The sequence below is a fragment of the Platichthys flesus genome, chromosome 21 (assembly GCF_949316205.1).
Source record: "Platichthys flesus chromosome 21, fPlaFle2.1, whole genome shotgun sequence".
In the NCBI taxonomy this organism is placed as follows: Eukaryota; Metazoa; Chordata; class Actinopteri; order Pleuronectiformes; family Pleuronectidae; genus Platichthys; species Platichthys flesus.
In genome coordinates this window covers 7,035,859-7,177,589 of record NC_084965.1, presented here as the reverse complement: position 1 = coordinate 7,177,589, position 141,731 = coordinate 7,035,859, and the positions used below count along the sequence as shown (strand labels likewise).

The window sequence follows — 141,731 nt, the reverse complement described above, 5'->3', positions numbered from 1 at the left end:
AGCTCCACAAAGACATGAATGAAGAGAGTGAATGAATATTGGATTTGCCTGCGCTCAGTCCACTGGGATGCTCGTGTTGCTCCGTGTCTGCTGGATGTGAGGGAGGAAATTGTTTGCTCACACATTCGTCCCATGAACAGTTGATAAGGCTCATTATTTCCCACAGATGTTTATTCTGTCTTTGTCCTACATTGTTAAACACGCATTTTGAATTAATTCAAACTGTGCATCTTTTTTAATACAAATATGATTTCAGCAGCTGCGGAACACATTAATAAAGCTACCTGTCAACAACGTATGGATTCACCTACTTAGAAAGTTCACTCTAAACCAGCTCTTGCAGAATCTAGGACAAGGTTTGTCTTCATCTGCAGACCAGAACTGGAGCAGAAGTGGCAGTGACAGAGTTGGAATGGGCTGAAAAATCTCTTGCAAAACACGCTTGTTTTCCCAGTGGCTGGTGAAATGATAAAGAGGCCAGAGCTGCTGCTGGGATTTCCACACATTGGAACATATCAATCAGGGTCCGGTTGTTCATGGGACGGTAAAGGTTCTGTGTGACTGGGTCTGGAGAGGTTGGTTCAGGACACAAACAGTTATAGCAATAGGAGCAACATGTATTCTAGTTATTGATTATCTATCCTAATTGCTGGGTCCGGATTTGCGTTATTAGCAGTTTATTGTTCCATTATTATAATCAAGGATGTTGTCCATTTATCAGTCTGCTTGTCAGCAGGATGGTGCAACAACTACTGAACAGATTTCCACAGAACTTTGCAAAATAGGGCGACACTGTCCAAAATTTCCCAGGAAATAATAAATTAATTCAAACTGACATCTATGAATTTTTTATTTTGGTCCCTTGAATTTAAACGGACCGTTGTGCGGAGGTATGCGCTTAAAATATGTTGTTATCATTGTTGTTAGTTGTGTTGAACTTGTTGCCTTGACGCAATATCATACAAGCATGTGGAGGAATAGTATGTGTCCATGTGTTAACGCTGCAGTGTAACGTTAGATGGATCGGTAGTTCCAACTTTACTTCATGTGTTGAATTAAACATTTAGGTTGATATGCATCACGTGCAGTCACTTTTCAAATTCACTGACATAAAGGAGTTGCATATATATATATATATATTTTTTTAAGTCAAGTCAATAAATGGTTTCCCCTCTCTGTTATATATATAGAATCTGTGTTGCACAACTTGTCTGTTTTTGCTCCAAAAGGACTTTGTGCATGTGCAGCGACACACTCGCTGCCAATCTCTCATAGTGCCACAGTGACGCTGATAGAAACCAAGTAGTGCAAATGAGTCTTTGTTGACTTATTTATCACCTCCTGTGTGTTACCTTGGTATCTCTCTCTGCCTTTTGGCAGTTGCACTGCCTTGTGGTTTATTTATACTCCATCTCATCATTTATTAAAAACTCAGTCAGTGGGGCAGGCTAAAGAGCATTAGGGAGTGAAGTCGACAGGCTGCTCGGGAATCATCCTTCCCTTGTGCCAAGTGGGGCTCCTCCTGCCCTCGCTCCTCGCAACCACCGCCAAAAAGCCTGCGGAGGCACACAGACAAAGGGAGGGTGGCTCGGAACGCCACTGAGTGTCGGTCTTCCAAGGAAAATACAAATTACTCCCATCTGATATTAGAGGCATGAAGAGCTTTTTCAGAAATCTTGAGTCTAATAATGCTTTTTTAATTTTTCTTGGGGGGTATCAGAGGAGCCACTGAGCACACACGTCTTTGCCAAACAGACAAACGTCTGCTCTGGTAAGAATTTAAAAACCATAGAACATCAAGAAAAGTCCAGTTTCCACAAACATCAGTGGACATTTATTATGTGCAGAACTGTCTTCTCTTCTGAGGTTAAAAATAACAACTTCCTAAAAGCTGAGCTAAATGCAGAACTTTAATGGAATCCATTTCACTTTCACTAAAAAAGATGTTTTAATAAGGTTAAAAAAAAAAGACCAGTGGCTCTTGTGTAAATCACAAAGAACTTTGGAGATTATTTTAAAATTCCAAAGTATTAATTCATTATTCGACAGGCGTTGTGGGTTGCAGCGCCGCGAGATGCAGAACAGGTTCTTGAGTTCTGAGCAGCCACTCCATTAGCTGAACGTTGCCCTGAGGCTGTCAGGAGAGGAAGCGTGGGACAGACACTCCTCACCTGTTTGCTTTCTGGTGATGTTGTTAGTTCAGGACATGTGAGCCCACTGGAAGCTAATCTCAGATCATCTTGCTGACCCCCACTTCAAGATCCCTCTTTCTCCCAGTGACAAACAATCATCCAAATAGTTTTGTTCATATTTACTCAGATTTCCGCATATCTGCCACAGATCGACTGAGTTGCCTCAATAAGCCGATCTCTAAGTCCCCATCTGGTGTTTGTAGGAGTAGGCGGAAAAATATGTTTTCCTTTGAATTGGGTGAACTGACCCTTTAATGATCCATGCATTCCTCTCCATGCCTCCCCCATTGTCCGAAACGCGGGAGGACCGACGACAAAGCACAATAAAAATTCTTAAAATTTCCCAAACATCAATGAGAAAGCACAGACCCTGCGGTAACCTCGGCCAGGAATGTCACACCAGCGTCAGACCCCGTGTGAAGAGGTGGCAGAGAGAGGACAGGAGCGTTGGTGCCGCTGCAGTCCCAGGGAGAGTCTGTGGGACGTATCTGCGCTTACATCTGTTCAAACACAAGTGCATCCTGGGAAAGTGGGATTCTGAAACAGTGCCAAGAACGTTCCTAGTTTCCAATGCAAACATTTCACTTGTCCTTCTTAGCAGGACAACGCACCTTCGCCTGCAGGATGACGCTGCATTGTGGTTTATTCATTTATATCATTGGCACTGCAGCTGTATCAATGTAGAGGTGTAATTGAAATGAATGAGGGAGCTTCTCTCTCTCTTTTTTGTTTCTTTAGCACACACTGAGTTTAGGAATATTTCTTCCAGCAGTTGTATCAGAGCAGCAGCCCGTTCACTGCACCTGATAGTCTAGTTCCAGGTCGAACCGAGTTGAGCTTCACCAGACTGCAGCAGCTTCAGGGTTCTGCAGTCTTTGCTTGCTGTGGCTCATTTCCTGCAGGTCACTTTTACGTATCAGAAACAAAGCTGCTACCAGGTCAAAAAAACAGCCCATTCCAAACAGGCAGGTTCAGGACGGGCACTGCACTGGTCATTTTTAAAAGAAGCAGATGAATGTTTAGTCTCTACAAACTCTTGCCCTCTGAATGATTTGTCTCTAGTCATATTAAATCTCCTCACATTGCGACTTCGACTCAGTTGCACATTTTGGTGAGTCCCTTAGAAAAAGGAATTTACGACCTCAGACAAACTTTGCTTGTGTTATTCAAGCTCGCCACTGCGGTGACCTTTGTCCGACTGTTTTTCTCTGGACACCCACGGCACCTGGCTGCCGACTCACCACTTCAGGGCCTGCCTTCCCTGTGGTCTGTCCCAGGCCACTGTTCCTCTCTATACAGGAGACAATCAGCTGCCGGGAAAGACAGACAGATACCACGGAGAAACAGAGCAAATAATCCCTTTGCTAAGATTTTCAAGTCATTGGACAGAGTGCTGAGAGGCATCGGGATTAGAATCTGGATGAGCCGCGGTGCAGAGGAGCTCAGCGGCTCACCACCGCTTTCGATTGAGTGCAATATTGAAAGCAGGTGAAAGGTGATGGAGCCTCGTTAGAATAACTGACCCGGTAATGCGTTCTCTCCAGAGACGGCGTGTGGAGGAGCTTATTTTTCGGTCCTAATGTATGGATGTTCATGTTCTTTTGATCTACGTGAATAGAGGAGCATCAAAGGAAGCGGAGGGTGTGGGGGGGGGGGGGGGGGGGTAATAGATTGGGAGAAATCTCATCATAAGGAAATTGTTTAATGCACAGTGGTCCTGCAGCCTGATGTATGAGCCGCCCTCTGCAGGAATTGCCACTCTAACATTTTGATAATCACCCGCCTCTGTCGTTAAGGTACTCATTACGTCTCACCTCGAACGCCGCGCCATCTTTACCGCTGCACCGGCACGGCTGTGTTCTCCCCGCGCCACGTGGACTCGAGCCCAGACGCTCCCGTGTCCCGCTCTGTAATTGAAAGTGCCCCTCCGTGGTCGTATTTACATTTATAATGATAAGTAGCGTCACCTCCCGTCTGCGGTGCGAGGTACTTCAAGGACCTACAGTGTCTTGAAAATTGTTCCATTACACGCGCTTGGCAAATGTCAGGTCTGAGCGCACGCTGGGGGAACACAGAGCGGCGGGGTGGGCCTCCACCAGCGCAGAGACAGAGGTTCTTGGCCGTGCTCTCTGCGCCGGGTGCTGCTGCTGGTTGTGTGATCAGGTGGGAAGCCGCTCGGAGACAGTGTCCTTGGATGAACACCAGTGACTCATGCTTGTTGGCTGCGGAGAAGCTAATGGTTGTTAACTGCCGGCAGATGAGCTCAGGCTGTGGGTAAAAACAACATGTGTCACAGAAGAAACACATATAATTACAACAAAAAAAACTAAAAACAATATGTGGTGTCTTTGAAGCTGCAATGAGCTGATGAAAGTCAACGGTTTACATGTTTCTGTCTCTGCATCTCCTCCAGAGGATAATTGTTCAAGGTTATGATAATGGCCGCGGTTCCTTGGTGCCTATGAATGCTCAGTAAGGCAGGAGATATGAGCATAATAATAATGACCGTCTATTTTATATCTAGCACTGTTTAAAGTGTTTTATTGACTTGCAAGATACCATATGTGTAATATTATCATAATATCAATAATTAATTTGTTTAATATGATTTATTAGCTGTAATTGCTCTCCAATTGCAGTTTAATTGGTACCAGTCCCAGTTAACGTGTGAGATACTACACACAGTTATTATACTTAATGTAACAACAACACAAACAACTGCCTTTCAAGGCCTTGCCGAGTTAAATAAAAAATGAAAAACAATAATTACTAAATCCAGGACAGACAGTTGTAGTAGAAAAGCTGGGGGATAGAGAAGCAGTTGATTTCTATGTGGAAAGGACACACACCATCGAAGACATTATGTTCTGTCTTCTATTGAATAACATATGACACATGGTGGTTATTTTCTTTTTTCACCATTCCAGACGTGGTGCTCAAAGTATTCCAACTTTGTGTATTTTCCCCCAGCATCACACTCAACATGTTGAATTTGTTTTATTGAGAACATTTACCAGAGTTTGATTTGTGGGCACAGGCGCTTTTCCAGGGAGGGGGAGCTGTACTGAGGGAGTTCGGGCTCATGACATCAATTTTTCCAAAATATTGGCCTCAGCCTTGAGATGCACAGTGTAATATTCACATGAATCTGATGTTCTTTCAGGAAAAGGGGATTTGAGGAGAGAGAAAGAAAGAAGGAAAGAAGGGGAGTTGCTTATTCTTACAGAAACGCACACGTTGTTCTAATTTACTTGAGCATACATTGCACACACATGACTAATGTGAGTTGTGTGGTCGACCTGGTGACGCTGCTCAGACATTCAATCCGATGACCTGATTGCCTGAACAATCAAACTAATGCTGACTGACCAGGTGTCAGGAGATAACATCGGGACATGTGTTGCTGTGGACGAGGTGCCGGCACCCTGGACTCCTGCTTTCCTCTCCCAGGCCCTGCGCCGACTGAGGGAGAACAAAACAGATCCCTCTCTCCGCGCTCGCTGACTTCTTTGAAGTTTCCACGGCATCAGCAGAATTATAGAAGTGTGGGGGGGGGGACATATGGGAGGGTACATCAGGAAACCCCACCTCCCCACCCCTTCGCAGTGTTGTTGACTCCTCGCTAATTTTAAGGGCTTGGACTCGTTTTTTTCCAGCCCACGTTTTTTTACACACTGACATCATGCATTCCATTTGTGAAAATCACATCCTGGAGCAGACGCACACTGCCTTTGGTGTACGTGTGTGTGTGTGTGTGTAGGCTTGTGATGTAAACCATGTAATTATCTGCTATCGACACGCACCTCACTGCACATGAGACACAGGTCTGCTTGTTAGAGATCCGGAGGCCCTTCACTTGTCTGGGCCCTGTGATGTAACCCAGCCTTTTTCCCAAAGATCTTTTTCCTGACCTGCCGCCGCCGAAGGAACTGATTGTGTATCTGTCACAGACTTTATGGTTTTCCTTCATGCATTTTCATAGGACATTGTGTTCTGTTGCCTCCATTGTGTTGCTTTGATATCGCAGCTGAAATACCCAGACTAATGCCAGCAATAACTTGGGGAAGATTTAAGGGATAACACCGGGGAAGCCATCCAGTGTGTCTTCTCTGCCAGAGGGAAAGAGCCTTAGAATAACAGGCTTAAGATTAAGGAGGAAATATTTTCTGCTTTCCCTCACTGTTAGTACAGCTCACAGGATTCTTTCAGCGGGAAAGAAGTCAAGATATTCAATGTGGCTGACGGTGACGGGTAACAAGGAAAAGGTTTTCAGAGAAAGGAAAAAAAAAAGAAGCCGAGTGACAGTTCAGACTTTCCAAATTGTAAGATGATCCTTTTTCTTTAAGTGTGGGAGAGAAACAAAGAGCCTTTTGTTCTTAAGTGGAACAGAAATGAGAGTTTCTCATAATTCCAACATGTCATACCAGGTTAAGGGAGTGTAATTATAAACCTTGAGGAAGGCTGCATTCCAGTTAGGTGTGCCAGTCACCAAAGTGGAACAGAAAAATCAAATCCAACTGTCCAGTGATTCAAGCTGTGTTCAACAAATAGGCTGTCACTATTCGGCTTCGCTGAGCCAAGCTACTAACATAAAACACACTGTGGTCAGGTTGTCACGATTTATGTTTTAAAAGTGGAACTGTGGCAGCAGCAGCTCAGAGAAAAAAACTCCTCTGTGGTGCTGTCACATAACAGGGACTTTCCTCAAACATGGTTTTTGAGAAAAATAAATGATGCATAAACTTCTAATGAAGTGGAAATTAGCTCATTAATTGAAACATCCCACGTTATTTGTTTTATTTAGCAGCGGATTGATGCACGACACCTCACAGGGGATTTCTGCTGAAGGGCCTGACCCTGCAGCTTGGCCCCTTTATGTGGCGTGGAGTGTCTGGTGGTAATAAAGTAACTGGAATACCCACAAATACTCACTAACTGTATGTAGTTAGGACATATGTATAACAAGGACACAAACTAGTCTTTATATTATGTTTTCTAATAGTTTTTCAAGACAAGTTTTCCTCGATTGAGCCATTTTGCAGGTACATTTTGAGTAAAGGAAAACAAAAAACCAGGGTTGCATGAAATGTCTTTTTGTTATTCAGAGCACATGATGCAAGCATGATTCCATTTGAACTTTAAAGTAAGTATTTCTTCATCCATCAGAATATTGCCAGCAGCGTATGTGGGAGTTGAGTTAGTGTCACTTTGCCCTAATCATCATAAGCTAGTTCCAAAATAACATACAGATTTGAAAACCCCCAATTAGAGTGCAAGCCCCTCTTGTCACCGTGCACTAAATCTGTCACACTAATCACAGTCTGGTGAATTAGGAACACTTCTCTCCTGCCTCCTTCCCCCCCGACAACTGTCTGTCTTTATCGTTTCTTCTCTTTCAAGACACTGGAGTTTGTTTTATCCCCACCACCTGCAGGAGCGTGCATGCTTATCATTTTAGCGTCAGACTTCAGCATATCTGCCTCAGTTCTTTCGTGCATTCAGAGGATTTCAAATGAGCCCTCCCTCCTGCCCTCCCCCCTACCAGGGCTGATCTGATGCAGACCACATGCAGAGCTTGTGTATGATGGTATTGACTTTACATTCAGAGTGCTTATTCTCCCAGGGCTCCCTCAGAGGTAAAATAGGCTTGGCAACAGCCCCGTGCCTCTCGTAAAACCTCTCAGTGAGTTTCGGCATGCAGGAAGGATTGATGGATTTGCTTTGGGGACGTGAATAAGGTTTTCCCACCGTTGACAATGTGCACATTTGATGGAGAAGCTGTCTAGTTAAAGGGAATAAAAGTGCACATAAACCAGCTCAAATTGATGCTGTAACGTAGCTGTTCTGACTCCCAGACATGCTCCCACAATGATGCTTACGTGCCTGTGTGAATGGTGATGTCATCTAAAAAGAAAAGGGTCGGAGAGAGCGTCGCCAGCAGAAGACTGTCTAGGAGCCAGAGCATTAGCATAGAGGCTAGACAGGTCCACTCTCAAACCCAATCACCCGAGCTGTCATCTCTCCGCTGCCGCCGCTGCTTGTTGCTCCGAGCCCCTGCCAGGACTCAGTCGCACAACAACTACAAAATAACATTCAGAGAACAGGCTGCATTCAATGAAGATATTTCCCCTGCAGAGCTCATCCCTCTGCCTCGCTGTAATTGGGGTGTGACCTAAATATCTGACTGAAGCGGCACTTGTGTGAGTCTGCAGCCTCACTGACCTACAAATCAGACGCACACTGGCGAGTCTCTGCAGGAATCAATACGCAACATCGTCCTTGCACTCGGCACCGGGGGGTCGTCCTTTCTGAGCGGAGTCGATTCTGCTGAGATCGTCGTGGAAGTTAATAATTTAGATTCAACCTGTTACGGCTGAACACAGAATGAATGGAGTTTGGTATCAACCTGTTGGAAAGTGTATTTCATCCAATTTTAAAGTGAAAAATTTGAAATAAAGCAGTTAAAGTTGGTTTTAAGGTTTGTTTTGTGTCCGTGGCTCTGCTCTGACCTCAGTGAGCCCTCCCAGGTCGTCCTCTTCTCAGGGTGTCTCTATTTGAAGCAACAGTGTGTTTCAGAGACACCAAAGATCTCCTGTTCACTTTTGGCCTATTTGTTCTTTCACAACACTTGTTCTCTCACCCGCAGTTTCAGTTTCAGTGACTGCAGTCTGCGCGTACGTGTCACAGACGTTTGTGGTTTAAACGGCACGTTCGTCTCCCTGTCCTTCTCCTGAGCCACGTGTGGTGCGGAATAAAGATGCCTTCTGTGCAGATTCCATCTCAAACAGAGTCGGAGATGGTATCATAAAGTGTGTGTGCCTGCAGATAGCTCTGATGACTGATAACAGGAACGCTGACAGAGGGGCTGATGGAGCCGCTGCGGGTGTACAACAGCTGTTTAGTGGTTAAGTATTATTTATAGTCAGTATGAAAATCAGCAAAACATAGCTGTTGAGGGATTGAATTGTGCCCAGATGCATCTTCACATTAAGAGATGCATTGTAAAATTTAAACTAGAATGCCACTCAGCAGAGTTGACCTCTGTATGAGAACACATTTAAAGTCAATAGATTTGGATTTTTATTTGGATCTGCTTCAGATTTCACACAACTATAGATACTTCTCCCCTGAGCATGTTTATGATGTTTTTTCACAAAGATTCTTATCTTTTTGTTTGCTGAGAAATCCCCCCCAAAAATTTGGATTTCCTGATTTGTATCCTCACCAAACTTTTGCAGGTTCTTCCCCGACCAATATCGCATCCCTCCACCAAGTTTCATGATAATCTGTTTGTGCGAAATATTGCTAAATAACAAACTAATTAAAACTGCTTGTCCGAGGCAATCAATGTTGTTAACAAGTTTACAAACAATAGTAATTAAGTGGCTCATCTGTCAGGCTCAAGGAATGTCTCTTTATTAATATAACCTTTAATAGCATCTCCTCAAAATGTCTTAAATGGGCTTTATTTTCTAAAAATTGGGTCCACATTAAATGTAGAAATGAACTGTGCAGATTTTATCAGAGCAGAAAAGCTCTAAAATTAAAACAAAGCGAGACAAAGGCTGGTTTCAAAATTCATTAGGGCCATTCCCTGTGGTGTTGTAATTGATCGTGACAGATCTACCTCCTGTTGGTGACAGCCTCTTTCCTACTGTGAGCCCCTCAGTGAGTGGGATTGATTTAGGACTTCCTCCACGCTCTTCTCTCCTCAGCCTTGGCAACAGCAGTAAAACTGGCTCCAGCCTGATGTGCCTTGTGTTCTTAGCCCTCCAGGGGTTGCCGGGCTCTGGTTTACACGTGCCCTGTAATTAGGAACATCCTCGGAGTCTTGTAACGTCCGTGAATTAGGGATTGCTTTGTGAGGAGCGAGGTGGCCGGCACCAGGATTTAAAGTTAAAGAGACTGGAGGAATAAATGTTTGTTTTACAGCATGTGGACATGGGCTTTTTCTCATGTTTTTATAATTACAAGGTTGCCTTCACTGATAGTTTGTCATGGATGAGAACTGCAGGTCAAGAGAATCAGAGGTTTGGCACCTTGTGGCCTCTCTGAAGTAATGTTTGGTTCTATGCGTGGTATTAGATTTGACCATAGATTTCGGTTTTTAATTCAGTTTGGGGAGAACTGGGGTTTTACACCTGTGGAGCATTAAATTAAACACATCTGTTACAACTTGCTCAATAAAGAAACCAGAAATTAACTATCCAAATAATCTGTGTAATTTGATTTCTAAAACTGTATTATTTGGGGGGGGGGGGGGGGGGTGCAAAAGCAGTTTGGACAATAATGTAGGTCTGTTTTTGTCCCCAGAGGATGAACCTTACTGACTTTGGCGATTTCCTGACGTTTCCTTGAGCAACCATTATACCTGTTAATGGGTTTTTGACCAATGGAGAATGGGCTTTGCGATTTTCTGTCTGAAGTGTCCAGGCCTGAGCAATAATTGCCCGAGCCTGACCCAAACCCAACAGTTTTTTTTGTGTGAACCTGCATGAGCAGCGTGGAACATCGAGTAGAAAGCCAAGCCAACGTGATGGAACCAGACCAGAACCCAATTTCACATACTTTTCTGAACCCATAGGGGCCCAGTGAGTCAGGCCGGGCCGTCACACACTAGAACCACTGGACAAGGTTCCATGAAATGTAATACTGACATTGTCTTATTGTAACAAATAAGGTGATCTTCTGACTTCTTCTCTTCTGCCATCATCAGCTCCCACTTTTGTATTTTTGGCTAATGATGCAGCATCAGTTGTGCCTGTGTTTTTAGCAGCTACTTTAAATGCTAAGACATTAAACTAAGATTTCCCTTCATTACTATTTATGTCTCTGAAGTTTTATGCATCATTATATGCAGCACGTTGCATTTTATAACCGCAAATATATTCCCTTAATGTCATTTAAAACCTGTCAGTGAAAATTCAATATGACTATAATTAATAAGTATTTGAAATCACAATTGAATCATCTCTAGAGAGTAATCCATTCAGTGTCTATCAGACAGATAGTAAGAGAATAAACACAGAAGTGATTAGCCTTCTTTTCTCTTATGACAAATTAAAACATGAATGCGAGGCCATTTGAATATGTTTAAATTAGACATGAAAGTGGAAGCTATTACATCTGATGCAAAAAAAAAACTTGCATAGACCTTCTGTCTGAGCTCGGACAGACACCGGTGGTAAAATGCTTTGTGCACCTTCAGGGGAATTCCTTTCATCGATCGCAAATGGATCAGATAATACCGAGGACGTCAATAATCCTGGCGTCACAGAGGAGATGACAATGCAATCTGCAGAGAGGGGTTTTAATATTTTGTGCGTCCTATCTGAAAATGAAGACACAAACTTTAATTCATTAGTCATTCTCTTGACAGTAATAACTAGTCGCTGGGTGTTTTACATTTCCGTCATATGTCAATAGTTTCACCACCACCTCTGTTTGTAGCAGGAAACACAATCATTTAGATGTGATGTAAGCAGCGAGTCATTGTCTCGGCTCTTTTCACTGTTGAGGAAGTCGCCTTTTTCTCTGACCGGCAGCCAGAATTGCGGGCAGGAAATTGAGAGCAGAACTGGTGCCAGAGGGTGTGTGTGTATGTGTGTGTGTGTGTGTGTGTGTGTGTGTGTGTGTGTGTGTGTGTGTTTTGTAGCGAAGGGTGTTCTGTGGAGACAGCAAGTTGGATTGTGAATCCCATACCCTGCTCGGCGCCATGAGGCCCACGCACAGGAAGCCTCTCCCGCTAAATACAGCTGACCCCCCCCCCCTCCCTCCTCTCTCCTTCTCCTCACCTCCCCTCCCCTCCTCCATCTACAGGTCTGCACACACAGAGCTGAACAGACAGAGAGAAGTCTTTTCATTTCGTCTGCTTATTCATCCCTCCATACCTCCGCGGCTACGAGTTTTTAATGAGCTCTCCCTTTTTTTTCGGGCTCTGTTGCAACCCGTGGTTCTGACATGATATATTTCTGTCTGTAAATGTTCTTGACTGGGATCTGACCCCGCGCAGACACAAAGCTGCTCTCGAGACCCCCTGACCCTCCGTGGCAGAGACCCTGTTAATAAAAAAAAGAAAAAAAGCACGACGTGGTCTGCGGTGTCGGAAACAGGATTCTTTATGACCGTCCTCCACTTTCAAGGGTTGCCCTCGCAGTCGCACACCCTTTCTTTGCCTTTTTGGATCCTGAGGTTTTGCTAATCAGCTTTCAACACACTGATGGAGACTTAGGAGGTGGTGAAATTAAGCCCCGAGCTCATCTTTGTACCACCAGCTCGGTTAATAATGTCCTCACTTTCCACAGTCGGCTTTTTTTTTTTATTTTTTTAATCTTAAACCTTGAAGAGTCTGGGGAAGCAACAGTAATCGCAGCAGAGTGCTGCGCGACCGGGCTGCCTGTCAGTCTCCTCACCTTTGAATCAATGGGAAGACAGTGCATCAGCACTCTGCAGCCACAGACTCATTTGGTGGCATGAAATTTGAGATTTAGCGTCAGACAAACGGAGACCATTTTTTGGTTGAGTGCTGACAGTTTAGGGACCTTTTAGCAATAATTGCGGATCATTCAAGACATTTACCGTGAAACTACATCATCAAGTGATTAGTTAGTGATTAATCCCGGCTCAACATCTCTTGGAATTATTTTCATACTTTATTTGGAAAATTCTGCACAAATTCTGGTTTAGGTTCAACTCCAAGGAAATGGTTTGCCCTTTGGACAGACAGCATAAAGCGTGCAACAGAAATTGACTATAGCAATAACTGTCCCATACTGGCCCTGATACTGTTGAACGTGAGAGTTTAAAAAAGTTTTCATGGGATGCGCCAATAAATTGTTTTAATTTGAACTCATGAAATCTTCAGGTATCTGTGACATGATAGATCAACTGAATTACATGAATAACAGTTAAGTATGAACCATTCACTGACTTTTAATATAACATGTTTGCTTAAACTAGAATTAATTAACCTAAACAAAATTAATTAAAAATAATTGAATTAAAATATTTACAGCAATATCCAGAAATAGGCCTCTGCCCTCTTTTAGCTGTAGTACTGTAGAACTGTAGGTGGCAGATTGTCGGGAGATCAATACAATCTGCAGGAGGTATAGCAAATGAGGGAGATGAGCAAAAGAGACTTTAGGTTGAGATATGAATGATGATTTCGAAGCTCTGACGGCAGAGATAAAGAGGACATTTCAGCTGAAAGCAGACCCGGTCAACTGACCACTTAAAAATGAGTATATCTGGAAGTAATGGTGAAATAAGTGAGGTTCTTTATGCCTCCTGTAACAGGAAAACTGGACGGAGGTGATGAAGGGGGATCAAAGTGGAGCGGACAGGCTCTCTGATGAGGTGCTACTGATTCTGTCTCGTCTAAATGGCTCGAGACGTCTGATCTGAGCTCAGGGAGAGTTAGTAGTTAGAACGAACTCGGCCACAAGTGGCTTCTCTTAATGTGATTAAGGGTTTCTTTGAACCGGAGCAGGGCACGAGCACTCCTCACTTACATAATCTGCTTCAGTCGGCTTCATATGCAGAACTGAAACTGGTTTCAATCTACCCACTGGAGCAGGTGTCAATTGTTTTTTTGGTTGATATGTGGTCAGTTGGTTGGTCGGTGGGTTGGTTGGTTGTCAGGATTGACCAAAGACAGAGAAAGAAGACATTAAATGTGGAGTTTTTGGACAATTTCACCAAATTCTCAAGGAATATTGTCTTCATTTAAAACATCTGGCATATATATAGAGAACCGATATCTATGAGTGTTTGCAATGTGGTGCAGCCTGATTGAATTTCAGGAGGCTGTTGGTCCTGGGTGGAGGTGTGAGCTCTACCGGGGGGCATTCTACTTAATAGTATGACAATTGAAACTAATGACAGTACTGGAAGGGAAACTTTCCTGGTGTACAGACACAGTATACCAGGTGATACCGTCAGGCATGCTGTTTGTGTATATTGCAGGTTGCCACACAATAATTATATAAATGCACCCAGTGTTATTAAGTGCTATGATTATACCAGACCTGGGATTAAAGTCACCCAAGGATTTTCAGGCTTTGAGTGAGCTGAAATGGGCCTAATCAAAAGCGGCTGCCGCACAGTAGCAGGAAGATGTCCCTGATAATTGGTGCATTCAGTGAATTTTCCACTGGGCATTGCTGGTTGTAGGCGTAATTGACCAGTGGCAGAGCAGCAGAGCATTGATAACCAAACATGGACAGAGTGGGCTCAGCTGGTAAAGGTACTCATCTGTGCGCGTTCTGCTGCTGTGTATTAATGGGGCTTTGGAGTGCTCCTGAGCTCTGCGGACTCCTTATCCCCATCACTGTTGTGTAAAGAGAGGGAGCCTAATCCTATCTGGCCTGCAAATCCTCCTCTGGGGCCCAGACTGTGTGGAAACAGGCAAACCAACGCACAGGCGCCTGACTGGCCCTCTCTCTCTGTCTGTCTTTTGTACGCTTAGTCGCACATGCACATACACGGACACACACACAGACACACATATACACACCTCTGGACAGCTGCCAATGCCACTGCAGTCACAGGTGAGCACTGCAGTTTACTCCAAACAAAGAAAGGGATTGTCGGGATACTTTCCTCGTCGCATACACTGTGGTGGAAAGTGTTGCCTGTGTGTGTGTGTGTGTGTGTGTGTGTGTGTGTGTGTGTGTTGGGAGATTATGAATAGAAATCTACATCAAGACAGAAAAGACTCACATTCCACACGACATTTCCCATCCATGAATAAAGAGGCTGAGGTTAAGTGGGAATGTGTGTCCTGCTTTCAACTCCCTGGCCGGTGGCTCCTTCACAGCGAGGCAGTTCGCCACTTGATTATTATCCTGCGGCGGAGCAGACTTGACCAGATGAACATTGTGACCTCCCCTGGTCTCCTGTTCGCCAGCCGGTGAGAACACTTCTCTAATTGTTGCTCTGCGGCCCTGCTCTCCTTTTGCCAAGCGAGCTACATTATCCCTAAATGACAAACACACGGTTATTTTGGGCGATCCGCAAAACTGCAGGAGTCAGTCGGACTCCGCATTAAAACACACAAATGATAGTCTGCCAGGTTTGGTGCACAAATCATCCACTGGAAATAAGCAGTGTGTATCCAGAGTGTCCCTGTGTTCAGACGAAATTACCTCTGTATTTTGCAAATCAAACAGAAACGTCTTGTGTTTTGATTTGAAATTGCTGGTTCCCAACACGTGCCAGGGTTTCATCTGTTAGTTTTAGCCACTTTTAGTTTTGTCTGGCAAAGATGGCTTAATTATTTTTAACGTGACTTGTTTTAGAGTCATGCTGATCCAATCAAGTGTTAAACTTTTCATTTCAGTTTGCTCTCTAATACGATGCGATTGTGCAAAGACAACGGCAGCCAAAATATTCCCAGGACAAGCTGAGATGGATCTAAATGCTCCTTTATTCTGACAATGAATGAAAGAAAGTGGAAACTAATCATTTTTACAAATGCACTTCTTTTTTTTGTACTAGACTTTGGAGCCATGTTGCTCTCATTTATGCTATGCTAAGCTATCTTACTTAAACCATGTATTGAATCCTCTATAAGATATATATTTATGCTATGCTATCGGGCTATTGACTTTAACTATATCTTAATCCTCTATTATACGTAAATTTATGTTATGCTAAGCTAACAGGCTATTTGCTATTCCTCTCTATAGGATTGGTAATAATCTTCTTATCTTATTTTTGGCAAGAAAATTAAAAAACACATTTCCCAAGCTTGTTTTCTTACACAAAATAAAAAGCTGTGATAATGAACGATTAAAACAAATTGTATGTATCGGCTGAACATGTCGTCTCTCTACCCCAACATGAAATCATTCCATCACATCTCTGTCAATTTGCATTTTTATTAATCCCAAATCACTGCCCTGAATTGGAATGATTCCTCACCGATTAGCGCCCCTCTTTATTCCTCTGAGGCTTATACTCCTGTAGTCGATCTATCGCAGCTCTGCAGAGCCCATAAATTGTGGCTAAAGAGGGTCGACAAACACAGTGGGCTGGTGGTGTGGGAATCAGGCGATTTAATCCTTTGTCATTATCTGTCAGGCCCTGCCAGCAGACATCTGCTTGTGAATGCAGTTCCAGGGAACGCTGAGAGAACCAGCGTTACTCAGGTTAGAAGGGAAAGGGACACACCCTGGTTCCTTTATGTCGCGTACACCCACTTCATTAGGGTCTGGGTGTTCTTGTCAACAATGGAGAACAGGCCTTGTTGCTGATAGCTTTATCTCTGGCTGGCTGAACAGGCACCAGAATCCGCCCTGAGGCGATCCAGCCCATTGCCAGCTGCAGCAGGAATTTAAAAAATAATCCAACTTCCTGTATCCTGCAGTGATACAGTGAGCTAGACTGATGAGCCCGGTTAATAAAGGCCAAGTGATGATGAGTCATGCTTTAAAAAAAATAAGAATGCTAGCCAGAGCGGTGGAGTGAAACGGATCGTGCCACACAGGAAGGCATTTTGTTTGACTGTACCTGGCTGAGCAGTTTGACATTTCAATTTGTAACCCAGGTCAATTTGAGAAAGTAAAAAAAAGAAAGAAAAAAAAAGCCTACGAGGCATATTTGACAAAGACCGTCCTAAAAACAAAGACAAAAACAATAACAGCCGGTTAAATACAAAAACAGGGAAAGCTGATCCTGCTTGTTTCTTCAAAAGGACCATTGGAAAGGCAATGTGGCAAACAGAGGAAAACAGAGTCGGAGGAAAGGATACTAATCTAGACCTAATCCCCTCAGCATCTGTCACTGATGCATTAATCAGACAGAGAGGAAACATGTTATTCTGTAATGCCTCCTCTCATCTAAAGCCCCTGTTGTTGAATTTTGCAGAATGGACGCGGGTCACAGGATATCGTCTTCTAGACCAACACCAACAATGTCTCGTAAAACATTATAGTCGGATTTTAATGGATGATTACTTCGCTGATTATTTCGGGCTGTAACTACACTATACACGAGCTGCGGCAACATATATAAATGGTTTGCAAAGGATTTCCAAACTGCTTGTAATTAGATTATAAAAGATTTACAGGCATTTCATGCTTGTTCTCCCTTTATTTAATTCACTACATCTGCCGCCCTGCTACTGCTAGAACCTTGTTAGTTTCTTATATAGGTTAAATTGAGGTGTCGGATCCCAACAACATTTTTGTGTGTCTCTTTCTAATCACTCAGTCCTGATCTACTGGAGGAACCAGATAACTCCTGGAAGCTATAAATAAACAGAGGCCATTTCTCACTAGTTTAGTTAATTAGAGTATCAGGGCCCCATTAGCACATTGATGTGGATTCGTCAGCTCTCGATTGGCCTCACACCTATTCCCAACAAACTAACACTCATCAGCGGTATCCCAGTCGTTACTGATAGATCAGCGGCCGATCGTCCATCGATATGGATCCAGTGTGTGTGTGTGTGTGAGATGGAGCAGTTTATTGTTTAGATGATTAACAGCACCTGGAGGTGTGACGCCCGGTCACTGATGGGCTCCTCGCTCCAGCGTTTAATCATGGTGAAAACACATGCTGTCACTCCACGCGCCTGAGCCCCATCACTTAGAGAGGGGCTTACGGTGAGCCCGACCCAGCAGGGCTCTCACCAACAGGCATGAGAGTCCGGGGTGAAACGCTGCTACCGTTAGTGCCGAGATGATAAAGAAGCCACAATTTGCATCAAATCTCAACACACATCGCGGGACAGGATAATCTCTCCACAAAGCCTCAGCTTTCCCACGAACATCAACAACAACAAATTCCAACCGACTCCTTCTGAAAACATCGAATGTGTTTACAGAGGCTGAGGTCAGCTTCCCTGCCCTGATTGGATTCACCCGGTTGTGTGTTTTCAATCTAGTCCCATTCAATTTACAACAGTGACGGGCAGTTAGCCGTGAAGTGTCAGCCTTCATTTGCATTTACCTCACCACATGCTGGATTTGAGATAAAAAAAACTAATCTGCTTCATCACCACAAACACATTGGTTACGCAATAACACACAATTAGGATAATGATTCACTCTGCCACTGGTGACAGTTAACGCCTGTCTTCATAAAGGAAACAAATGGCTCCTTTATAGTATGGCTGCTGTTTTCAGTTTCATCTTTGCTTATCTAGATTTGTCTCATTAAGATCAGAGATCTGTATTACAAGCAAGCAGCAGCACATTTGAAAACATTCAAAATCATTACACAATAAATGATACACAATAAACAAGAGGGGGGGGAGGAAACCGCAGGTTTATTTGCAACTCTTCCTTTCATTTCAGTTTATTTACTCGCACACTTAAGCACAAAAACATTGCAATAACTAATGAAGTCTTGTTTCTGCATGGGACCAGCTACTCCCTCTCCATTTCACCCAGACAACCTTCCTCCTGGTACACAAATATTGCTCATTACATGGGGGTTTATGTGCTCAATACAGCCATTGACCCTCAGCCTGCCTCTGGCTCCTGCCCCCCCCCCGTCTCTTTCTCATCTCCTCCCTGTCGATGGCTAGTTACCGATGGGGCAGTAAATTATAATGGCTGGGCTGGGATTAGGTGTGAGAGGGGGATGTCTGAGAGGCAGAGTGGTGGAGGAGGAACGTGCACACTCACGTGCACGCATACCCTCACAGATGATTGTCTCCTCATGTGCCAGACAACTCCACATTTTACTGCCCCTCCTCCTCCTCCTCCTCTACCTGCAGATTGCACCATCCATCAATCCAATTTTCCTGTTTTTACTCCACATGTTTGCAGGTGTAAATATTCATCCGACATATGACAGGTTTTAATGCCAAGAAGAAGAAAGTCTGCACCCATTGGGACAACTAACAGTATGGTTAATGGATGGTTAGGTGAAGTGAAACTGTCAATTTGTTGATAAGAGAGTGAATCCTTTTTATTTTATTTGTTATGTTAAAATGCACAAAGAGGATTAACTTGTTGTTTGAAAATGCATCATCATCATCTTTCTTTAAGCAGCTGTAATACACTCTTACTTTGAAAATGCTTTTCCTTTTTTTTTCTTGAATGAAGTATTATTATAATAATAATAATGACAACAGCAAAAAAATAATAACAATAATAATAATAGACGAGAGTTTCCTTTTGCAAATATTATTAATAGCCTTGTCACCTCCCCCAGTGACCAACTGCATGAGGGAGTGTTAAAGCTGATGTATTTTTTTGCTTGTGCATGTTGGGGGTAAGAGGAGCCTGTATCTTAATATAGGGGATGACCTCAGCAGTGTCCTTTCCTCATCTCCTACTATAGACGGACTGTGCACACATGGACTCGTGCTCAAGGCAGCCGATGGAAATAGAAATGCTGCAGGGATTTCTCCACCAAATGACCTGGAAAACATTGGCTGCTTGACTTGTGGGATAATATGTGTATCTCCTGCATGTCTTTGAACCGATTTCCAATTTCTCTGGACAACAACAGTCGATTTTTTTTAGCTATTCGTGTGTTTACTTAGTCAAATCAGACATTGGATATTTCCCCATGAGTAAGAAAATAAGCATTCTGTGTTGCATTTCAGGACCTAATTCCCTCAATGACTGAATACTCAACCAATTCAAGACGGCTCTGTTGGTGTGAGTCTAAACTATTTGGCATTCCTTTCTCAGCTTCCTCTGTAGAGCGCAAAACATTTTAGAAATAATTGCGTGCACTTCTGTGGATGTGCTCAGGAATCTCCTCCTCCCTCCCTCACGTGCACAGGCAGATAGGCAAGCATTCCTTGTGTTTGTGTGTTTGCATGTGCAAGTGTATGCAGTGTAGTCAGCGTGTGGGGTCTTTGTGTCCAGGAGTGAGAGACTTGCTCCGGTGATTAATGGGGTTCCTGTGTGAGGCGCTGCAAGGCGCCGTACACAATCACTGGGCCAGACCACAGTCCCGCCAGGCTTGTCCTTCACATGAGGAGAAGAGAAAGGCGGGAAGGAGGGAGGGTGAAGGGAAAAAAAAAAAATCCCTGGCTGTCCTCTACTCGTTCCTCCCCTCTGCCCATCCGCCCTGCTTTTTCCCTCCTAAAAACTACCTACTTTTACAACTCCACTCCCACACGTTTTCTCCCTCCTCTTCCTTAATGTTGGCCCCTGCCTCTGCCCACGTCTACATACTTTCACACATGTACGATATGACACGACAAGGAAAAGAAAAAGCTGAAGTGCTGTGAGAGAAAAAGATAAAGTGAAGTGTCGGCACAACACCAGAGCAGCTTTGAAGAAAAAGCTGGGGTGGAGGGTGAGGACCCTGCTGTGAATCCCTCTCCCTCCCCCCTCCCTCCTCTTCCCTGCAGTTCGGGTATGCGGCCCCTCTTCTCAGTGTTAAACAAGCCTTTTAAATAGGCTTTAACCTGGGCCCACCCTCAATGGGGCCATTGTGGGAACGGATGTGTGGACAGTAGTGCTCGGTAAACACGGCTACTTGTCCCTTTCTCACATTCTGAGGCCATCCTTCGCTGGCCAGCCCGGAGGTCGAGGCTGGAGCTTGTGTGCACGGCTGTGTGTATTGTGTGGTCGGAGTGTGAGAGACAGAGGTGGGAAAAAACAAAATGGACTGACGCTGAAAGAAAAAGAAAGAGAGGATAGGAAAGGGTTGTAAAGCGATCAAATTAGGCACGACTGATTAAATTAAATCTTAAATTCTTACGTAACACTGCACCAATAAGACCAATTGACTTCCCAGACAGTCGGTCAATAAATTTGAACGACTGTCTCCAGGGGTCTGGGAGAACTTGTCGTGCTGTGACATCCGCCCGGCCCTCTCTTTTTGTGAACGCTAAAAAAGATGGTGGACTTATTTTGTTAACCCACGTCAGTCCGGGGCTGGATTTCATTACCTTTCCTCCCCCAGGGTCTCTAATTGGGCCTCACTGCTGTCGGCCCGGCACCTGCAGTAGGCCCACATGTCCCTGTAGCCGTGGTAACAGCAGCATGCTGTGATGCTGATTCTCCGAGCCTCTGTGACTGCTTGCCCCCCCCCTCCACTAGCCCCCACCTGCTCCTCCCCCGCTGTTCCCCCATTACCAGCGTCGTAGAGTCCTCCATCGGCCAAAGTGGAAAAATGCCTCTCATTAGACGTTACGTGGTGATTATGTTTGATGACCATCAAACACTGCGGTGCAAAAATATGGTATTTAGTTAAATAGCTGCAGCACAGAACCCTTCTGATGATGTGTGCACGGACACAAATAACTGGATTACAAAACCTTAGTAAATCTAATGATTGCATTTAAAAGGGGAAACAGAAAGGAAGCTTGTCCAGATACAAGTTGTTTGATCACATCAGTGTCTAAAAGTTTAAAGATAGTAGAAAAGAGGGATTATTTTTGTTGCTTTGTCTTTAGTTTATCTATGTATTTATCTATGTATCAAATGTCAAACTAGCTCTTCAACATTAGTTCATTTAACTAATTAAGAGTTAATGAATAAGCTGTAGCATTAGAGCTGATTTGCTTTCACGGAAAACCCGATATAGCCTAAAAGTCTACTTGTCACTCAACATGTTTATGACAGATAGAGAAGCCTATTTGGAAATAGTGAGTGACTTATTAGTGAAATCGTGTTTTTTGAGCAACTATTATTTTTCTTACCAACTCTCTTAGGTTTCTGTTTTACTACGGCAGCCTGTGAGCTGCCGACGCTCGACTGTTTCCTGTAATTCCTCCAAACTATGTGATCAGAAATGTCAACGAACCTTTTTTCCCAGAAGCGGCAGTTTTGCCGCCGTGATGTGCTGCACGCTTTGAAACGGTCACACACACACTGACAGCGAAAGAAAAGGAGGAAGTGCTCGGTTTGTGACGGGAAACTCGGCAGCGCGTTGGTTTCCTTCTCCTTGTGTCAGTGAGAGTGTGACGCGGCGAGGGACTTCCATTGCATTTACTCAGATTCTCGACTTCTCTTTCACAAAAGTGGCTTCGCAATATTTGGTGGGAGCCAGTCGGTGTCGGTGAGGTCACTGATGCGTCAAATTGTACGATTGAGAGCAGGCAAAGGGAAATAATTACTGGTGAGATGTACTAAATGACACGTTTGGCTGCAATAAATCAGCAAAAAACCTACCCAAGGGTGGAGTTTTTCACTTTTATATGATTTTAACCAGATTTGAATGCGTCAATGTCAAATTACAGCATGTGTGCGACTTCATTATATCAGTATCAGAGGAGACGCTTGCTGCAGGGCGCTTCCTGTGCTGTCTTTTTTTTGAAAGCACATGTGCTGCATGTAAACATCTCAGTGAGGAAGTACTGCAGTCACAGGAAAATAAGCTGATGAGGGGTTTCGCTTTTGTTGTCTGGCTCTTAACGGAGCTAATATCTCTGCGTGCACTCCCCCCCACTACATCTTTTAGAACTGTTATGTAGCCATAAAGCACAGGTTGCCACGTATTGATTTCTGGGCAATGCAGGGAGCCATGGAGAGCTGTAAATTCTGTTAGACATGTGTCCCAACAACACTGGCGCCCGTGCACCGACAGTAGTTTCACAGCAATTGAGGAAGGGGGGTGAGGGGGTGGTGGGTGTGATGGCAGCTTAGAGGTCCGCAATGATCGCAGCGTCTCCGTGATGAAGTGGCCGAGCTCTGGGCCGATTGCAGGGTCCGGGGTGGAAGTGAGGTTTAGCTCAGTCATGTGAAAAATGGGCCAGAGTATTGCTGAGTGATGTGATTGGACGGGCAATGCGCTTCGAGCCGGGGACCCCTGCACTAATACCCCCGTCACTCATCATTAACCCTTTCAGCACCAGATTTGCACACCTCTTCTCTTTTCTTTTTCAATCGCCGCTGTGTAAAAATGGCTTCCTGTGAAAATCGTGTTCCGCGAGGCGAGACGTGCTGTTTGTCGATATCGCACCGATTTGCAGCCGATCAGCAGAAAGTGGAGGACCACATGGGAGTGAATCACATGAACTGAGACGTTTCCCTGATTTCCTAGTCAATAAGTAGATAAACACAACTTTATGTTCATGATAATATTGATGTCAAACTTCGCCTGTTTAAAGATTCTCCGTTATCGCAGGGTTTTGCTCATGTCTTGCTCTGAGGCTGCCACCAGCAATTATTTTCACTATTGATTAATGAGAGAATTGACATATTTAATAAAAAATACTGATTAATGGCAAGTTTCAGGTAGTCTTGACTTGTCAACTATATATATATAAATCACAATTATTGTCTCTCCTTAAAGATGTTAAACCCATAATAGATAATCAATCAATTTACTGATAGTTTTCCTGTCGATTTTGACTGAGATCAACTTTACTCATTGTGATGTGATAGCTTATTCAATCCCTTTGGGTTATAGAGCCATTAGAGACCAAACCATTTATTATGTTAATTGAGAAACAAATCAGCAGATTCATTGACAGTGAAGCTAACTGTTACTCTAAAAAGAAATCTAATTATCTATAAAAAATCAAGGTACCCTAATCCGCTGGATGCCTCAAGTGAAGCCGTTCTTTTGACAGTCTATTAGGCAATCAATCAATACTATTACATAAGGGTGGGGAGTCTATAACACATCACACCAATGAATAAAACATAGAACAAACGTCCTGGGAGAGACGATCCAGAATGCATTAGTCAGACGGCCCTGTGGCACTGCCAAATAAAGAAAAAACACAAACTGGCAGCGTTTCTTCCCCCTAAAGCTAAAGACCCAGCACAGAGAGGCAGTAAGAGCAAACACACACACACACACATGCTGTATGTGGCGAGGGCAACCCAAACATAGGGCCTGTTTGTTTGTGAATGAATGGAGGCATTGAAAACCAAACATGTCTTGTCTCGGCGTCGCAAGCGACAAAGGGAAACAGCAGGGGCAAGTGGCTGAGTTTATGAATCGTGCCTGTCTCAGAGACAAACAACTGGCTAACATTACTTCACCGAGATGAGAAAAGGGGGAAAGAATGGGAAAATATGACGGTAGGTCAACAATCTATATGAGGACCAAAGGGAAAGAGAGAGAGCCTTTTGTTCCTTGAGAGATTCTTGGGCGTTGCATTACATCAGTCATAATCAGACTTCGAGGAGCGGCGGAGAAAAGAAAAAGGTGACCTCTCCTTTAATGGCCAGCTGATGATGTCACATCACTACACACAGATTCTTTGGTCTCCAAGTAAACCAGCTCCTCTGCGTGCTGATTGGCCGACCAGCTGCGGGAGAGGGGGGAGGGTGTGTTTTTTTTTTCTTTTTCTTTGCCTGTTTCTGGATTAATCCTTGTGCCTGAGTGAGCTCATCTCCTCTGTTCTCCTTTCTTCTCGCCTCTCTCTGCCCGTCGTGTAACTTGTTTCAAAACAACAATTACTCTCGATGTAGTCATGTCCGGGTAATCTCACACGCTACGTCAAAACAGTATGATTCAGTGGATTGTATTGAGGAGTAAAAGATAACTGAGGTGTTCTCTGCTTATAGGTTTAATCGTATTAAGAAAGAACACGTGTTGACTTGGTCTTTCTGCTCAGAATCCATTAAATTAGCCTCTTGCACACTTTCCTCGGCTAAATCTATTTCCTCAAGAGTTCCTTTATTCACCGAGTCTCATCCCCTGTAGCGCCGGCGCTTGTTTTCATCCCACCGCGCCGGACGCCGGGCCTGAACTCACCAGTGCACTGGCTGCCCCTCTGCAGTGAAACACAATGCTGTGTGCCTCTATATCACAGTCATGTCTGGGGCTACAGGTGACCAGCTGTCGGCCTGTGTTCCTCTCCTCTGGGACATCTGGAGCCATCAATCAGCCCCCCCCCCCCCCGAGCCCTGTTGTGTCCGTCTGCCCCGCTCGGACCACCACAACAACAACATCAGACCGTCTCATCTGCTGTGCTGCTCCTGCGGGGGACAACTGCTTCTACTTCTTCTTTGGCTTCTGCCAACATGAGCACGTTTGCGAATTCCTACTTTCTAGACGAGCTTAAATCTCAGCCGACAATCCCATGCAGCAAATCCTTTGTTTGAGTCAAGTACATGTGTAAATTACTTTGGCCACATCCATAATACCATGTGTACAAAGTAAAACAATCCCTGTCCACATGAGCGTTGTAAATCATGTGGACAGGGATACGTTTTTTATCCCCGTCCAATGCTTACATGCCTGAAACCACATATCACATGACCACTCGTTTACACTGGGCATCCGTTTGCCGATTTTACATGCTCGATTAATACCTTGTTTTTCTTGCAGAAGGGGGGGTCATGTGATACGAGCCTGACGAATCGGCAAAGGCTACTTCATGACCGAAAAGACCCAATCAGTTACAAGTGTGTACGTCATTGTTTCCATACATCTCCGTCGCTGCACATCCAACCAAAAACGCGAACCCCGGAGTTTTCCACCTGAAACCGGGCTTTTCCAAACTTCTTTGTTTTTGTGACTGTCAAACGTAGAAGTGTGGTTGTAGCCACTGGCGTTTCACCCCACAGCCCGCAGTCCTCACCTTAGGATGAGTTTGGCCATGAATTGATATGTTGTTGAGCCCGCTCCACACAGCACGTGCAGCCACTGGCCTTTCTCCCTTCCGCAGATGGAAAGCATTGAAGGCCATTATTGTGCTTTTGGAGGGGCGTCTTCCACCATGAACTCTTTGGCACACTTTTAAAGAGAGTGGACTAATGTATTCAGGCCTGATTCACAGTGGCTTTGGCACTGGGGCTCCCATCCCCCCATTACACACACACACACACACACACACACACACACACACACACACAGCTCTTTTTCTTGGAAGAGAGGTTAACATGTGTGAGTTGCACTGTTCCCCGGAACTTTTCCTTGTTTATCAAAGAGGAACGGACGAGCCCGACACAGGACTTCAAAGGGCAACATGAAAAGTATGAGGTCCACCACCAAGACATTTCCTGTTTATCTCCAGTGGACTACACGACGGACACTTCATCAAAGGCATAAAAAATATATATAAAATATACAATGCAAAACTCATGGCGAGCATTTAATTCACCCAAATTTAAGAGTTACATAATGTCTGTCACTCGGAACAACATTGTTGAACCTGTGTCAGTGATCTGATGGTTTCCAATGCTGCTGCTATAATTAGGTTTCCCTCAGAAGCAAATCACAGAAGCGGCAGTGCAAGAATGTCTCCCGGCTCCCGGGGACTTGTCAAACAGAGGGCTAATTGTTAATGTGGCTGATTTTTCAGGATTTCTGTTTTTTTCCTCCTTTTCTTTTTTTTTTGCAGAAAGAGCTAAATACTCCAGTAATGGCTGTGACCGCTGCTGGGGCTCATGTGACTCTCGTCCTCGGGGCCGTGGACGCTTCATTGTTGTGACCTGCCGAGTTCCAGGGCGACAGGGAAGCTAATCGGGTGGAGTCTGTCTGGACACTCAGTCTCCCGGTGCTCGCACTGGAGCATGTCCAAACCACACACCCTCACCTGCTGTATCACACACTGTGCACACGAGCAAAACAAAAAACAAATCCCGAGACAGTGTCATTACACACAGAGCGCGTGTCGCCTGATCAGATATGACAACAAAGATCCCCGATGCAGACAAGACCTTTGAATGTTTATCTGCTTGCTTGCTTGTTTATTTACTGAACCTTTTTATTTCCTCTCCATGCCCTCTTAAAGCTTAGTGTGTTCTAAGTAGTTTAAGATTGTATTCTCCTTTTTAAGTTGATGAACCTTTTTTAAAATAAAGGCACTGTGTTTTGGAAAAACTTCTCCTTAATCATTATCGGGACCCCTCATATTGAAGAATCCATTAAGCCATGATCTCTGTGATCTAACATGCTCATTGTTGTCGCTCTTTCACTGCTGTTTAAATGCTAATTTGAGGCTCTAGTGAAACTACCCCCTCCAAAACAGATGACTGAAACCATTATACTTGTATACTGTGTTGTTTTATTATCAGGACATGTAACTTCTAAACTTTAAAAACATGTCTTAAACTACATTCAGACATGGAACTGAGTGAGAGACATTTTGCTCAGGTTTTCAAGAGGAGCTGGATGTGATAATGCAACTATTGTAGTCAATTGATTTGGACATTTTTGGAAACTTTTCCCATCAGCCCCCAAGGAAAATTTATAAAAAATGTTCCTCTCAGCCCATGTGAGAATACAGAAGTAAAATCCACAGTGAGCGAGTGGGCGTGTCGGAGTGGATTCTATTATGAGGCTGATGCAAAAGTGAAACAAAAAACTCAAAGAATACAAAGTCCCAGGATACAAAAGAGGTTTCACACACGTAGAAGACCCCCAGAGAGGACAAAGATCTTAACTTTTGACGATAAGGGCCGGTGTCGATGTGTGATGAACAGAAAACACTTGTTTCCTTGATGTATTCGTCTGGTCCTGCTCAACCCCGTCGCCGCCCCTGTCCTGAATGTCCTGGAGATTTTCCTGTTGTTGTGAACACGTCTGACTCGGACAGTCTCCCGCTGTGCTCTTCATATGTGCAAGGCAAACTCATTTTCCAGGAGTTGATGTCTGGACACAACTCTAATGTGATAGCAGAAACACATCGGAGCCTGGTTAGAGTGATAATGAGGCCGCTTGTCATTCAGCCTGATGTTCTTGTTTTGCCTCGGTGGCTGACGCCCTCGGGCTCCACAGGCTAGTGAGAAAAGGCCCCCTCTATTAGCAGGAGACAATTAGCATAGCTCTATGTACACAGCTTCTACGAAGCCTCTCTCCAAATATTCCCCGTCAGGCACCTGTATTGACATTGGCAGGACACTTTGCCTCGGCCTACAGGTCCGGCCGAGAGTGAAAGCAAAGCATCTCAGTGCTCCGCTCAAGACTCGTAAATACCTGAGAGGAGGTTCACTTAAGGGTGTGTGTGTGTGTGTGTGTGTGTTTGTTTGAGAGTGTGTGTGTGTTTGTGTGCGTGTGGCAGCTGCTGAATAAGAGGCGTTACAGGACTGATCACATCAGTGATTACAACACAGGGGAATTTCATCATTAGAAGCCTGATGTGAAATTACTAATGTACTTCAGTGTTAAAATTCATTGTTGAACTTTTGAACAGTCGTTTCAAGACTGAAGACTGGATTTTTTGAAAATGATAAGAGCCAAATCCCTCCACACGTAAAGTCACCATTTCTATCCTTATTTGGATTTTTCATATTTTATTTAATGAGTAAGCTGAAGTTATACTTTCTGTTGGTTTTGTGTGAGCGGATCAGATATTTCATTCAAAGGTCAACAGCAGCATAAACCCGGCAGCAGAAACTCTTGATGAAAAAACTTTCATCAAATTTTCCTCTATAGGCCAACTTCAAAGTTTGTGAGGAAATTGTGAAATAAAGATTTTTATTTTCTATCTAGAAGACTGTCTGCTGTTTCAAAGCCCTCTTCATGCTGTCAGGAATAATTAACGTAGTCGGTGTTGTTGTTCTAAAAGTAGTCAGTCGTCTGTGGCCGCCTGGCAGCCTAGAAATAATCCACTGCATAATCCCTGTAAAATAGCAAGTGTCATTCTCCCATTTTTATTTACATGTTTATCTATTTTTTATTATGAGGTACTAATAAAGAGCTTCAGATGTGTTGCGTCAGGGTTATTGAGTAAATTCCACCATGTGTCAAAGTTGTTTACGTTAATTCCCACAAGAAAACCCCTGAAACATACAGAAGAACCTCTGTGTTTGGAATGAAAAACAAGAATCATGACTCAATATCAATAAACCGGCTTTTTCTGGATCTTTCAGCCACATCTCATGGTCTTCCTTATTGCTGTAGTGGATATAGATAAGTCTTTTTTCTTATTTATCTGAACACTTGAATAAAGGCAACAGGTTATTGGTTTGAAAAGGCATCTCTGATTGTTTTGTGTTCAAACTGTTGTTTCCTTTGAAACCCAACTTCACTGCTGTGTTCCATGAAAAAGAAAGTGAGTCATAATTTCAGTTTAGTCAGTTTCTTTTCTTTAACTGGAAATAAGCCACACCACGCAGCATCACAGCACCTCCCACGTCAGAGATGATCTTATCCGCCCAGTGATGACACAGCTTCTCTCCGCTCACCCGGTTGCTCACGTAGAAGAGAACCTGAGGGATGAGAGATTAGAATAAGGTATGGGATATAAGGCTAATAAATAAACATTTATTTTTCTGATTAAAACATGTATTAATGTCATTCCAAATTGTAGCCTATAGTAAATGTATTATATTAATCCACCAATCAATCAATCAATCAATCAATCAATCATCTTTCTATCTATCTATCTATCTATCTATCTGTCTATCTATCTATCTATCCATCCATCTATCCATCTATCCATCTATCTATCCATCCAACTACCTTTCTATCTTTTTATCTATCTATCTATCTATCTATCTATCTATCTATCTATCTATCTATCTATCTATCTATCTATCTATCTATCTATCTGTCTGACACATTTTCACACTCTCACCACCAGAGGCTCAGTTCAGTTGTGAATACACATAATTCGTATTAATAATAATTCTTATTAATAAAAATATGAGTACAGTAGCGGGTCGTGCGTGTTTTGTCACGCAGGTTCGAGGCAGTGTAGTAGCCTTCGGGCGCAGTGGGGCAGGGGGACGGACGATCGGGCAGGAAGCGGCGTGGGCAGCCTCCCTGTGTCACCGCCTGCGTCAGACCAGACGCCAGGAGGGAGTTTTCCACTGACGAAAAAGGCTGCGCTTCTCCTCCGCCTGCCACAGACAAGGGAAGCGCCTCAGCTGCTGCGGAGCCCCGTGCGGCGGCAGCACCACGCAGACAATAGCACCGAGAGCTGTGCGGGGATAAGCGCGTTATTTATTCGTGCCATTTGGATTACTTCCACCTCCACCCCATCGGCTGTTCACCCGGCGCCGTCCTGTCCCTCATGGTGATCGGATACTGGGATTGGTGGTGAGTAATTTACAGAAAACCGGGTCGGGGACGCGGCTGCTCGCTGGGGCTTCTTTTTTTTTTTATTGAACAATCGCTAATTTCTGGGTTTTAACCTCAGCTCAGCAGCGAGGACAAGTTTCCTTCCTCAATGTCAGAGTCATTCATTTCTAATCATATTAATAACGGTGGAAATCTGTTGAGTTTATCTGGGTTCATTGTTTGGAGGCTGGATTTCTCTAAGAAACACTTTGACGCTTTATTGTAAATATTGACAGGATCCGGCTGCTGGTTAAAAGTGACTTTAAACGGAGGAGAAGTGGCTCCGTGACGCGCAGGAGATCGCACTCTGATCGTGGCACGGACGTGGATTTATTTGCTGATCCGCTCCATTCACTTATCGATCAAATATCGATCCGTCATTACGCGTGTTTGTGGCAACTTCTCGTGCGTAATTGTCGTCTCCTCCACATTGTCTGCGCGCTCACCCTCCGTCCCTCTGCCTATCTGTCTCTCCGGGCTGTGGATTCGTTTGTGTGAACTGTTGATGAGGTCGGGCTTTGTGTATTCAGCCCGTGTGGAGTTGTTCTCGCTCACCTCCGCGGTGCTGGTGCGCCTCTTGCAGCGAGAGCGACTCCTGACGGCACTGCATCCGAGCGCACAGCTGACAGGGCTGCTGTCATTAGAATTAGCATTAATCACGAGGAATGAAGGAAGGAGGAGGAGGAAGACAGGAGGAGAGACGGCGTGGCCCTCACGCGACATGCACGAGATTTAATGATTGATTTTTGATTGATGATTGATTTTATTTTATTTGTCACCTCGTGCAGGTGAGCCAGGTGCGCGCAGTGGGCTGTTGAGCCCCTTCATTGTTTGTGCAATTCCCCACAACAGCGTGTGTGTATTCGGCTATTATCTCTTATCATAATCAATCAGTGTGGCGCATACACGACCATAAGTTTGTGATTATTCGATTTGATGGACAGATACATACAAACATCTGTCATTGTGTTCCGAGGCTCTTATTTTTAAAGAGCCACACCGTATATGTAGCTGCTAAGCGGCTGAATCAATGTGTGCGTCTCTAGTGCGACCTCACCCGGATCATTTTTGGAATCATGTTTTCTGGAATTAGGCTACAGAGCTGAATGATCCTTTGTTTACTGAGAGCCGGTGTGGTGCTGTGCTTTTCCTCTGCCATGCATTCCTCAAGCAATGTGCAGTGCTGCTATATAACACACTATCTCCCCTTGTGTTAGATAACGTTCCATTTGTACACCTTTTAGAGTTCCCACCAAAAAGAATGATAGTAACTGACTAGTTTGTTGCCACTCAATAATAGATGTTAACTTAAATGGCAGCCGGGGCACAGAGAGCTGAGTGGAGGATTTGGAGTGAGTTCAACCATGACAAACACCGTCCATACCCCCTGACTCCCTCTTCTCCATCATATGATCCTGTACTCAGCTAACCTTGTGGTGCCTGCAGCTGTTAGACACGGCATAGATAATCTGGATGGCTACTTCCTGTGCACTGCAGTGTACGTTTCACAACCTCAGGAAGCACACACATACACACACGTACACATTCACTTGCAGTATCCGTCTCCCCAGCTGGGAGAGGCAGCAGCAGTATAGTGCTGAGTTCAGACAAGGTTGTCTGTGCCTGCTTCATTTTGGTCACGCAGGATGGCCCCACTCTTTTGTGCGAGGGGAGGGGGAGGAGGGGTGGGTGGGGGGTGTTTCAGGGACTCTGCTGACAGTCTCCCACACGGCAGTAGAGAGAGGGAGCAAGAGAGAAGTCCCATCTGCTTTGTCCTCTCCCAGCATTCCATGCTGCAAGTGTCCCAGACTGGAGCGTGACCCCTGAACCTTAAACCACCTCCTCCCTTCTTCCACACACACACACTTCCACACACACACTTACAAAGCACACAAAAAGCTTCATGATTACTGCGTGTTCACTGCAAAGCAAAGGTTGTTTTTCTTGAGACTCAACTTTACTGCTCAGTGTCTTTTCCACACAAACAAATATGTCAGAATATTACAGATAATTTGTTCTAAGTGTTATTTTTGATTTACAGTGTCAGTAAAGTGGCCCTAATCAGTAATGGTAGAAAGTATAACTCCTGCAGGGATCGAGTGGCTGTTCAAGTTAGGCCTGCGCAACAGATTAATGACAGCTGAGGGCATGTGAGGTCCATGTGCAAGCTAATACCCTGTCAGGTGTGGCTCGGAAAGGTAGCTGGCCCTGCTGCCTTGTGGGAGTAGGACTTTCCAGTGGTTAGCAGCAGAAAACACATCTGGGTTTGATAGAGCCTGTGTTCTTCTCCCACTATTACAGCAAGAGTGGCGCTGCCAGAATGGAATTCCTGCGGCCGGGAGACATGACATTATTTATTTGTTTTGTACGATTCTCCCTCCTTCTTCCCACTACCTCTCCTTTTTGGAATCCGTGTGTGTGCACGGGTCGAAGCAGTGGAACAGAATGTTTCTGTGGCACAGCCTCAGCCGGCGTCGGGCCTCAGTGGGAACAACAGGCTCATAGAGGAGAAAGCAGGAGCTCTCCCTGCTTTGTCCCAGCAGGTGGAGCGCTTCTGAGTCACAGCTGAGCTCAAGAAAGCAGCCAGTGTTTCCCCTCGGCCGTGCAGGAGCTGGAATCCAGCTCACTGTCACGTTGATGACTCTGATCAATTACCCCCATCTCCTCAGTGACAGAGCTGGAAGTGAGAGGTGCAATACCTTGAAGCCTGAGGAGGAGGAGGTGGCCTGCCCAGACACGCTCCCCCCCCCCCCCCCCCCCCCCACACACACACACTCACTCCAAGGCTCATCATTATCACACTTTATGAGCACTCGACTCAGTCAGTCACTCACTCACTCAGACAGTGCACATGGGTTGTCAGTGTGCCATGTAAATGCTCCCAGCTGGCTGAGATCAGTGTGACTTGTCGCCCCCGCCCTCCTCTGTTATCAGCTGCATGAGGGGCTGGACAGGCAGCGTGAGGGGGCAAAGTCAACTGTGACTTGTCCTGTTGGGCTGTGGGGGCAGACAGGGCCAGTTCAAACAGGCTGCTGGTTCCATGTCCGTGCCTAGCCAGGGATAAGCATTTCTCTCTTCTTCAGTTTTTCGGAAAATATCAATACATTTTTTGACAAACAGTGAAAACTAGAGATGAAGGTAGGGATCGGTCCACTTTAAAAATCATAAAACATTTATGCAAAATTAAGTTCTTGTTGCTTTTTTATTGCGTCGTATTTTGCATAATGTTCTCAAATGAGTCATTAATTAAACCAACATTTTTACATCCTCTTGAAAGAGCTTCTTTAACAAGGACTTGAAGAGCCGTGTGCAGATGAAATAGAAATGAATTGGGATTGTGAAGTCTTATTAACCGCCTGTAGCTGCGGGTATCTAGAGAATATTAATCGAGTGACATAGTTATGCATCTGGCTTGAGCTGTGTAGTGCTTCTGGTGACAAATCTCCTCGCTGCAGATTTATCTTCCCAACTCTTTGACAACTGGCTGGGGAGCACCTCAGCGGATGCATTCCTTATCTGCTGCCTGTGTGCGGTTGATGGAATGACAGTGATGCATAATTTAGTGCGCGTTGAGAACATGCTATGCTCCATCTCTGGCTCGGCTGTCCGATCACATCCATTCCTTGTTTAGTGCTGACGTTCAGAGACGGCGCTCGCTCTGTATTCTTCTCTTTTTATCTTGTTTTTTCTGTCCTCCCCTTTGCAAATGAGTCAGTGCACGATTTGTTGTCTTCTTTACCCTCGGTCCCTCGCTCCATGCATGCGCTCTCCTGGCCCTGTTCCGGGGGTGCCGCGGCTGAGCAGCCTGAGAAGCTCCAGATTGACTACAAGCCGTCCCCTTGCCAGGATTAACCTCTCGCCATTGTTTCTGCCCGTTGAACAGGATTAACAAATCAATGTGTCAGGTAGACTGCAGTCAAGAGACAATGACCCACTTCTGACACCACTGCCCCTCCATCCCTCCCTCCTTCCCCTTCTGCCTCACTGCAGCTTTTAATTAGAAAGACTTTGCTTAGCTGGCGCTTTGCTCTCCCCTGAGGATGCCTCGCAGCTTTGTTTTCTTTTTTTTTACAAGGAATTGGAGGTGGGAGCGATGGCAAAAAATGTAAGGTGAAACCCGTCGGTGCTTCCCCCCCCCCCCCCTCTCTCTCTCTCTCTCCCACTCTCTCTCTCCCACTCACACGCACGCACAGCCTATATGTGCTGTGGTGTGCCGTTTCAAACACACATGTCCTCTGATGAGCGACTACATGACCCACAGATGCTGCACCCAGGTGTTTTCTAAAAAGCTCTCAGGGCAGATCCCATTATTACTATTATCATTATTATTATTATTATTTCTTGTTCCAATAAGCTGATGGGACGGGACTTAAAGCGACGGCTTCTCTCAAATTCGCAGAAGAAGCGCAGAGGTGGCCACGGTGCAGAGAGAGAGTCTTTTGTGTTTGTTGCAGAGACGGCATGTGAGGCAGCTTGACCTATTGCAAGGTGATTCATTCATCATACGCTCACTGGGGACGGCAATATCTGACTGCAGCAATAACAATAACTCCCCATCCGGCTGCAACACTGCCCCCACTGCCTACACAAAGGTGTCAGCCTCTTGCCCTTGATTCTGACTTATTCTTTATCCTTGTCAAAGGGAGAACTGGTTTTGCATAATTGCTCCCTGTTGCATGACAGCCCCCCCCCTCCGGTTCTCTGCTTCCTTCCTTCCCTCCCTCCCTCCCTCCGCTTGCATTCATGCTTTCGTTTTTTTCACCTCTCTCTTCTACGAGTGCTGACTCTTACATAACCTCCTGATAAGACCAACAGTGCATGCAGGTGACACAGGAAGTTAAAGTTCATGTAAAGTCATTGAAGGACCTCTGGCGACATGGCGCTGTTAAAAAACCAGTGGGGAACGACAACTTCGCCTGTTGGCAGCTTGTCCGTGTGTCTGAGCCATGTTCGGTCTAATTGGCATGGGTTAGATTTAAAGATCCCTACTCTCTACTTATCCAAAATTAAGCAAAAAAAGCAACAGAAAGTGTCACAAAATCTTTTCTACAAAATTATAGGTATTACCACGCAAATATTTGGACTGACACTGCTAAAAATAATCAAAAATTAAAGTGCATGCATAACACGCTCAAGCTGCAGCAGCTGTAAGTCATTTGGCTGCCACTCTGAAGACAGTAAACAGTTGATGCTGAAATGATCTCTTTATGGGGAAAGTAAAAAAAACTCTTTCCCATTCCACATCATTGTAGGGAGTGTCTACGCTGGAGCGGAGCCCAGACCTGTCTTCCCTCTCCTCTCACTTCCTTCCTCCCTCCGCCCCTGTCGTCTCCCCTTGTTTGAGTTTGCAGGAGCTCGGCCTCATGCCCTGCGACCATGACCCCGTCCCGTCTCGCAGTCGCCATCGCGACTTCCCAGAAGTTGCAAAGAACGTTGTCTGCTGTTTGTCAGAGCAGCGTGACGCATCTTTGCCCGGTAGCAATAAAACACAACATGTACATTTTTCATGTCGGTGGTTTCTGCTGTTTTTCCGGTGGAACAAGGAGAGGCAGGGGGCGGATTTGGTCGAGCACTGAGAGGAAGTATGTCGCGACTAAAATAAGATTTGAAGATAACAACAAACCTCCTACTTGGTGGAGGTATCACAGATATTGGACAATGTGTCAGGGACTATTAGAGCATAACTGGCATCCCCTCTTCTCTTCCGTCTTTCCGTCTTCATGTCTCTCTCTCTCTCTCTCTCTCTCAATCTCTCTCTCTCTCTCTCTCTCTCTCTCTCTCTCTCTCTCTCTCTCTCTCTCTCTCTCTCTCTGTAGATTGATTGTTTTTATTGCTGAACCAGCAGCCCCTCTCACGGGAGCTCTGAAGGAATGCATTCAGTAGTGGCATTACAAAACATCTTGACTATGCATAGCTGTACATATTTACTATGAGGGCCAGTGAGCACATTAAGCAGCACAATGGGCAAATTGCCTCGGCCTGCGTGTTTAATAGTGACTGTTATGGAAAGGGAATGGTTGAGATGAAATGTCTATGGCCGGATGATTTTGTCACCTAGGCTTGTGCCTTTTTTATTTTTTTTTAATCAATACGTTGCTGAGCTGATGGGATTTGGAAGAAGGTGTGTGGTCCAGTAATTGTCGACTTGTGCGAATGGGCCTGATTGATTGCTTCCTGTGACACAGTGAACTCCCACTCTCAGCTGAGAACAGCAAGAGTCTGGGATTCGGCCTCACACTGCCAAGCACCGGATTCACTTGTGCCAGAAAAACCCGCGTGTGCACAATAGCATCCATGCAACGTACGAATAATGTTAATTAATTTTGTCCTTAATGGTCCGAGCTGTTAAAATAACTATGACTGATTTGCTAATAACCCCCCTCTCTGCTCCTTCCTGCAGATTCCTCGCACCAGCACCATGAGTGGGCTTCTCAAGAGGAAGTTTGAGGAGGTGGATGAGGACCCATGCTACTCCTCACCCTCCTCCTTCTCCTCCGCCTTCTCGGGCTGGGACTCGGAAGGGGAGAGCTGCTACTCTGACACCCTGGATTCCACTCCCAGCAACCCCAGCTCCCCAGCAACACATTTCACCAGTAAGTGTCCTTTTCTAGTCACAGTAAATCAGAGAAAGAGCTGATGGTACATACTTTTTAATGCATGCTCCCGCCTTGTCTTTACTGCTCCATAGAGGCTCTGATAACAAACCCATAAAAAACTAGGGGGGGAGATTAAGGAATTTAGGCAGCTGGCAGCCCATGAAACACTTCACAGAAATGATTTCAGACTTCTGCAATGAATACCCTTTTTGATTTCATGCCCTAAAGCTGCAAAATGGCTAATCGCATTATGCAGTGACTGCTCACCTCGGCTCCACCTTCTTCCCAGAACCTTGCTCACCGACCGAGCCTCCCCCTGCCGTCGTAATTGCGGGTCTCGCAGCTTCGGGGTGTATCTGTCTGGACCTGGCGGCCTGCGGGGGACCCGGGCGAGTCAGAGAGGGATTGTAGTGTCGGCGGAGAGGGGGGCAAACAGTTGTGAGGTTTCCAGGATGGAGGGGCATGGAGCCAGGAAGAGAAGCATGGCAGCTTGCCAACGCTGGAAACACACAGAGCCTTGTCTGAGGCCCGGGCATGCTCCCAGCACAGGTGCTGAAAAAGGCTGAGTGAAGGGATAAAAAAGAGAGGGGCATGACAATCAAGAAAAGAAGGCACACAGACACCATGTACTAGAGCAGATGGGGTGGGGTATTATAATCCAGTGTTTGTGTTGGACAGAAAGTTGTTGCCATTGTGATGTGGATGTGTAAAAATTACCAGCAAAGCCGTCCCATTACGGCAGAGAAGGTGTCGTTTGTCTTCTGCAGGTATCATAAGCCTGACTGGATTTGATGCAGGTGAAGCTGAACCTGGCACTTTATTTCATCTGCATCGCCCCTATAGCGGCAGATTAGGCGGCTGCTCTGTGACTCTCGTTCTCTGAGTTTCACTTATCTCGACAAGTGCGCAGACTCTTCCCTGTTTGACTTCTGCGACTTTTGAGGGCAGCTGTTCAGGGCGTGTCACACAGGAAAGATCTCTGAATGAGAACATGAAGTTTCCCTCCGCGCGACAAAGGTAATGCCCAACACATGCTGAGTATTATCGTCCTTCTCTGTTCCCACGCACACAGCAAGACAAAGAAAACACTGGTTCTGGCGGCTCAAGCAGAGGAAAAAGTATCTTGTCTGTAAGCGAGGCTCAGAAGTCAAGTTGAATATTCCGGGCGTAGGAAGTGGAATTTATAATAAAGCTTGAATAATTGTTGGGCTTGTTCCTCCATATGGTTCCACTCTGATTCCCATATGGTTTTATTGCATTTGTCTGGGTATAGAAACACGGCTGTTCCTGAATGTGTTTAACAGAGAGAGGACCTTTGACTCCTGTCAGTTATTGGACCATTTGTGGGGATTGTCAGCGAGCGGGGTCGGTGGTTTTTATTCCTACCCTGAGAGCCGTGCTCCCCCCCCCCCCCCCCCCCCCCCGCCACCCCAAGCGTTCACTCACTGGTCTGTGATCTGCTTCCTCCACTGTGTTGGCCACCAGAAGAAAATTCCATGGCTGGGTTTTTTTTTGTTGCACGGTACAACGAGAAACAAAGCTGAAAGGATTCTTGGAAGTTTAGGTTTCACTGTACAGGATGTCCGTGTGTCGGCCTCCAGAGAGCAGTGTCTTTTAATTGGGTACATGATAAGGCTCGGTTGAGGACCAGGGCAATGAATCAGAGGGGTGTCCTTTTACAGTGTGTGCAGCCTGTTTGCACACCCAAGCGATGGGGCATTATGCCATCTAGTGGCACATAGAAAGAGTCACTGCAATCTAAAGAATGCAACAACTCCCCTCCTACTCAACGAGATGTATTCAAAATGTATTTTTCCTCCGTCCACAGCAACATCCATTCTCAAGAAGGCCAAGAGAGCACGGCGGGGCAACGTGACCTTCGACCAGGTGACGGTGTTCTTCTTCCCTCGGTGCCAGGGCTTCACCAGTGTTCCCAGCCGAGGAGGATGTACTTTAGGCATGATGCAGCGCCACAGCGCACTCCGCACTTACACACTCGCGGAGTTCGCTGTGGAGCAGCGACTCCTACGTCGGGAGAAGTTCCTCAACAGACTCAGGGAGGAGAAGCTGGATGCTCTCAAATTACAGGTTAGCAAACTTGCCCTTTATTAACTTACGGATGCAGTCTATAAAACCCAAATCAATCTGTTGTTATCCAATGTAATTAAACATGGTCCATTTGCTCTCTCCAGCTGACTAAGAATGGTACCCAGGAGAGTGAGGAGGCGGAGCGGCTGACTGTGGACGACATCCCCGAGCAGGACATTGAAACAAGTGGAGTCAACCTGGAGGAGGGCTCATTCCTCCAGCCTTACCCGTCTAAACGCCGCTACGCCCTGCTCAAAGCTGCCGGTGTGAAGAAAATTGACAAGGAGGAGAAGAGGCAGCTGCACGAGCTGAGGATCGCCAGGGAGAACTGTGGCTGCGACTGCCAGGGCTTTTGTGAGCCGGAGACGTGTGGCTGCAGCCTTGCAGGCATCAAATGTCAGGTAAGAGATCCCTTAAAACGCTCAGTTGGATGTAGAGGTTCAATAAAATGAAGATCCAAACACAACACAGCTGGCCGGTTATGTTACATGTATTTGACAATGAATTCTGCTCCTGCTTCCCTCAGATGGATCATTCCTCTTTCCCGTGTGGCTGCACCAAGGACGGCTGCGGGAACACAGAGGGTCGCATTGAGTTCAACTCCACCAGGGTACAGACGCATTACATTCACACTATCATGAAGCTGGAGCTGGAGAAGAGGCTGGAGGAGCAGTCGAGCACCGAGGAGGAGGAGGACTACACAAAAGTGGCCAACTCCATACCAGCAGTGCACTCCTTCCCCTTTAGCTCGGAACTGACGGCAGCTGGAGAGAACAGCTGCAGCAGCGATATGACGGATTTATCAGATTCGTCGGGTCAGAGCGAAGACTCGGAGGCAGGCGGGAGCCCGTGTGAGCATCGAACCCAGCTGGACGTCGATGAGAAAGGCCTGAGCCGCATCCTCAGCTTCAGCGATGTAGAGAACTTTTCGAGAATTAGCAGGGATGGTGGAGATAGGAACTGTAAAGACACTTGCTGCCTAGATCATCGGCAGGATCAACTGCAGCCGTCTACGGAGGCATTTAGTAGCTTTAGCATGGCGGACTTTGCTGACGAGAACGACAATATAGACGCTGTGCTGTTGAGCTCCGCGGACGATCACACAGACAATCGAGCAACAGCCATTTCAGAACTTTTGGATGAGAACGCCAATCAGGGAAACGCCCTGTTCCATAGCAGTAGTGTGCCACGCACACCATCCCCCACCATCGACCGCTCGGCGAGCTACAACATGGACCTTAGCCTCTCCTCGGAGTCGGATCTGGAGTTCTTTGACGGCTTCCCGTGCTTGGGCTCCAGCTCGCTCTACAACTCCCTCAAGGAGTACGAACACATGGACAACTTTTTTCAGTTTCAGTTGCCCAGTTATCCCAGCTTCCCTGCGGCGAGCGACCCCGGCACCTGCCTCCTGGAGTCGCTGATGGGCCTTTCAGAGTCCGTCCCGGAGCCCCCCGCCACATTTACAGACAATCAGCTGTTGGAGGAAGCCATGAAATTGTCTGTGATGGAGTCTGTGAAAGTTTGACGAAACATGCAAATCTGTGGACGGTGCGAGGGAGAGAAAAAAAATGAGTTCGGGGGGGGGGGGACTGAACATGCACATAAGATGTCAACGTCACACATGTTTGATTTTTTTATTCTTTAGAGGAAGCTGTGATGTCCCTCTTGCCTAAAAATGTTCAAATTCCAGACTTGCCTTCAAAACGTTAGCAAAGCAGTTTGGGATTAATGCTGTGTGAGATGGCAGCTAGTGTTAAAAGTGAAAAAAAAAAGAAAAAAAGATTACGAAACAGAGATCAATTAGACTGGGCCCACGGAAACCAATGATGGCTCTCAATTCCTAAGAAAGCTCTTTTAACCAAACCAAGATCACCAACCATATGCTAAACGGGAATCAACCTTTTTAACGGGGCCAGGTTGGGTATCTCAACACAGCTGAATGTGCACCTCAGGGAATTTTTTTCTAGCTTTCTAGCTTTTGGAGGCAATGTATGGTGACCATTGCTGTGATGGCCTTCATATGAAAACCCGAGTCTGATCACAACTGTTCATGTCCGACACCCAGACGACTTGAGCGGGTGGGGGTCCTCCCTGTGTTGCATCCTGTAGCTAGTGGACTCTTTCTCCTCGAGATCTCTCCCAACGGGGTCTCATATGGTACAAAAGAAAATCCCTCTGAAAGTCTCTTGATCAGCACTTTATCTGTGAAAATAGTTATGTATGAATAGGCATTGTTTTGGTTGCGTGGGGGTCGATTCAACAGTTCAACGCTAAATTAACGGAGTTTCTTATTTATGAGCTTGGTATCTCGAAGTGACGGCTCATACCATTCAAATCTGTAGCTGTATTATCTTTATTTCCTTTTGTTTTAAATTATTTCCTCTTATGATTTAATTTTTATTTATTTCAGATAAAGCTTACTTTCGCTTGAGAAGCACTGTGGTATGATATTTCTCACCCGAAAGTGCAATCTTCCTTCCTGTTTTCCATATCATGTTTTAGGCATCGTTATGGGAAATGGGACCACAAGTCCATCAGAAAGTATTTAATATCTATTCTCTCATACATTTAACATTTTTTGGTAACTTATTATGTCATTATTTTCATTATTAGCTATTTAATTTAAGACGTTTTGGCAATAAAATGGGCTGTTGGGAAGTTTACTGGATGTGCCTGCTTATCAGGGGAGCCATGCTTGCCAGTGGTGTGTGCACAGTGCTTCCATTTAAGCTTTGGGACTGAAAACTGTGGATTCTCCCTAATCACTGAAACTAAATTATGGGTCTATTGTATTGTTGCCTATAATGTAACCATAGAAAATTACACTAATATTTTGTAACTAATTTATGTAGGTTGACAAAAAAGAATTCTAATCACTGACAAATTGAATATTTTATTAAGAAAGCAAAAAATGAGTAATTTTCAATCCGGGACGACCTTTGTAATATATGAATTATAGAGAAATGTACACTTATGAAGGTTATTGCTCTCTATAGCGTTCTGAAGTATTTTTCATAGGCAGTCTAATGGTTAGATAACTTAGCGAAATGCCACTAAAACTGAGTAAATTGCAAAGATCAATTTGATTGTACTCTGGATTATATTGGAAGTCTGTGACTTGGGTTACGACATGTTATAAATAACACGTGTAAAAGGGTTTTGTGGATAAAAACTGCATATATTATACACTTTTTATCGGGCACACAGACCCTGAAAATTGAAGAGTTGCCTCATTATCTACACAATGGAACATTTCAGCGGTGACTGTGCCGCCGCCTGTGTTTGAGGGACACTAGAGAGTTGATGTACATATCTCACCCTTTCTACAACTGTTTCAACAGCCTTTCTGGACCCTTTAGAAGTTATGCATGCAGGTCCTGTTTGTTAAAACTTGTTCTAATTAATTGTATACTTTGAAAAAGTGCAAGTGTGCACATCGGAAATGTATTATTCGCTTTTTGCCTTTTTGATTACTTTTCAACATCCATCCAATATATGTTCTTACGCCATGAAGAGGGCACTGATTTTTGCAAGCAAACGTTTGTTTCTCTTGTACAAAACATCAATTCTCATGAAGAAATGGCAACAGTGCGTGTTTATCAGTGTAATGTATTACAGTACAGCTTTTTTTAAATGTTATTTTCAAAGAAACGTGTCTTACTTTTTGCCTTTTGTGTCGTACATATTTGCTTGAATGGTCCTGCAGAGCAAACAAAGCTGCTTTATTTTTTACATATTCACACTTTAACCTGCTGTTTAAATACTGTTTCTTTCATCTAAGCCATTTTGACAGCCTGTCCCTCCAAATAATAATAAAAAAACATTTTCTAAATGCTTGACTACGTTGTTTGTCATACGTCAATTTGTTATATGGATAAAGTCCAAGTCCTACAGCGTAAAATCCCACTTAAGTAAAGGTTAATAAATATTTAAGGCTAAATATACTATACAATCAAAATAAGTCATTTCAAAGTTTAGTGATTTTAGAGTGTGTGGTTTTCACTGTGTACTCGGCTTCTTCCCACAATCCAAAGACAATGACCTCCATAGGTTTGAATGGGTTTGTCTCCAAGTGTCTTTCCTGTGATAGGCTCTGTACCTCTGTCAGCTGGGTCAGGCTCCAGCCTCCACAACCCGAAAAGTAGAAGTGGCACAGCTGACGTGCACAAGAAGTATTTAGCTGCTGATTATAGCTGATAACCTAATAACTTTACACAGTCTGCTGTTTGGTCCAGTGGTCCCCAACATAGAGGCAATTTTTCTTTTCATACAATGATTATTGAGGAAAGAAACAGAGCAAGCAAAAAAAGCTCATTCTTTAATTTTTTTCCTTTTTAATCTTTCCTTTTTTGGAAAGATTGAAAATGTGATAACATAGGATCTCTAAAAATCATTATTTGATTGAACTGTTAACTACTCATAAATATTCTCTGTTCGTTTTTTATTTTATTTATGTAAACTTTTGAAACCCAATGAAACAAAGCACAAGTACCTTAATCCTTTAAAGTTGGAATCACATACTGCAGTAGAGTAAATCCCACCACTGATATTATGCCACATAATGAACATGTGCTGCATAAATAAAGTTTTGATTAAGAGGCAGGAGATTAGCAAATGTCCCGTGTTTCACTAATCGTAGATAAACTTGGTATTTTATTGTAGTTTTGGCTTCCTGATTGAAAAAGGCTGCATCCTCAAAATCCAACCAAACCACTCTTATTTCTATACGATTAAAAGTCAATATACAGTTCACAGTGGATGCATTGAAATTGCATTCTTTTGGTCTTCTTTGTGGTAACCACTGGAATTCATCGGTGGTTTCCTGTCGCCACGGCTAAGAGAAAAACAACCCCTCTACTGTAGGTGATGTCATGCTGCAGGCTCCTCACTACCACCACACACATATGGCCAGAGATTCCAGATGAGGGGGGAATGTCGGACCTGTGACTACGTATAGCTCACATTTGGTCACAATTAAAAATAATTTCATCTCTTCAGGCAAAGGTCCTGAAGGTGATGTCTCTTTGAAGTTCTTTTGGAAGAAAGTTGATCAGCTAATGTACCTCCAGGATTTTATATCTTTCTGTTGGTGTTCACCCAATAACCTGTTAACTGTTGTTTATGAGCAAAGAACAGCAGGGAATGCATACAAAAAGCTATACAATCCTAATACCATGAAAAGTACAGGAGTTCCAAGAAATGCATCAAAGACCGAGTGCTGCTTTGTGTAAACATGAGGAACTTCTGCCATCCTCTGGCTGAATCAAGAACTACACCCCCTTGCAAATACAGACAACTGAAAGGCTTTGAGATTTAATAATGCTGCATGCTTTATTAGACAGTTTGCACAAATCTCTGTGTTGTCTACAAACGCACCTGAAAGAAAAAGAAGAATCAGTCAACTGAAACATGGTTAATGCACATTCAGACTCACATCTTAGAGAGTACAGGTCACTTACTGAATTGATCCAGTCAATGAAGGAAGAGACCCTGGTGAAGACGGTGGGTTTAGTCACCTGGTTGCACCAGCCCATTGGACCGTAGCTGACAACACCGTGGACCCTCCAGGCTCCGTCAATGTAGCAGCTCAGCGGACCGCCAGAGTCGCCCTGAGACAGGAAGCAATAAGAACCGGTAGGAGAAGAGATTTTGAAATAGGGAGAATGGAGACACTTTCATTCCCTTGCTCCATGTGACTTTGGTGAGCGGGTACAGTCTCATGCGAGAAGTGGGAAACTCAAGAGTATAATGTTGAGCCCTAGATTAGTTTATCCCCTATAATGTTCAGTCAGGAAATATAAAGAATTTTAAAGAGAGTATGGTTTATTTGTTAAGGCAGCAGCCGGGTTCGGGAAGTTGGGAATCATGGGTAAAATCCAGCTTTCAGTTGCGTTTCAGTTAAGTGAGTGGGAATTGATGGGCTTTGTTTTTCACTGTGCATGAAAACCACTCAATGGCAACAGAAGGCGATGCTGCTCAGTAAATGTGACACAGTGCTGCTTTAAGACCATGCAGAGAGAAGTGAGACGTGACCTTTTCAGCCTCTTTCACAAAGAGTTCCTATCTGTATGTGCAGGGTTAAGGCAAACTGGTTTCATAACAAAAACTGCCATTCGCTCGTTCTCTCTACTGTACCTGGCAGCCTGAAATCACTCCGTCGCCTCCAGCACACACCATGGACTTCAGAGCAAGGCTGCCCCACCAGTTAGGCTGGGAGCAGACTGAGTGCTCCACAATGTTGATGGGAGCCACCTGAAGAAGGGTAGGGTTGCTACCCATGTCTGTGAACACCAAAGAGTAAAGAAAGAGTATCGGAATTTGTTTAATATATATGCAAATCTAAACGAATGTGTGTGTTTGTCCTCACTGTCATAATACCCCCAACCGGTGATGTAACAGGTGAAACCATGAGGCAGCATCTGGTGAGGGCTGGGAAGCTCAGCGATGGCCACGTAGCCATTGTGATACACAGGAACAGCCAGTCTCAAGAGGGCAATATCATTCCTAAAAGAAATATACAAATTATATTTTTGCACCATATAATAGCAAAATCCAGAGTAAATGGTCTGATTGCTTGGATTATTACCCATTGCCAAGTTGTCCATTCCAGTAAGGATGGACATAGATCTGTGCCACAGGGCTGTACTGCTCGCTGCCGTCATCGCGAAGCATGTTATACTCACCGGTCACCACACGGTACTGACTAGGATCCATGCTGACAAAGTGCAAAAAAAACACTAGTTACAGTAATTTATCCAGAATGCATTAAAATAGGACTTATGAGTGCAATATGTTCAAATCTGCAAGTGAAGGAGTGTTCAGGGTCCCGACCTGATGATACAGTGAGCTGCCGTCATGACGATGGAACCACTGACAATAGTGCCTCCACAGATGTGGCCGTACCAGTCGTTGCTGCCATGCTGGATCGAGGCCTGAGAGAAAATAAAGGTCACACACAGAATACATGAAGGATCTAATGTTCTTTCAAATAAAATAATTTGGTCTGCTCAATGAGAAATTATAAAATTCCCACAGCATGTTAAAAAAAATACCGTGAACATAATAATAAATATAAAAAAACCTCAACAGCATACTGGGGTGTTTACTTGCACATGTTTTATTTAAGATAGCAATCTTAAAAATATAACTGCAAGTCTAGGTTTTACCTGCCACTTCCAGATTCCGTGTTCAGCATCGCCGCCTCCTATGACTCTCTCATTGTCCCCGTTGCGGTTGAAGGGTTCTTCAGCGCAGATCAGCCCTTGAATGTTAATGCAATGTTAATCGAATTACCAACAGCACTTATGAAGTCAATAGCGTTGATGAATATGTTTCTTACCGAGGCCGGACAGGAGAAGCACACACCAAATCATCTTTGCAAGGTGAGGATGAAATGCAGTTTGCTTGTAACTATTTATACCAGAAAAACTTGGACACCTTCCGCATGTATTAGGCAACATTATGTGACCTGCCAACATCCGCCAATCATCTGGATTATTTCAGGTCTAATGTACAACATGCTATAATAGTGCACATTGAAGAAGTGTGATTTCTTTACAGTTAGTCAACCATATACAATCTCTATACAAAAAATGTATAGAGATAAATATATTTCCATTTATATTCAATTAGGAAATATATTTATATTTAAAAACAAGACTGGACATTTCTTATCATGGTGAGAAAAAAGCAGCTGCATTCAAGTTAAGTCCACCTTACCATGTGTTAAGAACAAGGCACAAATCCAAATGTTCCTGCAGATAACTGTCTCAACAGCCTGCACATACAAATAATATTCCACTGCCTGCTAATAGAATTTGACTTTATTCAACCCCATGTTTTGAAATACAGAAAGATTTCCTATTTCTTCCTGCCCGATTTCTACTAAAATGTGTTTTCAATCCTCTTTTGTGATACTTTGACTTCGTGTTTTGTGAGAATATGGTGCCTGATATCAGTGGTGGACGTGTGGGACTAAGACTTAACTGGTAATCAGGGTCATGGTCGGAACATTTTCTAGGCAGCACAGATCTTTTTGCTTAATAATTGCATTATTGTGATGTTGGTTGTAACTGTTTCTTGATGTAAAATGCTCCCTTTCCTTTGTGTTAAGACACATTATAATATGTCCCAAACCAATTAAAATGTAGAAAATTTTAACTTGAATTATTAGTTTTGAGGACATTTTTACACAAAAATTGAAAATAATGTAACCTTGCTAAATCAAGTATGCGACCTTTAAGATGTGCTATCCTTTTTTAAACTCAATCTGAACATAATTTGCTGAAATAAAATAATTTAGATTTCAAAATGTTTTTATTTGTATTAACTAAAGTGAAGTCAATCCAGGCTATAATAACAACAAACATATGTAACATTAATCCGACATTCTCTGTGTAAAGCTTTTAACTGTAAATGTATATGCATGTATTTATATGCACGATAATAACAAGAAGAAGAAGAAGATAAGATAAGATACATTTATTTATCCCAAACACATGAACATAATGCACAGACACACTCATGCAATTGAGGGACATTTGTCCTATGCTTTTAACCCATCTGGTGCAGGACACACAGAGCAGTGAGCAGCCATGTAAGGCGCCCGGGGAGCAGATGTTGGGGGAGTAAGGTGCCTTGCTCAGGGGCACTAGACAGGGTAGGGAGAATCCTCTTGGAATTTTTGGACAGATCCAAGTGTTGTCCATCCAGGTTCGTCTTTTTGTTGTTAATCTGTCCAGGTACGTTTTTTTTGTTGTTGTTACTCCGTGGAGTCGAGTCAGAGTCGAACCAGAGACCTTTTCTGCCCATAGCCCAAGTTTCTGCCACTATTCCACCGCTATTCTTCACAAGAAGAAGAAGAAGAAGAAGAAGAAGAAGAAGAAGAAGAATATAAAATCAAACTTATTTGGGATTTTTGTTAAATTGTGATTGTATATTTTGTATTATGAATAATCTTTGTTTTTCCATAAAAGAATGTAAACCACTGTTGTCTGGTGATAGGCACCTGCTAAGCATACAAAGTCCAGGGCAGCTAATCGAGCGCCACTCGCTTGATCTAGTCATGACTGTAGAAACAGACTAGGATCGATTCTTCTGGCATCTTCGTGTGTCAGCCGAGCCTGGCCGTGCAGCTGCCGCCGTGTTGCCCTGCCTCAGCTGTTAGCATTAGCTCGCTAGCGGTTAGCAGCAGCTCGTAGCGATGTCCTCTCAGTGACGTCCAGCCGGTGCTCGCCACGCGTCATTGTTGTTTTGAGAGAACATGGGTCTCACGCAGGGCTCGCTGCTGTCTGACGGCGGAGCGAACAGCGGATATCACCTCCACGGGGTACGTTGTTATCGTAGTTGACATTAGTTACACCTGCGGTTCACTTTTTAATAAATAATGCGAAGTGTTCGAGCTTTACGCAGATAACGCAGCCGTATTCACGTATGCAGGAACGTAATACATGATTGGTAACTTGCGGGTAATTCATTAATTGTAGTAACTCGTAAAACTAGTTCCGTTTTAATGGAGTCCGCCCCACGATGAGGTGGCACTGGGGTCACACCCAACACACTGAGCGTCGCTAGCATGTAGCAGGGTGTAGTAATAACTTCATAAACTCCTACCAGTACTTATACTAGTTACACATCAGAGTATTACACATGTGAGAAACATCTGCTGTACTGTGTTTGTCATGCAACATCTGCATCTGGACACGTGGGGGCGACTCTAATGACTGTGTTCTTTATGTTCCACTGCATTAAAGGGATGTGACATGTGTTTCAGGTGCAGAGGGACTCGCCCGCACTGAAGGCAGGGCTGGAGCCGTTCTTTGACTTCATCCTCTCTGTGGGAAACACCAGACTCGTGAGTGGAGCCAGGTTTAGTTTAGTTTGATCTGTTTTATCTTGATCCCTGTTTGAAACGTCCTCGGAGCAGCTCTTCTTCCTTCTTACTTCCAACAAAAGCTTCACATTGGACAATCCTCAATTAAAACTAACACCATAACACAAATCATACAAATAATAATGCAAAAAGGTTTAGAACACACACGCAAACACACACACACACACACACACACACAGGAACAAGCTCCTGACAAAAACAACAATCTAGAATATGTAAAACTATTCCTGTACCGCCACCATCTACATTCGTTCTAAATCCATTAGATATACGATGCAGTTTAATCCAGTTCGAGACAAAATTAGCAAGACCACAACTAAATAACTTGATTTATTTATTCTTTTAAAAGTGTTTGCATAGTGATCAATTAACATTTCAGTCCTGTCCATCCAGTAAAGAGCTACAAGTTTGTCTGGCTCACAGTGAAATGTGACCTGACCTGTATTTTAGCCTCATGGGAATACTAAGTGGCCATGTGGTCTGCTGATTTAATCTCATTGCATGTTCTCCTACATATAATGTGGTTCTCCGTCTCTGTGCATGTCACAGCTAGTTTATTTGAAATGTCCCTGTTTCTCTCCAGAGCAAAGAGAGCGACTTGCTGAAAGACCTCCTAAAAGCCAATGTCGAAAAAGCAGTCAAACTCGAAGTGTACAACTCTAAAACCCAGCGGGTCCGGGAGCTGGAGGTGACACCCAGTAACATGTGGGGGGGCCAGGGTCTGCTGGGGGCCAGTGTACGCTTCTGCAGCTTTGAAGGAGCCAATGAGAACGTGTGGCATGTCCTGGTAAGTCACGTCCAGATAAACCGGTTTACTGTGCTCAGGAAAAATCTGCTAAATGTTGTGCCAAGGTAGTCTATTGATTAAACAGAACCAATTCATGTTTTTCTCAAACTTAAATGACCAAATTACAGAACATTGTTAGATTAAATATCTTCTTTTCTTTTTTAGGATGTAGAGAACAGTTCTCCTGCAGCATTGGCCGGCCTCATTGCACATGACGACTTCATTGTGGGAGCTGACCAGGTGTTGCAAGAGGTAATCTCACTTTATTTGGCTCTCATTCATCTTAAACAGATATTTAAAGACACTGAACAAAATGTACAACTTTTTTTTTTTTTTGCACCTGCAGTCAGAAGATTTCTTTTCATTGATTGAAGCCAATGAGGGGAAACCTCTGAAGCTGCTGGTTTACAACACACAAACAGATCAATGCAGAGAGGTGGTGGTGACTCCCAACGGAGCCTGGGGAGGAGAGGGAAGGTAGGATTCTCATTTTATACCTTCATATGAAATTGAATATTTAATAAATCATGTGTATGTATACAGATGCAATAGCATGTCATCTTTTTGTTACATTTTAGCTTAGGCTGCGGTATCGGCTACGGCTATCTGCACAGGATCCCGAACCGTCCAGTTCAGCCTCCCAACCAGAATGAGAGTGTTCTGCAGTCCATGGTCGTTGACAGCAGCGAAGAGCCCCTTGCAAGTGACCACAATGAGGTACAGGTCATAACATCTTAGTTTCATCTCACTTATTAAAATGTTCTTTGGTAAAGACTGAAGTTCTGTCTCTTTAGGTGCCTTCTGTGGGTGAATGTAGCCACTCTACTGTCAGTGAGACGGACTTGAATCAAACTGAGGAAGCTGCTGAGGAGATGACTGTTACCTCAACCACACAGCCAGCTGCAGACTTGGGTAACCTGATGTAATTGTACAAATGATTAATTTGTTTTTTAGTGTTGTTTCTAGGTGTTTAACAGAAAGTTGTATATGAAATAATCACCAATCATTCATTGCAAATTGCAGATATTTTCGACTTACCCGAGCCAATGACTCCAGACTTATCAGACATGGTTTCCACCAATGACGTGGGTCAGAGCTCCATGCTCGCTAATTACGGAGATGAGTCTGGTTATCAGTGTAGCTTGGGTAAGTTTGTTCACACTCTGTACAAGTGATTTCCTTTTGCAGCTTGATGGAGCAAATAAATGTTCAATTAATTACACATGAGTTGAAAAGAAACACAAAAACGGTTGAAACCAGTTATCGTCGACACGCCTTATTATTCTGGGTTCATTGAGTCACATAGTGCATGATTGTCTTTTCATGCATGACAAAAATATAAATTGTTAAACCTAATACAGCAAAACAGAAAAATAAATCACAAATTTCTGTTCTAACAAAGATTTTTCCCTGGACCACGATTATTTTATTTTCCAGATGCCTCGTCTGTTTTCCAAATCCCATCGTCTCCAGAGAAAGAAGACGAATTGAACGTCCACAAATCCAAGGAGGATCCCGCTGTCGACCCGATCACTGCTTCCCCGAGCGGAGAGGCTGCACATGACCTCGTCGACCTTGACGTCATCACAGAAAACCAGTTTGACACAAATATCCCAGAGGTGCAAGACGCCGGCTCCGAGGCCTCACCATCAGCCAGCCCTGTGGAGGAGGAAACGTCTGAATCCCCTGGGACAGACAGTTGAGAAGACATCTTCGCCAGAGGATAAGTTACTTACTCTTCAGCTGACTTGCAAAAAAAAGATTAAGAGCACATCATGAGAAGATCCCCCATGTGACTGCAAGTTGCCTTACTGGAGAAAAAAATAATCGACTTAAGGGTTTTATTAACATACAAGTGCCATTGCTGCATGCTGAATTGCACATTTAAGAAAGAAGCTACGTTGAGTGGAAAGCCATTTGATTGTCACAACAATATGAATGTAATCTATAATTTGCTGTTTGTCTCAACAACAAACAGAAGGAAGCTCGAGTCTTAGTTGCTGTGAAACGTCATTATACTTTGCACTAAAAAGCCGAAGGGGAATCATGCTCGGTTTAGTTGATCTCACTGTCGTCACCTGCTGATTAGTACGAAGTACTGAGAGCTTGAGCTGGAGTTCACACACATCCACGTGCTTTTATGTTTGACAATTTAGGAAAGTGGGGATTATGTTTTTATTTTTCATGTGGGTTGAGTTTCGGATCAGTAAAAATATATTTTCTTAATCTCAGGCATTTACCATTTAAGCCTTTTTTTCCCTTTTGTCTTGTTTTAACTGTGTGTTGGTTTGTCTTGGGTGTAAATGACTGAGTCACACGATGCAGCTCCCTGACTTCTGTTTCTCCTCTTTATATAGATTTTAATCCGATCACGTGTATGATTTTCATGGATGAATGTAAATATCAAATTATTTATAAAAATTTAAGATGCTCAAGGTGAATCTGCCGCAGTTTACTCGTCTTTATTTCAACCACGAATAACATTGAAGAGACGCTGATTCTACTTTGACATCTTGTTCCACACGTTTAATACAATCTACATCGACATGTGGTCTATTGGATTTGTTCCTAGAGAAGTGAGTTCTTCCTTTGAGACAGCAGGTGTCAGCAAAACACCTCATTATGGATCTCAACCAGAAAAATCCACTGCAGCCTCAGATTAGGTTTCTTGTTTTATGTTTCCTTGATTAATGGAGGCAAGAAGTGTTTCCACACAATTTATTTGATAATTTCTCCTCTGTGGACAGGATATTATATTTCAGTACAATTAGAGGAATCCCTCTTGTAGAACAGGGGTTGCTTGTATTAGTACGGGAAAGCTACAACTAAGATGCTTCACTTGTATCATTTATATAATCGAGCGCTGCATATTTGGTACTTGGAAGAGATGCCATATGTCCAGATTATGCCTGGCTGGGTTGGCCCCGCCCTCTCTGCTCAAAAAGGCATCTTCAAATCAGAGGAACCGGGGACTTAAAGTTAATGATGCAAAAATGATAGTTCTTGAGCTCACTCCATTTGATCCTACCCCAGAGAATCCTTTTGTTCAGATTCATAGGTGACACGCTACAGATATAATTCATCCCCTTGCATGTTTTACTTCAGAATAAATAAATATTGTCGAGACAAAATGCACAAAAAAAAGGAGAAAATCTGGAGGCTACAGTCGTGGAGAGGAAATATGCCTCAATTATTTACCAGGGCACTCTCCAGTTGAAGAGGGGGATGGGCAGAGAGGGAAAGAAAAGACCGTGTGGGGGAAGAAACACGAGAAGGATCTGCCTTTATCCACCAGAGAGAGACAGTGGTGCTCGTAAGGAAGCTTTCCTCTGGAACACCTGTGTGTGCGTGTGTGTGCGTTTTTGTGTGTGTTAAATGAGGATTATATTTCTGAGGCGAATATGGAGCAGCTCAGGGGCCTTGGCTCTGCCCACGCACTGAAATCTTTACGAGTAGAGATGCTGAAAATTCTGGAAAATAATAACCTTATTAACTCTGCACCCTCTCAGTACAGACTTTGATGGTGTCTGTGGTTTTTCTGCTCGTGACCTCGGGGTGAAGCTTCCCTCTCAGTTCCTCCATGTTAGGTTTATGGCATTTTTTTTTTTCTTTTCAAGAAGAAGCACGCCCGAGGTAAAAGCCAGCAGCTGCGTGGCAGGAGAAGCCGGGGGCTGAAATGCAAAGGAGGCCACCTCTGAAGGAACATGTCCTGCCTTCATTTTCTCCTTTTTTTCTGAGAACGTTTCAGTACAGTGTGACGCAGCTGAACCCTCACGTCAGCTTAGCTTTATCTCAACCCCCTCGGAGAAGCTCGGCTCTCAGGCACCAGCATAGTGGCCTTTGCCTGAGCCTGTCGCTGCGGCATGACCAATTGTGAAATAGAATATCTCCAGAGAAAGAGAGAAGGAAAAGGCATGAATGAAAAAGGTATGGAGACGAGGCAGAAGAGAGAATAGAAAAAGTAACAGACAGAAAAAAGACAATTTCTTCACCAGCAGTGGTCACACACGGCTTTGGGCACGTTTGACTCAATGTCACAGATATGTGGATGCTCAAGAGAAATTAAATTAAATGTTTGCAGGAGGGGGACAAAACGCTATAAACAATCACTTTTCTGTTCATGTGTGTGAGCACAAACCCTCATCACACTCCCAGAGCTCTATTTTATGTTTTCCTGTCGCCTATCCCCCCCCTGAGCAATGATATCTCGCTGCACGTCGGCCTATTTTTGTTTGGAAGTGCTGGAAGCTGTATTTGCATACAAGCATCATGCTGTGTTCTTTGCAGTGCGCACGCCAGAGCCTGGGAGTTATCTTGGAAAGTGCCTGTCTGTGTCAGACCAGCAATGAACAGGCCATAATTACATTCATTCATGCAAGAGGACTGTCACTCCGAGGGGCCGGGATTCATTAGAAAGTTGTTTTCATCTCCTCATTACCGACTGGTTGTGCGTTTGCTTCTGTTTGTTCCTAAAATGTGACGGTTTGTAATCGTCTTGATCTGAAATTACACACTTCAGCACATGCTGTGATGCACAAGGCGAATATTGTGCAGCCTACAGAAGAAAACCAACCTAGGGAAGATACAATTAGGGGGGGGGAGTGAAACTGTGAAGGGATAGTTCACCCAAAAAATTTAATTCACTCATTATCTACCCACCACTGTGCCAATGAAGTGTTTGAGTCCACAAATGACTTTCAGGGGTAAACAACATTGCTGCCAAATCCAATACATGAGGTAAATAGTGACCACCTCTATGAACAACAGAATAAAACATAAAATGCCTCCACACTGCTCTTGTGATGTCATCCACGTGTCCGTAATGTCACACAGTTGAAAGTAAATATCTAACATTTAAAGCCATATTGCTAATTTGGCTAAAAACCTGCCAAAAATGTCCAGTGGGATTATTTAACCTGAAGAGCGTTTGTCCGAGAACTGTTAGCGACGCCCCTATCAGGGATCTTTGCCCTGCTCTCTGATCCGGCAACAAAACTACTAAAAAATAAATTGAATCTTGTTCGATTTGCACATCTCCTGGTGACAAAGGAGCCGGAGATAAGGTAAATTAGATGCAGCTGTGAATAAGGAGGTTAAAAGCGTGTGCCCTGCTTTGCTTCCTACACTAATTGCCATTCAGCTCGCCACAAGAGGCGGCACACATTGTTCCCCTGCCACGACGACCCCGCTGATGTCAGGTCTGCACCCATCTGCTACTTTGGCGACACCTCTAATAGTGACTTTACTTCAGGTCGGCCAATTTGTCAAAACTGGGCCATTTCTGGAATTTACCATCCTCCTCTTACCATAGGAAGGAGGTGCATTGAGTTTGCTGTTCAGCCACGAGTGCTGCTCGTTTATTTCACATTCACTTCCCCAAATAATCATGAGGCAGAGTTGTTTTGCATCCTGGAGGCGTCTCTATGAAATGATGTGGCTTGACTGCTGCAAGGCTGCTTTCATCATCAGCAGAACAAAAGCAAAACAAGGAGACTGGGTTTGTGTCAGTATCATTTTCTCTCTATACACTTTGTTTCAAGTGCCCTGTCTTCTCTCACACTTTATCTGACTGATCAGGAAGCCGCGCTTTTTGTCTGGGCGAGAAGCAGCAGACAGAGATAGAGGGAAGATAAAGGTTCGGCTCGATATGTGTGGATGGAGAAACATGACCCTTTACCGTCCCCTGCTGTTTTCCTGTGTCTGGGACATATTTGCTGTCCCAACCGGGGAATTGTCTCTTAGAGTTAACCTCATTTACCAGTTAACCATCACCCCACAGGGCAATGCATGCTTGGATTATTGGCCCATCCTCCCATCGACACACAAACAGGCACACGACATAGCATGCTAGTCTCTAATGGACTCTCAAAGCATGAAACACTGCATTCGTCATCGTGGTCGTTATCAGGTGAGGCTGTGGAGCAGTAGCAGGACACAGTGTTCTAATAAGTGGTCTGCAGTGTGAAAACATTTCTGCTTCAGAGCTACAGACATTATTTTTGCCCTCGTATTTGCATAAATCCCAGTTTTGGTGTCAGCGTTGCAAAGAACCATCCAAATCTTGAAATGTAAACACTGGTCACATCATGTTCAAGGTGCATTCTGGTCCAGAGAGAGTCCGGAATACATGTGTGCCATTTCCCTCCATCACGTAATTTATAATCAACTTACAGGAGCAGCTTCAGCACTCATTTCCAATTGTAGCTCCTTCAATCAGCTTTGGCTCCGATGTGCATTGAGTAGGCTTTATAAGTGTGTGTGTGTGTGTGTGTGTGTGTGTGTGTGTTTTCATGAACAAATGACGACTTAGCATGTGCGTCACTCAGCTCCCGTCTGTGTTGAGCCCAGAAAAACACACCACTCTACCCCTGAAGAGGTGCGGCTCTGCATGGTGGTGGCACTGCCAGTATGGCGGAGGGGAATGAACCGTGGCAGCTTATCAGAGCAAAATGGAGGAACCATCTTGTGGCACCGAGGAGAGAGGGATGGATGGGGGGTTAGAGGGGTGTGTTGCTGCAGACAGATGAAAAAATGATCCTGAGGAGCTCTGATAAAGAAATCCATTCACACTGATTCAATATGCAACATTCCTCGTTATTTCCTGTATGACAGGAGGAAGACATTCTTAATCAAGTCCCCACCTGCTGTATATTGAATGTAATCACCACGACATCACTCTGACTATGATTGATAAGCCACCGCAGGACTGGGAATTTGCTGGTTCAGCCACTCATTGGAAAACGCCCGGTATGTAGAAAAACCTCATTTCAGAGCCTAACACGACTGACGTGTATGTGTAAATATCTGAGGAAGCTTTGGCTGCTGTGCCTCGGTGCTGCGGCCGTGTGTACACATTATTATGACAAACCCTGAGCCTGTGCACATGGAGAAAGAGAGAGAGAGCTCAATAATACACAGACAGAGTGAGAAGGGGGGACACACACACACAAGGGAGCCAATGCAAACAGTGGCCATGATAAGAGAAACCCGGTGGAAAAACTGCATGTGGAATATGTCCTGCATGTGTACCAGAGAGGAAATATGCCATTATCAGATCAGTCCAGATCCACATTACCCAACAACAGCTGAGATGCAGAAACACAAATCCCCCCCCCCCCCGCTCCCTTTGATTTGCCCTTTTTTTTGTGGTAATTGCTTTGCAGAGCAGAGGGGGGGGGTTGTTGAGTGAAAGCTAAATGATCCACTTCCTCCTGCTTTAAAAACGACCTGGCCTCTGTCAAGAGCTTTTCCAATCCAGCCTTCTCGATAATACGTCCTTAAATGCAGCATCGTAAACAGGGACTATTTGTAATGCCCGTCATTCATTTCTGTTAGAGTTTATGTGAGCCGCCATCAGTCGTTGGCAGTAATCATCTGTCATAATTACAGTGATTGTAGAGTTTGCAGAGGGCAGGTTTCATTGTCTCCACGGTGGACGACCATAGCGGGCGTGGCGACGTGTTTCTGGTGCAAAGCTAACACGTGAAATGAAGACTTTATTTATCTGCCGAGAGGCAAACAGAGCGGAGGCAGCTGGCGGGTCCGCTCCGCTGCCTCCACCTGTGGCTGCTGTCACTGTGATGTATGGGGATCAGAACACTCAGGTGACTCACAGAAGGCCGGCCCATCACTTATCGGTGGGTGAGTCATCAGTGGCTCCTACTGTCAACACTGGCCAAGCGGACGCAGGGGCTGGAGGGAGATTTGCGTACACGCGTGCATCTGGATGTGTGTGTGTGTGTGTGTGTGTGTGTGTGTGTGTGTGTGGGAGGCAATCAAACCGCTGATGGCAACTTTCCACTGTGGTCCTCTGGTGTCCTCTGACAATGTGGCTGTGGCGCACTCGTTTTTTCCAGCTCCGCCTGCAGACGCATGTGTCACACAACTGTGCAGATGACGACAACAGGCTCAGGAAGAAGCACTTCACTCATCCAGATGCCCATTTGTCCTCCGTACATCGTGTTCCCTGCACTCCCTTGACCTCGGTGGACCCAGCTCCATCACGTAGAGAAGGGGGAGGAGGTTAATTAATGTCTTTGCATTAATTGAGTTGTTATCTTTCTGCCTGTGGTACGTTCAGACAGGAAACTTGGACCGGCTCTTCTTGCTCATTAACAGAACTCTTATTTTCCACCTTTTAAATTAGTCACTGTCGTCACCATTAGTAGCGATGAAACTTTTCCCGACATGTTCACATATTCGAATGTATTACAGTTTATTTACATTAGGCAGCAAATGGCCATGAATGGTCACGATCCGATATGAGTGACCAATGCAATCAGTGGAAGGAATAAACAGTCGACTGCAGTGTGCTCTTCCTTCGTCATACGTCTTTGACCTGGAACTTGGGCAAAATGGGAATACAGTAATGCTTGGAGCGGATGGCTCCATGCTTTGGATGTTCCCTGGATTAGCCACGCAGCTGAGATAAGACAGGGAACACGTGCCAAACCCCCCCCCCCCCCCCCCAGTGGGCGTAGCAGGCAGGATTCATTTGTTCAAGATGAACACCATTTACCACAGCCATGTTTGGGCTCAGTGCTGAAAGGTGGGGGCTGCGGTGGTGGAGGCAAGTTGCCAGCAGCCGGGCATGAGTGGCACTGAAGCTGAGCAGGGATCAGTTAGGGGAAGGTCTTGTTTAAAGGGACCACTTTGTTGTGATTGGTGAGTGACTGACGAGCAGCCATAAACCAATCAGTAGCTGATTGCTTATGACAGCTGAGCACATGACTCCAGGTCCGTGATGCTTCATTCAACACAACACACACAGTTCTGGTTGTCAGCTCTTGACGTGTGTACAGTAATAATGGTTATTGTTTGGATGATAGAAACAATATGTTCTGTCTTTACTCCGATAACTTTTTTTTTTGTCTCCACCGACGCCAACACGTGTGCTTTAATTGATTATATTATCTCTGTCTCCATGGCAACTGCAAATTACCAGGAGGGAGATAATGACAGGCTGCAGCAAGACGCCTGGAAATTAATGAAATTGCCTCTTTCTTTTAACTTCCCATGTCGGTCGGCCTCCTCTGCTTAATCCCGCAACGCTTGGGTTGATTTATCAGTTTGTATTCGAGAAGCCAGTTATACAGAACTACAGCAACAAAGACCACAGTACTCCGAAATGGCAGCGCTGGCAGAGGGGCAGGGCTGAATATATTGTTTTTCCCAGTGTGCAGGGACATGTGATTAAAGCCCTTCTCCCAGTTACACCATAATGTTGCTCATCATGTAGGCGTGACTGCAGCAGTGTGCCCTGGAGTCAGCCACCCAGCAGCTGCTGATTCCGCTCCTCCCCTCCACTGTCACTTCCGCCAGCCTCCACGACATCTCAGGCAGCGTGCAATTTCGGTACGAGATGTGAAAGAGAAATATCTGCTCTTGTGTGTGCAGCTTAGTTGATGTAACCTTGTGTGTTCCAGCTACAGCATTGTGATAAGCTCTTACCTCTGTCAAAACCCCATCTGTCATGTTTAAATTCAGGCAGCACGGTGTGTTCACAGAACACCGACGAACCAATTTCACCGCCCTGACAAAGGAGTGGATTAGCACAAATCAGCTTTCCTCTGTCTGCCGTGGAAACTGGCTGAGCAACAGAAGATCCGTCTCCTCTCCCCTTAAAAACAACAGCTCCATTCCCCTGATGATCTCCTCTTGCAAATACAGAAATCAGAGGATCGACAACATTTCATCAAAAAGCTGTATTGTACCTTCCATTTCAGTATCAGCCTGTATATGCTGCTGCGTTTCATACATTACACTTCCAATCACATTTCGGACCACATTTGAATGCACTGTGGTTTCTGAACCCCCCCCCCCCCCCCCCCTTCCTCTGGCGACCCAGCATTGACCTCTGAGATCTGCCAGGCGCTCCAGTCAGATTCAATCGATTGATCAAAAAGGGGTTAGTGAGAGCCATTTGCATCCAAGTAGTCTCCTTAAGCAGACATCAGTGGCTTTGTTCCTCAGTGCTGAGAAGCCTCGGGACACCAAGTGGAGGATGATGAGGACGAAGCTGCATCACGTCGTCGTGAGTCAGGGAGCAACAGAATCTGTCCTTCAGAACTGCTAAAAGCTCCTGATTAACAAGTATTACAAATATGACCCTGATTACATCTCTTTGAGACATGAGGGTGGTGTCAAGGCCCATGCGTATTTCTTGCAGTGACTAAATAGGATAATAAATGGGTGCTTTCAAAGTAATGTTCCAGTGAAACGAGTTTGAATATTACTTTACACCCACAAAGAGACACTCACTGGCATATTAACGATGCAAAAACACATTTCTGAGACTCAAAACAATTGGCTTTTTATTTACAAAATAAACAAGTCAAAAGAACTGAGAGAGTATTAAAGTTATTTGTAATACAACTGAACTATTTGTTGTTTTCCATATTTCATCTTCCCCCACAGCAACAAGTCTTGTTAACGACCGTTATGTCTAAAGTCTATGATCTATGAACTGATGTTAATTGTGTCCTGATTGGATTCTCTGTTGATGCTGATCTCAGACTGCTGCAGTCGGGCGCTTTTATCTCCATCTACTATTCAACGTGGGCAAATTAGGCTTTTATCTTTTCTGCTGATTTAATAATGAAATGACTGTGATGTTAGCTCACCGCCACAAGAGATAATCTAGATCAGCCGCTCAGTGAAGAAGTTAATAAAACACAAAAGGTATAAACGTGCCGTGATAACCGAACCGAATCAGAGAGATAAACGTCTGATATTTCCATTATTTATGTTCATTGCATTACATTTTATTTCCTGGGTAACATTCCCCTCTCCTCAATCCTCAAGAGCAGCTTTGTTTTTTATCTGATGCATCTGAAGATAAACATTATGAACACGCTGCTTTTAGAAACGCGGTGAAAGGTGATGCCTGTTTTATAATACCAAACACTGAGCAGGTAGATTTCTTTTCATAGGAGCACGGATATCCTGCCACAATTTACAGGATATCTAAAGTAATATCTTTACAAATTCACAATGTGGAAATTGAAGGAGGTTCAACATTAAATATAAATCTCAACAAAAGATGTCTAGAGAAAAGTGTAAATGTGAGCATATGTAGATGTAAAGACTCTAATCCATCAGTGTTTGATTTTACTGAAAACGTAAACACAATAATGATCTCTACCCTGAGGAAAGAGGAGTTATAATCTGCTTAGTTCTTCGCCTGTGAGTCAGAAACCTCTCACCCAGTACGTGAGTCAGCTACCATCAGCTTCTTCCATCTTCACTTACTTACCTCTTCACTTTTGCTCCGTAATCCCTGAGGGAGAGGACGGCTGAAAATGTAGAAACGTGATCACGACTGAGGGGAGGTGATTTCTCTCAGGTCTACAGCACATTTAGTATTTTCTATTAAAAAGACGGATTTCTATAAGCTATTTCAGGCTATACTGTGTAGACACATTAAAATGGAAAGGGATACATGTTTATTATACACTTAATTCCAAAACCACAGGATTTAATATGCCACCAGTTGGGAACGTGTCATTTCCGCGGAAATTTCTGGCTTTCGAGTTGTTAAATGCTCAATTGGATTTATTGGTCATTAACTCTTTGTGTCAGCTCCTGAAAATCCGAGGGAACAGTAAAGTTATGAGCTGTGAAGCCAAGACAAGGAGCTGAGAGTTATACTGTGTTGTGTAAGGAACTCAGTTTCTATGCAAGTTTTCTGGCAGGAATCGCTCTCTAGTTAACAGATATGAAAATGATCTAATAATATATATACAAAAGACATAATTGTAAGTAATTTAGTAATCAAACAGTGCCTCCAGTATAAAGATACAATGATGATATTGATAAGAATGACCATAATCTGAGGTAAAGGTTTTAGCCAGGGATGTCCACATGCTTGTCCATATTGTAATGTAAAAGTTTCCAATGTTAAAACTGTTACCATAGGTAATTGATGCATTTTCTTTTTATTTATAGTGTTATTATATATACGGTTGCTGCCATTAATACTATATACTGCTATTATATTGGTAAAATCACTATCATATATAAATATATATTATGTTATATTATATACTATATATACTGTACTATTTTTATATACTGTCTAACAATGACATTACCAGCATATCATCAGTACTATTACCATCATCTTGCCACTGCACCTTATCTACCTATTTATCTTGTGTTTCAGTTTTTATTCTTTCTACCTCAATATTTTTTTTTTATTCTATTGTATTGTATTTTATTGTATTGAAATGTACCGGCTGCTATGGCGACTTTATTTCCCTTCGGGGATGAATAAAGTAATCTATCTATCTAACAAAAAGGCACGATACTAACAAGTGATTCTTCAATGGGTGAATAGTCTTCAAAATAAATGACCCTGAACACCACATCAAACACACAGTGTTCCTTGTAAATGACAGAACACTGACAGTCACTGTGGTGATCGATCCACAATCTCTCCCCTTTCGATTCCTCAGATCACACAGCACAGGCTCCTGCCTTCAAGCAGCCTGTGGTTCCATGACATGGGTGCTGCTTACCTGACCCCCCACCCCCCCCACACACTCATCTACGTCACACTTCAACATGACTCATGCCTCATTCTGTCGTGACCGTCTATCAGTTTAACCCTCTGCCATGCTCCTCGTTTCTCTCCCGTCCTCACCCTCTCTCCCTTTTCTTTTCTCTCGCCCTGTCCCTGTCTCTCACAAACACACATGTAAACACACACACACTCACACACACACACACACATACACTCTCTCTCTCTCTCTCTCTCTCTCTCTCTCTCTCGCTCTCTCTCTCTCTCTCTCTCCTTCCTTTACCCCTTTCATTATATGTCTTTGATAAAAAGCCAAACTGGCAACTAGGCCACAAGATACAAATTATAGAAAATAGTCGACTGAAGAGAAAATGTGACAACAGAGGTGCTCGTTGGTGTAAGCAAAACACAGCAGCATGACCTGATTACACATCCGCTCGGCGTCTCTGCTGTTCAGCACGAAGCACGACTTATTCTCTCCCGAGCTTCAGTTTTTGTTATTCTGCGGAGTCCTAGAAATAGCATTTTGCATTTCAGGCTCCTCTGTGGTCTGCCAGCCTGTCCTGTTGACAGCTGCCTGGCCGCATAAATAGGCTCTTCCAGGCCAGACCCATAGAGAGGGGAGGGGGGGGGGGGGGAGAGAGAGACAGAAAAACAGGGTTATAACAATTGGTAGTAAGCAGATCTGTCTTCATTCACCATGTTCTCAGGTCGCCCGGTGGTTCTAAAAGGAGGTGTGCAAGGAATGAGAGCAGGCACTGCTTCAAATCAGTAAAGCCCACCATGTAGTTGTGAGTGAGGAGAAAGGTCTCTGCCAGGGAAGAATCCTCTCTAATGAGGCCATTTTGGATGAGGCTTTGTATAAATCCACAGATCCTCTCACAAACAGTAGACACAGTAACTTCAGAAACCATCTTTCTTCCTGGGGTTTTCCTTCAGGCTGTGTGAAAGTCCTGAATCTGCTTTATCTCTACATGCAACACTGCATATTTAACTTTCCCAGTTGTAGGGGCGTCAGGCGGATTGTACTCCAGGCTGGATGCTCGGAGAGTACAGTGTTTATCCAGTGGCAGCTTTTATCTGGGCGAGTGAGTAGGAACTAATCTTCACTTTCAGGACCACAAACTATCCTGTGGCGAGGAGAGCAGAGCCTGTAAGCAAGTGTGAACAGTTACTGGAGGAGGGAGCAACTAATAGGGATTTATTTGAAAAACATATTTGATGAGAGATGCAGTGAAAAGCCTGAGGTTAGCTCGGGCAAACAATCCATCTGGAGCCAGAGCATCCTTATTATTAAACCCATGACATAGATATCAATAGTAAAAAGAGATACAGATTCCTCTGTGTAAAGCTCAGGAGTCAGGTTGACTCAGTGGGCTGATATTTCTTGTTGTATTGGTTGTGCACCTTTTCCGGATGTGGCCTAATCTTGTCAGTATTTTTCTAAAACAGGCAATTTGCTATTTTGGTCATTGTACTCCTGAGTTGCAATTACCCCCCCTCCTCTGTATTGCGTCCATCCACCCTCTAGGTGATATCACCCATCTCCTCATGGTCCATCTGTTCACGCGAAGGAGGTGTGTGACGTCGCTGTGTGCCAAAGCTGACCGGCTCCATCTGGTAACAAGGGCAGTGACTAAATAGCCACCGAGATGGGAAGACGGTCAATAACGGCCATAGCTTGTTCTGGGGGTCGATAAGGTTTCCTGCAACATCTCAGAGGCTGTGGTGAGGGAGCAGTGACAAACTATGGTGGTGGCCCTTCAGTGACTGGTAGTAGGCCTGGGGGGAAAGAAATGCATTACAGGAGAACTCCAGTGTCCATTTATCCAGACTCGTTTAAAGTACAGATGTTGATCAAATCCTTCCTGTGACACACCTCTATTTCAAACTGCAGTTTCAAATTCCCACGGCAAACCAGCAGGAAATCAATAAGACATGAGGAAGATGTTGAAACTCAGCTATTTTTAGACTCTTTAAATGTATTATTAACAGATGTGCTCTTCTAAGAGTCTTGAGACACTGAAACTTTATCAAACAGAATTTGTTCCTGTGCTGTAGTGCATGAAGCCTCTGGTATTATCTACCAACATTTACTCAGTATGATTTATGTCCCTCCTTTCACGACATTATCCGCTGATTGAAATGCACCGCTGCACATGTGTTATTACAAATTGTTTCTGTTTGACCCACTGATGACATTTAAGGCTGCGTGTCACTACACCACGTTGTGATATTAACGTGCCCGACGAATCAGATGTCCCAATGCAAACCCTGTCCCTTCTGTCTCTATTATCTCAAATCCTCCACCTCCTCTTCTCATTCTCATTTTCTGATTCTCGTCAACCTTTACAGCACAGATGCAGAATTAACTCGGCAACCCGTGCAATGTCATGGCAACTGTGTTTGCAGCGATAAAATGCAAAGGGTCGACCCCGACTGCTCAAATTAATATTCTGTGTTATCTAGCAACCGCGAGTGTTTGAAGAAAATGTTCCCTTCAGCCTCAAATCAAACCGAGAGGCGGCGACGCGCGGCCTGATGCAGTGACGGAGCACGATGATGAGCTTCTCAAGGAAGATCTCTGGCTGTGGCATGGACAAATCAGGCAGTGCTGATGGATGTAGTCAGGAGTAATGAGGAAATGTCACACCACAGCTCTCTCAATTGTATCTTGAAGATAAATTGCCTGTGAAAGTGAAGCTAATAGAGTTTTTGGATTGACACGTTTAAAAAACAGGTCCATATTTTACTCATTATCATCGGCTTATCATTTAAATCAAGCCAATCCTTGAAAACAAACCCATGTTCGGACCAAATGTTTTATTGACAAGCCAGGCCTGGATTTTCTCTCCTCATAAACCTTCTTGTCTCTAAAGTCTGAGCTGCATCAGCATATATTCTCATTTTATGGGAGTCTGTGGCAACATCAATGAGAGAGAAGCACAGACGGACAGGGGTCTCTGTTCCACTTGGGTGCATCAGTAATCCGCCCAATGAATCACCATTGGCTCAGGCCGTCCAGACTCCCACTACTCTATCCTCAGACAACACTGTTGGGATGCACAGAGTGATTAATTATCTATCAGATAAAACTGTAATTGCTGGTGTGTATCACAGTGCTGTCAGAGCGGTGATGGTGCCAGTTTGGGAAAGGAGTCGTCACATGTCGCCACCTCCCCTCCGCTCTCTGCTGCCCGAGCAGGTCCCACATCAGGCATTAGGATGAATGCATCTGATACCTGGTCAGCTTGTTGTGTGGCACACCACCGACTCCACAAAGGACTTTCAAGGCCGGATTTATTCGCAGGTGCAGCAGTCAATCTGATTTCCATTCGCTGTTGTTTGAGATTGATTTTATTCAGGCCCTCGCGGTGGAGCTGCTCGCCTCAGTGGACTCCCTCTGAGACAGCTGAGGTGTAAAACAGGGCAGTCAATTGATCCATCTTGCTCTTTCATAGCTTTGTACAAGGACTGTAGTGCAGTGATACTGCTGTTGTATTTCTGGTTCCTAATAAAGAAACTAGAATAGCACTTATTAGAGTGTACACCTCTGCTCAGGCCCAACATTCCTCCTAATAAATAAATTAAGATGCACCACATCACACAGATGCATATCAACCCCTTGAATATGTCAGATCCATGAATGGTTCCCTGGGGGATTGGTCGAAATGTCAGAATGTCCCTTTGTCCAGATAAGTGCCAACATTCATAGGATCTTTGTTTGCTCATGTCCCATCTTTCAAACAAGATTTAGCAAAACAATCTGTATGAATACTTGCTACGTCAGAGGTAGAACACTGATTCATGCTCAGAAGCACAAACTGAATTTTGTATCAAATCAATTTACAATGAGAAATTCACCCCTTTATGAATAAAACACAACCAGCCTCCAGGGTCATGAAGAAGTTATGTCCCTTGTCTCTACGTGACCTTTATTACTGACTTGCTACATCTGTACAAAAGGTTTCTGATAGTTTCATACTCTAATGAGGTTCTAAATGTCAATGCTGTTTAAGAATAATCTGCAGGCAGTCGACATTATGTCTCCATCCAGACAGGAAGGGTTCAGTTAAATACCACTGTGCAATGCCTGTGACTAAAGTACTGGCTGCCGTCTGGTCTGGTGCACAACGTGTTCTCATCAAATGTGTTTGCTTATGCATCATTTTCTCTGTGTGTCAAATTAATATGTGTGTGCGGCTCTTTGACAGAACAACATTTGCAATCAGAAGGAAAACAGGGACCAAATGGATCGAGTGTTAATCATACGTGAAGGATCCGATATGTTAATAGTGTAATCAATGACAATGCATGTTTTGCGTTGCTGTTGTGTTTTCTTATTGGACGTTGTGTTTTGTTCTTTGTGATTTTGTTGGGCGTATTTTCTTATTTGCCGGTGTCTTCTTATTTCTCGTTATGATATATGCGTTGGTCTTATTTGTGATTGGTTGTGGTGTTTTGTGATTTGTCATGTTTTGTGATTTGTTTTTGTCAGAGGGGATGTTCTCTTATTAGTTGTTGTCTTTTGTGATTTATTGTTGTGTTTCTTGTTTGCTGTTGAGTGTTTTCATTGCATTTTGTGATTTGTTGTGTTTATTAATTTGCCCTTGTGTTTTCTTATTTGCCCTCATATTTTGTGACCAGTCGTTGTGTTGTGTGATTGTGCGCTTCAGGGCCACCATACCGGAGACAAAATAAGCTGTAAATCTTTATGATTCCTCATAAACCTTTAGGATCAGATCTCGCAGTGTACATGTTTCTACTGGCATCTGATTCCTTCTCCTTTCTTAAGCCAACCGCTTACGTCACTGTCATCAATACCACTATGGATGTAGATGCATCTAGTTTGAGCTGCAGGTGTGATTCACGCCATCGCACTTCAGCCTCTGCAGCACCTACTGTCATAAAAAACACTTTGATCAGGGTTGTGATTGTTCTGTGTTTCTGCAGCGACTCCAGCCTGCAGTGCTCTCTCACACAGCGAGGGTGAGATTTGTTCAGGCACAGTTTGGTTCATTTTGCACCTCATAATTTCACTGGAGCATCCTGTGCTCTCTCCATAACAGCATGACGAATGCATCTCGACTTTGAAACATGCTCTTGGAGGCCACTGCACTGTACTGACAGCAAAACACGCAGATGTTTTAATACTGGCTGCAATCTTTACATCTATCTCTCTTCCAACTACTCTGTTCAGAGAGAGATTTCAGTAAAACAACATCCGTGTGAGCGTAATGATCCATTAAGACATTTGCATCATTTTAAATCTAATAAATTGAGCGAGACAGTTGTTTGTGAATAGGGATCAGAGGAGATGTAACATTTAAACGGGCTGACGCATGCGAAAAGAAAAGGGCATTCTCAAGAGACGCAGTCAAACACATCGCATTTATAATAAAACAGAACACAGTCACTCACTCTCACAGAAGCTGCTGTATCAGACCTTGCGGGCTGGTCGTTGGCAGAAATCCAAAGGGGTTGAGGCACAAGGCTAATGAAAACCAGAAATGGCCGAGGTTTAATCACAGACCGACGCAAGGTTAAACCACCCGGGGCAAACCCGGTTGTTCCAGATGGTCTTTCTCAAGTTATTTCAAGATAGAGTAGAAGACAAAATCCAAGTTTTCTTCTCCAGTGTATAGGCAGGGAAACATTTTCTCTTAGATGGAGCAGTTTTACTCCTGAAACCCTTAAAAAAGCCTTTCCAGTATAAGAAGAGATAACTCATCCTGTAGAGCGAAAAGATGTTATCAGTCCTATGCTTGACTCGAGTATGTCTATTCATGTTGAAACCTGAAGACTCCTCGTCCTCTCCTTCTCTCAAATGATGCTTTTTTCCAGCTGTAGAGTCGGTTTGTGAAGCTCATTCACGACAACAACACAACACAGGTCTCTGTCATTTCCAAACCTCTCCATCTCACCTCCAAATGTCACCGAGCCTGACATCTCGAATCGTTCAGATCGCTAGTAAAGGTGTTTTGACAGCAAAGGTGAGATGTTACAGCTTCTCGCCTATCAGGTTCATTTCTACATAGCGATACATATCTCAAGCCTGCATGTCAAAGTATTTCCCCTTATTTGCTTCCCCCGGGTGCAATGGACTGGATCCATATAATCTAACAAAAATGTTATGACCTAAAACCACTAGCAGGTATAGAACCAATTGCCAGCATGCCAGTAAAGTCATTTGTAAAGCTTTCCACAGGATGGAAAATGTGTAATAAAGCTGACAGATGGACAATGTGTGAACACAGCAATTGAGTTTGATGAAAGCACCCCCCCCCCCCCCCCCCCCCCGCCTGCTGTTTGGACCCTTCTTGCCTTGAAAAATGAATCCTGTCAAGCATCCAGGTGAGTGATGGGCAATGTCTAATATCAATTTCATTCATTAAAAGGATGAGGGGGGGGGGGGGGGGGGGGGGGGGCTTTCTTTCCTAAATTTTCCTATGGAGGAAAAATACCAAGATACAATTAGGGATTGGGGGGAAATTCCCTTATAGTGTCACACTGACCCTAAATAAAAAAATGTATTATCCCGTATATAAATGCACAGCCTCAAATGTTACTGTCGGGAAGTGATGACAGCGCACATCAAGTTTTCCAAAATGGTGCTGTGACCCAGGATCACCTAGAAATGAATGACTACTGAGTTATGAGGGGTTATCACAGTGAAGTCTCAAGAAAGAAAGAAATTAACACCCTAGTATCATCGAGATCCAATTATACTCGGCCTCTGAGGAACTAATAATTCAGTAGGCGAATAAATGTGTTACCACCAATTGTCTCCTGGGTGTAACAATGTGGGCAGGCCACAGTCCAACTGGATGAAACAATGTTCAGATGTGGGAGCATGATAATTAAATTAAATCATAAGAACATCTTTTGACATCTCAATAGGAATTAAAAAATTACTTTGATCACACAAAAGCTTATTGATTTGTCAGAGCAATGATTGATTTACACCATGTGCTGGCTCATCATTGTCTACTCATATTCAAATGAATGAGCCATAAGGTTAATTAACTCTTAACTCTGTTGTGCTTATCCTGTGTTATCTTATCTATAATTCAAAATGTTCATAACCAGTTCAATATTTACATCTGGCTGATATGATGGATGGGATCATTTATGTTTTCTCCTGTTTGCTTTTTTTAGTCAGTGAGGAAGATGGTAACAAAAGAAGACAGGAGGTTTATGTTTGGGAACCCTCTTCTCCTCATTCATTATTAAACACCCATGTTATAAAACAAACTTAAGCGTTGGCTCATTCCTGATTCATGGGCGTATGCGGCACTATTTGATTTTGGGTTCAGCCACAACAGAGACAACAAAGTGCCGGGAGCTAGCCAGTGGGGATGAGCTATTCTCAGAACATTAGTTGCAGGTAGCTGGAGAAAGTTTGGCTCGGCCTCGACAGCCTTCAGCTTTTCATGAATGGTCGTTGAACCATTCACAGACCCCCTGTAAGATGGGATGCATACCCTTAAATAAATCTCTAACATTTCTTATTAAACTCATAAATATTACATGTTAAATTATGCTTGGAAATTGTGGTTTGGCTGGTCAAAAGGTTATGCTCGATCATATTCACCATGGTTTTCTCAGCCCTTTGAGAGATCGAGCTGAAGAGCCCTGTTCATTCTCTCACCACCCATGTACAAATTGCCTATTAAAGCCACCATCTCCCATTTATTCGACTTTATTTGCTCTGTCAAGGAGAAGCCTGGTAGCCCCTTCTTTTCTCCAAGTGCTGAAATTGCTCTCTAAGCCTGTCAGCCCATCTACCGAATTCAGGGGAGGTAGTTTGTAGGTGTCCAATTCGTATTCCAGGTGCTGCATATTTAAATATTTCGATATATAACTGTTTAATCAATGTCAGGCAGCCTGAGCCCCAGACGAGAGATAAATGGGCCATTGTGACCAGCGATTAGAAAAATAATGAAAAAAAGAAAGGTGATCAATAAAAAACGAGGCTCAAGGCTCTCGTACTTTATATGATATTAAAAAACCGGCTGGGGCTACACAGAATTCAGCTTTCAGTAGAAACTCAAGAAAAAGAGATGGAAGCGTGTAAGGTAATGGTCAAAGAGCAAGGTAAGGAATTATAGCTCAGCCATCACTGAATCTGATATAAATCCCAGTCATTTCCACTATACTCCAAGAGCAGACAAAATGTGGTATGTGTAGAAATATTGGTTTCTGTCTACTTTCTATACGAGCTGACCATGCAACACAATCGATATGCTTTTATCTTAAGATTAGCACTTGCCAGTGGAGCCTCCGCTTAAGCTGCCCGATAAGAAAGTAGTGTAGTCAGGATTGTGGAACCCTTAATGTGTTTCCACGTCCCTGGAGATGTTTAATAGAGCGGATTCGTTCCCTTGTTAAGTGAGAGAATAAAAAATCTCCCACATTTCGCCTCCTTCACCTCCTCTTCTGCAGTAATTTCTTCAATCATCAGAGCACTCCATGAAATAGTTATGGAGCCGTTATGCACATTTTTTCAATGCGGTTCAATGAGCTGTGAAGCAATTTGGAGTTTATGTTTTTTTTCTTATTATTCTGTTTCACTCTCTTGACTTATTCCTGTAGCAGAGGGAGTGGATCCTCACACTACGGCCTCATACCAATCCACAAGTCACATTTTGTGTTAGACAGAAGTGTTCCCTTCAAGCATGTTGCTGTGCAGTATCACGTTATAACCTTAAACATTTGACATAATAATATGATAACTGATATAGTTAAAACATAAAACCTTTAATCAGACCATTCTCAGGTTTTTCCATAAAACAATTAAGTTACAGTCAGAAGCTCATCTTAGCATAAAGATTCTTCAAGCTACTCTCTGTTTACAATATCTGCATATGTCATAAGATATGTAATGTCAGTTAATGACCTGTAAAGCTGATGCTAGTAGCTGTTAAATCCTGCCTTCATTCTTTATGCTAAGCTAAAGCTAACCGCCCTCTGGCTGCAGTTACGTATTTAACAGCAGACGTGAGCGTGGCATCGATTTTAACCTGATAACTCCATGCAGATAATTAAATCACAATATTCCGAACCAAAAAGCCATCATCTCTTTACTTTCTGTAAAGTTGACCTGCAATTTGTTCGTACGATAATAAAAATACTAACACGCTACTATAATTCTCCCAGACCTAATTGCTCAATTAAACCTCTTAAAGTTCATCCTCCCTGCTGTCAGATTTATGTTGAACGGCGGAATGTAAATGTTGACTCTGTGTTAATTGCTACAGGATTACAAATCACCTATTTACCAATTAAAATCCTTGAAATGTCACAGAGGCAGAGACAGTGTGATCTATATTACAGACGTTCCTGTTGCACTGCCAGGGGGGTAAACTTAACAATCTAATTTTAGTGTTTTCAACTCCCACTCCATCTTGGAATAGCAATAAATTGATTTAATTTATGCCTGCCGTCCGTCAACCTGCAGTCAGCACACAGACACACAAACACACACACACCCCTTTGCTTGTGTGCAGCAGCCATTGATGAATTAGCCGTCCGTGCACAATAGATCAATACATGAAAGTGATTTAAAGATGGACGGATGAATTTATTTTTCTCCGGAAAGGGAGGAAGATGTAGTGAAACAAGGAGGACAGAGAACAACCCTCATGAGAGTCATGTCGGTGCAATGAGAGGATACCACAGAGGATTATGGGAATCCCAATTACCTCAAGCTGGTACACCAAGCAAATGAGCAAGACCTCTCATTATCTATTAGTGTGCATGGGCTAATCAAATACATTGCAGTGGTGCTAATAAATCAGAAATGTACCATAATGACGCTGTATATGTTTACAACCTTAAAAAGTATAATTAAACAAATGCATGTTTTAAATTGACAACAATAGCAGAGCATGATTGCAATCTTCCTCTTCCTTTCATGCAGCATAATTATTTCAGACTGGGAAATCAAATCGTCCTCTTGAAGTGGACGGGTGGTAATTGTATGAACTCGATGATGATGATGATGATGATGAGGATGATGAAGGCGACAACCCGACGCACATCCATTTTCCCCTTCTGAGAGATGACGAAGTATGAGTCTAGGTGGGAAGCAGTCCTGATGAGGAGGAGGAGGAGCAGGGGGATAAACCACTGGCTGTGACAGTTGCTACTCTCCCCGGCTTCTTCTTCTTCATCATCATCTTCATCAGCAGCAGCAGCAGCTTCAGCCTCATGATCTGCTGAAGCAGGAGCAGGAGCAGCGTCCGTCGACAGCTTGGAGGAGAAATTACGCATCTTTCAGGAGCCGCTCCACTCGAGGGGGGAAGATGGAGACATTGCAGTTGACCACACGTAGGGATCAAGAACTACATCTTTTTTTATGACACGAACCCGAGTTCATGCATCAACAGGGACTATTTAAAGAAGACAAGGTAAGACGTTTATTCACATTATAGCTGATTCATTAAGCTGCGTTCAGTTATTAGGACAATGCAAACGCCTTATATAGGTCATTTGTATACCCTCAACTAAACTATTGGCTTTATTCTTTATTTTCAGTCTCCGTGCATCCTTGAAAATAATTATTTCTTCTGCAAAAAAAATGTGTATCTGGATCTTTTCTGAAAGCCTCTAAGCTTCTTCCCTCCGTCGTACACATGCAATTTTTTTTATTAGCGTTTTTCTTACAGACTCACATCAACGTCGTTTATTGTAGATAATCAAGTTAAAATAATAATGTGCCCAAAACGAGGAGTACCCGCGTGCATGAGGAGAGAGGGCGAGAGAGTGTGTCTCTCTGCCCCCTTGTGGTTTCGATGTATGCTTTGTCTAATGGGATTCATAATGAATGTGACTATGGGAGAAAAATATATTTAAAATACTAAAAATCTTATTATTTTCATGAATTGATTTTCATCTTTAGTTTATTGGAATTACTTCAGTTTTAAGGATATTGTGCAATGGCGTATTTAAACCAAATCCATTTAAAAATCGAAGCGTCAGAAATATCACGTGGCTGAAGGAACCATTAAAAAGGATTCAATACATTTAACCCTTACACGCAGGATTTTTTGTCGCTATTTGATGGTGTGCAACTCCATTCATCTCATGCGTGGCCCACATTCGTGTATCATCCCCTCTGTGTTTTTTTCCTGTTATGTAATTTCATCCCCATCACACTGCATCAGCCTCACAATGTTTGCTGCTTTGCTTATATGAGCTTGTAGAGTTTATATATGTGTGTGCAAGGCAGAGATACATCCAAATGTGTTTTAAAACAACTTATCAAACACCCTAATTGTAAGTGTATAAAAATAAACTAGACAATGCAGCAGCCACGCCGTGTATCAAAATAAACTGTATTATAAAAATACTTTTCCAAGGGAACGTATATCCATTCAGCTAATTAGGGATGCCATAAATCTGATGTGCAACCACTCAATACCATAATTCAAATGACCTAACAGGTACCTACAGTCGACAATGATTGACAAACGAGTCATTCATATGCAGACAAGTGACCGGCACCTTTATCAGTAGCAACTAGATTATAATTGATTAATTAATCAATCTTTGCCCGAGCAGTCTTGTTCAATAGCACAGAGTTATTTGAAAATAACGAAACACAAAACAGCCATCACACAATTACACACTTAGGCTCAAGAGAAGTTGTGAGCAAGGTGTAGGTGTGTGCTTTATTTGTGTAAATGCACGTGTGTGATTATGACAGCATCTGTAGACTTATGTTTATATGTGTGTATGAGGGTGGAAACAGAGAAATCCATAGATCAATTATGATCAAAAATATCTGTTTGGTCCAAGTATTAAAACAAAATAAGACCATAGGGAAACAATGTATTTATTTGGTTTTATAACGATAGCAGTTTAATGATTTTGATTTCATTTTTGCAGACTTCACCTTCTGAACCCTGAAGAAACATGGATGTACCAGCATCTTCACTCCAGTACGGATCCAAAAAGAGGGTCAAGATTCACCCAAACACAGTGACAGTGAAATATGCCACTCACTGTCCTCAGCCTGGCGATGAAGGGTACGATGATGCGCCCTCTTTCGAGGAATTTGGCGCCTTTGCAGAGGCTAACGTGGACAAGAGACTTGTCTCAGACAGCAAAGGTGGCAGGACTTTCTTTGGGACCATGGAGACCCCACCTAAGCCGCCAAGTGTGCAAAGGGACAAGGGGGTCGGGGGTCAGCTGGCGAGCTTTGGCGAGGCGAATGTGTTGGCCTCCAGGGTGACCTGGATGGCCTTATTTGGGGCCGCCGTGGCTCACGGTTGTGTGGCACTGATTACCCGTTTAGCAGCCGACCGCTCTAAAGTGCCCTCCCTCGAGCTGCTCTTCATCCGCTCTGTGATCCAAGTGCTGTCCATCCTGGTGGTCTTCTACAACCACGAGGCCCCCTTTGGCCCTAAGGGCTATCGCCTGCGTCTCTTCTTCTACGGCATCTGCAACGTTATCTCCATCACCTGCGCCTACACCTCTTTTGCCATCGTACCCCCGAGTAACGGCACCCTCATGTGGCGTGCCTCTACCACAGTCTTCAGTGCAATACTGGCCTTCCTGCTCCTGGATGAGAGGCTGGGCTACACAGATGTGGTCACGGTGGTGGGCAGCGTGTTTGGTCTGTGTCTGGTCATGGTGCCGAACGTAGCGGACGAGGAGAAGTCCAGGTTGAGCTTTTGGAAGGAGGCCTTCGGCTATACAATGACAGTGGTGGCCGGTTTGACAGCTGCCCTCTCCATGATCGTCTACAGAGCCATTAAGGAGCGTGTGAGCATGTGGACTGCACTCTTTACCTTCGGCTGGACAGGCACGGTGTGGGGCGCCTCCACCATGTTTATCATGCAGGAGCCCATCATTCCTCTAGATGGGGAGACCTGGGGCTATTTAATTGGGATCTGTATCTGCTCTACCGTGGCGTTCTTGGGAGTGTACTATGCTCTAAACAGGTTTCATCCAGCCTTAGTCAGCACCGTGCAGCACCTCGAGATCGTGGTTGCCATGTTCCTCCAGCTCATTGTCCTGAAGATGATCCCGTCCGTCTACGACGTCATGGGAGGCCTGGTCATCATGATCAGCGTGTTCACCCTGACAGGAGTGAAGCTGTACAGGGTGAGCAGGGCCGTTCGGCAGGATTATCAAGAGATCCTGGACTCGCCCATCAAATGAGTTTCAATATGTCAAGTCTGTTTGTTTACAATGTTGCTTGGTTGTGCAATTTAAAGAATGTCTGGGTCTTGATTCTGATGATTTTGTATTGTAGTGTTGTTGGAAGAGTACCAGTTGTGTAACTAATGTCTTAATATTTGTGTGTGAAATAAAAGACAAATGTAACGTTGTGAATATTTCCCCCTGATGATATTGATTTTGATGTCAAATTATGTCACAGACCAAAATGTACGCAAAAGGAATCAGTTAAAAAAAATGATTGCGCCAATATTTGAAATCATATGAAATCTGGTCTTGTGAGTGGCAGTGTGTGAACATTGTTTTATTGACATACACCTTTTACAATCATGACTAAAAGGAGGTGTGTTGCATCCCTCTGTTGTCATGCTGCCACACTGTGTAAATGTCAGCCCAGAACTCATTAATACTACATGAATACTACAGAATAAAAACAAATACCACCCACTTTTTATAAAACATCTGGTATTGATTTAGTTTCCCTCAATCTGTTGCTTTCCTCCGTGTCCTGGGATACAGGCCTGAGATTATTCTCACTACAAATTATATATAGATTTACGAGTGAATTTTTCAAGACAAGCAATCTGTCCTTAATTTCTCTCAATACTTTGTGCACAAAATGCACCTTTTTCAATGTTTTTCCTGCTGCCTCTTGCACACGTCGTGACCCCAGCAGCTGGTTGATACTTAACACCAGTGATTACTTCCCTGCCCGCTGCCTCTGTTTGCTTTCAGACGCATTTCAAGCTAATGGCCAGAGGCATGTGCGCTGTATTGAATTAAAGTCTCCTTTAACAACATGAGACCATGTGCTCTTTCTGTAGCGGACAACTCAGCGGCTCACCAGCAACATTTCCTTTTCTCTGTGGCCGGTGCATCCCGTGTCTGCAGATTCCCTGAGGCAAAGCAACAGTGATGGTATGAAATAAGAACAAAATGATGATGCAGAGGGATGGAGGAGGACATGTTGCATGTTCAGAAGTGACACAACATGTATGTTGCACCACCAGCCCAGCAGGTGGCATTCACAAACCACTTGCTCTGAGGGCTGGAGATGGAGCAAATAAGCTAAGGCCTTAATACATGAAATTATAGAGGTAATAAGTGATGTATCTAGTGATGAATAAATAACACAGTTTAATAACAAACATCATCCAAACCCCTTATATTTAGTAAGCAGACGCAGACATATTTGACCAATAAGCTGTAATACACACAGTGTATTAATAGTGACCGTTTAATATATTTACACAGAAAGAGGAAGTAATAAGGCTTGTGGTTTTAACCACACTCATAACAAGATATGCTTCTGCATTCAAATATTCTTTTGGAGTTAAATAAAATGGTGAGTAAACTATGAGCTCCTATCATTAAGACCCACAGGGGAAGATCCACCATCGTGAAACAACAATAATGTGAAACTCTGTTTTATTTAGAAAATATATTCTGTCTGTTAATCCTGTTTTTCTTTTAAAACACCAGGGCCAATCGCCAAAGTTTAACTTTCAAAATATAAAGGTAAATGAACTGAGATTACCCTCCACTACAGGTGTTTCATTATCTAATATTGTGAGAGGGTTTTGGGTGCAGAGAGCAGAATATGATGCAGAGCCCCATCTGTTTGAGCAGGAAACAGACTGCATCCTGCAGAGAGCTGCACAACCTTCCAAATTACTCTGCATCTCTCACTCTCCTCACCACAGAGATGTTTATTAGACCGAGCATTGTTTCCCAGGAGGGGCCAGAATGGAATCTGATGATCAGTTATTGTGTGTGTGTTTCACATCGTGCAGATGACAGGGCATTTTCACAAAACGTTCGTAATCACCAAGATAACTAGATAACTTTTCATTTATACTAGATTATCCCCTGTTCATCATTTGAGTCCATACACTCTTTACAAGCTTTATAGCGTATTCTTATCTACAGGTTCATTATCACATTTGTCCTTACATTTATTTTCCTTTAAAAATACAAAGTTATTTAAACTGTACAGCATGAGGCCTCAGCTCATTCACTCCCGAATTTTTCCAATCAGTGTGTAAGAGGCTTTGAATGCAACTTTTATTTCAGACAGCTGATTCTGAGACAAAATAGGGGTTCAGTGTGTAAGATTTAGGTGAAAGGGATGTATCTGCAGAAACTGAATATGTATGTAGAATATCTGAAAATGATCCTAGTGATGTTTTCACAACTGTGTTTCATCTCGATTGTGCAAGAATGGGCCCTTTATATTTAAATACTTTATATTTAAATCAGGAGTGGGTTCTCTCCAGACCATGTTTGTTTACAGTAGCCCAGACTGGACAAACTAAACATCTTTTGAGTCTTTATGACATCTTCTCTCTTTCATGTTTGGATGGGGAGGGTGAGGTGAGGGGTATTCAGCTGCAACATGCAACTTCACCACAAAATTCTACACACCGAACGTTTGAGGTGAGATAAGATATTGAAGTGTTCTTGTCACATCAGCAGATGCAAAACGAGGCAAACAAGAGAGCAAGTGAAGGTATGAAATATAATAAAATAGCAATAACATACAATCTAAAATAGAAATTAAGAAATACGGAAGAAATATATTAATAGAAAATACATTCATATATAAAAATTGTGAATTCATTAATTGTAGCTTTCAGTTTTCAGAACTGAAGACCCATATGTTTCATCAAGCTTTCGAATGTCCATAGTTAGTATTTTAGCATTTGTTTTATTCCTGTGCTGCAGCTCTGTATGTTCTGAATGTGCTCTATTGATTAACTTCTCTGAACAATAAGAAATCTCTCTCTCCTCCTCTCACACTCTGTTGTTATCTTGACTCTTCACAGCATGAAATATCAGCAGCTGCAGTGCGCATCGAATGACAGCGCTGCCGTCCAATCAGAGGAGAGTCCTATCCGCCGCGGCCAATCAGAGTCGAGGGGGCGGGAGCTGTGGTCGGAACAGATTGTGTAGCTGCCGCTGCTAGCTAGCTAGTTAGCCTAGCAGCGCCGCGGAGCAGTGACATGCTGTGGCACAGAAATGCTATTCCACCGGGGCACCGCGTCGCATCGAGCTAGGCTAGCGAGTCGGGATGGAAAATTAACCGTCTGCTAAGCTAAAACTCCACAGACCACTCGGGTGTTCGCGTGACGCCTTCACACGTTGAATATTCCCCCGGGGGAGGAAGAAGAAGAAGAGGTGGCGGCCACCAGCACCACCAGGAGCCGGAGCAGGAGCTAGCAGGTAAGGCGATTCAGTGTGACTGCCACTGAAGCAACCCACCGTCCCCCCATAACCGCAGCTACAGGCTAGCTCCTGCTAACCTCCAGTTCACCCGTTAACGTTAGAGCTCCAGGGGCTAGCAGCTAACTGAGACAAAACCCGTATGTGCCAACACGACCAGCCACATACTGCTTCCCAGCCGGCTAACGGTTAGTGACCCGACATGTTTGTTTGTTACCCCCCTTCAGGGAAGGTTCACGTATGCTAAGTTCGGTGGCCTGACACGCTGTCAAGTCAGAAGGTGGAAGAAAAAACAAAAAAGAAGCTCCAATTTAAAACTGCTGCAGAGCCTTTTAAAAAAAATGTGGCTCCGCTCCACGTCGAGCTGTGCTCCACGTTAACGCGTTTTCTATCCCCGGGGCTGAAAATGGAGAGGACGCCCCAGTGCTTGACAAACACTGTCTTCTGTTTGACTGCAGCCACAGTGTAATCACTGATGCTTTTTAATTCAACCACAGCCCGGGTTAGTAGTGGATGTCGCTGCACTGATTGAATTCAGTTTGGCCTCAGTCATGATGCGGTCATGCCCCTCATATTAACTTATGATTTCTTATGGTGTCAAAGAAACGAAAATGGGGATTGTATTCAATCCATCACGTCTGGCCTGGACACTAATATGACCTTAAGTTGATGCACAGGGATGATTTCCATAATTGGTTTACCTTTTTATATCGCATGATACAATTCATTTAGTTTATAAAAGGTTAATGGAACTATCCAGCCACCTGGAAATTAGGGTGATGGATGGATTTCTGGATTATTGCGTAGAGGTAATTTCAAATCAAATCAAATATACTTTATTGTCCCCATGGAGGAATCTTTCTTGGGCCAAAGTGCTACAGCAGCTGCAGAACCGTACATCCTGCAACAAACAACCAAAAACAGTCAACAAGGACATATTGTGTAAGACCCAGAATAATAATGCAGAATAAAAGTAAGTTGAATATTGCATCTGTCCTAAAAACACTTAAAGATAAAACGCTAAAAGAGTGTATTTTATAAAAGATGAAAAACTTAAAAACAAGAGTTTAAAATGTGGCAGAGAAAGTACAAAGTTTATTAAGATACATGGTTGAATCAACATGTTTCCTTATTGAGTAGTGTCATAGATGTTGTGAACGTATAGGCTCTGTAACGTCTACCTGAAGGTAACCGGTTAAATTCAGAGACCAGAGTGTGTGACGTGTCGTTAACGATCCTGTGAGATAGTCTGACCAGAACCTTCCCGGATGGTCTGATGGAAACTATGGTACTTTTTGCCCATCACCTTCATAGCCGTTTTGACCACGTTCCTGATTTGCCTTACAGAATAGAGAATAAACATGTCTTCAGATGTCTCATCTTTTCTGGCCGACAGCTCAGTATACAGCGATATTAAACAAAAATAATTAGAACACTGACAAATTGGCAGTAGATTTGTTTGTTTGGCTTATTTTTTTTTACTTGAGAAATGGTTTTGTTCCAAACACTGTTGCAGATCAGTCAGCTAATAGTTTCAGCTCTGACTGAGTTAGAGAAACTAACAACATATGTATATCCTCTTATTTCACAGTCTTTTTGTATTGTTAACTTGGGATTTCCTGTACTTGTTGCAAAGACCCATAAATGGCACCTGTATTTAGACCATGTCTTCACACCTATGCTGTGGCTTTAGTCTTCAACATCAGTGTTCACATTACAGAGAATAAATGTGTCTTCTGACGTCTTATTTCTCCTGACTAGCAGCTCCAGAACCATTTTTATGATGCTATAAAATAAAAGAAACATTTCTGCTTAGTAATAGAGGAGCCAATATATACCCCCTCAATCTAGGGAAAGCAGTAAACTGATTTATTAACTTTGCAAGTGACATTATTTTAGTTTTTCTTGGACAGGTTTGTGATATTTTGCACCCTCTGTTTATCTCCAAATATTGTTACTACCTTACACAACCAAAGCCTGAGTAAATGTCATGCTCTAGCATCACAATGGCCGGTAAATCTGTTTATCTGTTTGCCAGCTCTTGTGGTTTATGTTTGTGTTACCTGGTACAAAGCTTGAAAGTTGTCAGATGTCTATGATTTGAGTGTTATATCTCCCAACTCTTAAATTAAAATGGGTGGTTAGTTTGATCTGAATCGTTTTAAGAGGTGAGCATGTGTGTATTTCCAAAGGGGGGTCTTTTGCAGCTGCTGAATAGTACAGTTTCTGTAATTATTGTCACACTGACAGTACTCTTCACAGTCTCTCATTAAGGCTTCAGAGAGGTGAGAGGGGGAGAGAGACATTTGGTTGGCTGTAGCTCTCCTCTCAGTGGGAGTCGGAGAGAGGCTAGCCACAGTTTGAAGGGAGGGAAATGGTGGAAACGTGCTTTCCAGCATGATTTCCTTGGAGGCTGATGATAGTTCACATTCAGGATAGCTAACTCTAGCCCCTGTGCCCTATTTACTTGTTATCTCTGTCCTATTCCTAGCTCCTGTTGACTTGGATTCACTCTTACAGCAACCTGTCAGGATGTTTCGACAGTGTAATCTCATGAATATGCAGTGATGAGCCCCTTTTCGTAGAAGCGAGTGTCTGGCTAAGGCTACCGGTGGCCTCCAGCAGCCAAATCTGTCCCCACAGCCTCGAGGAAAATACCAACTGTGCATTTTCCTGATGGCCCAAAACTAATATGGCTGAATATGTTCCTAGCCAAATGACAACCACGGGAATCTAGTCAGCTGTAGGCTTCTAATGTGTTTGAGAAAAAGGGGGAATTTGCTTTTGCCATCAAGTCTCTTCTCTCTTGTTATCTTCCTCATCTCAATTTTTACTCAAGCTCTTTTCCATTTCCTCATTTTCTGTAATGATTTTTTTTCTTCTGTTTCTGTCTTACACGTTTGCATTTGACTGAATAGCAGGAGCAACATGGGGCAGAAAAAGAAGAAGTGCTCCTTTTTATTAAATTATTTTACGTTCTGTTATCAGAATCAAAAGCAAAAGAAAGTGGCATAAAGTATGACGATATTCCTCCCTACTTGTGTAAGTCTTATGATATCCAACATTTCTCATTCGGAGTGAGAGATTTGACTTCCTAAGAAGTGGTGTTCTTCTTTATTAGGTCATTATGATTCGGGGATTTTCGTTCTGTGGTTTTGGCAGAAATAAAAATGAGGATGCGTGTGCTTTTAACCACAGCTGTCATTGTGATGCAGAAACGGTTGTGTAGCCATGGACCAAAAAAAAGCAATATTTTCAAAATATGTTCTTAGAAATGTGGATGAAAGTTGACTTGTGAAGAACAGTCACGCTGTGATTCACTGAAGCTATATTTAGTGGGCCCACCTTCTAGATATTCAGTGTGAATATTTTGAACCAACAGTCGGTGTAGCCGACGAGTCTACTTCACTCCACCACATTGTTGGCCACAGGCTGCAGTGAAACTCTACTTTAGGATCTGAAATCACATAATATGAAATGGTCTATAGATTGCTCGTTCTTTTGATCTGACCACTTTCTCTCACTGTCCTCCTCCCTGCCTGTTTTCTATTGATCCTTTTTAATGGAAACTGTATGACAAGTAATCCTATAAGGAAACGTCTAAGCCAGTCTCTGAGTCTGAGGTCCTGTCATCACTGTTTTTCATCACATTTGAAGAACCTTTAAAACCTACAAAATCTTTAAATGGTGGCTTCATATGATTAGAGCCTGACGACTAATCACTTAGCCGCCAAGCATCAGTGGATTTGTGCCTTTCACAAGACCTATCAACCTATCATAGCATTTGTTTGGGTAATATGCACCAATATACACAAGATGTGTATTTCTGTTCACATTTTACATAATATGAAGTGTTTGCTTAGAAACAGTATTTTATTTTCGATTGAAATTAATTATTTCTAATTAATGTAATTATTTATCTGCAACTGATGAAACTCCTCTATCCCATTCACATCGCTGTGACAGGTTTTTGTCCTTTGCAGTGGACATACACATGACATTCATGTCATCTGCCAGTGTCATGTGGGACACTATCACTTGGGGGTGCCAAAGTTGAAATGTTCTACCGGTGCACTTGAAGGCTCCAGGTAAAATTCTACGAGAAAATCAAGAACAGTCCTCCCAGTGTTTAAAATATGTGTACGGTGTGTAAGTCATGCCGCACAGAGGTGGGAGTTTGTCTAAGAAATGTTGTCTTTCTTGTCGCTGATTTGCACTCACTCCAGATTCTTGTGGCATCACCGACAAGTCCAAACACGTGGCTCTCTCACACTAATGTCCCAAGTGGCTTGTTCAGTCCTATTGTGACAGCACCCTTGGGCTCATATTTGCCAAGATGTACAAATTCTAAGATGGTGTATCCATTTCATTGCTCTGGCACTGGCTGTCTGGAATTATTATCATGCGGTTTTAAAATGATCTGATATTTTGACTGCAACAGTAACTCATTCCAGAAGAGTGCAGTTGCAAGGAGGTAAACAGCTACCAGGGCATTGGGCCCCATCATCTGTTTTGCTGACTTCTTAATGCAGCTAATGGTTGTAAAGTTGCCTGACAACACAGAGGACCAAACCACACAACATGCCTATCACGCTGTAGTACTGGATGTTAGGACTGGTTCTGCTTTTTAAACTCGGATTAGTCATAGTGAAAACCCCTGAACTTCTTAGACTTGGTGAGGTAACACCATGAAGGTTAATTCTGCTTTCGATGTTGATCCCATATTGCTTGGATGTGGCCATCAGACCTGATTACTGTGAGCAAGTAGGCCATCAAGGACAACTACTGGCAGCAGCAGTGTGTGGGTACGGATGTGTAGGCTCTACTGATGTAGGTGCGGTCTGAGGAAATGGATTCCTTTCGCAGAGGTATTGTGTTCTGGTTGGTATCTGTTTACAGAGAAGACGTACAGCCTTCTGCAATTAATAGGTGCTAATTGGTTTATTGTGTTTGGCTTATGCCCCGTTTATGCTTCAATTCTTTGTGAAGTAATACATCACTGCATTGTAGGCTCTTTACATGCAATTTGGTTATGTAATGTGCTGTCACTTATGATTAGGGGGTGATCCCCTTTCATGTTCAGTTAGTCTCACAATTCCAAATGTTTGCCTCTACATGACTACTTTATATCATATTGAATATTGTATTGCTAATGTATAGTGAATGATGGGCATATGTGTTGGCATGTTATTCTGCTTATTACAGAATATTAGAGAATGTGCAACTTCAACAATCAACAGACAAAATATTGCAAAAAGAGCCAGAGTTCTGTATAAAAACAAGAGTTAATGTATGTCACCTTTTCTATCTTGTATTATTAAATATCTATGGACAAATAATTTGTATTATACAAAACTTTAACAAACCCATGATTAACAGACAATAGCAGATTCAAAAAAACAAGTGAATTACCAACGATTAAAACACCACATGTTATTAAAAACACCTAAATAACCCATGATTAAAATGCATCAGTAATATGAAACAACACAATGCAGTAATCAGATAAAATACAAAACCACTAAGGCACGACTTTGGTTTGCTTTTATCAACTACAGACTTATTTCTATAGAGACAAAAAAAACTTCAGATGACTAAGTTAGACATCTGTTAGTCGCAGATATTTTTTTGCTAAAATTGGGTTATTTTCAGCCACTTCATACTTTGTGACATCTATCTGAGTTCATCAGTGTTGTCTCTCTGTGGGCTTGACAGTAACATTCAGCTCCAGGCCTGTGAAATGTGAGAATATGCAGCCGTAATGAGTTGGGAGGTGAAAATGGGGAAGTGGAAACCCTTTTCAGTTACGTTTGTTTATTTGCTTTATTTGTATAGTGGACAGTTTTGTGATTATTTATATTGAGTCATGAATATCCTCTCTGTGGGTGCTGAAGCTTTCAGTCCATCCCACAGATTTGTGAACTGAAGTTGATTACACTTAGCTCTCAAAGAGGAAAAGAGGCATTAGGTTGCGATCCCCCCCCGAGCTTCATAAATATCACTTTTTAAAGTCAGAGTGGCCTGACCTGAGACTTTGCATTTAGTGTCTAAATTGCTCTGCAATGTGTATCATACTGTGACATTTGTGTACGCTTCTCACTAAGAGGGAACAGTTTGATGTTCAGTTGTCCTAAAAGGAGGCTTGAAACTTTTGGTGTTGGTTGTTGCTATGAGAGAAAATCTCTGGCAATTCTCAAAGGACATGAGCCATGGTCTATTTTAGGCCATTCCCAACTACTGAGGGTGATCCCGAGGGGTGGATAACCAACTGCTTTCACACAGTCATGAGCCTATATGTACAGCCCAAACAGCAGAGGCCCCTCTGTCCTTAATTAGGTTTTAATATGATTCTAGGAAAGGTCTGTATTCCTCCTGCAATGCCATTGTTTAAGTTTACTCTAATCCTAGACATGACTTTGTGCCTCTTGAATACGATGCATTACATGTATCAATGCAAAGAAAAGATAAGTTATCTGCGCTCAGGGGTCAAGCCTGCGCTCTGTCAGATTGCATCACTTTCCCATCATCCGGTCACCTTTGTGTCCACATTTCCTGTCTCACAGCTGGCCTGCCAAGTCTCCCATGACCCTTTGCTGCTATGCTGCTGTTTTGTTTTGAGAGAATCTAGGACAGCTGGGGTGAGATGCAGTCTCATGGTTTTTAGTTACCGCGGTTCGATGTGGAGAGAGAAAAAAAAAAGAAGAGCACAAGCGCGTATTCATCGGCCGGTCGCCGTCCGGCACTGTCCGTCCGGCAGAGCAGTCCTGCCCGAGGCTGAAATGTACGTTTTGGTGTGAGCTGGAGGGAGTGCAGCCGAACTAGAGGGGCTGAGCGAGCAGCGAGCATACAGAGCACATTCCAGAAGGCAGCAGAGCCCTGTGATTTTAGCAGGCTGTCACAGGGATTAGGTTACTCTGTCTGCCTCTGTGAGCTCATGCTGTTGCTGTCTCAGTGCCTCACCAATCCTGCTGAGCAGCGATACATTATTTGCTCTCGATGTGAAGAGACGCGTTTGTTTAGATTATACAGTATCCAGTTGTTATTAAATTCCTATCAACCTCTCATGTGAGTCTGGTGAATAAAATCAGGGCCATTAACAAGCATCTTCACTGACCACAATACTAAATACAAAAAAATATACTATTCCAAATCCTTCCAGCTCATTTCAATTATTGTATAGTGTCCCTGTATCATGTATTACCAGATAGACCACTGGATGTGCTCTTAGACTAGGTCTTCAGCACGTGTGTGTTTTTTTTTCTTTCCTGCAGATATACAAGGGATTGTTGCAGCAGCTGTACACTGCAGGATGTGGTGAACTCATGTCACTGTTGTTTCATAGTAACGTAGGAACTCGCAAAGTTGCACTGATGCATCTCCGTTAAACCACTGATGCGCAGTTGTTGTGGTTTCGATAGTGTTGCAGTGTTGCTTCAGTAACATTTATGAACTAGTGGAAGTATATTAGCTGAAGCCTAACTCTTAAATCACTGACCAGTTTAGAAAACAGTCGCAGATAAGGATGAGTGGTCGTCTGCTGATGGGAAACATTTGTGATCAGTGTTGACACTCTTGAGAACATGAGTGGGTTGCTGATTGTAACACTGGTTGACCTGTCACTGGCCCACAGCTGCTGCTATGGCAGGAGATAAGACGGACGCACATTACCCTTTGGTATTTACTAGTTTACAGTACAATGTTTTCATATAATGTACTATTTATAGAGACAAAAATGCTCACCACTCATTAGCGAAACCATATTGTTTCATAGTATTATAATCACACAACAAGTTTTATTTTTTTACACAAATCACATAGAAAATAATGCAGTTTTGTTCAGATATCTTTTTTTAAAGCAAAAATGCCAAATATTTTCAAGTTCCACTTTCTCAGATGTAGGGGTTTTCTGCTTTTTGCTGCAATCATGTATGAAATAGTGATGTGATGCCACTTCAAATAAGTAATGATCTCATCAACAACTCAGCGAAGAAACTGTCTGGAGATCTTGATGATATTATATGCTAATGAAAGGTTTAGCCTTTTTTTAAATATAGGGGTTTCTTTAAATCAACAATAAGTCATATCACGACACAAAATGCTTTTATTATTTGCTGTGTTATCAGAGCTTTAACAAGGTCAGCTGCTGTTCAAACTGTATTAACACAAAAGGGACATTTTCTTGCTGGTACACTGCCTTCATTTTTTCAATTTAAAAGTTAATTGTAATAATGGACAGTCTTTATGTTACTGTTCTTTCAGCAGATGAGTTTTAAATTTTGAAAGGGGGAAATGGCTCAAGGAGTACCGGCCTCAGTGAGGTGGTTAACACTGTCATCACTGGCCACCAGGTTCCACCACGTGTCTACCATTCCCCCCAGTATGGCTGCTCATCGTTGACAACCACACAGCTCGTACATGCAGATCCTGTTTTTGCTCAAGTTTGTTAGATATGTTGTTTTCAGAAGAAAGTAACTTCTTCAAAACATCGGTTTGAGAAATGACGATTCAGCATCATCACGTCTGTGACAATCTATTTCACAATATGTTTCCAAATTGACATCAGTCTGCAATTCTTGTTAAATTTCCTAGAAAAAGTGAAGACACGTGGACTACGACAGAAACGTTTCAGTCTTTCTCCACTATACTCTTGAAGACCGTCGTGTGCGGTGGCAGTGGTGATGGATTGGGCTACCTGTTAATTCTGCCAGGCAGCAGGGTAAACGGAGACCCACAGTGGACGTGAATGTGACACCATTTGAGCCTTTTGACCTGTCTGACCTTGCGTTTAATGCTTTGGAGTGGCGAGCGGCCTTGGCTCAGTCTGCAGCTGCGTGATTAGCTCCCGAGCATCTGTCGCCTAACTTTTTGATCCTCCCCTCACATCTGCACTGTTGTAAGTCACCGCAGTGTTAATGTGCACTTAGTGGCGAGCCACCCCAGACACGGGGGTGACAGCAATTAAAGGAAGTGAGCCCGGGATGCAATGTGCTCTCTGAAAATGGTAGGTAGCTGGGAAAGTGGGAAAGGGACAGGCCTTACACTGATGATTCTGTCAGGTTGGGGAGAAGCCAGAGAGTGGGGAAAAAGATTAACAGGGAGGGATGTTGTAAATGGAGACAGAGCACATACACTCACTTCTCAGCCTCTTTGCCAGACAGTTACAGAGCCCAGCCCAGGGAGTGGAGGGATCGTTGCCTTTGTCCTGGTGAAAGAGGCAGCACTCGAGGAATATAAATCAGTTTTTTTTTTAAATCACTCTTTGTTTATGTGTGCCGCTCCCTAACATGCCTCCTAGTGTTCATTAATTGAATTAGGGCTGGAAAAAGAGCAGGCAATGACATGCCATGAGGTAAAACCACAACATACAACCCATCTTTATACACATCTTTGCTCTTATCCATAAATGGCAAGTCATGAGATGTGGCCCTGTCATCCTCTGTCTTCACTTGTTTTATGAAGGGACGAACCCCCGGCTCTCACTTTAATGCTCATGTATTGTTTATTCTACTGCTCTTGGTGCTGCCGAGTCGTTAGCTTGACCTCCCTATTCTCCCCATGTTTGCCTAAGATCAGGTTGTGGGCCTATCTCAAGGCCAGCTGCAGCTGAAACTTACACGCTGCTGCTTCAAATAAAAAAGCCAAGAGCTCTCAATCAATGAGGTCAGTGTCTGGTCCCTAAAGTCAGTCGGGGGGGGGGGGGGGGGGGGGGGGGGGGGGCGAAGGTGAAACTCCATCCACTCCCATGACATCAGAGCAGCTCAGCAGCAGCTTCAGTTGAGCCTCACAAACTCCCTCCCTCACTGCTGACCTGAGAATCTGCAGTTTTAACTCAAGCATAGCCTGACTGTGCTGATAGCTGCATGGGTCATAAGACCAGCTGTTCTGAATGTGCTCATTGTTGAACATGAATAAGTTATGCTTGTGGTTCACAGTACTGTCAAGTCATAATTTGAGCCAACTTCGAGTGAATCACAGCAGTGGAGTCTCAATGTAGTTCCCACAATCACAGTTTGCATATAGACTAATCGCTTGGGATATATTTATAGGCCATAGCTAAATATAAGATAATATCCTCCATCATTAGTGCTCAGCGAGAGCCTTACTCTGTGACATATCCACCCTGCTAACGCACAGCGCACCCCCCCTTTTTTATTTTACTTCCCTTTTCCAGTAATCTTTTGCCATCTTCCCGTCTCCAAGGATCATGTTTGATGCCTCACACAATTGACAATCGTTGGACTGCTCCTAAGAGGAAATCATCCCGTCTGTAAATTCATGAAGAATGTCGATACTGAGAGATTAGCGCTCTACTCTCTGGCAGACTTCAGTGTTGAAGACTGAGAAGAATAGTCATTTATATCTGTTATTTCGAGAATACAATTGTTGGTGGAGCGGGATTGTTTCTGAAGAGACTAAACTGTGAAGCAGGAGCTGGCATTTCATCAGCGTTCTGGCCTAGCTGTATTAAATTTGGACAACACTGTCTGTTTCTTGGCCTATTATTATGACATTACTACACAGTGAGTGGCGAGACTGTGTGTAACAGTTAAGACACAAAAACAACAATACAGATTTCTATGCATTATTAAGAAATATGGAGAAAAATCTTGAGCAGAATCAATCTGTAATCCCTGTGCTTTGTTTGTTCTCTTTTCTAGGTCAGCAGAGACGTATTGGAGCCCTTGGAAGTTCTCAGCTTTGATGCAGTACAGGTACAGCTCTCTATTTCCAAACAGTTTCTAAATTTACTTTTGGTGCATCTCTTTCCTAATCATTAAAGTTGAAACAAACTGCAGAGCTAAACAATAAAATGTGTATCATGGCTGTGCAGACAGAGAGGATCTAGACAGTAGTAAAAGTAAATAGTTATGTTAATTTCTTAGTTATTTTTTTATAGTTAACTGAATTGTCATTATTGCAACATAATGTGGGTAAAAAAACACCTTGCACCTCAGCTACAATGATCCGTTTCCTGGGCGAAACCCTGTGAAAGTTTTCTTCAGTTGGCCATTGTCGTTGGGGTGTACCTGATGTGGATGTGTGATACTGAGGTCTACCTAAAATGAAAGATACCCTCTGAGAACCTTTTATAGTTTAGCCCATGTCCCATTCACTAACATGGAGGAGAAAGTGTTTTAACTTGGCAATTGAGACACTTTTAATTCACTTTTGGGTCATCGTGTCAATCTTTACAGTGTGAAACAATGGCTAGGATTTCATTTTGGAATAAAACCTTTTGCCGATAAAAGTACTTGAAGTTGTCTATGATGCAAAATATTCAGTTTTTTCGTCTTCTCTTTTGCTCTCTATCAGTGAACCTAGTGCAAGATGACGGAAGAGGTGATTGTCATCGCCAAGTTTGACTACATGGCCCAGCAGGACCAGGAGTTGGACATCAAGAAAAACGAGCGCCTGTGGCTCCTCGATGACTCCAAGTCCTGGTGGAGGGTTCGAAATGCCACCAACAAAACAGGCTTTGTGCCGTCCAACTACGTGGAGAGAAAAAACAGTGCCAGGAAAGCGTCGATTGTCAAGAACCTCAAAGATACACTCGGTAAAAAAATTTCTGTTATGGCTTCCTCAGTTCTACTTGTCGATAGTTCAGTAATCATAGGCCAGAAACCATGTTCATGTTTACTTTCTCCTAAGTCCTTGTTTATATTGATATTAGAAACTCAAACAATTCCAGTTGACACGCAGGTATTTGCTCTGAACACATTTTCATCTCCTCTATATCTAGGCCGACTTTACTTTGTGTTTCATGCACATGAACTAAAATAATAGCGTGTCAGAGAGCTCTTTTTTGTCTGCTCTAGTTTCTGTTGTTTTGACCACATAGATGTGGTATTTCAATGCACTGTACTGGAAGATGGTCTCCGGCTGAGGTCTGATTGGTGGAAACACTGTAAGCCCCTTTTTCTCACAGTGCACTTGAAGTGAAGACTTAGTGTGTGACAGGAGTGTTTACAGTTTAGTGTTTCAAGTCAGTGGATAGAGCATTTGCTCAGGTAAGACTGTCACATACTTTCTGGATTTAAACTTTTGATACAAATTGGATTTTAGCAACTTGTGGCATTTACAAAAACGAGCTTATCTGTTCAGTGTCAGCAAATCTAAATATCTCTACTCTCTGTTTGTGTGTAAGAGGATTTCATCCTGCTCATTATATCATGACTGAAATTGTTGCGGCACAGGTGTCATCTCCCCTGTCAACACGGCAGTAATATTCTGGGCACTGCCATTTGGCAAGGGCTTTGTAATGCCAGGAGTGAGCCACACGTAACTGTGTATGTAAGCCAAGGTTACCATTGTCCTAGTGCCATTCTCTTGGATGAAAGACTCATGGTTATTTGGGACAATCTCTCTGACCACTGGCGTCCATCCAGACAGCTTAGTGTTCGATTTGCCTGCGACTTCTTAATTTAATAACTTCTCATGTATTTGAATATAATATGAGGATCTTGCATGTTGTTTTCTGAAACAAGGGCAGGATGGAATAGCAATGTTTGCTTTTTAAGCTTGAGCCATGTTTGTTTGGCTCAGATACTCATTAGATGAGGTTAAAGGTTGCTCAGCATTTGCTACTGTGGAGACTTGAGGCAGAATATAAAAAGGCTGGTTGATATTGACAGTTGATTTTGTTGACCTTTTTTACAAAGGGTGTGTTCTGGTTTTGATATGAATTCAGTACTTCTATTTATTGTCGTGTTGTTGTAGTTTGGAACTTATAAGACGTATTTACTTCCCTGCAGAAATCACATGATTTTCTTTACAACACTTTGGTTTCTGTCCGTTTCACCACAAACTCTCTTAACATCTTCTTTTTTCGTCTGTCACATGTTAGAGGCGTGAATCCAGCGGGGGATCCCCTGCTCTGTTCTCACATCGATCTTTCATAGATTTCTATGGACTTTATACTAGGAGGCCAGGCAGAGAAAGACGGCAGAGCCTCTCACTCTGACATTTGCGTTCACACATGCGCCTCCTCCAGAGGTGGTGACACACAAAGAATGACCTGCCAGAAAGTCTTGGGCCCCACGGTGGCTTTTCCCCTCAGGGTAATGCTTACCAGAAGTGTTTCTTGAATTTATAACTGTATCACATAGACGCAGTGTTTACAAAACACTTATCTGTTGGACACGGGATATGACTCTTCCTGTTAGCTGCAGTGTTTTTTTTCAAGTGTGTTAATGTTGTGGTGACATTCAGGCTGGTCTGTGTGTAGAAACACCCTGAACACCCCTTAATAGAGGGCTTATTAGTATTTTCCACTTTGTCTCTGATAAAACTTTGATTTACAACACTTTTGATATTTATATTGTATTTATCACTTGACTCCAGCACATAAATACTTCAACTTCTAGTTTGTTGTGCCATGAAAGGCTTGTTTTGCGCTGCTTGTACATATGGAGAGAGATGCGTCCGTATGAAACGAGGTAACTGTCACAGCTTACATTGGCATGGGTGTTAAGCAATATGTCAACTAATGGGCAGCACCGAGTCAGGAGTTTCTGACAACTACAAATGTTGAGATGGTGTTTATGTTGTGATAATGTATCTGTTAACGGGTCAAAGCGGCTGTTTGTCTTTCTACTTTCTTACCAACTCGCGAAGTCGTAACTCTAAAAGTTCTGCCGCTGATGGTTTCTCGCAGTACTGCTCTGTTTAATCTCTATTGCCTGTATTTGCATAAGCAGAGTATGGACATAAGTCTGTGTCCATATCCATACGTTAGGTGTAGTGAGTATTCATGTGAGTGTGTGTGTGTTTGGGGTTGCGTTAGGAGCATGTGTGGTCATGCACTACTGCCATGAGCCGCCCACTACCTTCCCACCTGTCACTCTATCCATTGATCAAAAAAAACTCAGGTGAACAGCTGCATGAATGACACACACATAAAAACCCACTGGCTCAGGTCTCACTCACTAACACACATCCAATAAAACGCACACTAATGTAAAACATTAGTTTGGCAAACGTGAACCTTGTTAAACACTAATGAAATCATAGAGTGCTTGTTAATACTTCACCTTCATGTCTTGGTGTTTATGATTTATAAGTAGGTTTAGGAGATTTTTAACAGGGAGATTGTGGGTGTTTGTGTTTTTCTTGTACATGTATGTAGGAGAGGAGTGAGAGCAGTGGCCTGATGACCACGCTAACATGTTTTATGTGGGAGGAAAAAAATGTATCCCTCTTTTCCTTTTTTTATTTTGAACAAGGCTGTTGCTGGGTGTGGAATGGTGTCATCGTTAGAAAGAATGTGTGAGGGTATGATCTGTCTGCAGATGGTTGTGTTTTGCTGTGTGTGCGATGGTGCGTCTCTGTGTTTGACGACTCGTGTTTCCCGGGTTTGTTGTAAAGTTGAGTGTCTCTACAAACAACTGGAGTCATGTGACACTTAGCACTCACTGACTCACTCAGCCTTTGCAACAGATCCTTTTTTCCGGTGACTTCCCTTCTCAAGAAACCGGCACTCTTTCCAACTATCAACTTGACACTTTATTCTGTTAAAATCCCCGTTTCTATCTTCTTTTCGCCTATTTTCTCTCTCTCTTTTTTCTCTCAAGTCTAAGCTGTAACTCCCCCCTCCTCCTCCCTTCTTCTTTCCCTCTCCATGAGGCCTCTGTACTCTGCCTAAGAGAGCTGGACTAGAGGCCTCTCTCTCCCGCTCTCTCATTGGCTTAGCGTGACCACATGGTCAAGGGAGTGGGTTGCACCGCTCCGTTGTCCGCCCAGCTCTCTGGGTGTTCCAATGGAATAACTCTTCAGCTGCAGTGGGAAGAGAGCAGGGGCCGGGACAGACACAGAGAGAGGGAGAGAGCAGCGAAGCCCAAAATGGACATGGCTAACCTATTCAAACATTTCTTTCGTGAGTTTTTTATCTTTCCTCGTCTTCTGTAGTGACTTGAAGTCCTGGTTTGTGTGTTGATAAATGGTGGAAAGAGCTTTCGTGTGAAGTTGGAGCGGTTATTTTCTCCCTCTGCTGTGCTGGAGCAGCTCTCGGAGTGTGGGGTGTTTTTTGTTTTTTTCTATCTTCCTTTTCTGATTTTCTTCTTGCTTTGGTCGTTGGCTGGTTTCAGTTCAGGTTAGCCAAATGATGTGTCATAAACACAGCAGGCGGAAACTTGAGTTTTGTACTAACATGTTGTGCTGGCAGAGACGGGGAGCGGGTGTCTTAACAGCTTTTGAGGCTGTGTCTGTGTGAGCGGCTGCAAAGACTGGGTGGATATGCTTTTGAAAAGCCTTCTGCTGAGCTGAAGCCTGTAATTGACACAGCAAACCTCCTCTGTCTCTTTCTTTTAGACACACACACACACACACACACACACACACACACACACACACACACACACACACACACATAGTAATCCCACTTCATTTTTTTTTTCTCGCATTTGTCCTAGTGAGTGGGCTGCAACTCAGAGGACTACTTTATCATACTTGAAGACCCCGTCTCCACCCTGTTTAGGAATATCTCAAGTCTTAGCCAAAGTCTGTTTTCCTTTATTCTACCCTCAGGGCGATCTCGCTCACTCTGGGAGGGTCGCCACCCCCCCTTACACCACCACCACCACCTCCACCACCGCCAGTCATGAGCTACAGTTGAAGGGACACGGGGTGCTCATGTAGAACACTGTAGTCATTGTGCTGTGAGGAGGAAGGGGTCTCTGCTGATTGATGGGACCTGGGCTCCCATCTCCTGCACCTCGCTTGGTTATCAGAGGAATGTCACTACCCAGGCAGCGCCGTGGGCCGCGCATACTTTACAGTCAAGCCGACACACTTTTTCAAAAGGCCCTGGCGCACACCCATGCTGTAATCTCACCTTGTAACTGTTGAGTGTTATGTCCTGCCTCTGTCTGTCTTCCCTGCTCGTGTGTGTGTGTGTGTGTGTGTGTGTGTGTGTGTGTGTTTGTGTGTGGATCCACCGACTGGCCTGTTGGCAGTATAGAGGATCATGCGAGTGTCAGAAAAAACAGATGAGCTTACAAACTTTTCGCTTGTGTAAACCGAGAGCCACTAGTCTCCTATCTCTCGCTCTCCCTTTTCCCCTCCCTCTTTTATCCTGTTTCTCAGCATCCCCAGTGAACGGAAACACTAATTTGAGCCACATTTCTCCCGAGCTGTGGAGGAGTGCAGGCCAGAGAGGAAGTGAGAAGTCGGGAGGAAGTTGAATCATTGTGCGGGGGTCTGTCAGTTGGACCTTCTGGCAGTCTCTGTCCCTCGCTCCCTCTTTTCCAACTCCCACTTCTTCTGTGCAAACCATTTCTTAATGTTCCCTGACCAGAAGGGCAAAAAAGACATAATCGTAATGAGGACAGTTGTCAACATCATTTAGGCCTAAGATGTTGTTTTTCTAAATCTGTCCACTCCTCTTGGTTTAATGAGTCTACTGCCATTACGAAAGGCTCAAGAGGAAGTGAGCAGTGGTCTGGGCTTGTTGAAGTGTAGCCAGCCATAGAAACATTTACACTACAGCTCTACTTGTCTATTTAACTAAATGGTCTGCGGGCTGCAAATAGTTATTTTTTATTATTGATTAATGTAGAGATTATTTACTCTATGAACACACAGAACCGTTCATTCAACATAATGACGGCAAATATCAACAAATCATTGTCCCAGAGTTCTGTGGTCACGTCTTCTATAAGTCCTCATTATAAAGCTTCTGTCGTGCGACTGGCTGGCTTTGTAATTTTGTTTATTTCTGATTGGTTAGATCCTGATGTGAATTATTTCCTCCTTTTGACGAATTTGGAATGAAACGAAAACTTGTTATGAAGGAAAACAAGTTGATATTCCTTAAAGTTTCGTCTGATTTTCTTTCTTAAATTAAGTATATCAATTGTGGTGGTATCTGTAACTGTTGCAGCTGCTTTCATAAATAATTACTTTATGTGTATGTTCTTCATTACTGCAGAATGAAAAGTTATAAAGTTATAAACACAAATCTAGAAATCTCAAGGTATATAACCGAGGTGTTAACTTAGAGAATCGCGACCATATTCACTTTTGCATTGACACATTTTTCTTTAAATTTGGGTCAACAGATCTGAGCTTAAGAAAAAAAGTGGTTTAAAAGTGACACTTTTATTCCTTTGAAATTGTGAAGCTGGACTTTGGCTGTGAGCTAATCATTCCACTGCTGCTACAGTGAGGCACAGGTCCACATGCATCACTACCCTGATAAACCTGTTTGCTTTACAACCAGGATAGTTTCTACTGACTCATCACAGAGACCGATGGCTGATGACTCAGATAATGCAAGTTTGGTTCTGTCTGATTTCCTGCACAGCGACATCAGTCAGCCCTGTTAGCAGCATGATTGAAGCTTCAGTGCTAAGAGGAGGCCTCAACCCGTCCCCATTGAAGAGTGCATCACCTACCTCCCTAGTGTGTAGGTTCCCTTTAGTGTGCTTGACTCACTCTGACGGGATGTGGTGTCATTATGTTTAATGTGCAAGTCTCAGACGAGACCATTTGAGGCTACACGAGTGATGCCGTGATTGTGTGACGTATTATGCTCATAATTGAGATGACTTGTTTATGATCGTGACGTGTTGTTTGGCTGTAAAATGTTGAGGTTTATCTTTGTTAGCTATCAACTGCTGCTGAACATGTTCCAGTGATCTGTTCAAGTAGGGGGATGTTCAGGCACTGTCAGACAGCCTGACGCGGGGTGTTGTCGTCCACAAAGGAAGGGCCCTGGAATGGAGGGAAGCCAAGGGGTCGAGAGGGCCCTGGCAGACAATGGACGGCCAGCCAGCGTGAGGCGGCCAGAGTAAAAGGAAAAAAACAGTTCCTGTCTATCACTGGTAGCTGAACAAACTCCCAGAACTTTCTTCTTCTTCTCCTCCTCCTGCTGCGCCTCATCTGTAATCAAAGTTAGGTTGTTTTTTTCTTGGAGGGGTTAAATATGTATGTCTTAAGGTCTTCATCATTGTTCGCCGTGATTAACTGCTATCTGAAGTGACACGATTTCCTCCTCAGGAAACACACAGGAAAAAGCATGTGACGTAGAAAGAGAGCAAATTTCCAGTGAACGTTACTTTTGAAACTCTCTTCCTGTCTCGTTGCTCTTACAGCTGAGTGGCAGCGTGCTTCGTGTTTTTCAGAGGAAGCACCAAGTTGCCACATCTGCATGTACTCATGTAAACCTCATGGTTGTATTTAGGCTGAACTTCAGGTGGATGGAGGACATATGGGACGGAGACTGTGCTTCCCTCAGCCAGTGAGGAGATGAGGGAGCTTTTGGGGGTGGGGGCCAAATGGTGTGTATTTTTAGGCCCCTTATCCACTGCAACTACTTCCCTTTTCCTGACACTGTATTTGTGGACCGAATTAGCTCAATCTACAAGAGATTCACTTCTCAATTGTTGTTTAATCCACATCTGCTTGTCCTGAAACCGTCGTGTTGGGGTAAAGGTGGCTTGTCTGGACAGCACCGTAAGATGGAGACTGCCTCAGTCCTCATAACAATCAGGGATGTCTCCGTCACAACCGCTTTGTGCTGTCTGAGGGGCTTGTCCTTAGGCTACTCATTGTCAAAGTGCTTTAAATCAGAAGCAGGCTCAGAGATCAATACTAGATGTATCCAGCTCTCTCTATGCATGTCCCTGAAATGTGGTATTCCGTTAGGTTTGAAAATACTTGTATGATCTTCAGCTGTGTTGAATAGCTCAGGTTGCATTACAGCCAACACTGACGTCTGTCCAAACGAGCGTTTCGGCTCCATTTCAGATTAAATCCATAATAACCCTCCTAAAAATGCATATTACATGACTAGTCACGTACACTGGATATGCTTGTGCCTTGTCGTCTGCACACTTAAGCAGTCGTGTCTTTGTATAATGCAGAACTACCATCAGCTGATGAATACAACAGGGTCAGCAATTGATGATCCAACATGCATTCTACTACACTGGTATCTGAGGCTAATGCTGTCATGTGGTAACAGTCAGACAAGTCAGCAAAGGCTATGTCATGACTAAAAAGACCCAAGCAGAAAGCAGTTGTGAGTGTCTACATTGTTTCTAAATGCTTCACAGTTTTCAAACTGAAATACTCAGTTTGTGTAGCTCTAAAACTACAGAGTAGTGCTAAGGCCAAGCGCATCTTTGTTCGGAGTAGTAAGTAGAAATATGGATATACTCAAGTCTTTCAAGTTTTCTACATACGTACTTATTCTTCCGCAAAAGAGATGATTTCATTGCCATTTGTTTGTTTGATTGTTCATTTTTTCTGCCTTTCACCGGAATTACAAAACATTACTCAACCGGGACGGATCTGGATAAACAGGCAGACGAGGGAATTATTTTCCACTTTCCTTAACATGACGAGATAGAGCCTTGGTGGATGTGTGTGACCTTCAAGTTTAATATTGGTTTTCTCATTGTACCTACTCCCAGGTGAACTGCTCCTCTTATGCCATAAGTCTAGTCAAACACACAGCGTCCTGTCAATACCTGAATGCTACTGGACATGTCTCATAGAGGTCCGCAGCATGTTTAAGGATCCAAAGGTTGCTTTCTAGGTTCAGCGTCACTGAACTATCAAACTGTGGCCCAATATCAAGGAATCCCTTTACCGTCAGTTGAACAGAATGCAGCTGTGTCCAGTAACAAACAGTGGCCCCACACCAAGCTCGGCTTTGGTGTGGCGGCACCGTGAGATAAGAGCCCCTGCTGAATCGTAAAAGAAAGCGCCACCTCACCGTTCTTCTGCTCGGCCACACAAGTGAATTATCAGCAGTTAACCCACAGCAGCCTGACTGATGGGCCCTCTGAGAAGCCGAAGCCCTCAATAACAAGCCCTTATCTTCTCTTGCTGTCATCTGCCTAAAGCTGCGCAGGCAAATCCCAACTTCCCTTTATTACCTCTGGCTCAGATTGAGCATCTAGTCAAATGCAGCGGTTACGTACTCTGTGCTTTTTTAAAGCTTTTGTGTGACTGGAACAGGAAGCAGCAATACAATTGTTAACAGGAGATGCTGATAAGAGCAGAGTTACCTGCTCAGCATGATAAGATACAAACTGTGGCCTCCATTTTCAGCTGTAGGCGGAGTACACTTGAATTCTGCAGGGTTGACCTCTAACCTTAAGCTAACTAGGTCATTTTCTACTGTACACGAAACACATCCTGGGGGCTTGCACCTGCACGTGTAGTTTCTTCCCCCAACTTGCACATGTCATGTTTTATCTTTTGTGGATCTCGAGACAGTTTGAGTAATTCTTGTGTGATTTGAGGCAAAAAGAAACTTCACAACCAGGTTTTGTGAGTTTCTGAATGTATCTTTTTAATCTGTAATGCAAAAGATGTATATTTATATGTAAATTTACAGATGTATATAGATGTTTTTTTCCTCATATCGTTTTGCAGTTCTCCCTCTAAGGAGGTGTTAAGGTTGCACAGAGGCATAACTAGCCACAGACATCAGCTCCTAACACCCTGTCTGCACTCTGTAGTTATGTACAGTGCTGTGACTAATAACAGGGTCTACCTGGAAGCAATTTGACGTTGGACACAGGCACAACCATGAAATTTGTCTGCGCTCCCTGAGTCACGGACATGTTTCAGTTACAATTTATCTGCAGCGAAACAGATCCAGTGTGGCGTTGTGACACATTAGTCATATTCCACGACAAAAAAACAAAACAACACACTCATCCTCCTCCCTGCACTGTCCAGAGGACTACACCCTGCCTCTGTGTATAATTTAACCCTGCTGTCTTTTTAAATTATTCGTCTTAAAAGCCTTGCCAACGTAATCATAAATAGAACCAGTGGTTTGCCCTACTCACTGTCTGGTATCAGTGTCTGACTTGGCTAGCTTCACTCTGGTTTGCCTGCATCATCAGTGAGACCAGAGGCTTGTGGTGATAACAGTAAGGTCATATTAGTTTTTTTTAAATGCTTGACTGTTGCTTGCTGGCACAGAGGGGCCTAACATACATCTTCTTTTTATGAGCAATATTTTGGTGGAATGCAAAGTTTGTAATATATCTGTCATATTTGACATAGGTCTTGAATTCCATTCATTATCATCTTAATAAGTCTTAAACTTAACTTGTGTAAACCTGCAGAAACCCTGGTTGCTTGTTTCCACAGGAGAAATTAAAGTGTAGATATTTCAGGCTGTGAGTATTCAAGCTGATCTCAAGGCAGTGATCTCACCACGGCCTCCTCTCCTCTGATAGCCACACATTTGTTTCACACAACTGTTTGCATGCCAAGCTCCCAAGTTGAAATTCTTGACCGGTTAAGACGGTGACCACAGGCCTGCCAGGGCTCGGCCTCCCGGCTCCGTAATGCAGGGAAAAGTCCAGAGGGCCTGGTAATACCCCTTCAGCTTAGAGCTGGTGCCACTGAGTGCACTTCCCAAAATCGACAAAGAAGCTGACTGGAGAGCTAGACAGAGCGTTGGTAGAAACATGACGGAGGTCTGTGTCCAGCTGCAGTGAGAGTTCGGCTGCAGGTTTCAGGGCGGCCGAGGTGATTAGTGCAATGTGATTAGATGCAATCAAATGTGACTGCAGCTTTTTGCCCGCAGAGTTCAAGGCAAGTGTGGCTGGTAATTAATTTCAATAGTAAATACGTTTCTGAGTTTCCACAGGATTTATTGTAGCCTCGTGCCAAAACAAGTTTTCATCCCACTCAACTTTTTTCAACCTTTTACTTTTTTGTTTCCTCAGCAGCCAGGACTAATCCCCAAGAATGTATTTGGATGAGGAATGTGGGGGGTTAGGGCACTGTAATGTGGAAAGGATTTTTAGCCCTGCTTACCCACCCTGCTGCCCTAATGCCTGTTATCGCTGCCTGCTATTTGACTGGGCTTTTTTCCCCTCCCCCCTTACATTTTCAGTGTGTTTTTTGTTTTTCTGTGGAGAAATCAACCGGGGGGATCAAAACTGAATTCTGAGGGTTTGTTTTTCTAGAAAAATTTAAAACTTTAAAATTCACAAATTAGCCAGAGGCCCATCTCTGTGCCAATTCAAAATGATAGGTGCTTTGTATTCTGACATTTCACAGGACGCTTTTTCAGTGAAGATTCTCTAAACCCTGACACATTTCCTTGATTCTCTTTTTGTGTAGGAATTGGGAAGGTGAAGAGCAGAAAAGGAGGGATGAGGGACACGGCGTCCAACGCTGACACAGACATGTATGCCGATAATGGCGAGCGGCTCTACGACCTCAACCTGCCTGCCCTCGTCAAGTTCAGCTACACGGCCGAACGCGAGGACGAGCTGTCCCTTGTGAAAGCCACACGGGTGATAGTGATGGAGAAGTGCAGCGACGGGTGGTGGCGCGGCAGCTACAATGGACGCTCGGGTTGGTTTCCGTCCAACTACGTGACGGAGGACATGGATGGGACGGCAGGGGGAGGGGGAATGGGTGGACCCGGTGACCCAGTGGGATCACTTACAGAGAAGCTGGCGGCGGTGGTGAACAGCACCACAAACGGGAACAGGGTGCTGCACACGGTCCAGGCGCTCTACCCCTTCAGCTCAGAAAACGACGAGGAGCTGAACTTTGAGAAGGGCGAGGTGATGGAGGTCGTGGAGAAGCCGGAGAACGACCCGGAGTGGTGGAAGTGCCGCAAAGCGGACGGACAGCTCGGCTTGGTGCCTAGGAACTACGTCACGGTGCTGGACTCCGCCTCCCATAGTCCCGGAGCGGGGCTCGCCGGACCGCCCACACCTGACTGTGACTACATCTCGCCTTCAGGCATCGGGCGCTTCGCGGGGAAGGAGTGGTACTACGGCAAGGTGACGCGCCATCAGGCGGAGGTGGCGCTCAACCAGAGGGGATCGGAGGGAGACTTCCTCATCCGAGACAGCGAGTCATCGGTCAGTAGCCGCTGGTTTTCTCCGCCGCTTGTTGCTGCTTTGAAATTGTCTGAACACGGATAATAATCGTGTTCTTCTTTTCTCTTTTCACAGCCAAACGACTTCTCGATCTCCCTGAAGGCGCAGAGCAAGAACAAGCATTTCAAAGTGCAGCTGAAGGAAAACCTTTACTGCATCGGACAGCGCAAGTTCAACTCTATGGAGGAGCTTGTTGAACACTACAAAAAAGCCCCCATCTTCACCAGTGAGCAGGGAGACAAACTGTACCTGGTCAAGGCCTTGGCAGCCTCCTGATCCCTCTGTGCTACACAGGCACTCACACAGACACACACCTCCACACATTAACTGCATCCATACAGTATATATATATATATATATATATTTATATATATATATATATATACACGTACAGATACTCACAGCAGAACACACACTAACATTTAAACTCCAAGCCTGAGGACTTAACACATCGCCAGGACTTCAATGCCCGATTTGTGAGCATTCCAGGAAGAGGCATGGAGGCAAAAAGCATGGGAGAGACTCTGAGAACTTGAGGGGGGGGGGACAAAAGAGAAAAGACTATGGACTCCTGAGAGTTGACTACAGACCTCTTGGTCGCCTATTTTAAATTATCCAGATGTGTTAGGTCATAGGCAATGCCATGTATTTCCACCTTGGTATCTATATGTTCCATTTAGTATCCTTTTTTTTTTGTTTTGTTTTTGTCGATAATATATAATCTTTTAACAGTTTCTTTTTTTTTATGTGATTTTTTTTTTTTTTTTTTTTTAAACTATATCCAACACAAAACAACAAAGGACCCACTGAGGCTTTTTTTTTTTTTGCCAGCACATTCAGAGTCGATCCCAGAGAGGTTCCACGTCTCCGCCCGTCTTTGTGTTGGCTGTCTTAACGGTTGTGGACGCACCGATCCCCAACTTCTGCTAAATGCAAATCATGAATAAAAATTAAGTGACCAAAATATATTTATTGACACGATTCTATGGTTGCGGCAATCGGAACATCAAACTGTGCGTCTGCCGAGTCAAACTATACTGTCGACTCCTCCTCTCCAGAACTGCTTGTCTCACATATTGCTGTATCCGTATCATGTGAATGTTACAAGGCCGAGGCTCCAGAGGCGGCCGGGACGTTGCATGAAGACAGAATCACGTCCTCGCACCTTCACTGGGAGAGACTGGCCGAGGTCATCCATGTGTCTGAAGGGTTGTAAAGTATTTCCCTCCTCACAGCCGCCTGGATCCGCCCCTCCCCCCTCCCCCTCCCTGTACGCTGACCACTTCTGTGGAGCTGGGAGGGGAAACGGAGCTACAGGCCAGAGGATGATGTCACTGATCTGGAATTGGTGATCACTGGAGGGAGAGAGAAAGGTCACCCACGGGTCGTGTTTGTGTGTCTGCAGACTGTATACATGAAGCTGAGAGACGCCCTCTCCCCTCAGCGGCCACAAAGGATTTTTCAGAAAACAGTTCCTTGCGACAAAGTGCTGCGGGAAGTGAAGTAAACTGGTCTGACTGAGTTTTTCTGGGCTCTGTAAGGTCCCAGTTATGGGAGCACGGTGGGATTTTCCCAGTGAAAAGTCTGTCTACACAGCACATGACTTGTATTTACAGTCTTTAGTGAAGTGGAGTTTGTCGAGTGAGAAATGGACCAAGAAGTGTTTGAATGTTGGAGGAGCATCTCGTACCAGTGCCTGCAATCGAAGCTGAAGCGGCTCCTCACACGCTGCTCCAGCAGGGGGCTCGGGGAGAGTACGGCGACGAAGAGGAGGAGGAGGATGATGATCACGGTGCCTGCGATGATGAGTTCTCCAGCTGTGGCCTCTTGGACTCGAGCACAGAAAGTAGGGAACGCGAGGGATTTCGCAGAGGACGAATGGAAAAATGAACCCTGAAAGGAGAAAGGAAAAAAGCAGTGAATTAGGATCCAGGGAGGAGACTTCGGAGAATCTGTTCCACTGGAGATGAGTATCTGGAATACTGCTCCCAGTCGCGCTCGGGTGGGGAAAGTGGACGGAGGCCAACGCTGATGTATCCGAAGAGAATAATAGATTTTTGGAACTTTTAAGGTCGACTCAATCTGGCGATGCCACGCGGAGCAGAAAACACGGGTGTGAACCTCTTTTCCTCCCTCTCCATCCTCCAGGTGATTGACAGCTGTGGGATTGAATAGCTGTGGGACGGCTGTGTTTTGTTTTAGCTGTAAAAGATGAATTATAAATAGAAACAATAACCTTGTCAGTTTGATAAATGATGGCTTGAAATGGCAGCGTCTAATTTTACACCTCCAGCGCTCGACGAACCCTTAATATGACTGTAACCACACATGTCAAACAGTTTTATATATGAAGAAAAGCAACATTCCAACATGAACACAGCGGATTTCTAACTTCATGCCTCTAAGTGTAACTCACAGGATTGTTTATCACACGACTCGGGTGTTTTTTTTTGTTCATTTAAGGTCCTAAATCTCTAAAGACTTCTTCCACCTTCACACACACGACCACGATTTCAACATGTGTAGGATACTTGTGCCTGTTTCCCTCGTTTTCGTTTCCAGTCGCCAGATAAAGTATTTGGGTTACAAGAATCCTATTACATGTCATTTACTACACCCAATCCCTGGCTGCTGCCGCCGCTGCTGTATCGGTGCCATGTTGCTGACACTTCCTGAGAGACGGTGTTTGCCTGCAGCAGCTGGAGAAATCCACTGCTGTCAGCAACCTCATTTTTGTTTTATTTATTTGATTATTTTTTTTGGGAGGGGGGGGGCTGAAATTCCCTCCCTGACTCTGATCTCTGCAGCATTAAAGTGACAAACGCCAACGCAACGTGCCCCACTTTGAAGGATTTAGGACGGAATTTTTTAATGTGCCTTCACAGCTTTCTGTCAACCAAAGGTTTAGTCCCCTGTTTCTCTTTTTTTTTTTTTGTTTTCCCTCCATCCAGTTCTTCCCCCTTGTCACCGCCGGGTGCTATTTGGTTCAAGCTTTGCATGAGCATCAGTCGAGTCCCATCATCCCGACCGAAAAGGTTATTTCCTTATTTAGCGCTCGCTGATAACATCATTGTCTAACTTTTTTAATTTAATAATTTTTCTTGTCATGCATAAAAAGACGCCCATTAGTCGACTGTGTGTAGTTTCAAGTGACCTTAACGTAGCTGATCTCATCCGGTGTAAACTCCGTGTACAGTTTGGAAACGTGTGCTGACGTTCACTCAGAAAAACAATAACCCCAGGTGTGATGTGACCGTGACCCGGATGTATGAGCACCTCAACGTAACGGTGTCACGTACAGTGTGTCAGGGTTTCCACCGAAAAACGGTTTTCAATGTCTGTATGTAAGTGTAAGACATTCACTTTTGCATTTAAGCCACTTAAATATGTAAAAAAGAAAGATCATTGATACTTAAAACGTGTTACTTGATATACAGATCTACAGTATCTCCCTGCATAGGTAATGTTATGATGAACTAGGGATCTTTTTTCGTTTTACAAAGAAGGCCGCATGAGCAGAGCCTCGTAGCTGTACAGACATGGTTTTAGATCTGCTTCCAGAACACAGGGGCGTCAGTTGGGACATTTGTTATCAAGAGGTCGGTTCCCTCAACTCGTTTGCCACCGGGAGTTGCCTCAGGGAACTCGTGACGGATCCCAAAGCCTGAGGTGATGTCGCGTATCGATTTTCTTGATAACGTTGACGACCAACTGCCAGTGTTTTAACTTTGGTGCTTTTGTGCTGCTTCCATTTCTCTGGTGTTCTTTGTCTCACAAAGCTTTGATCGTTGTGTCCGAGAGCGAGTGAGAGAGAGAGAGGGATGGAGAAGCAGATCCATGCTGTGGAATGATCAAGGCAGTGCTGTGAAAAAAAATGTCATGCTCTTAAATACTGTTCTAAATACTGTTATGAAAAGGGGAGATGTGTTCAGGTGTAATGATTTAGAAGAGTTTATTAGAGTGTTCAAAAGACGTAATAAACCACATGAAAATCATCATGGCTGCTGTTTTGATCTTTGTGAAAGCTGATTGTGGATTATGATCAAAACTAGAATGCTTAGATAAACAATGTCTAATTACATATACTGCCATTATTGACAATACCTCTATCATTTCTATTATTACTGCTGCTCCCTTCATATCTGTCACTCACTGTCTTTTCTCTCTAATGGCTTTGTTGTATTTATATTTTGTTGATGTGCTCTGATTCATCCATTTCACTTAAGTCGGTCGTGGGAGGAACATTTTTTTGTTGTTTGGAATTTGACTGACTGTTGATGTCCTTTTCGTTGTCTGTCGTTTGTTCGGTTGTTGTGGCCGAGCTGAAGGCCGATGGGAAATCAGAGCATGGAAGACGAGCGAGTCCCCCAGGACTTCATCTCTCAAAAATCTAAATCCTACAGGATTGTTCTTCGACCTGTCACAGGCCTTAGAGACGCAGGGCAAATCCAAAAGTCACATCAGCTTCTTTCAGACATGCACTGAACTCCGGGGATCTTCTCAAGGTCCTGTGGAGGTCGTGTCACAAATCGCCTTTAGATTGTAATGTGACACTGAAGATTGATGACAGATCGGGTTCTGGACGGACCCAGTCGGCTCCTATGGCAGCACGGACCGAGCCACGTTACCTGAACAGGTGAGATGGTTGTTCACAGCCTCCTTCCTGGTAGTTGATCGTGTTATGTTGTGTCATGAACACTCGACCTGGTTTTAATTGATGAGGCCATATGGAACGATTGAGTTAAACTTCTCCTGGTGTTTATTTATTCATTCTAATCTTGCTTGAATTTGTAGTAGGACTGTGTTTGAGTCGGTGTCTGTAAATAACTATAAAGATACAATTTAGTTTTGTCGCTTAAAGGCAGATTCAAGGTCTGGTCTCCATTGGCCTCCTCGAAAATGTTCCCACGCTGCTGGCTTTTATCCGTTTGTTTGTTTGTTTCCACAAAACTTGGTGGAAGAATTGGACGTGTGTCGGCAAGGAACCCAAAACACTTTGGTGCGGATAAAGATACAATCTGCAAATTTCCCAGAGATATATTCAGGGATCTCCTTGGAAAAAAAAATGCACGTTTAGGGAACTAATACCAATGAGTGTGTGAATAAATAATAATCCAGATGGAGAGAATTTCAAAGTGGTTTCATAAAGGAACAGTTCCTTTTCATTTACTGTATTACAAAATGAGTATTCTAAATTATCTCCAAGTCACTATATGAAAACTGTGTATTCTTTCATGTCTGTGCTTCATCTTTGCTCTAATGTGAAAGCAGTTTAAATTGGGACATTAACATCCTGACCTGCAACGGATGATTTCTGCAGGGAGACAGCAGTGGTCGGTTGGGCTCGTAGTGCTTTTGCGCCACCTGTTGGACAAATGCGTCGTTTTACATTTTCTGGCACCACCCAGGACAATCTGCCATGAGCAAACACACCATTAAAATCAGGTCACTTTATTTCAAATGATTTATTGAAAAGAGAGGCTGAGATTAAAAAGATTTCAAAAATAAAATGCTCTTTTCATTGACATTATTTCAAATACAAATTACTTTCCCAGAAGAAGAAGACGGGGGGGGGGGGGCTAACCTGTTTGTCTAAGCGCATTCATCACATCATTCGACCAAACTGTTCTAGTCTCAAGAGCATGTGAGACAAAGTGGGCTTGTGTTGCCGTTACGTAACTTTGGTGGCGAGTCGAGCCAAATCCCACCAACTCTTACAGTAGCTGCCCTTGGTTTGTTCCGGCCACAGCCACAACAGAACCGCAGGGGCCTTCTCAGCTGCACCACCGGCCCCCCCAGAAGATTCACACAAGGCAAAACAATAACAAGAATCAGGGAAACAACAAATAAAAGATAGGAGAGAAATATGAGTTTTTTAAAAAGAAGGCATCACAGCAAAAAGTGTGTCATAGCCCAACACCAAGTAGTAACTACTTATCTCTGAATCTCTATGTATAGATAAAGCTGTGGTATTTGTAAGATGTACCAAAGTGCAAGAGTTTACTCACAGTTTAAAGGAACCATTAACTTTTAAGGCTTGGTCAGTGAATGGCTTCAAGTGCTGAGGAACAGAGAGCAGAGTCTGTAGCTCTGAGAATGTTGAAGAATCACCGACATGTGATCTGAGGACGTGAGAGACGGAGAAAACTCTGGTTTAGAAGTAGAGAAGGTCGGACAGGGCGGTGGGCAGGTGGGTCATCAGCTGCAGGCGGATCCACCAGTGTGGCTCGGAGGGACAGTATCGTGCGTACGGGTGTTTGGACATGATGGCGTCGGTGATGTCGTCCAACACGGGGGCCATGCTCTTGGAGCCGCTGCTGCAGAAGGAGCGCATCAGAGCCACGTGCTGCTCCAAGTGGGCCTTCCCGTAGTCCTCCTTCACGATGGAGGGGGCCTCGCTCCACAGCTTGCTGGCCGTGCTGGCCACGATGTCGCGGGTCAGGATGCCGGTGGCCGCGATGAAGTTCCCGGGTTCCACGATGGACACCTTGACTCCCCAGGTCTTCATCTCATAGCGCAGGCAGTCGGAAAAGGCCTCCAGGCCGTATTTAGACACGCAGTAAGCAGACCGGTTGACATTTCCCATCCTGCCGTACAGGCTGGCCATGTTCACCACACGACCTGCCGAAGCAAAAGAGATATTGTTTTTCACTGGGACCTTCCTGGTTAAATGAAGTATGAATAAATAAATAAATTTGACAGTTAATGCACCACCACGGATATGATCATTTTTGAACAGGTTTTAAATGCAGCTTCAGATCCTCAGGGTCTCATCCTCTTGACCTAAATACAACAAACTGGAGCTTTTCTCAGCTTCACAAACTATTTCATTAAACGTTTGCTGAGGCCAGATTTCTTTTTTTTAAACATTATCTACAGTCGTTCTTGCTTCTACACTCTGGTATAACTATATTTCAACTGAAAACACATGTTATTTGACAGGCATTCCTTTTGTTTCTTCTGGTTTATATGATTCATTGTCATTTGTCAATTTACAAAATCGCACATTGTTTTACTTTTCATTGTACATTAATTTACTGTATATCATATTTCTTAAGAAAATGCTTCTCAAAGATGATATAATATACAGTTAATAAAAGGTAATACAACTTCCACTTATTATAGACGAGGACTGTAAACGTGTCCTTCAACTTCAGGATTGTTTGTATTGTTAAAGTTCTTCACAAAACTCACGAGACACAACTTAGTTTTCTTTCAAACAGGAATCCTAACAATGTTTATAATCCATCGTAAAAAAAAATCGGAGTAAATATGTAAGATCCAGGTTTATGATTCTTTCCCCTTTGGACTCTATTCCACTTGTGAAATTGATCATGTGAGATTCTCCAGCCACTGACCTTTGGCCCTGCGGATTAACGGCAGAACAGCTTTGGTGACCCTGATGGTTCCCCACAGGTTGACCTCTGACACCTCCTTGAACGTGTCCATGGAGGTAAACTCCACCTCTCCGAAGGTCGACTTGCCGGCGTTGTTCACCACGGCCCACAGGCCTGCAGCAGGAACAGGGACACAGGATTAAATCTGCGAGGGAGCAAACCTTAATCCTCTATCACGGAGGCCGTTCCAGTTATTTACCTCTTTCAGAGTCCTCCAGGTTCTCTTTGATGAATTCCACAGCCTGGTTCACCTGCTCCTCGCTGCACACGTCCAGCTGGACGAGCTTCATGCGATCGGAGTGGAACTCCTCGAGCTCCTTGGCTCCTTCTCCACCTTGATCCTGCAGAGAGTACAGAGCTTCTCCGCTCCAACATCATTTAAGCGGTGAAATATGCAAACCAGGGAGGTATTAACCCTCCTAATCTTCCACCAACTAATACACTAATACAACAATCCTGCAAGAAATTCTCCAGATGAAAAGCTCTGTTGCTGGTTTGGATAAGTCATTAGGAATCATAAGCTGTGCATGTTTCAGTCGTACCTTCAGGAAACATCCAGCGAACACGGTGAAGCCCAGGCTGTGCAGATGTTTGGCGAGCGCGTGACCGAACCCACTGTCACAGCCTGTGATGAACACGGCTCGACCGCTCACCTGCAGAGACACACACATTAACACATGTTAAACACAGAGACACACAGAAATACAGAATATATAAGAGAAGAATGGAAAATGCGTACTTTACTTATCTACATTTATATATTGAATTTGTGCTACAATACCTACCTCTTAAGATAAGTTTGATATGTCCCATGCAGGGTACTTATTACAGCAGCAGATGAATGAGGCAGACGAGAGAACACATACAAGTATAACACTAGAACCAAATAGGCAATAAAAGAAAAAAAAAACACAAATACAGAGAATATGTACATAATACACACCTTTCACTACACACTAATGATGTGTTGCATTATTCAAAACATTACAAACAGATCTTGATTTGATATATTAAAAACATTAGGTACACACAATATTAATGGATAATTGCATTACAGGCTGTGTATGACAGTGTTATAACAACATTAGGAAGTCAGTCATGCAGTAAAGTTAGGAAACAGCATGAACAGCCACATGTATAAAGTGAAGACTCTTCAACAATAACTTTACTGCTGTTAGTTTTATTAAAGTGGCGCTGTGATGACGTCACCTGCTCCAGTCCTCGGGGGATCCGGGGCGTCGCGACGAACAGCACGAACCCCGCGTACACGAGCACCACGCACTCCGTGACGCTGCTCTCCGGGAGCCCGAGCAGCCGCATGAGCGCGTTGAGCAGCGCCGGTAGACCGAGCCCGAGCAGAACCGTGAGAAGCACCGAGAACAGCACGAGACCAGCCGCTCGGAACACGGGCTGGGGGGCCATCTTGGATCCGCTGCTGTGTTTACGTTCGGTGGAGGAGAGAAGAGTCAGAACCGAGGGGGCGTGGCGTGGCACACCAAGCCACACCCCCAGAACTGTGGTACCAGAGTCCAGCGTCAACGTTGAGCGCGAGAGAGAGAGAGAGAGAGAGAGAGAGAGAGAGAGAGAAATAAAAATCACCACTTTCTTATTTTCTGCAAATTTCGCTAAAAATTTTAGAATGTTGAAGCTCAAAAACAGAAAATAGGGCCTCACGGTCTGTCAGTACTCGGGCCCTAACTATAACTATTTAGTTTGTATTGTGTATAATGTATTGTAACGCTTATAACAACATATAATACACACATGCACATATTATAATAACTTTTCATGGGACACAGCTGCTCTTTATTTATTCCTTTAATTTGAACTCGACCTAAACGTGGTTGTCTGGCCTCTGTCACATTACATCCTGCTAATTGTTATTTCTCTCACTTTTCTTGCTTTGCTGTCAAACCACTTTGTAAACTCTGTAAAGTTTATGATTACATGTATATAAAAAAACTAATATTACATAGCACGGTTGGAATGTAACACAAGCACCTGCATGTTTAACCAACTTGTTTGTGACTCTGTAAATGAGGAACCACCCATTGTGAAATCAGCCGACTCCCTTTTCCACATACTCATTGACTTTTAAGATATGGGGCTGAAGAGGGAAATGGAGAAAAAATGACACAATTTTGGAAGAAACACATTTTTGTTAACTATTAGCCATTGTGTCTTTCTCACTCAAACACACACCCATAGATGGGGATCGAGTAAGATATAAGCACGTATGCACTCTGTCTCCATTTGACAGAACGAGCTGCCCTCGAGTTTTCAAACAACTTATAAATGCTGGTAGTGTTTTAAATGACAGATTTGAGTTAACTCAAACTATTTGCACAATTATTCTATTTCGCTCATCTTAGGAAAGAAGCTGCTCGGCTGACAGAGCTGCACTTTAAACATTTGGCACTTGAAATTTGTGCTTGTAATTCATTTGAACCTGATTCTACGCACAAGCATCAACACTCCAGTGTACTTACAGATGTAGGAGAAAAAAAAACACCTGAACAAGTCCAGAATTTTTCATGTTTTTAATGTTTCCAGGTGTAAAGTGTCCGTGGTACAGGCGACATCCTGGACAAAGTAACACTCAAAGAAAGTTAAAAAGTCAAGAACAGACAGGATGATGGCAGCAGAGAGCACGAGACACCAAGGCACTGAGGATCTGCTGTGGATCTATGGCGTCTACAGGACCACACCATGGCCTTAAGAAGCGCTGTAAACATGTTTACGATTTAAACCGGAGGATGTAAGAAGGCTATCGTAAAAAAAAAAAAAAGAAGAAAGAAAGTAGAATGTACATGTAAGTCAGTAACACAGATGCATGAGTTCCAGTTCAACTCTTTTTTGTTGCATCTCCCTTTAGTTACAAAGGACACTCAGATAAAAAGAAAAACGCAAAGTTTTAATCAAAATACCTAGAAAAAGTGAGTTTTTGTTAGTATTTATTTCCTTCCTTTGCAGCACAACAGATCCCTGCGACAGGGTCAACTCAGTAAGGAGTCTTGCATAGATAATTAAAGCCCTTCGTAATTTTTAAATGGCTTTGAAGGTTTTGCTGGTGAAGAGATGGAGACTCATCTCCTTCGGGAAACGGGCAGGAAGGAAAAACGAGACGTGTTTTACAGTATTTTTTTTGCAAAGACGTGGTGAGTGTGTTAAACTGCAAGTGCTGCGTTGATCTCCACGCTCTTCATTTCAGAAAACTGTCCAGCTTCCTCTGGATATTATCAAACGAGTCCCTTCCCATGTAGTCTGCCTGGCCTTGCTCCCACTTCTCCTTGCGCTCCTCCGAGGACAGCTGGGGCTGTAGTTCCTTTGCGAGTGAGGAGTCTTCACCCTGTGCAGAAATATAAAAAAGTCATACAGGAAAAGGAAAGAAAGACAAACTGCACAGAACACCACCTTCGCTTTCATTGCTTCTTTTTTAAGTGCTGAATTTAAATTTGCCATTCATAGCTTTTCTACATTAATGGCTGCAGGCGAACACACGCAGAAGCTTCAGCTTTTAGAGGAACAGTAGCAGCAGCGTTAACCAGGTGCCAACAAACCGTTATTTACCGCTAAGCTATAAAAAGCATTCATCACTATCTCCGTACCTGATCGCTCTCAAAAGAGAGCAAGTCACAAAACTGGGACTTTTTGAGATGAATAGGTAGACAGAACATAGGTATATCATCCAGATTCAGAGCAAAATGCTAAAAAGTGAAATAAATAAAAGGTGGGAAAAACACGTTAGACAACAAAGTGATTATATGAAAACTGAACAACAACTTTATACACATATTATAGAGCATCCTTTCATTTCTTCTAGAGCTAAACAAGCTAGAATGGTTGATCAATGGTGATGTTCAATAAAGTTGTATTGTGTAAAAAGTATCGTTACACAGGAAAACCAAAAGAAGCAATTTGATTGGTTCAGAGTTTCCATTGGTTTTTATACTTGGATAAGAATTTATCAATATTTTTCTTAAAGCAACTTTTACTGAGCAACAGCGCCCTCTGCAGCCACACAAGGTGACTAACTCTGTTGGGCTCCATGTGTGAGTGATGAAGTAGTTTTCACGTAGAGAAGAATCAAAGCCCAATGATCTCTTGACCCACTCACTAAACTTAAAGGTGGATATTACCCATGATCCCCGGCTTCCTGAACCAGAGGAGCTGCTGCTGTTACAAACCAAACTGCTTCGAATTCCTTATATTTTAAATATTTGGAGATAAACGCTGGTTTTAAAAGTATTTTTTAACTGATCTACAGTCTGTTACACACTTCTCACAGGAGATTAAATGGAAAATCTAGCAAAAAAAGATCAGATATCAAATAAGGTGATAGATTAAAAGGTTTCTATTGTAACTGAAGTGTCACAGAAGCAGTAAAACCTGTGTTTATTCACCTCCACACATCCGGAATGGAAAGGCGTCTCTCCGTACTGCTCCTGCAGCATCGGCACCACGGCGCTGGAGTACAGGGTCCACCAGTCCACGAGGAAGGTGGGATGCGTGGTGGCCTCGTGCACGCTCCCCGTGATCTTTTTGGCTTTGGGGTCAAATGTGTAACTCCACGGTTTGGTCTGCCCCAAAAAATGGACCACCTTGGCATTGCCACCATATCTGGAGAGAGTAGCACAGTACATGAGGATTAAAATGTAGATCCCGATTATTTTACAGGTCTTCAATCAAGGCTCGGAATCATGAGATGTCTGAGGCCTGTATTTTGCAGTGGATTACAATACATTACGTATAATACGCAACTTCAGCCACCAGGGGTCACTTTATAATAAAATAAAGGGGAATAATCACAGAATCGTTCCTAAACAAATGCTGTTTGGTAGTTTCATACATGTTTGTACTGTAAAAGTCATATTTTTACAGTTGTTGCTGGATCTGTCAGAGATGTACTGCTCCTATCTGTGTGTCTATCATTCTATAGCACATGTCTCGATGTTTTAAGACATATAAAAGAAGAATTGTTACACGTTATCGCTTCAAATGCAGGAAATCTTTGTTGTTATTGTGGAGGTATTAGACAACAACAGATACAAGCATCTTTTACTGCTTGCGTACGTAATTAAACTTGTCCTCTGAGCACCAACAACTAAACACATGTTTATTATCATGTCGTTCTGACTCGGTTGCCAGGAAATGCCAAACTTATGAGCCTGTTGATGAGGATCGTTTCAGCAGGGAGAGCAGTTCAGACGCAGAGAGGCAGGAGGAGGAGGGGGGGGGGAGCTTAAGACGCAATGCACAATGACGGGTCCGAGGGGACGAACATAAAAAGGTCTTTAAATAAACTGCTCTATTTTAGGGTTTGGTATCAGCTGTTGGGAGCTCAGGGTGGAAATCCAACCCAGAGACGACGGCCTGCAGGGAGACTCAGGGGCAGAGCGGCTGGAATCTCACTGCTCATCTCGCTCGTAACCTGATGTCACGTCACGATGCATCTACGCGTTCATGTGATCGAGTGTCGGCTTACGCCTTGGCCCGGGGTCTGTCTGCCGGAGTATAATACAACTGTGTTGTGCAAGTAGAAGCGCACCAAAATAAAACGTTAGAAATCAGCCCCACGTCTCTGTGAGCCTCAGTCAGAAGCACGACCTTGGCAGACTGACACTTACTGTTTGAAGGCTGGGAGGTACGTGTAGATGGCTATGCTGCTGAGGTTGTAGATGAAGGGGAGGTGCTTTGATATGTCCGCTGTTGACCAGCTGTTGAAGAAGCCGTTCAATACACCCTGGTCTCCACCTGCAACACAGTGAACACCAAACAAATATATAAAAGATAATTTTTCCATCAAGATCAATGAAAGTCAGAAAATTATTCTTGGATCCGCCCCCAAAATTAATTGGGTTCTTCCTTGACCCATAATGCATCTCTTTACCTTGTCTCGTGATAATCTGTCCAGTACTTTTTTACGTTATCTTCATTAGAATCAAATAAAAATGGACGAACACATGACCTCCTGGGCAGCAAAATATCAACAAATGATCTCTTTGACTTTAGTTTTATAACTTTTCAGTAATCTGTACAACCCTGAGGTTTAAGATTCGTTGAGCTTTTATCTGTAGAGGATTTGTGTTATTAGTGTGGAGATGCAGTGAGAAACCGCTGGTGGTGCAAACATCACACTTAGCTGATAAAATGCCGCTGATGACAATGCTTTGTTTTTCAGTGTTTGACTGTTTGGTTTCGGTGAAACAGGAAAAGCTGAGTGCAGTCGAATGATATGCACACATCTGACAGTTCAATGAATCGTTCTGCTCATGTTGGTTCATCAGGAGAAGGGAGCAGCTGAGATCAGTCCAATCAAGAGTTTGTTTTTTACATTTTAAGAGTGTTGTCTTTGGTTTAGAATCATTTCACATCCAGTTCTTTCCCTCGAAACCCTCTCCTCTCTCAAACAGCTCCTGCTCGAAACTGTTCTGCTCTCTGATTTACTGTCGCTGCTTCAGTTTGAGTTCTTCTCCTTGGGTATGTCAGTATCAGTACAGACACATTCCACATGATATCCCGCTCCATTAGTGACTATTCAAGTTTAAATAACGCAACTAGACACAAGTATTTAAACCATGCCGTCTCTATTTGTGCCGCTGATGTGAATTATCGTTCAGCCCTCTGGCGTGTTCTAAAAAATTTGCACTCGAGTTGTTTCCATTATTTGAGACCTGATTGGAGGGATTCACTGCTCAGTTCAGTGTAGAAGTGGGCCGGGCCTCGTCATGGGACTGGATTACGCTCACACAGAACAGTTTGTGGTGCAGGGAGTCGTTTGCTGTGGAGTAGCTCAGTGAGACTTCCAGTAAACAGAGCTGAACCTTTTTTCTCCTCCAGCGAGCATCTGTTACATCACCAAACCCGCAGCTGACCAACCAGGACCTGAAGTCTGAAACCCTGACGCAAGCTAAATAACCACAACCTCATTCCTACTGAATCGCTTCACACACACCAAACGATAAAGTAAGTCTTCGGGCTGTCACGGGCACAAGCAGAGATTTCAGCCAGTAACAAACCTCTCACATGTAGATCCCGACGAGCACAGGACTGCACTGTGCCTGGAAACCCACAGACTGCTGCAGTTTAAAATAACACACATGGCCGAATACCCGCGACCTCCGCTGGGGGATTTCTAAACTTCAGATGGAACCGAGTATCTTTCATTTTGAGGGGATGAGCAAAGCTCGGCAAGAATGTGCTCCCGACTCTGCCAGCATGTTTTGGCAACGGACAACAGAGGAAGCACAGATGCAGAAAAGTATTTTCCTGTCGTCTTTCAATATTTTTCAGTTTCCTCCATGACCTGCAAGCAGGGAGAGTGAGGCACATGTGTACATCATGTTTTCCTTATTGCAGAGCAGCACTGACATGCTAAAGGTCAAAGCAATTCAACTCATGCTCCAGCACGTAGGGGGAAAAAGCCCGTCCCTGGCTATAAATAAGACAGCTCTACTCATTAGAATACCATCAGGCTTACAGACGCCGGCGTCACACCGGAATATTCAATATAAAAGAGATAGACAATAAAAAGAAATGAGTTGTGATAAACAAGGTGGTTCCTGCAGGAGTAAAGACAATAGCGTCTTGTCTGTTGATGTGACGGAGAATCTCCGGCCAACAAACGCTTGGCGCAGACAGAATGAGTCGGAGCTTGAAAGCGTTTGGCTGCTCGTCAGCAAACTAATTGGTTTTTCAAGGGGGACGCAGCTTGTCATTTGATTTTTTTTTTCAAGCTTTTACTAGAAGTTTCTTTTTGTTTGTTCTGCAGCTGCTTCTTTTTGTGATTTATGAGGTTGAAACAACCCGAGGAAACTCACGTGCCAGATATTCAAGCAGACTCAAGGCTGGTTTTCAGATGATCGAAGATACATGTAGGTCATTCTGAGCCTTATGCAACTGTAAACTTGAGCTGGTTCAAAAGGTTATGAATGTATGTCATGGCAGTGCAAGGAGTTTTACCTCTGCCAGGAAGGTTATGTTTTAAACTGTCTGTTGCTGGAAGGATGTGATATGGGTTTGACAAGAACCCATTTCATTTAGTTGTTGATCCAGATCAAAATTGTTTTTTTACTTTCTTTAACATTCTGATTCTGATTTCCTGGATTTTGTCAGAGAATTCAGTTGTTGAGTTGAGATGTGTGATATCTGTCCAAGTTCTGGTGTATTCAAGATGTCGCTGTGTCCCTTGAGTTTGGATGGCGGTGAAATTGATTGAATACGACACAGAACCAAGTTTATTTTGCCTGTTTAAGCTGCCATTTGCTAACTAAACTCAGCTGGGCAGCACAAATTAGTTGAGTCAGTCGTGCTTCTGCTCAGCTAGAAAAAAAAACTTCAAATGACATTGCACTTAACAAGCAGATAAATCGTGGATCTTGATCAGGGAACTGATATTTATGAGTGTGAGCAATTTGGTGCAGATCCAAATAAAAGTATGGATTTAGTGAATTAATGGACTGTTGGGCCTTGGCGGAGGTCGGCACTCTACAATACAGCCAGTCTAGTTTTCTTTCAAATACCAATGGCTTACTCAAGTTTTTATGTAATGTTTTTCCTCAAAAGCAACAGTCAGTCCACCTGCAGAGAAGAAAGAACCGAGTGCCCTTATGAAATGTGGAGGCAATGATCTTTCCAGCCACCGGTATGAACAGGAGCCGCTCAGCAGGGACCAGACCCGACATGGAGGCAGAACAACGACCACGATTCAGTTACAGTTGCAGCGTGCCGCTCCGAGAGGAGCTGCTGAATGTCAACCAGCGCTCCGGGCAAATCAGGCCCTCTCAAATTTAACCCCCATCCCACCCCAGTGAGCCCCTGAGAATAACTCGGCCAGACGGTGTGTGACAGGAGGACCTTGTGTCCGCGCACCGGGCTCAACAAAGACTTTACTGACAGCGAAAGCTAAACACACTCAGTATTACATCACGTTACCAAGAGAGAAGAGTTAGTCCAAACAGTTCAAGGCCAAAATGTTTGAGTACGACTGAAAAAAGACCAGAGACATCCAAACTTAGCTGAGCGGTAAACCACAAACCCTTGACATGAATTCTTTCCTGTAATACATTCAGCGATGACGTGAAACGTGTCTTTGAGGGGAACTCGTAAAGGACACTGATCTTATCTAATACCAGCAGGTAAGAACAACTAATACCTTTGTGCACTAAAAGGAGGCGTTTAGGAATATTAGGGATGTTGGTTTCTGAGATTTAAGTGTCCAGCCTCGTCTGACTGCGTGCGAGCAACCAAAAGGCGTTCATGTCAAATCGCTAATCTTTTTAGTTGGAAAAAGTGCAAGCCCTGACCCACACTAGAGTTAGCAGCTTGTGTTTTCCTCTGCTGGCAGACAACCTGAGAACATAATGCATCTGGCTGTTGCCGCTGTGGAGGCCTGTTCAGCTGGGAAAATAACGTTGAACATCTCGCTTGACAAGTAACTTGTTCAAATAATCGTCTTTAGATTTACTATAACAAAACCACGAACACACACCAGAGTGTGAGAGTTTGGTCCCTCCTGGCTTACCGTCAAAGCTGCCGTGTTCTGAACAGTACTGAAGCAGTTTGCCGTGAGTCTCCATCGAAGGACAAAAGACGAACACACCGGAGTTAAAGCAGTCGGGCCATCCGGGGTCAGGAGCCGCTGACAGTTCTTCTCTGTCAAACAGGTCATCTATATTTGAAAGCACCTGGGACGCAGAAAAAAATTACACAATCTTCGTCACACCCACCTCTGGTTCGATTAGAACAACAGTATACAGCATCTTGGAGTGTTTGTCTGTTGAGGACAAATCCTAACTTCATCTCACCAGTGTGTCTGCGTCCATGAAAACACATTTGGAGTAATGTGTGAGGGTCCAGCAGTGGAGTTTGGTGAAGGTGACGCCCAGGTCAGGCCTCTTCATCATGGCCAGGTGAGCCGTGTCGCCGCTTTCCAGCACGTCCACCACCCTCACCTCGTCGTAGATCCTCTTCAGCACCGACCTGATGATTCACAACACTTTGAATGGACGAGTGCAGCTGGAAACATGAGGGGGGGGGGGGGGGGGGGGGGGCGCGGCATGTGTTGTTCAGAAATGATCAACGTTGCCTCTGGTGGGAGGTTAGGTTACTTACTGGCACTGCTCGGACACTTGTTGACCAATGAGTGCCACCAGCTTCTTGGATGTGTTGTGGTTACGCAGGGACTTGCCCAGAACCATGGCTCCCCGAGAGTAGCTGTCATTGGTAGCCAACGTCACAAAAGCCTGGTCTGCAAAGGACAAGTAGCAGGAGAGAAGTTTAGCAGGAGTGAATCTAATCTAATCATGCACACTTTTGCGAATTAGTATACAGAGTCTCTGCAGGATCGTGATGTCAAGTATATGGCAAATTGAATTACCTCCACTTCCCATAACTGAAGATAATGGGAAGCATTTGAGTAGAGAATAACAGAACATAAAAGATTACACGTTTTTTCTCACAAAAGGCCAAAAAAAACACAAACTAATTTACGTTAACATAACTAAGACCTCCCAAAACACATTTGCTGGAGGCTCGATCTGGTATATAGGGACAAAAATGACATCTGCAGGATTAAGAAGCTTAAACAATCAAATCAGCCCAAAGCAGCAATCCCCTTTTCTCCTCTTTAGTCAACAATGTGAATAGCTCTGCTTGGATCTTGTGCAGTTGAAACAATCGGCAACTTAATGTCCCAATCAATTCACGTGCTTAAAGACAACAGTCACTTTAACTGCTAGACTTTAAAAAAACTTTTATTTCTCCAAGCGATAAGGTTGGGCCTCACGTGAGGATTTTTCACTTGCTTCAAGAAAAGAAATAGTTAAGTACTGTGAACCAGACTTAATGTCTCATTAAAGTGAATTTTATTTGCCGCGTGGTGCCTGCTCTGTTCTCGGCAGGAGGGAAAAATCTGTCAGCTACCTGCCAGGTCCCGTCTCTGAACAACGACTCGCCTGTGAGAGGACATTTAAACTCAATGATGACATCAGTGTGGCTGCTGGGGGGGGGGGGGGTGATTCGGGCCAACATGAATTGTACATTAATACCTTGGGATTCAATGGACAAATAAACTACACCCCAAGTACAAAGTACAAAATGTTCAAGGGCTAGATGTTTCTGTCAATTTGAGCCAAGGAGAACACATTCTCTCTCTCACTGCTGCCACACCTCCTCCCCCTCACGCCCCCTTCTTCCATTGGTACAACCTGTGGTGTGGTATTCCTGCATGAAACCCAACTATAACTTCCAAGCAGCACTGAGCGACTGTTAGTGAGCAACAGCGCCATCTGCAGCCACACCTGGTGCTTACTTCGGTTCTGTCCGAGCAATTAAGAGGTTTTCATGTCAGTTAATTGGCTCATTTATGCTTCACGTACAAAAAGAAATACGACTGTTCCAAAGGAAGTAACCGTCACAGCCGACACACATGAACCTCCACGTGCCCTTTACGTTGGCGTGGTTGTAATGTTTCTTTTAAGAAAGGCAAAAGAGACAGCGTGTCCCTGAAGTACTAACTTGCAAAGTCTCTCCACAAAAAGTGTTGCCATTTCTTCCTTGTGTCCTCTGATTGTTGAACTATTGGCTACACTGCCCCCCACTGTTTCTGTTGGTACTGCTCTGTTTCCTCTGTATCCGTATCCGTACAGAAGACGTGCACAAATGCAGACAAATTGAACGCAGAGTACGGACACACAACTCCGTCTTTTTGCTGTCTACGCATCTAATGCCAAGTATAAATGCACACTTCTTGCAGGAGATCGTTCCCCCCCCTTCACACTAACAGGAGCAGATATTGAAGGTGGGGAGTGGGAATCAAAGCAGCACCATTCTAACTATTCCAAGTTTGTGAACCATCAATCTAAACTTGAAGCGGCCATTTTAAAGTCAAAGAGCTACACAGTGTTGCTTTAAAGACAGAGGACGAATCACGTCAACCAGAGCCCCAGGCTCAGTGAGTGGACAGTACAGGCTTCAAATGTCTCTTCTAAGGGACATGTAACACTTTGACCACAATGTGATCATGTTAATTTCCCCTCTGATGGTTGCTGATTGAATCTCATACAATGTAACCTTGATCACGCTGTATCCGGAACCACTGAGTGAATCTTGGCCTGATTGCTTTAACTAGGACATTGTTGCCTTGATGTCATCAGAAGATCCTGACCTTTGACTTTGGAACAGCCCCAACCAGAGTGGGAGGGGAGAACTGCTTCCCATCGGTGTAGATATTACAAACTAAACTTTGTCATGTGCACCATGCTCTGAGCATTAAAGTGTGCGACAATACTGTAAGAGAGTTGTGTCTCGTTCCTCGTTGGTAGAGTGGGATTTTAGAACTTGCCACGACACCCCCTTCCATTTTGACTTGAGGGGACAATTCCCTTGTGACATTAAACCCCAAGTGGGAGTTGAGTAATGGAGAAACATGACATTCAGTAGGTTCTCCAGCTAGAAGGTCAAATACAGAGTCACAGGTAGACACGGCTCATGTGACAAAAGTCTGACAAAAAGACGAAGTGGTGTTGAATTGAAAAGTTCCAGTGGGATTTTTCATATGTGGTCATCACATTTCAGACATGGCTGACACCTACATGACTTAAGGTTGTGTGGTGAATGTGACAGAGAGGAGGACACAGATGGAGACAGAATGTACAGAGTGTGAGTCTCTGTTCACCAGAGGAGGCGGCTGCTGCTGCTGCACACACTGTTACCCAACACACACACACACACACACACACACACACGTTGAGTCAGAGCACCCGGCTGCAACCACCCTTTTCACAATATTGACCTCCTATTGATAATTTAACGCTACGAAAGTTCAAGAGACTTTCCCAAAACTTTGAAGGCAACACGTTTCAGCGCGTGATCAGCTCCTCTCTGATGACGGGTTATCATTGGACGGTTCTAAACGTTCCAAAAGAAACCGTCGCAATGTTAAAATGCCCCAGTGTTACGTACCAGCCATGACTGCAGAAGAAGAGGAAGGAGTCGAAGCTACTGTGTCGCCCGGGCAGGACGCGGCGGCTCGGCGTGGAGAGAAGCGAGAAGGGCTGAGCGGCTCCACGGAGGTGATTTATACCAGGGTGACAGCAGCGAGAGGCAGCGTCACGTGACCGCCTTCACACACCCACCTGCCCCTGGCGTGAGTCTGCACACACACACACACACACACACACACACACACACACAACCACACACACACACACACACACATACACACTCACAACCACACACACACGCCCCCTCCACCAGTTCAGGGAGTTCGACTATTCACAAGTATGCCATAGATACGTCTGCAAAATTAGCCTTTTTAATTATTTTTGTATAGTTATGTGTCGTGGGAGGAATTATAGATTCAATGTTGAGTCAGACGTAATTTCAAGAATCCCAGGACCTCACCCTGCAGCCCTGACCTTTCAAACATCTGCCATGCAGCTGCCCTGCCTGGTGACAGGTTCACTCAAGATGTCAATACAGGAGGAGGAGGATGATCATGATGATCATGATGTTGATAATGATGATGCCATTAAAGTCATGCTAATGTCAGTCTTCTTTGGGTCAGTGCAAAAATGCTGATATATATGTATATGGGGATTTATTGTTTGTATCCATTCCTGTTTTCATCCATTTTTTTTATTCTAGACTTAATATGCGATGCATTCTGATTCTGTTGCGTGTTTTATGTATATTGTGTGTAACGCTGAGGGAAATATGCTGAATTTCATTGTGCAGATGTGCAATAACAATAAATGCTTTTTATTCTATTCTTTTTTATTCTATCCTGTTCTATGAGGCTGCAATGAGCCACTGACATCAGGAACAAGATGTTCCATAATTTAAATCTCGCACTTTGTCGCCATCTTGTGGTGCAGAGACCGACCAGCAGGGCAGTTTGGGAGCAACTGGCTGTCTTACACAACAGTGGTGTATTTTTAGTGGCCTCAGTAGAGCCCTTGTGTAAATTCTTAGCTCAAGTAGTGTAGCGTTGCTTTTGGACAGTGGTCTAATGCAGAGGGGATAAACTGAGCCCTGCAGTATTTATTTTTGGTTTTAAACTTTTAAAGGTAGTTAAGCATAAAGGTTCCAAGATCGAATCCTTGGCTGAGGCCTCTCTGTGTGGGCTTTCCCCAGCTCCCTCCCACAGCCCAGAGGCATGCAGACTGAGGTTAGGTTAAGCAGATACTCTAAATTGACTGTAGGTGTGAGAGTGAGCATGAATGGTTGTTTGTCCCTGTTGGTCCTGTGATAGGCTGGGGCCTGTCCGGGGTGAACCTCCCCCTCGGGCCCTGTGTCAGCAGCCACTGCTTCCAGCTCCCCTTGTGACCCTCAGGTCAAGGACAAGTGTCATAGATAAAGGACTGATGGACAACTGTGGACTTTAAAGGTCCAGTTTGTAGGATATATGAGGATCTCTAGCCATACACATTACATTGTGTTATTTTCATTTGTATACAAGGTTCTTTCTGTTGAGTTACTTTAGAATGAGCCTTTATATCTCCATCAAGTGCAGGTCCTCTTCCATGAAGGCTGACATGTGACACCACCATGTTTCTACAGTAGCCCAGAGTGGACAAACCAAATATGCAACTGGATCTCAAGAGGACCATTAACTTGTAACTGCAGATTCAGTTGGTTTCAATCTGCAGTCTCACCACTAGCTGCCACTAAATCCCACACTCTGGTATGCAATGCACATAGAATTAATATGTGTCGGAACATTCCCTAAATTCATTTTCTCTGCGGATTTTTAAAGATTGTACATTTTTTTAACTTCCAGATTTTACAGAGTTGCATTTGTCGTAAAATAAAAAATGAAACAGTCCCTGAACTTCCCCTTTCTACCTTCTGCCTCACGACTCTGAGCCACTGCAGTTAAACTCCCCGCTGATCTTTGGCTCCTTATTTTCTCCAGTCAAGCAGATGCTTGGTAGAGTGGATACGCTGCCAAGGCGTGCTCTGTGGTCGTCCCACACTGTGCTGCTGGACCACGATCCTTGAAGGCTGATCCCCCGCCCGGCCAGCATCCACCACTGGAACCGAGCCAGCTGAACCAGAGGGATCACCGGGGTTCAAAGGGGCTGATCCAGTAAATTGTTGGAGTCTTTTGTTTCTCGAAAGCACTGACTCGTTTAAATTTTCGACATTGAACATTCAAGGGCCACATTGCTTGGTTAAGTTTCAGTGGCTCACTATAATTTTCCGGATCGTGAAATATTTTCTGAAGTAAATTATTATAATTTTTAATAAAGGCAGCAGAGCAGTTTTCGGGCCCTTCTTGTGATGAGGTGTAACTTTCATTGTTTTGTTGCATATTTTCATTCTCAGTCCACCAGACACTACGCTGTCATACACACATGAAAAAATTAGATTCAGCATGTGGGGATGGATCATTGATTTTATTGTTTGCACTCATCTTGACATTCTGTCAAGCACAGCGAGGAAACATGGCGGGTGGTGGCCGTATCCATGGATACGGGCTGGTGATTGGCTGAGAGCTGGGATGGGGCTGGGGGCTGGTACAGAGGAGCTGAGTTGGCAGGGGTCCTGGCAGTTCGGCTGCCTAATAGAGGTTCTTCTGCACGTAGGCGGCGATGTACTTGACGGCCAGCATGGTCTCCTCACATGTGGGCTTGATCTGAGACTCGGGCAGCAGGAAGCCATAACGACCAGTGTCACGCAACTCGAAGGTGTAGGAATATTTCACTCCCAGGTCGTAAGCCCAGTCGTCGGAGCCTCCAGCAGCAGGGTCTGAGGGCAGACAAGCAGAGAGGGATTATTCAGAGTGGGATATGCTGATGACTTGGGTCAGTCTGGGTGCGTTTTTATGCAAATCGGGGGCCAAAAAATCCTTTGTTTGCTGGAAATAGCCTTGGCTTCTGATTTCCTCTGAGGCAACACAGGGTGCGTGTGTCGTGAACACATCAGAATGCATAATAGCAGAGTTGAAAATAGACGATCAAGGCTGCTTTCAATACAATATTTCCCCAAGGAGATTTATGCATTTGTACTTACAGATGGTCGTGGCACCAGGTCCACTGGTGTAGCGGGTGCCGTACAGACTGCGCAGGGCAGCAGAGGCTCCCTCAGCAACCTTCATCTACAAAACAGAGAGAAAACACACATATCAAAAGCAATCACCGGGGTTTTGATCTCATAAAATCTAGATATATTCGTTTATATGCTGCAGAACACTTTGGTGAATCTAAAACTGTTGTGCTCCTGAATTTATTGGCCCCAGAGAGCATCAGAGAACAAGCACCAGTTACCCAGCAACATCTAACGGGAGCGACTATCAGATGCGGCTCACACCAGACCTAGCAGAACACCTGAATGTAATGAGTTGAGCAACAGCAGCATTCGCCATGCGTTGCTCCGCTTCAAACAAAAAGATGTTTACAGCAAAATAGTAAAAAGCTTCAGCGAGTTCCAGCAGGAAATGAAACCCTCAGAGAGATGCACCAGCAGGAAATGATATTTCTGGACGGAGCGATGAGTTACGAGGTATCCCCAGAGTTCTTGTTTAGTTTTTCTTTGTTTTATTCTGTGATGTGTCTGGACAGAGATCGTAGGAAATCACAAGTGAGTAATTGGAATAATAGAGAGGCAGAGACATGTGATCATGCCTGAGTTGGTGTGAGGGAGCCGGAGCAGGGGTGTGAGTGTTAACTACGCAGGCCTCGGACACCCCAGTGAGAGGTGAAAGAGCCAGGAGAACGAGGCTTTAGAGCAGGCGAGTAAATGATTTGCAGCAGCTAAGTGTGTCCTTTAGATAAGAGTCGTAATGGGCTGAATTCCTGCTTCAGCTTTTAGAAACACCTTGGTGCTGGGGGGGGGGATTCATAGATTCATAGAACTCATTGAATATTTGATTGAAATAAGGACGTTCTGATTAGCTGATATTTTTGCACATCTGCCCTTTGATAAAGACTCTCTCAATGCTATAAGACTGCATCTAATTAAGTGCTTCTTTTCACACATGCTTTATGACTTGAATCTTATATTTTCAAGGTAATATATATAAAATGTATATATATAGATATATATATATAAATGCAAATAGTTATTTGCTTATATCTGTTTTTTTTTCTAAATATACTTATCATATAATTATTTTGATAAGTATTAGTATTATTAGTATATATTTTTATAATGTTAGTAAATAAACAAATTATGAAGATATAATCTTACTTTTACAAAAAATGTAGAATGAGTCTTTTGACAAAATAATCAATATATATAATGATGCTATTTATAATTCTCTGTTTATACACCATGACAACATAAACCAATGTGTGATGCTGTAACTCTGTTCTTATTGCATTCCAGACGTAAACACTTCAGTCACAGCTGTACAGAGGTACTCACTGTAGTGATGCATGTGACACAGTCCTGATGAATAATGATATAGTCATTGTGAGCAACCAGGCATGTTAGTTTACACAGCCAGTGTGTTCTATGGTGACATACCAGCTCGCTGTGGTCCGCTGCCAGCTGGTAGGAGTAGGAGTAGGGGAAGAGCAGCAGCTGGGAGTAGGAGTGGACAGTGAGGTAGGCCTTGAAGACGGACCTGTTCTTGCGGATGAAGTTGGCAACGTTCTGGACCTCGATCTCGGACTCAGGGGAGTAACCGCAGAAGGTGTCGCTGCAGGGGTTGTTTGAGGCTCCCATTGCTGAAATTAAAAAAGGCATCGTTGCAAAAGAGTACATTCGTCAGGGTTCTCACAGTTTCTGATTGGGACGATACGTGTGTAACAGAAAGCAACAAACTAGAGGGGTTGAGAGTGAAAATATGTGTGTCTGTTTTTTGTTGGTTGGCTTGTGTGTTTGTTTGTTTGCAAGTATGATTATTACGTGAAGACTGCTCAACAGATTAACATGAAACTTGGCAGAAGGATGTGAAATCAGTCAGGGAAGACCATGGGTGCAGATCTGGAACAGGGGGCTGATCCAGGACCTTTTTTTTTAAATCACTTTCTATAACGTGGCCTTTTTCAACATTTTCCCAAAATTCTCAGGAAATAATTGTATGGATCTTGATGAAATTTGTCTGCCATATTTAAGGGACCGATATTGACCATTGTGTTAAATTTGGTGTGATTTGTTTGAATTTAAGGGGACTGTTCCACTGAGTGTCATTCAAGTCAAAGATATAACCAAATTGCATTTCAGGAACAAATTGCATTTTAGGAACTCCCACGTTATGTCAGTGCAACACTCCCTAATAAGATATAGCTTTGTTTATGTTACACTTACAGCACCAGCCAGCGTCGAAGTTCCTGTTGGGATCGGCTCCAATGCAGCTGGATCCAGATTTCCTGGAACGAGTTTTCCTCCACATCCTGTTCTAAAGTTCCCAAGTGGATAAAATACACATTTAAGGCTTGCAGCTAACAAATCAACAGATTCTCTAAGATAACAATACAGTACAGTTTTCGTTGGGCTCAACTATAAATATATACGCTTGCAATTGGAACATACGCTGTTGTGGGTGAAGTCATAGCCATCAACATTAAAGACAGGCAGGACATAGACATCCATCTCGTTGAGCAGGCTGGTCATCTGAGAATCACTGCCATAGGTGGACAGAGCCTGAGGAGGATTGAGAAAATAGGCTTGAGTCGTAACCAGAGGAAGCATCTGGATAAGTGCTCGCCATGTCCGCGTGTCCTCCTTACCTCCTTGACAAACCACTGGCAGAAAGCAGGAGAGATCCACTCTCTAGCGTGGATGCCACAGTCCATGAAGATAGCGGGCTTGGTGGAGCTGGACTTCTTCCCGAGCTGTTTAACACAACATACAAACACGTTTTAGATCCGGTAAAGTTAGAAATGCATCATGTTGTGCCTGACATACCTTGAGAACAGTCATGGGACGTCCCTCGTAGCTCTTTCCGATCTCCTGCTTGCTGATGAGGTCGGAGTTGGAGGTGGAGATGGAGGCGATCCAGGACTGGACCTGAAATTGAAAAGCCGGACGAATAAGATATAAGAAACAGAACAAAAACCTCACAGGTCGACATTTTGGCTGATAATTTTCCTGCCTCATACTTTGTCGAAGCTGTTGTACTTGGTGTAGCTGTGGGCTCTGGGAGAGGGCCTCAGATCAGCCTCAGCCTCGACGGCAGACTGCAGATCCTCAATAAGGACCCTGATGAGGGATTAGAACAGTGTCAGGACCCTAGATTTATACCTCTATCCGTAAAACCTAGATGCTTTATTGTTTGTGACCTACTCTATCTCCATGTCACTCTGCTGCAGGAGGGTGTAAACCATATCCAGGTAGATGGCAGGCACGCGGATGTCCACGTCAATGTCGATCGTCACCAGCTTGGCGTTCTCGGGCCTCCAGAAGTCGACCTGCAGATGGCGCCAAAGTCAAACACTTGAACACATTGAAACGCTCAAGCGATGGAATCCATGTCACAGCGCCTCATCCTCTCACGTGACAAACTCAAAGACGAATTAAACGTCAAAATACCCGAGGAATTATTGGATCTAAGCATGGTTTGCAATTTTAAATCATTCATTGAGTAAATTAGTAGAATGTCAGTCTAGTTTCTCCTCCAGCACCATTAGTGGACCGGTGTAACCCCTGCAGTGAGTGAGGATAGCAGCTGTTAAGGTTGTGGGGTGAGTGTGTGAAAGCATGACAGGTACCTCGATCTTCTCAGCCAGCTCCTTAATGAGCGTCACATGCTCGTCAAGCACGGGCTTCAGACGGAAGACCTTCTCACTGGGGAAGAACAAGACAACGATCACAAAGACAGAACAGGAGACACAGGAATGATGATGTTTTTTTTTACTAGTAATTTTGTACTGTATTACTTTAATAGCAAAACAATACTATGACAATACTGTGAGTCAAAAATCTGTAAAAATGTCACAAGAGGGAAATGGACTGTGAAGATTTATTCAATTATTTAATGACACTGCAGCAGAGGTTTTTGGTTTTACATAAACTAAGAATTTTTACCTCCATATGCTTTAAGAGATTAACCCTAATAACATGTATTTTGCTTTATTAAGAAAAGGCTAAATTCCCCCTCTGACCTGCCATAATTAAGTTATTATAAATTGTACAAAGTTACAGCTGTCAGGTCCAATCATAAATGTTAAATACCGTCTTTCTCGGAACTAGTTTGGCAATGTGCATAAATATTAACATTTACATAGTTTTGATTAAATAGGTAATGGCATTGAAACTGAGTCTACAACAATTATTTGATGATGATGATACACACTGTGTGTAGTACATAGAGGAGAGTACACAGAGCTAAAAAGAGGCACAATCAGCCCTTCGAACCTGATGTTACAGTCTCAGTATCATATGAGAGAATGAATTGCAGAATTCAAAGTTTACCCCTCAAAGCGAGCGTGGTCACACAGGGCAACAGCCACCAATCCAAAGAGCAGGAGGACCTTCATGTTGGGAGTGAGGTCGGTCTGGACCCCGGACGGCTCTTATAGCCCCCTGACCTGTCGCCCATCCACCAATCCGCATCTGTGATGCAGCAACGTGCCCCCCCCCCCCCCCCCCCCGTAATGTGCACCTGTTATTTTTGGGTGTTATGTGGAGGAACGGGGGGGGGGGGTCCTTCATGATGCATAGTCAATGATTAATTGATGCGAGAAGCTCTTTTTTGGAAAACGTGGAGCCAAAGTTATTCTTTTTTTTTTATTCTCAATCAAAAAGAATCAACTCAGGTCTTTTTTTTTCCGATTCTTTATTTTATTCGTATATTCACAAACTGTACACTTACAGAGTAGAAAAAAAAATCTATCAACATGTTTAAATATGACAAATACAACCACCATAGATATTGACATTGATCACCCAACATGGAGTGTGTGTGTGTGTGTGTGTGTGTATGTGTGTACCACTCTTATTCATACAATGTATTACATGGAAACTGCATTACGGACTGTTATAAACACTTATCCTACAGCGTCACACAGATCACATGATTTAACAGTACTATATAACATATAGGCGCAAGTGGTCGAATATGTTAATAGCAGGTAGGATTTTACATCATGTTCTTTGCTACACAGTTCAAATTGTTCCATGTACACAACTGCTGGCAGAACATGCACGAGTGGTGAGCGCAAGATAACGTGTCAGATAGGTTGAGGCCCTGAGGAGTACACAAAATGGTTATCACTGCACAATATGCTACTTCACTGTATCCTCAAGGTATAATGGTGACGGAATCTGCAGTGCATACGTATCTTATATATAAATAATGGCCAAAGCAATCAGCTATCATATATAGATTATTCTAGCTGGGGAATTCTCTCTATGGTTTTCTACAGTTTTCTTATTCTTTTCTTTGTATGACGGGCTTGATTATAACGTTACACCCATTCTCCGTGGTTCAGTGCTTGTTAATACAGTTGGGGCTCTTAAAAACATGGAATGTCTCCATCCCTTGACTCTCAACAAAAGAACAAAAGAGCAGGGAGAGTGAGGTTGTACCCACTTTCTTTTGTTTTTCCAATTTTTTTTTTTGTATCACTTAACGTCAGTGGAGGCCTTGCTTTTGGTTGTAAGACTCAGCGACTCCGTGGCACGGAAGGACAGGGCGCTCATCTTGGAGCTGATGCTCGGGTGAGGCCCATGGGGTCCCCCTGGCGCACAGTGCAACAGCCGCAGTAAGTTCTTGCGAAAGTTTTGCCCCACAAAGCCGTACACTATTGGGTTGACGCAGCTGTTGAAGTAGGCGATACAGATAGTGAAGGGCACGGCCGTGTCAATGATTTCCAAGAGGGCACAGTTCTTCCCCATCATCAGCTGGGTGAGCACCTGCATGAAGTGGAAAACCTGATGGGGCGCCCAGCACAGGAAGAAGGCCATGACAGCGGCGGCGAGCATGCGCAGGACCTCGTCGTCCCGTGAACGGGAGCTCTTCTGGATGTGTCTCGCCCCCACCAGCGCTCGACCAATGAGGCAGTAGCAGGTGATGATGATGATGAAGGGCACCAGGAATCCCAGCAAGCTTTTCATGAGGCTGATGGTGAGCAGGAGCTCCTTCAGCGGTAGCGTCCCATTGTGGTCGTGCAGAGTGCCACACACCGTAGTGTTAGGGTCCGTGATGTTGTAGACGTCCCTGGTGAGAGCTGTGGGAACGCTGAGCACAAAGGCAAAGAGCCAGACCACCACACAGGTGATCCGTGCGTACACCACAGTGCGGAACCTGCGGGACCGCACTGGGTGCACGATGGCGAGGTACCGGTCGATGCTGAGCGCTGAGAGGAAGAAGATGCTGGTGTAAAGGTTAAAAATCGCCAGCCCCGCACTGGCCTTGCACAGGAACCCTCCAAAGGGCCAGTGATAGCCCCTGGCGGCGAAGGTGGCCCACATCGGCAAAGTGATGAGGAAGGTGAGGTCAGAAACCGCGAGGTTAAGGACAAATATGTGGGCCACGGTCTTGAGCTTCATGTAGCAGTAGATGACAGCCACCACCATGCTGTTCCCGACAATGCCAATGACAAAGATACAGCCATAGACGATGGGTATCAGGATGAAGAAGAATTTGTGGTTTCCAGTAATGCCGCATGCCAGATCTATGCCGCCCGTCGCGGCTCCAGTTTTATTCGGCATGTTTCCCTTTTTAGTGCCAGATCCTGGGACTTTTTAAACAGAGGGCCGTGTCAGCAGGGTGCGTCTGTGGTGACTGATACAGGCCTTGGGCGAGGGCCTCAGCGAGTCCTATAAAAGAAACACAACAAAAATGTCACAGGCAGTCTAGGAGAGGAGCAGTCGTTACCGCTGGCATGGCCCATAAACGCTAATCCACACGAGCACCCATGAAAGTGCTCGTCCTACACCAGCTCATTAAAGACCTGCACATTAAAGCCATCCTGACGCTTTATGTTATTTCTGTAAAATAAGAAGCCGTGAAAAACAGATGTTGCATGTTATTCAATATTCCAAAAATGCACTTTGAAGCGTCATTATTCAGACAGAGTGCGCGCTGCCATCTTCTTTAAATCGTCTCTCTGGCTAATGAACGGCAACAGTAAAATTGTACAGTGGTTTGTCAAATGGCCCGTCCATCTGGCTGGACCGTCAGCACCCGGAAGGAGAACGTTTGTGCCTCGTGTTATGACCTGTGCTAATGAAGGCAGCGTGGCAAAGTGCGTGCTTGGATAACAACGCCATTAAACACAGAGGTACTGGGGGAGCGGGGAGGAAAGAGAAAAAAGAGCGGGTTGAGGCTCCAGTCACTGTAAAAAGACTTGTCACGTTTCAAACCCTCGGTGTGCGGAGATACATTGTACCCAGCATGAGAACTTCTAATCAGCACACACCTAAACAAACAGGACAGCAGGGATCCGGCTCTGTGGAAACTTTGCTCTGTGAGAAAATAAAACCTGCGCGCTGAGGAAAATGTGCCTCAGGGCGAGTTGTTGGTTCATTTGTATGAGCTGAATGTGAAATGGGGAGAAAAAAAAAAGAAGGGAAATGAAATTCACCCCTTTGTTTAGAGTCTTTATCTTTAATAGAACAGCTTAGTGAGCATCATTAGCGCGGCTGATGTAATAATATTAGCATAAGCCTCGTGTATAATGTTGCTGTTGCTGCAAAGTCACTAATTAATTACTAGAAAATTAAAACACATTTGTGATCATATTAAAATACCAAAAAAAAACAAGGACGTACTTATTATACAATAACATATTATGGGCTGTTTGTAGAGCAGGTAGCTGGATATTGAGTTTTATATTTAATTTGATGTTATTTAATTTGAATAGAAATCCTGATCACCACTCTGACTAAACTGAGGAAGTGTCCAGCCACAAGATGGCATCCTAACGTCAGGATGTGCCTCTCTTCCTTTAAAGTGACAACATCGTGGTTAACTTATATGGAAGATATGTATTTATGTAGACAATATTGAAAAGTTGCGTTTTACCTTTACCAGAGATCTAACTGCACAAATACCTTTTTAAAAGACTTCGCTGCCTGCATTCCTGCTGCCCTCTGGTTGGCATTAAGACAGTCTGAGCTCCTCCACTAGAACTATTTTATCTCCAAGTCCGAGATCTCCTCATTTTCCACTTGGGGCACAGTGGATGAATTCTTTAAAACAAAAGAGAAATCCCTCCGCTGCACTGAAGCAACAGCCGTATCGGTTGCAGATGTGGGGCTTGTTGAGTGTGGAAGATGTGTGGGTGCCAAGGGCAACACAATAATGAAATATCTCTGAGAGTTTCCTGCACAGGCCCGAGTGCAGAAGGTGTAAGTGGTAAAGCACCAACACAGATGTCACTGCTTCAATTTGCCGTACGTGTGTGTTTTTGCTCTTTATAACAGTGGGCGTCTGTAAATTAAAACCAGGCAGACGAGAGCGACAACACACGTATCGCAATTTTAAGAGTTGAGAATATCGGTGTCTTATGGAAGATGTCTGGTGACCGCAAATGGAAATATGGCAGGAAATGGACACTAGGCACCTTTTACCATTATTGGAAAGGTTTGGCACTTTAGCCGGACAGTATTTTTCCATGAGGGAGATGCTCGAGGCGAGAGGATGTGTGTGAGTGAGTATAAACACGGCTGAAAGTTATTGCCGCCTTTATATGTAAGTGAGCCCGGTAATAAAGGTGAGGTGGCACGGGCAGAAGGTGACGCAGAAGCAGGTAATTTAGTCCGGTGAGCTATATACTGGCACATTACTGAGCGACAGCCATAAACCCTGAGTGACCACAAACAGGAAGGTAACTCCACAAGGTCCGCGGGCCAAGCTGCATCCTCTCGGACAAGACAATGGACCCTCGCTGTTAGCAAACACAATGAATAAGATCTTGTCTAGAAGGAAGTACAGGGGAGTCTCTCTGCAGCCGTGCAGTGGCTGAGTTCTCAGTGACACTGCAGTAGCAACATTCCAGCAATAATCCCTCTCCAGGGATTTTAAAAACAGCCACTTCCTGGCATTTCATTAAAAAAAAAGAAACAAAATCTAGGAAAGATGGCAGTCAACACCCGGGTGAGTCTGAGTTCCCATCAACAGAGCTATCTGTGGCCCGAGCCCCTGACGGCTCCGACATGAGCACCACCATCTGGCTGCCGAGAGAGCGAGCCAGTAAAACTGCTGGTTGATGGAGTTAATGATTTATATCAACCCATTATAAAGTGAGGTTCATCTTACTGGGAACACACCACCTCAGCCCGCCCGCCTCATGATCACTCGCTCATTTAGGCCTTTGGGTCAACACCGCGTTCTGCAACAAGCGCCTCTTTGAACCGGACCTTTGGTTTCCTGTATCTTCTTTCAAGTTACTGGATTACAGATTCAACACCTATCTGCTCAACATCAACAAACTTAATTTCTCACTCAGTCCCTGTAGAGGTATAATATGGCTGCCTGAGAGTGTGGAGCGCCTCATGTGTGGCCTCCTATCACTTCCTCCTGTCTCATCTTACAGGGAGTCACTGCACCTTGTAGGAAACTTGATCAACTGCAACTTCACCAAAGTGTTGTGGTGCAATGCAATTAGGGAAATTTGTTTTATAACACACCAAACTGCCAAACTTGTCCTTTAGAATAAACACATACATATTTATATTAGGTGTGTTTGTGTCCTGCAGGGGAGCTACTATAAATATTGGCTTCAGACACACACATACACACTTTACACATATGTGGTATCTATATATTGTGAAAGAGAAGTGTGTTGTTTGTTGCATTTTTAAAAGAAATTGCAGTGTTCTCAATTGCCTGGCACCACAGCAGTTAAGTGAAGTTGCTGTCGGTCAAGTTCCCTACTTCAAAAACTCTTTAGCTGAAGTGACTCCCTCTAAGAAAAGGAGACAAGGAGCAGGAACACACTCCTCATTAAACATCTATAGATTTCACACGTGTTTATTAAGTGTGTGTCTGTGTGTGTGACAGAGAGAGAGAGAGAGACAGTGTCCTGCAGGAGAGGAGCTAATGGAAACATTGGCTTCCGACACCATGCCTGCATTTTTCTGTTTACATCACTCCACTTTCATGTGACTTGCACAATTAAACAGCGGCGACGTCCGTCAGTGAAGCCTTTGCCCTGGTTTCCTGTGATGCATTTTAGGAATCGTGCCCCCTGCACTTTCCCCCTACGGCCATAACACAACATATTAACTCATAGTGGGGAAAATAAGCACCTATAAAAGTGAAACACATAAATAACTCTTGGTTTACGATGCATATTGTCAGCAGTGATTTCTTCCTTCTGGTTCTCGACGTGTTTAATCCCTAATATCACGTATCATTTCTCTTTTTCTTCAACAGTCTCTCACACTGATGAGGCTGAAAACTCAATTTCTGTTCCCCAGCTTTCCTGTCCCTGTTATTCCACTGCCCTCTTCACTTTCTCCCATTTTCCCCGACCGCCTCGGGGATTACATTTTTCATCAGCGAGGATTTTCAAAGAACGCGGCGCAAGTGTTTATCAGGAAGTGGATCCAGTTATTTTTTAGCCATACGAGACCAGGTCATTTTAGAGAGAAGAACTTTTTTGCTCAGACCTTCATCCCTCTATTCAAACACTGGGCACAGAGCAGACGAGGGCTCTGCCCTTCGCTGCTGCACTGCCACAGTAGCTGCTTTAAAGGCTCTGCACACACAGGACTTGCACATGAACAAGTTGAACAAACAGCAACAACAGGTGGCAGCGGACAAGTCGCAGAATACATCTACAATGTGCAATTTGGTATGTTTTGGCTTTCATTCCCTGCAACTGTGGCTTCCTGAGATAATAGCAGTGATTAATAAAGCAAAGAAATTATGAGATAACTAACTACAGAAACATTTTGAGATGTCGAAAATAAAACATACGTATTTTTATATATAAGTTCAGCTTCTCAGATGAGAGTAAAGTGTGATCTTACCTGTGGTGCTGAACCAGAAGGCCGCTGATGCTCTCGGTGCAGAGAGAGAGAGGGAGACAGAGAGACCACCGCAGTGTGCCAGTGACCGCCTCTGATTTAACTTAACTGGTGGAGCGAGACGAGCAGGAATACCGTCTGACACACAAACTCACTCTCTCTCACACACACACTCTCACCCACCCACTCGTACTACGCTTTCCCTCTTCTCTACCCCCCCCCCCCCCCCCCCCACACACACACACACACACAACACAATAATGAATGAATTATACTGGAGGGAGTCAGCTAGGTATATTGTCCCGGCCCAATTCTCTCTGGACTGGTCTGCACACACACACAAACACACACACACACACAAACATACACAAACTCACACAAGACCTTACACAATAGTACATCTCGTCCTCTCCTCCTCCTTCTCCCCGAGTACAATTTCTCCTCTCTCTCTTAACGTCTGCTTTTGATCACACACACTCTCTCTTTTATTTCAAATGTATTGCTGCTCTTGACAGGTAAGGCTGATTAAAGTGCCAAATCTGGGCCTGCATGCTGCACAGCCCTTTGAGTGCTTTTAATTCAGCGACACAGTGTGTGGCTACACAGTTTAAGTAGCCACACACACACGCTTGCACATTGCACTTTGGTCAACTTTACTTTTATTATCTCGAGCACCCCTCTTCTTCCACGGGTATCATCTCTCATCCCAGGACAGTCCCCTGTCCCCTGTCGTCTGCACAGCATGAAAGGGACGTCCAGGCTCTGATTGTGATTGGGCCTGTCGACACACTGTATTAATAGCTGCCTCCAGCTCGCCCTTGGCTTGGATCAGGGTCCATCAGGGGGGCCGACGTGAAAGGGAGGATTGGGAGGGTGGAGCGTGGAGTTTGCGCTTATTTCCCGTTTTCCAGCGGGTGATTCAGTTGTCACTCATTTGTCAAGGTGGCTGTATAGTTAGGAGTGAGTGAATGTGTGACAACTCCCCATGGCCAAGCTCTCTTTGTCCTGACTATTTCAGTGTGACTGAGGCCCTTGCTGCTGATTGTTAATAAGAAGAATAATATAATGTGTGATTAAAGAGTTTGATCTGCAGGGAAAGGGAGGTATTCAAAGCGTTTAGTACTCTGCGGTTGTGAAAAGCGGCTGTTAGAAGAGGGCATCGCTATTTTTGGAAACGTCAAACATCCATCACACACAGTTTGGTGCTAAAGTCACGTGTCGCTCACTATTCTTTTCTTTCTCAAGGTCCTGACAGTGTTGAGAAGTGGGTCACATCCTCACCTCTCTTGCAGCTGTCACGGAGACGGATAGTGATGGATGAGGCGGCCTGGCTGTCATCCCCTAAATCCCCTCAGTTTCAGTGTCGACGGTGAAGAAAGCCACCACCTGGGATGAAGACAAACGAGGGAAGAAAGGAAAAACAAACACTTGAGGCAGAGTGGAGGTCCTGTTTGGTGGCTTTTGCTCAGTCAGGTGTGACCGAGTCATTAGAGAATGATCACATTTACCGAGCTCTCTGTGGCTCCGAGCCTCCCGGAGGTCAAACGGGGTCAAAAGGCAACAGGTACACAGATCTGGCAAACATTCTGTACATCCACGACATGCACCAGAGTGCTGCTCACTCTTGATTCCTGTCATTACTCGGGAGGGGCAGGTTGAGGAGGAGAGTAACTCACTTTGCACGGCAACAGAGCCATTTACACCTCCAGGAGATTATGATCCTGCTCCACTACGTCTTCAATTACTGTGAATGATAAGAATCATCCATTAGGCAAATTTTTCTTATTGCATATCCTGTCAGAGCAATGAAAATCTGTCTGGTATCATATCATTCGCACGGCCTCGCTCCCGCCACCGCGAGAGCAATCAACAATCTATATCTGAGCCACGAGACCTCTCAGGAAGCGAGGAGAGTTATGTATCAACCTTTGCCTCTGTGTTTTCCACAAAACAAATAATTCCCTGTAGGGACAGGATGTAGTTGCAACACCCGGCACTACAACACTGATTCAGACTCCTCGGGTACAGGCAGAAACAGATGTTGACAATTTTAAAAATGGAGATGTGGGGGGGGGAGAAGAATAGTTGGGAAATGACATTTCCTTTGAGACTGTACCTGCTCAGAATGGATGGGTGGTGTTTATTTCAGGGTTTGGTTTACAAAGTGGAAAAACTCCATGTCCTGAAAATGAACTCCATAATTCACTCTAGAAAAACACATACGGAGCTATTCCAAGAGTATTTATGTGTTGCAACATTTTGGAATCTGATGGCAGAATCCGAGTGAAATGGTCATTTATCACGTATTGGGTAATACATCTTTTCTGGGCGAGTAAGGCCAGAAAAAGGACAGGGCCTCATCTCAAGTGCTCATACCCCGGAGCTGTGATCGGGGGTGGGGATGTTCTCGCTGATCAAATCCCGCTAATGAGATTAGCTGTGTTAGCACTTAAGCTGTAGTAGAATGAATTGATGACTGGGCTTATTACTGGTAGCACACAGCACTGCAGGAAAGGATGCAGCGTTTTTACCCCACGACAACACGGGCGCTAAAATGCCAAACCGACACACAGCCACCTGCTGAAAGACAATACTCTGTGAGGTCTGGAGCTCGGACTGTAAACCGCTGACCGGTGCTGACTGCTGTGTCATCTTAATACGCCTATAAATATATTTGACGTGTTTACAGGTCTGCAGGGCTGCATGGTTTCCATCAAAAGACCCATGTGTGAATCCATTGCCTTTTAACTAGTGGCTAGGGGCCAGGCTGAATTCGATTAAAATAAAATCATCTTGCGGGAAACCTTTTTCTTGCCTCACATGTTGCTCATTAGTTTCAGAATTCAACGTTGCCCAAACTGACAGTGTTTTCACACCCAAAGATCTCTCCTCGTGTACAACAGCGAACTTGAGAGCAACCCTGACTTCATATTTTAGGATTTGGCTGCCATAGTTTTACAGAATAAGCATGCCCAGATTTCCTTTGTCTAATCCTCATTGTTCCCAAATAAAATGCACGCGTGAACGTTTTTCATGGTTATTAGATACACCTGTGTTTGACCGGCTGTATTACATGCGGAGGAAGAGGGTCGGTTCAACATGACCTTTTTAGGTATTGCCAAAGTTGTTCATTGATCCACAGGGATTCATGTTTCACAAAACCACTCGCTGGCTTCGTGAATCAAATGGAACGACAACACGCAAGAGACAGAGACAAGCGAAAGAAATTAGAGTAAGATGATACGTGGTTAATAAATAATGCTGTGAAGCAAGTTTAGGCTACTAAACTACTAAGACATTTTTTTTTCCTTTTTGCATTTTTTAGGTCAAAGTTTTGAGAATAAGGTCATAATGTTGAGAACAGCCTTAAACGTGAATTATAATGTCCAATGCTCAGGTCGATCAAATTCAAATAGAAGAGTGACTGACAACTTTGTTTTTCATACTCACTGTGTTTACGTACTAAGAGAAAGAAGAGAAGTTTAATCTCACCATTTTGCTTTATTCTCGATATATAGTGATTAAATAAATTCTATGATGATTTGGTCTGATTTAATTTTTGACTCTCAATCATTTTGACTAAATTCTTGACATTTCAACTCAATAGTCAAACATTTCAACTTGATACTCAAGCATATTGACTTTCTTCTTGCCAATTCAAACTTTGTCTCAAACATTTCGACTCTATTCTCAACATTTATATTTAATCTCAAACATTTCTTTGTAATTCTTAACATTTCAACTTGATCATCAACATTTTGACCCATTTGTCAATATTTTGACTTGATTCTCAAACATTTCGACAAAATGGCAAAGCAAATCTTCCTGTTCTCCCTCAGAGCCACAATCATTTTGTTAGCTTGGCCCTAATACTCCTCCATATGTGACAGACAGCTAGCATTGCCTCACAACACACACAAAATACACACAAAAACGAGGTAATGCAACGCACCTTGGACGCACCTTTGTACTTGAGGCGGTAAATTTAAACTTTAGCCCCGCCCTCATTCTCGCCATGACAGTAACGGGAAGCAGGTGAGGCCAACAGCTGCTAGCTAGCTCCTAGTAGGCTACATCACGAGCTAACTCACCTGACGTCGTCCTCTTCTCCATTGCTCCAGTAAATATCTGATATCTGTTGCTTCTCCGTTGTCCTTTTCTTCTCGTCGACTTCAAACCCGAACCTCGGAGCTGAGGAGGACGTTTCCTGCTCCTGCTGTTAGCTCCTGCTTCTCCTCAGCGAGGTAGAGGCCTGCTGCTCTGCTAGCATGTTAGTGTTTGTGAGTTTTTGTTGCTGATGAACTTTCCCGCACAACTACTGTCAGTTTGTGCTCGTGTTGTTTGTGGTTTGGTTTATGTCTCTGTTTGCTGACTGTGCTGTCATGTTGTTGCTTTGCATGCTGGGGAAATACATGAATGCGCTTTTGTTGGCTTTTGCTGCTGTCGTTGCATTGCTGCTGCTTTTGTGATGGTTTCCTGCTCCCAGTTCATCGAGTTGTGAAGTCGTCGTTCTGATTACAAGTGTGTTCAAGGGTTTATAAGTCACACTGCGGAAAAAAACATGGACTTCACAGACAATCACGTTTAATCCGATCACGTTTAAACTCTGTATCCACTTCTCAGGACTCTTCAGGTCATGTCTGAAAACGGCTTAAGGTGACGGCTTGCTTTTTAACAATTTGTTCTTACTAAACTTTTCTCCTCATTCTTCTTTTCCTGTTTGTGGTTTAAGCAGTTGCGGCACTGTCTGGTTGCATTCAGTGCTTTTTCTGATTATTTGTAAACTCGAAAAACTGCTGAGAAAACTGTCTGCTGCAGCCGCTGTTCGTCATTTTAATATGTTATTGTTAATACAGTATACACTGTGTGAAGCTGTTCATATATACCATGTGTTGCCGTGACGAGGAATGTTTATTATTGTTATTGCCCCCCCCCCCCCCCCCCCGCTTTGCAGAACTTGGTGAATACTTGCAGAGATTGATGAGGTCAGAGTGTAGATGCCAGAGATGAACTCTGTATTCTCACGAATCCATGTCTTGTCACTTGGGTGAAGAACTAGTCATTTCGCCCTCCAAGCCCTAAAGACGGGGGAAACATTATTTTATAGATTTAAAAAAAACTAAATCAATACCTACAAATATATACCATATATTGAAACATCCTTGGTATGTGGAGAACAACATGTAGACATGAAAATAGATGATAATTTAGGTATTTATCAGCTGTATCAGCTACCTAACTCACAAATAATAATTATAAACGTATTAGATATTAAAGTGTTAAGAGCATATGCGCCTTATGTTTAGGATTGACCTCACTGGGGGAGCCAAGTTCCACATCTGGCTATATCTGGCTATAAATTGAACTTTAAAATAATGTGTTTTTATTTAATTACATGATTTTAGTGTGGATAATGGAGACTGGACTTGGGTAAGCCACCAGAACAACCTTTTTTTTAACAACATATTTTATTTAATGGAACTTCAACACTCGTTGTCGTGCTTCGTTTAGATATAACAAACATCCATCTGTACGGAACTAATTTCTGGGCGTCCTGACAGGCCTAAATATCCAGCAGTACATAAATCACCCTGGGATGGCCCATAAAGGACCTGTCCAATGTGACTTTAACAAGCATTTCATTTTCTCAGTATGCTGCGTAGGTGTCAAGGACAACTCTCGCACCATCCCTCTGGTGCAGTCAAGGCTCAGAAAATATTTACTGCATCTCACACATTGAACGGAGCTGGCTTGTTAGCACTGCTGCCTGCATCAGCCGGACTCAAAGAAACTGCACTTATGTGGGAGGACGTAAACAAAGAGTTCCAGAGCAGAAAGCGTCATATCAGCTGTGTGTTTCCTGTTTGTGACGTTAAGGAGTGAGGGATACATGTACAACCTGTAATCACGCTGGGTTTTGGTTTGACCTTTCGCCCGATTGAATTTCAATTCCTGCTCAGCGTCACGGAAATCACCAACCTCCAGGGGTCGACCCCGGAGATGTAAAATGATATGGCTGTCGCAATCCTCTCGATCGGAGCTGAAGAACAGATATGTCAAAGACAAATCTTTTACACAAACAGGAAGCGTCCAAGAGATTGCAGGCGAAAGTGGTGGGAAGGCCTCTACCAGGCCTCTAAGAGTCACGTTGTTTTGGTCTGAGCTCCCCAAGGTTGCTGTTATACATGCACACAGGGTGGGATGGGAAAATACGGGAGGGTT

The 141,731-nt window shown here is 43.8% G+C and overlaps 9 protein-coding genes across 15 annotated transcripts; 4 read left to right on the top strand and 5 right to left on the bottom strand.

The window, feature by feature from the left end:
• The first annotated feature begins 29,835 nt into the window (after positions 1–29,835).
• On the top strand, positions 29,836–42,603 carry csrnp1b (cysteine-serine-rich nuclear protein 1b). Of its 2 annotated transcripts, none has more exons than XM_062379363.1 (5): positions 29,836–30,059; positions 36,481–36,673; positions 38,505–38,764; positions 38,869–39,165; positions 39,291–42,603. In XM_062379363.1, the coding sequence occupies exons 2-5, from the start codon at positions 36,499–36,501 to the stop codon at positions 40,287–40,289; spliced, it is 1,731 nt and encodes a 576-aa protein (XP_062235347.1). In that variant the 5' UTR covers positions 29,836–30,059; positions 36,481–36,498; the 3' UTR covers positions 40,290–42,603. The 2 variants fall into 2 exon arrangements, with proteins under 2 accessions (XP_062235347.1, XP_062235346.1); XM_062379362.1 differs by lacking the exon at positions 29,836–30,059 and adding an exon at positions 32,912–33,218.
• A 1,466-nt stretch (positions 42,604–44,069) lies between these two features.
• On the bottom strand, positions 44,070–46,211 carry LOC133932794 (chymotrypsin-like elastase family member 1). Its single transcript, XM_062379642.1, has 8 exons — positions 46,104–46,211; positions 45,931–46,025; positions 45,596–45,696; positions 45,351–45,479; positions 45,132–45,268; positions 44,900–45,045; positions 44,224–44,373; positions 44,070–44,140 (listed from the first exon to the last, which is right to left on the bottom strand). Exons 1-8 carry the CDS (start codon positions 46,135–46,137, stop codon positions 44,129–44,131), a joined length of 804 nt encoding a protein of 267 aa, XP_062235626.1. The 5' UTR covers positions 46,138–46,211; the 3' UTR covers positions 44,070–44,128.
• Positions 46,212–47,892: 1,681 nt separating this feature from the next.
• On the top strand, positions 47,893–51,884 carry LOC133932887 (Golgi reassembly-stacking protein 1-like). The gene is made up of 9 exons (XM_062379765.1): positions 47,893–48,092; positions 48,537–48,617; positions 49,240–49,443; positions 49,609–49,695; positions 49,790–49,920; positions 50,022–50,160; positions 50,238–50,355; positions 50,467–50,589; positions 50,881–51,884. The coding sequence occupies exons 1-9, from the start codon at positions 48,027–48,029 to the stop codon at positions 51,144–51,146; spliced, it is 1,215 nt and encodes a 404-aa protein (XP_062235749.1). The 5' UTR covers positions 47,893–48,026; the 3' UTR covers positions 51,147–51,884.
• Positions 51,885–72,042: 20,158 nt separating this feature from the next.
• slc35g2b (solute carrier family 35 member G2b) lies at positions 72,043–75,661 on the top strand. Its single transcript, XM_062379097.1, has 2 exons — positions 72,043–72,375; positions 73,856–75,661. The coding sequence occupies exon 2, from the start codon at positions 73,883–73,885 to the stop codon at positions 75,131–75,133; it is 1,251 nt and encodes a 416-aa protein (XP_062235081.1). The 5' UTR covers positions 72,043–72,375; positions 73,856–73,882; the 3' UTR covers positions 75,134–75,661.
• A 2,463-nt stretch (positions 75,662–78,124) lies between these two features.
• nck1b (NCK adaptor protein 1b) lies at positions 78,125–105,236 on the top strand. 2 transcript variants are annotated; one of them, XM_062379496.1, is made up of 5 exons: positions 78,125–78,373; positions 89,032–89,085; positions 89,687–89,927; positions 100,469–101,223; positions 101,317–105,236. In XM_062379496.1, the coding sequence occupies exons 3-5, from the start codon at positions 89,702–89,704 to the stop codon at positions 101,515–101,517; spliced, it is 1,182 nt and encodes a 393-aa protein (XP_062235480.1). In that variant the 5' UTR covers positions 78,125–78,373; positions 89,032–89,085; positions 89,687–89,701; the 3' UTR covers positions 101,518–105,236. The 2 variants fall into 2 exon arrangements, with proteins under 2 accessions (XP_062235480.1, XP_062235483.1); XM_062379499.1 differs by lacking the exons at positions 78,125–78,373; positions 89,032–89,085; positions 89,687–89,927 and adding an exon at positions 93,135–93,245.
• bdh1 (3-hydroxybutyrate dehydrogenase, type 1) lies at positions 102,192–110,161 on the bottom strand. 4 transcript variants are annotated; one of them, XR_009911976.1, is made up of 8 exons: positions 109,848–110,161; positions 109,181–109,291; positions 108,838–108,979; positions 108,600–108,752; positions 106,826–107,862; positions 106,540–106,605; positions 102,932–103,134; positions 102,192–102,596 (listed from the first exon to the last, which is right to left on the bottom strand). XR_009911976.1 is itself a non-coding variant. In XM_062379500.1 (5 exons), exons 1-5 carry the CDS (start codon positions 110,058–110,060, stop codon positions 107,396–107,398), a joined length of 1,086 nt encoding a protein of 361 aa, XP_062235484.1. In that variant the 5' UTR covers positions 110,061–110,161; the 3' UTR covers positions 106,692–107,395. The 4 variants fall into 4 exon arrangements, 1 of the variants encoding a protein (XP_062235484.1); XR_009911975.1 differs by having other exon boundaries at positions 102,192–103,134; XR_009911977.1 differs by having other exon boundaries at positions 102,192–103,134; positions 107,250–107,862.
• A 1,002-nt stretch (positions 110,162–111,163) lies between these two features.
• On the bottom strand, positions 111,164–121,758 carry gyg1b (glycogenin 1b). 2 transcript variants are annotated; one of them, XM_062379501.1, is made up of 8 exons: positions 121,602–121,758; positions 118,752–118,887; positions 118,445–118,619; positions 118,162–118,324; positions 114,266–114,392; positions 113,042–113,258; positions 112,247–112,345; positions 111,164–111,987 (listed from the first exon to the last, which is right to left on the bottom strand). In XM_062379501.1, exons 1-8 carry the CDS (start codon positions 121,606–121,608, stop codon positions 111,841–111,843), a joined length of 1,071 nt encoding a protein of 356 aa, XP_062235485.1. In that variant the 5' UTR covers positions 121,609–121,758; the 3' UTR covers positions 111,164–111,840. The 2 variants fall into 2 exon arrangements, with proteins under 2 accessions (XP_062235485.1, XP_062235486.1); XM_062379502.1 differs by lacking the exon at positions 112,247–112,345.
• A 2,262-nt stretch (positions 121,759–124,020) lies between these two features.
• On the bottom strand, positions 124,021–129,110 carry cpb1 (carboxypeptidase B1 (tissue)). The gene is made up of 11 exons (XM_062379495.1): positions 129,003–129,110; positions 128,300–128,375; positions 127,875–127,999; positions 127,691–127,790; positions 127,497–127,598; positions 127,319–127,423; positions 127,122–127,232; positions 126,897–126,987; positions 126,111–126,313; positions 124,656–124,740; positions 124,021–124,391 (listed from the first exon to the last, which is right to left on the bottom strand). The coding sequence occupies exons 1-11, from the start codon at positions 129,065–129,067 to the stop codon at positions 124,204–124,206; spliced, it is 1,251 nt and encodes a 416-aa protein (XP_062235479.1). The 5' UTR covers positions 129,068–129,110; the 3' UTR covers positions 124,021–124,203.
• A 248-nt stretch (positions 129,111–129,358) lies between these two features.
• Positions 129,359–135,618, bottom strand: agtr1b (angiotensin II receptor, type 1b). The gene is made up of 2 exons (XM_062379027.1): positions 135,513–135,618; positions 129,359–131,351 (listed from the first exon to the last, which is right to left on the bottom strand). Exon 2 carries the CDS (start codon positions 131,241–131,243, stop codon positions 130,155–130,157), a length of 1,089 nt encoding a protein of 362 aa, XP_062235011.1. The 5' UTR covers positions 131,244–131,351; positions 135,513–135,618; the 3' UTR covers positions 129,359–130,154.
• Between the last annotated feature and the right edge of the window lie 6,113 nt (positions 135,619–141,731).

Coding starts and splice junctions, on each gene's coding strand:
- slc35g2b (XM_062379097.1), top strand. CDS start 73,883: ATGGATGTACCAGCATCTTCACTCCAGTACGGATCCAAAAAGAGGGTC.
- gyg1b (XM_062379501.1), bottom strand. Junction 118,325..118,444: donor TCATGGACGCAGACACACTG/GTGAGATGAAGT, acceptor TCTGCGTCCCAG/GTGCTTTCAAATATAGATGA. Junction 111,988..112,246: donor TCTCTTTTGAGAGCGATCAG/GTACGGAGATAG, acceptor ATTTCTGCACAG/GGTGAAGACTCCTCACTCGC.
- bdh1 (XM_062379500.1), bottom strand. CDS start 110,060: ATGGCCCCCCAGCCCGTGTTCCGAGCGGCTGGTCTCGTGCTGTTCTCG. Junction 108,980..109,180: donor TCGCTGGATGTTTCCTGAAG/GTACGACTGAAA, acceptor TACTCTCTGCAG/GATCAAGGTGGAGAAGGAGC. Junction 107,863..108,599: donor GTTAATCCGCAGGGCCAAAG/GTCAGTGGCTGG, acceptor TTGCTTCGGCAG/GTCGTGTGGTGAACATGGCC.
- cpb1 (XM_062379495.1), bottom strand. CDS start 129,067: ATGAAGGTCCTCCTGCTCTTTGGATTGGTGGCTGTTGCCCTGTGTGAC. Junction 127,791..127,874: donor CAGAGTGACATGGAGATAGA/GTAGGTCACAAA, acceptor ATCCCTCATCAG/GGTCCTTATTGAGGATCTGC. Junction 127,233..127,318: donor GCCAGTGGTTTGTCAAGGAG/GTAAGGAGGACA, acceptor AATCCTCCTCAG/GCTCTGTCCACCTATGGCAG.
- LOC133932887 (XM_062379765.1), top strand. CDS start 48,027: ATGGGTCTCACGCAGGGCTCGCTGCTGTCTGACGGCGGAGCGAACAGC. Junction 49,696..49,789: donor CTGACCAGGTGTTGCAAGAG/GTAATCTCACTT, acceptor TTGCACCTGCAG/TCAGAAGATTTCTTTTCATT. Junction 50,590..50,880: donor TGGTTATCAGTGTAGCTTGG/GTAAGTTTGTTC, acceptor TTTATTTTCCAG/ATGCCTCGTCTGTTTTCCAA.
- LOC133932794 (XM_062379642.1), bottom strand. CDS start 46,137: ATGATTTGGTGTGTGCTTCTCCTGTCCGGCCTCG. Junction 46,026..46,103: donor GCTTCTCCTGTCCGGCCTCG/GTAAGAAACATA, acceptor TTAACATTCAAG/GGCTGATCTGCGCTGAAGAA. Junction 44,374..44,899: donor GAGTGATTTCAGGCTGCCAG/GTACAGTAGAGA, acceptor TTCCTGTCTCAG/GGCGACTCTGGCGGTCCGCT.
- agtr1b (XM_062379027.1), bottom strand. CDS start 131,243: ATGCCGAATAAAACTGGAGCCGCGACGGGCGGCATAGATCTGGCATGC.
- nck1b (XM_062379496.1), top strand. CDS start 89,702: ATGACGGAAGAGGTGATTGTCATCGCCAAGTTTGACTACATGGCCCAG. Junction 89,928..100,468: donor GAACCTCAAAGATACACTCG/GTAAAAAAATTT, acceptor CTTTTTGTGTAG/GAATTGGGAAGGTGAAGAGC. Junction 101,224..101,316: donor TCCGAGACAGCGAGTCATCG/GTCAGTAGCCGC, acceptor CTCTTTTCACAG/CCAAACGACTTCTCGATCTC.
- csrnp1b (XM_062379362.1), top strand. Junction 38,765..38,868: donor TGGATGCTCTCAAATTACAG/GTTAGCAAACTT, acceptor TGCTCTCTCCAG/CTGACTAAGAATGGTACCCA. Junction 39,166..39,290: donor TTGCAGGCATCAAATGTCAG/GTAAGAGATCCC, acceptor TGCTTCCCTCAG/ATGGATCATTCCTCTTTCCC.